This window comes from Periplaneta americana, chromosome 15, assembly GCF_040183065.1.
Source record: "Periplaneta americana isolate PAMFEO1 chromosome 15, P.americana_PAMFEO1_priV1, whole genome shotgun sequence".
Taxonomy (NCBI): domain Eukaryota; kingdom Metazoa; phylum Arthropoda; class Insecta; order Blattodea; family Blattidae; genus Periplaneta; species Periplaneta americana.
Window position 1 is genome coordinate 63940354 of NC_091131.1, and position 144179 is coordinate 64084532.

Genomic DNA, 144179 nt, shown 5'->3' on the forward strand with positions numbered 1-144179 from the left:
ATGCAAATCACAGAAACCTGCAGAAAAGTATATTCTATTATTCATGTGCTAAAAAGGATAAATGTTCATCTTCCCTCTTGCTTAAAAAAGTCCCTTGTGCAGACCCTTGTATTTCCCTATTTTGACTATGCTGACATTTTACTGACTGACCTTTCCAGCGACAACAAAATGAAACTTCAACGTGCTCATAATTTGTGTGTACGTTTTGTAAGCAATGTTCGTAAATATGATCATATTACCCCATCCCTGGAAGCAATAGGTTGGCTTAAACTAGATAAGAAAAGAAATTTACATTCACTTCTCTTTCTCTTCGAAATCTTGAACTCTTCTATTCCTTCGTACCTGTCGTCTCGCTTCACTTACCTTTCTTCCCACCACAATCTGAACACACGCTCTCGCCATGAAACAATACTAACAATACCATCCCATCGCACCTCTTCATACTCATCCTCTTTCACAATAGCCCTGCCAAGACTCTGGAACTCGCTACCTGCTAGCATCAGGGACTGTCGAAATAAAATTCAATTCAAACGCAAACTTACTAGGCACTTGGTCAGTAATTGAGACTCGTTCAGACATGGTTTCTTGTAAATAGTTCTTTTAATCTACCACAAAATATCTCAATATCCGGTAATTTCATCACTATAGAATTTTGTTATTGTAGGTTTAATTTGTAATTTAGTAAATACAAAAATATTCTTTGTTCTTAACTTCTATGATAAAATGTCTAGCTTTCATTAATCAGGTATTCTTGTCGTACTTTAATTTTTATTGTAATTGTAATTGTAAATTTAATATTAATTGTAATCTTATTGTTCATGTTATAGTTGTAATCCCCTGGTAGAGGGGCAGAGAAGGCCTGACGGCCTTATCTCTACCAGGTTAAATAAATAAATCTAATCTAATCTAATCTAATCTAATCTAATCTAATCTAATCTATAAACAATATAAAAAAGAATGAAATGCATATTTGTGTACAGACTGTCCCAGAAACGCCGTCCTTATTATTAGACTAAATAGTCAAACGAAAAAATCACGCTATCAAGAATAAGTAAACAGGCTAGTTTAACTTCTTAAAAGATTATAAACCTTAAATGAATATAATTTTCACCACAAATGCATCCAATATGAGATGTGAGCCATTGGTTGCCTGGAACGCATGGCAACAACAACACTGCACTGGAAAGAAAGGAGAACATGACGTGAATCATTCTGACGCCTATGGCTTGTACCGAATTCGTAACCTTGGAAATGAACTTAGTGCTGGCAACCATGATAACGTCCATCGACAGCACAAACGTCGCATATTCTGCCACAATATATAGACTAGGCCTACACATAAATATATATTAGTTTATTTATTTACTTATTTCTCATTTAATATTTACTTAATTCTCACTTATTTATTTACTTAAGTCTCATATATTTATTTATTTCTCACTTATTTACTTAGTCATTCATCAATTCATTGATTCATTCATTCGTCAATTTATCGATCGATTTATTTATTTATGTATTTATTTCTTTGTATGTGTTTATTAATTCTGTGACCGGGAGGAAAAGGTCTTAAGTCAATTTTTCGTGAAAATGAGATTTTTATTTATTTTGAAAGCGGAAACAATTCTCTACAATCTGGTAAAACGGTTAAAGTCAAATAAGACTCCTGACTGGATTTATAGAGCGTTACCAAATGTCCTAAGTACTTTTTGAATCGAGCACACACAGAATAAAGGACTTAAGAATATTTAATACTATATTCCTTACAACCATCACATGTTTACTTTCCATGCTTCCCTATTAAAAAGGTCCAACTCGTATTTTAGGTCTTTTATTACATACTGATGCCCTTTCCTTTTAAAACTTTAAGCACCAGGGCAAACAATCCTATAATTGTTTAAGACCCATTTTGCATCCTGATAATTTACATTTCTCATTTATTTTGACATGAAAAAGGTCTTATGTTTAAATAGTCCCTTCTACTCAGTTTGGGTTGTAGTCTTAAAAGGGCTTAAGTGCGGATATTTTTTTAAATAATAAAAAAATTGTTAAATGATCAACATTACCTATTTTAGAAAACATATAAACAAGTAATATCCAGGGAAAACCTCTTAATTAAAAAAACTCTGTAATTGACACCAATTTCAATCTTTCTACTGCTGTCCTGAAAAGTATAAAATTTTTACATAAGACCTTTTTGCTCCCGGCCACAGAATTTATTTTTTGTATGTATTTATTCATTGATATGTATGAATTTATTCATTTATTTATTTGTATGTATTTATTCATTTATTTATTTGTATGTATTTATTCCTTGATCTGTAAGTATTTATTCGCTTATTTAGTGGCCTATGTATTTAATTATTTATTTATTTATTTATTTATTTATTTATTTATTTATTTATTTATTTATTTATTTATTTATTTATTTATTTATTTATTTATTTATTTATTTATTTATTTATTTATTTATTTATTTATTTATTTATTTATTTATTTATTTATTTATTTATTTATTGATCTGTAAGTATTTATTCACTTCTTTAGTGGTATATGTATTTAATCATTTACTTATTTATTTATTTACTCTTAAGAATAATATTCACGTCGTTACAGTGTGCCACAGATCTCACATTTTCTCCAAAAGCCTTCGTGTCTCGTAACTCTACATTGCAATATGCGTTGTACGTTCTGATTGCGCTGTGTTGCACAGACTTGGACACGACCGCACGACTGGTCATACTGAATATTCGTGACGTGGTGAATAGATTAGCATCATCGTCATCTTCATAATTATCTAGAATTAGGTCACAAAATCCGTTTAGGCAATATTGAAATTGAATCATCAACATAACCTGGTGTGAGCCAATTCTCGTTGCTTTTTGGTTTGTATGTATTTCAACGTTTATTACGTATAAATACTATTCTTTCAACGTAATCTTAACAGAGGATTTTGTCCACCGCTGTGGAGTGAAGTTTAGCATCCTGACCGTGAAAAGAGAGGGACAGAATTCAAATCCTGATTGGGACAAGTTACCTGGTTGAGGTTTTTTCCGGAGTTTTCCCTCAACTCAATATGAGAAAATGCAAGTAAGTTTCGGCACTGGACTCATTTCGCTGGCATTATCTTTCTCATTTTACTCAGACACAAATAAACATCACAGTTGATAAAGTGTTGTAAAATAAACCAATTAAGAAAACAATAGGATATTATACTAGCGTATAGGCCTACTCCTATTTAATTTCAAATTTCGCAATTTCTTTCTAATTTTTATGTTACGTTGTTTCATCACTTTGTGTAGGGCCTATATCTATTACGTTATTTTAAAGTTTTCTTTCTCGAATTCCTTTTCTCTTTCCTCTATTTAAGGCATTGGATTCCTTACCATTGAAAATCATCGATATATTTACAGTTTCATATAATTTAGTTTGGTATAATTTCTACTTGTAATTTTCAGTGTCCGTTTTATAGTTCCTTTACGCTGTACGACATGGCCGTATTCATAGACATTTTTAGCGCGAGCTTCCAGTGGATGATCAGCGTTTTTCGTATTCATAAACCAGTGTTAGCGATAGGATATGATTTGAATTCTGTACTAGTAACCAGTGGATAGCCGGGGCTAGCTTAGTACGCTCGTAGCGCGTGCTGCGAAATGTCTATGAATAGCACCCCTAGAGTTTATTATGTGATACTCTGGAGAAATATTAATAAACATCTTCCCTTAAATATCCAGATTTCTTAAGTTATTCTTTATTTTACTTTCTCCTTGTACGAAGTATTGTGAAGAATATATCTCACTCCCAGGTTTTCACGTAAATGTATCTTTTCAGCATCCCTGAATTGTATTTCTAGCAGCTTCTCCGACACTATTGAAGGAATTTTTCCACGTTTAATAATTATGAGTAAATTTAACGGGGAATAATGTGCGAGAAATGTAAACACTTTCATTAAATTTAAATGGTATACATTTTAGAAATAATACGAGATAGTATTTTAGTCGAAATTGATTTCAAATATATTTTTATCTTCTTTTGTTACACTAGGAAAAACTATAAACGTAATAGTATAAATAATGTATCCTAAAATGTATTTCTCTTGGCGAAAATGTTGTAAAATTAGATACAGTGGAGCCTTGATTTGTAACATCGTCTTCGACTATCGTCGTTGTTGCTAATCGCAGTTTGTTATTTAATACGATTAGAAATTCTTCTGGCCGTCGTTTTCATCAGAACATGAACCAGTACATTTCCTCTGAATTAATAAAGGTTGGTTCACAATAAAACGGGAACGGAAACGAGAACGAGAACGGAAATAATGTTAAATGTATTTAAATGTGAGCATTCACAATAGTTAATTATGAATGCTCACATTTAAATACATTTATTTTAACAATATTTCCGTTCTCGTTCACGTTGTCGTTTACGTTCCGGTTCACTGTGAACCAGCCTTGACATTAGCAGAATTTCAAGCATTCCGTCATGTTCCCGAGCAAAAAGAAAGGTTATTAACAACGAAGTTTTGACTGTTATTTGAAGATGCAAGATAATCCAGCCACTTCAAAACCCCACCCACCACTTCAAAAACATAAACACAAGGTACTTCACGAACTTTCATTTCTCGAGACTATGAGGAACCCTCTTCATCTACCAATTATTAACTCTCACGTGTTGCGCATACATAACATTATAATACTTGCATCTGTCTTCCGAATTGTCGTAAGTAAAATGGCTACATCAGATAATGTAAATGAAATTGTTTAATGTACAGTTTTTATTTCTTTGGTTACGAGGTTTTTGTTTCTGAACGCGATCTTATGACACATATATCTATTATTTCAATGTCAAATCGATTAGTTAATTAATTAACAATAATAATAATAATAATAATAATAATAATAATAATAATAATAATAATAATAATAATAATATTCCTGTGAGTGACAGCCTTTAACTAGCCAACATCTAACAGTCGATTGCTGGTTTCACGTTTACATGTCTCAGAAGAGATTAACTATCAGTTTAACGAGTACGGAGATAATGCTTGGTTAGCATAATGATCCCCGCTGCCGTTACAGCTGACTCTCGGAACTATACCTCGCTACCTATTGTAATGCTAGGTTTACACGGCGACAGTTTAGAGCAAGAGAAGATCTAAAGTATCAGGACAGCTCTCTAAAGGAGTGTTTACACGGTGACAGAACATAGCTTCTCTAAACCCATTAGCGAGCTCTCATGAGATTTATATAATTCTAAACTCTAATGTTACTCTCCGGACCGTTTACATGGTGCAGACAGTTTAGAGTGAGAGAAAGTGTTGCGAGCATATAGAAAAGAACAGGCTGGTCAGTGCGTTTACAACTACAGCAGAAACACAACGTTTTGCGGCGGCTGTAGTGTGAAATTCTTCTGAATTGAAGAAGGCAGAGGAGAAATAGATCTACGTGGGAAAAACCCTGGATATCTCACCGGAACACGCATGGAGCTTACACATCGGACCTGTAATTGGCAAAAAAGACACAACTATGAGGATTGTCATTAGTATAAAGGAAAGGCTGTTGGTCACATTACGCTTCCTAGCAACAGGTTTGTACCCTGAACACATTATTTTGTTGTTCATAACAGAATAAATTATGAATAATAATAATAATAATAATAATAATAAATAAACAACTGAAAAGGATAGACTACATTGCTCATGTAAAATGTATTAAGTTTCTTTCAATATGTTTGAAAAGATATGGTGTATGAATTGAACAACAGGAAGGCAGTGCCTGAGTTTATAATATGTAATACCTTTTCATATCAAAAATGACAACCATTTATTTTAATATAATTGAGACGTAGAAGTTTTGAACTTAAGTCTATTGACCATAAAATATTGTACGAAGCATTTAATACGCAACGATGAGCCCTTTAAATGTCCCCAAATGTCAATGTCAATAAGTGTTCTGCTACGAATATCTAGAACCGAACAGCGCTCTGAGCGGCGGAATTGCGTCTGTACATTTACACGGCGTGAGTTTAGAGAAGAGAGCTAGAGATTATAGTTGAGTATAGCCCGTGCGGAACCTGGTGAAACTTGGAGGGAGAGAACAGTAATGTGGTGTGGGATCGACTACCGACCGATGTTATGTGAACAGATGCATGCGAGACTGAACAAGCGCTACCCCCTCCAATCCTAACTGCCCGTAGAACTGGTTTCTCCATCAAGGTCAAGCTTCACCAGGTTCCATTCGAGCTATACCACCGTGTAAACGGTTTTGAGAGTAGGTATCTCGTTGACTCTAGTTAGATATTAGAGAAACTAAATAGAGCGGCCTTGAAAACTGCTCTCGCCGTGTAAACACCCTGGACAGAGAACTCTCATATGCTCTCAACTCTCATTATAGGTACTCTAAATTATTCAACTCAGTTGAACTTTTTCATAAACTCTCGCGAGAGAAGCAGTGTAAATGACGGCCAAAAACAATGGGGTGTCGAAGAGACGAAGATTGATTGAAGCATATGAATTGGAAAGTTGTTTGTGGAATGTGTTTAACAATAATTACAAGAATAAGGACCTGAGAAATCAGGCATTGTCAAAACTAGCTGAGACTGTTGAGGCGTCTGAATTTGGCTTTTAGTTTTGTTAATTTATTGTAATTTGGCCTTAATTTTTAGCAAGGTCCATTGTTTTTGTTGTTAATTATTTTGTGGGTTTTATTCTTATTTATTTGCTGGAGGAGGTACAGCGAAAGCTCCATAAACTCCGGTAAGTACGAACTATAATAATAATAATAATAATAATAATAATAATAATAATAATAATAATAATAATAATAATAACCATAATAATAATAATAATGTTATTATCACTACTATTTTATTATTATTATTATTATTATTATTATTAGTATCACTATTTTATTATTATTATCACTATTATTTTATTATTATCATTAGTATTATTATTATTATTATTATTATTATTATTATTATTATTGTGCAGTTATCACCATTCGTTTGATGTGGAATATTTTCTATATTCCTTTAATACTATTGATAATGCATCATATTAATAATAATAACGCTCATCTAGTACATTACAAACAAATCACATAACTGGTACAGTGGGGTCTGTACCGGAATCTGAATAATATTGTTATAATTTAACAAAACGAAATAGGCACAACTATTACACTGTATTAGTAGAACCATTATTAACACAATATAATGAAAAATATGAACAATGTTATGTGAAAAATTATAGTTTTTCTTTCTTTGAACACTCGATCTCTTTTGAGGAGCTTAAACGCAATCAGTCATTTTCACCGCAAATCCTGCACACTTTTTTTTTAACATTGGAGGTAAATTGGACTTTGGCCCTTGTAGCAAGAATATATATTTTTTTTTCCCCTTTAATTTTGGGGGGCACAAAGCAGCACATCATCATCATCATCATCATCATCATCTTCTTCTTCTTCTTCTTCTTCTCAAGAACCACTTCTTCAGCTGCATCCGTTGCCTTTCTTTCATCAGGAAACCTGAAAATTGTCTTTATACAGAGTTCCTACAAAAGACCTTTCCGGTTTCGAACACGTGCTATGAATCTGAGGTGCATGAAAATAGTACCAATGGAAAGAGAAACTACAAATGTTTAGTGTCTTGACTTAAAGATGTTCAATGTGTCCTTCTCCCTTAGTAACACGGCACACATCAAGCCTATAGTCAAGTTCCACATAGGTACGTGGATTTTCCGATCTTCAGATTCTGAGGTTATGTCTGTTAATCTTACCAGAAATTTTAAAAGTGACGTCGTCAGAAAACGCTACGGAACGAATAAATTCATCATCGTTTTCAATTAAAGTCTGCATACTTGTGCAAAAATTTCTTCGTAGCACTTTGTCCTCTGGTTTTAGGGCTTGCAACAACTGTAGTAGTTATGGATGGAGTCGCAACCGCTTGCGAAGAATCGTGCCTTCAAATCTGTGTACCATTTACGGATTTTAGGGCCACTGAGCGGATCTGTACCAAAATTTGTTCGGTAATACCGTTGCACATCAATAACCGACTGGTTCACATAAAAATTAAGCTCTTCTGTCGTCTATAGCAGCCATTTCCCCTCAACAATGAACAAATTTGTTTATATGCACTATTATGAGTTGTGTTATCAAGTAGGGAAACAATGTTAACACAACTAAACTCTTTTAGTTTCTCTTTCCATTGGTACTATTTTCATGCATCTCTGATTCATAGAACGTAAATTACATGTGTGCCGACTTGAGCTATAATTTGCACATTTTTTTATCAAGACTATCAACTCCGCCCTTCGTGCAATTATAGTATTCTATACGAATAAATAAATAATGACTCACCCAACAATATTAGTAACGCAAGTGCTATGCGCGGCCAGGTTATACAACTGCTGACCACTGCTCAGAAGTTAGATGGGTGATGATGTCATGAAAACGCACTGACCAGCCTATGCTTCTCTAATGCTCTCTCTCAACACTTTCTCTCACTCTAAACTATCTGCACCATGTAAACGGTCCGGAGAGTAACTTAGAGTTTAGAATTATATAAATCTCATGAGAGCTCGCTAATGGGTTTAGAGAAGCTATATTCTGTCACCGTGTAAACACTCCGTTAGAGAGCTCTCATGATTCTTCAGAACTTCGCTCTGAACTGTCGCCGTGCAAACGTAGCATGATTATTACTTTAGACCTGTATTTTAAGAGTTATGCGCAAGCTTGTATAATCTCGTACGCAACAGTCGCGAGAGTTAATGAAAAAGTTCAACTTAGCTGACTAATTTAGAGTAGCTATAATGAGAGCTGACAGTATACGCGAGTTCTCTGTTCAGGGTGTTTACACGGCGAGAGCAGTTTTCAAGGCCGCTCTATTTAGACTCTCTATTTAGATATTAGTGTCAACGAGATACCTGCTCTCACAACCGTTTACACGGTGATACTCCGCTATAATCTCTAGCTCTCTTCTCTAAACTGTCGCCGTGTAAACGTAGCATAAGATTAACAGATGTCCCCGTTTCTCGGGGACAGTCCCTGAATTCATACTTTTGTCCCCGACTAAAACCTGTCCCCGTTTTAAATAAACTTCCCAAATTGTTCCTGCATTCAAACTCAATTTCACTTTATTATTGTTAAATCGTTAACATCAGAGATATTAACAGTTAAGCCTATTTATATCATTATTAAGCACGCTAAAGAAGTTTTGTACAGTGTAGCCTTTGTGTAAGTAATGTTAAAAATGTCATCAGTGGCGGAAGAACTTCTGTTACCGAACGCGTGGAAGCAAAAAGGTATAGAAGTGCTGTAGTCTAAATAATAATAATAATAATAATAATAATAATAATAATAATAATAATAATAATAATAATAATAATTTTTATTTGAAAGATAATAATAGTACACTTTCGATTGGCACTCCCTTGTGCAAAAGCTTGTGGCCGGAGTGGAGTATTACATTGAATTAAAAGTAATATTACATGTTTAAGCCGACACTAAAATAATTATTTAATTGTTTAATTTAAATAATAAAACCGTCAACCAGACTGCAAAGAGACAGAAACTCTTGGCCACGTGCTGGGCTTTTGTAGGAAAGAAGAGTTATTGCGTAACAATAGGCATCATAGAGTCCGTGGAGCTATCGCCTGTCTTCTTCGGAACAAGGATTGGGAAGTTCATGAAGAGGTCCACTGCATTTCTGAAGACGACTTCCACAGAAGAGCGGATATAATACCAATAAACAGGCCAACAACAAAAGGCTATTATCATAGATCCAACTATAAGCATGGAGAGAGATCTAAACCAAGCTCCTCAGGTTAATCAGGAAAAGAGGGCCATTTATGAGTCTTGTATTCCCTACCTTAATGCCAAGTATAACATCCCTCTCTTCAATTGGTCAGTGACAGGTTTATTTTTCGGTGCTCGGAGTTCTTTACCAAAATTTACATATAATTTTTTAAAACAATAAATTATCAATATCATCTTTTGAAATTCAAAAAATCATCTCGCAAATTCTTAAAGATTCCCTGCAGATTATACAGTTTCATTAATACCACTCAGAAGGCCTTAATTAAGGATGTGCTAATTTAAAATAAAATCTTTTATTTATAAGTTTAATTTTATAGTCATCTTCTAAGATTTTATTTTATAATTCATAATCAATGGTGCTTAATTATTACATTTTATTTTTATAAGAATATTCATATTTAATTAATTATATTTATTTGCTACTAATTTCCGGATCCTCGTGGTCATCCTTAATTAAGGCCGGACGAGTTATTTCTATTTCTCTCTCTCTCTTTCTCTCTCTCTCAAATAAGCAAAAGTAAAGTGAAATTATATATATATATATATATATATATATATATATATATATTTAGTCTTCATTCTATATTATATAATTTGTACACTTATTTCGAAAGAGTTATTTCAGATACAAATTATATGACAGTTGAACTACAAGAAGGTACTTCTGCGTTCCATACCATAATGCCATCTGGCCTAGTGAAGACGTTCTCGAAGCAAAGTTCACTTGTCTCTGGACAAACGTGGAAGCAATTTGGTCTTCTCAGCTATGAATACGGTGTTGACTTCGCAACGTTCAAGATTATGTGAAAAAACAGTCGAATCCATGTTGATTGTCATCACAAACTGTACCATGATATGACAAGTATTTACAACAAAGCTTCCTTCTAGACAAGGCATAATTATTAAAAAGGATTCACTCATCACAAAAATGTGACTTCAGGTGACAACAGCAACTGAAGGATGAAATTTCGCAACAAATTACGATTATTCTAAGTTATTGTCTGCAAAATATTGTGCATGATGTTGAGTAAAGAATGGTTATTGTTAAAAAAATACAGACAAATTTACGATGTTTATGATTGAGGACCGTTTTTGCAAAACTTGCTAACTGCAAAATTTGCAAAATTAAGATTTTATGGATTCGTTAACATAAGGCAGGCCTCTACATGATGTTCAAAGCGTCTTAGTAAAATTGAGTTATTTCTCTTCATTGTAGTGTGTCAAAGTGTGATCGTTTTTTCAAAACTTGATTTCTGCTATAAGTGAGACATACAGAAAAACTTGCTTACTATAGTGTTTTGTCTCTCCTGTAAAATTCAGTTTTTTTCAGTTAGCAAGTTTTGCAAAAACAGTCCTCAATTGCAAAATAAACTCCAAGATGTGGCTAACACAATTTTGTTTTCGTTTTTTCCGTCCCATATAGTATAACAATTTTTAATAAGCTTTAAACTTTGAACTGGCTTTAGATTAAGCTTGTAACTGACTGCAAGAAAGGTTGGTGATCCCTGACGCTGGTGGTTCAATTTAAATTCTGACACTTCTAACTCGTTTCCATTTCACTTAATGGACAATGCTTGTATATGTTTGAGGCCTTATGCAGTTCAGCAGCATTCTGCAGTCCCCAGCTGCCAAACTAGTCACTTTGACGAGGAATCTATGGAATCATTATAACCAAGTTCAAACATGGAACATGGTGAGTAGATAGAATATAAGAAAAATATTAATTGAAAAGTGCCACGCTAAGCCGATTTATGAAACTTTAAAATAAAAAAAAATAGACAAGAAATCTCACTTATTATGATTTGAGGTTAAATTTCTGGTTATGTTACTTTTAACTTGAAAGCAATTTCAAAAGCGAATATCCAAGCACAGAATGCAAGTAAGAGGTCACCTGGATTGTCAAGAGAGATCCTTATTGTAGGAACGTATAAGACCGCCTGCCAGCCCTAAACACCACATTTTATTTTATACAATAATTAGAAGCCAACAAGAATATTATCCATTTAAAGTGTCGTGATTGGCTACCTGAGATTCACTGCATTAGAACGATCTCTAGTGGAAACCGTTGAAGTAATGTGTCAAAGTTTGAAAAATGGTATACAATAAGGATCTCTCTTGACAATCTTTTCTTGCATTCTATGCTCGGATATTCGCTTTTCAAATGGGGAGAAATGCAGTTCTGCACTTATCTATCCCCTCGTCTAAACCTTGTTACAGTCCTTCTGTACTTTGTTCCAGGGAAAATACTCATCTTTATTCACAGGTAGTGTTTTGTACAGTTTTTGTAAGTGTTTAAGATGGGCAGGGCTTGTAGCACGTGTGGGCGAATCCAGATGTGCGCATAAAGTTGGGAGGCCGGAGGGAAAGGTACCTTTGAAGAGGCCGAGAAGTAGGTGGGAGGTTAATATTAAAATGGATTTGAGAGAGGTGGGATATGATGGTAGGGACTGGATTAATCTTGCTCAGGATAGGCCATAAGTACCTAGGTAAGTAAGTGTTTTTATACATTTGGTCCATTCACACTTACTTACTTACTTACTTACTTACTTACTTACTTACTTACTTACTTACTTACTTACTTACTTACTTACTGGCTTTTAAGGAACCCGGAGGTTCATTGCCGCCCTCACATAAGCTCGCCATTGGTCCTTATCCTGAGCAAGATTAATCCAGTCTCTATCATCATATCCCACCTCCCTCAAATTCATTTTAATATTATCTTCCCATCTACGTCTCGGCCTCCCCACGGCATGCCGCGTCCTCAGGTTGCGGATCGAGGAGACGGCCTCCAGATGTGAAGAGTAGCTGTGATTACTGTATATTGAATAAGCAGTCGCGGACAGCCGATGAGGGGTGGTCCTCCAGCTTGGGGTTGGGCGAAGGGCTAACAACCGATCACCGTAAAAAACAGCTTGTTACAAAACCTTCAAATAAGCTTTGGTTTATTCACACGTAGTTTTACTATGTCGCCATCTATACATGTTGATAGGTTGATTGGAAAAAAATGTCTAAGGAGAATGTTACCAGCATTTTAGTAGTCGTTTGTCATTGGCTACCCTATCAGATGATTGCTCATTTTATCGCAACATTAATAGTCGTGCTGTGAAAGTAATGGTTAATTAACGAATTTGTTGTACAAATAGGTAATGTACCAATTTATGGATTATTGATGTGTATGTAGAATTCACAAATTAAATGATTGATTTAGGTACATATACATTTCAAAATTTGAATATTTAATGATTTTTAAAATTGATGAATTTACTACCCAACAGTTTTCAGTGATTATGGAATCGAGGCCGACATTTCTTGGGATATACACAGACTTAAATGGAGCATAATCAATAAAACAAACGAAGGGAGGAGCACTAATCTGAAAGTGAGTAAAAGCCTGGAGATGGATACGTTGCCATGGTATCACACGAGGCTTTCATCAATAAAATGACAGCATCCGTGAAAATTTCTGGCAATTCTTATTCTTCCAATGACGAATCAGCCATGTGTAACTAAAAAATATACATTTCGTGTAAAATTAATGACCTTTCGAAAAGGTACAATTCATCATTTGGTTAATTTTACCACACATCTAATAAAGTTAAGATAAGGAGATGAGGCTTAGATTTATCTGGCTAGAATGCTTCTTGAAGGAATGTCTTCAAACAGTACAAACTGCTTACAACATATCTTTACACAACTGTACCCATAATTCTCCTAAATTAAAACAATAAACATTGTTTACATCATTCATCAAACAAGGCGATTTCGACATTCGCCATGTTCTGCATGCGAGCAATCTTCGTGACGAGATCTCTGTCCTCATGGCCTTCCATATGTACATCATTACATTACCTTCTCTTTTTTTTATTGGGTTATTTACCGACGCTGTATCAACATCTAGGTTATTTAGCGTCTGAATGATATGAAGGTGACAATTCCGGTGAAATGAGTCCGGGGTCCAGCACCGAAAGTTACCCAGCATTTGCTCGTATTGGGTTGAGGGAAAACCCCGCAAAAACCTCAACCAGGTAACTTGCCCCTACCGGGATTCGAACCCGGGCCACCTGGTTTCGCAGCCAGACGCCTTGACCGTTACTCCACAGGTGTGGATAATATCTTCTCTGATACTTTGTTTAATAATAGCGTATTATAAATTCCAACAGTAAATTAAAACTCCTGTTAGAGCAGCTCTTTCGTCAATATGTTGCAACACGTACTTGAAACATCTCTCTCTTTGCGACGTTCAACTTTTTCTCATTCACTATATCTTTAGACCAAATAAAAACATCGTCTTCAACCTTCTAAATGAAACTGGATTTCTATTTAGCAGAGATAGTGCGGAATTTCGAAGAAGTGTTTAATTACATTATAAAACACAAGTTCATAGCAGACACAAATTATATTGTGATATAAAGAGGACCAGATTGTCAGTATTTTGGTGTACGATGCGACACCCCTGGTTCGTCTTCGGAATATTTTACGTTACATTTGAAACCAATTTTTCGTGTCTTAAGTTTGGTCTTGACAACTAACATACCAAGACTCAGCATGTGTTTCTATTTCCTTCGTCACGATGGCCAGACGAGATGTGCGATAATTCTCAGTAGCGTTCAAAAAAGTTCCTTTTGTTCACAATTTTCTGAATACGGCCAGTATTATCTCTCTTTTCGGAGGAATGCGTACTCCGTATTCTCTCTGAAATGTCCTTTTCATGACAACGACGGAGTTTCATCGTCAGAAATTTTTCAATAGAAACACATGCTGAGGCAATATGTAGGCCTACTGCATTTTGATTACAAACAACAATAAGTGAAACGGGAGACAGTAGCGACATCACATATGTCAGATGAATCTCTCAACCTGATTACAAGTTACTTTGATGCTAGAGTAATTTTTGAAATAGTATGGCCACCAAGATCACCTGACGTATCGCCACCGGATTATTTCTTGTGGGGTTATCTTAAAAACTGAGTTTATAAGAGTCGACAACGAACAACAATTGACGATTTGAAAAACAATATAATCACCGAAATCAGTGGAATTAACGAGAAAATGTTGCAATGAACTGCAAAGAAACATGGAGGGACGGGTACGGATGTGTGTACAGGAAGGAGTAGGTCATTTTCAACATCTACTGTGAATATATATTATTTTAATGTACCGAAGTACATTTGATATTTCCATGCAGATATTCTGCGTCATCATACCATGAAAGAGTAATGGAACGGAGAAAAATTCTCTCCGGCACCGGGATTTGAACCCGGGTTTTCAGCTCTACGTGCTGATGCTTTATCCACTAAGCCACACCGGATACCCATCCCGGTGTCGGACAGAATCGTCTCAGTCTAAGTTCCAACTCTTGGGTTCCCTCTAGTGGCCGCCCTCTGCACTATGTCATAGATGTCTATGAACGTAGGACTGAAGTCCACACATGTGCTGAGGTGCACTCGTTAAGAGTGACTAGTTGGCTGGGATCCGACGGAATAAGTGCCGTCTTAAATCACGAAGTGATTTACGCATATCATATATATTATTTTAATGTACCGAAGTACATATGATATTTCCATCAGCACGTAGAGCTGAAAACCCTGGTTCAAATCCCGGTGCCGGAGAGAATTTTTCTCCATTCCATTACTCTTTCATCGTATGATGACGCAGAATATCTGCATGGTAATATCATATGTACTTCGGTACATTAAAATAATATATATGATATGCGTAAATCACTTCGTGATTTAAGACGGCGCTTATTCCGTCGGATCCCGGCCAACTAGTCACTCTTAACGAGTACACCTCAGCACATGTGTGGACTTCAGTCCTACGTTCATAGACATCTATGACATAGTGCAGAGGGCGGCCACTAGAGGGAACCCAAGAGTTGGAATTTAAAATGAGACGATTCTGTCCGACACCGGGATGGGTATCCGGTGTGGCTTAGTGGATAAAGCATCAGCACGTAGAGTTGAAAACCCGGGTTCAAATCCCGGTGCCGGAAATAATTTTTGTCCGTTCCATTACTCTTTCATCGTATCTACTGTGAAGTTAAACAATTCTCCCAGAGATAATTTACATTTAGAATGAAGTTGTACCTTTTTAACTTCTATCAAACGGAACTAGAAAGATATGAATCCGTCTGTACGTTGATCAAAGCAAATTGGAAACGTAACATTATTTATACAGCCTTACACTGATGCAGCAGTACGAAAATAAGAAGCAGGTAATATCATTGATGCATGTCTAAACTGTAATTGACTTTCAGATTTTCCAAAGACAAACTGGTCATTTACAAACATTAATGTGCCTAAAACTCCAATTGAATGGATTGTAGATATATCTACGCAATCTTCATCCAAGACAGCAGCAGAACACGAGATCGCAGCACTGTACTCGCGTTGCGTGCCAAGCCGTCGCGATTTAATTCAATTAACAATCTCCCATCGAGCGGACCCTGAGTAAACACTCCCTCTGTGGAATGTACGGCCTCCTGCTATAACTGCTCGCTCTACATTATTTTTGTCGATACCCATGTAATTCCGCTTATGTATAAAATCGTAACTATAGCAACGTAATTGCAATCCGAGCAGATTTTCTTTTTTTTTTTTCCTGCGCTTGTAGCAATTTCCAAATGAACTTCCAATCTGATTGCTGTCTAATTCAACAGAAAACGCTTTAAAAAAAGATTAACTCACTTCTGAAACCCGCAAATTGACTTAGTGGGGGAAATATCGAGGTTCAATATTTCAAAAACATATATTCGTCCCGTACATCTCACATTTCTGCGAACAAACAAAACAACGCATTGCAACGCGCTAGTTGATATATACATACTGTACCTTGAACCATCTGAATTCATTTACAATACTGACAACTCTACTGCCAGTAAAATTATATTGGGAAATCATCGATATAGTCATTTTCGCTATGATCACATTCATCATAATTGTCGTGGATATCTGCCTTAAAGGAATTAATTAATTTATACTTGAATTAATTTATTCCTACATTCTTTCACACATGAATTCCTCCCTTCATACATTAATACATGCATTCATTCCTCCAGTTCATCCATTCATATTTTCAATTATTTTATTCATACTTCAGTTCATTCACTCATTCATTCATTCATTCATTAAACCTTCAGTTCAAACATTCATATTTTTAGTTCATTCATTTTTACTTCATTTCATCCATTCATACAAAATTTCATTCATTCAAACTTTAGGTCATACATTCATACTTCACTTCGTTCATTCATTCATATTACAGTTCCTTAATTCATACTTCAGTTCATTCATGCTGAAGTTCATTCGTTCACACTTTCAGTTCATTCATTCATATTTTCAGTTCATTCATTCATATTTCAGTTCATTCATTCATACTTCAGTTCATTCATACTTAAGTTCATTCATTCATATTTTTATTTCATCCATTCGCATTTCATTTCATCCATTTATACTTCATTTCATCCATTCATATTCCAGTTCATTCATTCATATTACAGTTCATTCATTCATATTACAGTTCATTCATTCATACTTCAATTCATTCATACTTAAGTTCATTCATATTTAAGTTCATTCATTCATATTTTCAGTTCATTCATTCATATTTCACTTCATTCATTCATATTTCACTTCATTCATTCATATTTCACTTCATCCATTCATACTTCAGTTCATCCATTCATACTTCATTTCTTCCCTTCATACTTCAGTTCATTCATTCAAACTTCAGTTAATTTCTTCCATTCATACTTTAGTTCATTCATTCAAACTTCAGTTCATCCATTCAAACTTAAGTCCATTCATTCATTCATACTTCAGTTCATCCATACTTAATTTCTTCCCTTCATACTTCAATTCATTCATTCAAACTGCAGTTCATTTCTTCCATTCATACTTTAGTTCATTCATTCAAACTTCAGTTCATCCATTCAAACTTCAGTTCATCCATTCATACTTCAGTTCTCCCATTCATACTTCAGTTCATCTATTCATACTTCAGTTCATCCATTCATACTTCAGTTCATTCATACTTAAGTCCATTCATTCATTCATACTTCAGTTCATCCATTCATACTTCAGTTCATCCATTCATACTTCAGTTCATTCATTCATACTTCAGTTTGTTCATTCATTCATACTTCAGTTTGTTCATTCATTCATACTTCAGTTCATCCATTCAAACTTCAGTTCATCCATTCATACTTCAGTTCACCCATTCATACTACAGTTCATCTATTCAAACTTCAGTTCATCCATTCATACTTCAGTTCATCCATTCATACTTCAGTTCATCCATTCATACTTCAGTTCATCTATTCATACTTAAGTCCATTCATTCATTCATTCATTCATACTTCAGTTTATCCATTCAAACTTCAGTTCATCCATTCATACTTCAGTTCATCCATTCATACTTCAGTTCATCCATTCATACTTCAGTTCATTCATTCATACTTCAGTTCATTCATTCGTACTTCAGTTCATCCATTCAAACTTCAGTTCATCCATTCAAACTTCAGTTCATCCATTCAAACTTCAGTTCATCCATTCATACTTCAGTTCATCCATTCGTACTTCAGTTCATTCATTCAAACTTCAGTTCATCCATTCATACTACAGTTCATCCATTCATACTTCAGTTCACCCATTCAAACTTCAGTTCATCCATTCATACTTCAGTTCATCCATTCATACTTCAGTTCAACCATTCAAACTTCAGTTCATTCCTTCGTACTTCAATTAATTTATTCGTACTTCAATTAATTCTTTTGTACTCCAATTAATTCATTCATTTTTTCTTACTTCAATCAATTAGCACATTCATTTGTACTGAAATTATTTAATTAATTAATTTGCACTTCAATTAATGCATGAATTCATTCGTACTTGATTAATCTATTTATTCATTCGTACTTAAATTAATCAATTAATTCGTACTTTAATTAATTAATTCATTCATTCATTCATAATTTTATTCATTCATACTTCAGTTCATTATGTCCCAATTTTTTTTTTCGATAACTAATCTTCAATTTAATTGAAATGAAAATTGTGCACCAATTAGGAAAAAGATCAAATTTAACCATCCTCTCTTCTTAATGATTTCATCGTCTTTTAAAAGCCATCATTTTCCGTCAGATTTGGACCCACGAACTTAGGATGCAATGGTTACTTGGATAACAAGGTGTCCACAGATGAGTTTTCACTATTATCTTCTGTGATGTTAATTTTACATAGACTAAAGCGTTAAAATCACTTTGACGAGCAGTGAAAGCAGATCCCGAAACAAATTCTGCTTAAATATAAATGTAGACTCCTACGCACACTGCGCATAGATTTCGCGCGTCACGATAGCTATCTTCTGTCTGAAAGTATTAGTTCATAGTAACTCATTACGTTTACATTCCACTTTCTATGTTCATCCTAGCGATCGCTTTTCGTGAGGCATCTGAAATCCAGCCATACAAACTTTCCTCTGATTATGGAGCTTCCAAGCAGTCGGAATCAAGGCAACGACCATTGGAACGTGAAGCGTAACTCTCAATAAACAAATACTGTAGATAAATAGGTAATACATATTTGAAGAGTCCACTGCAAGAATGATGGATGTCACTTTCTTGTCGAAAATGAACCAAGACTGTCAATGTATAGCTTAAGACATATAGAATGTACATACAGAGTTGTATGGCATTAACACTGATAGTCATTGTGCAGTAATGATCGGAAAATCACAGTTAAGCTTTGAGCGCTAAGCATTTCAAACTTTCAATTGCTTCTCCTGCAAAATGTATTCCAAATGACATAAATCATACTTGCAGTGTACTCTTCAATTATAAGCGTAATCGTAACTTAAATTAGTTATTGGAAATGTCTCTACCTGTGTACAGGCACAATTGACACCTTCTTAAGAAGTTTTTAATCTACAAGAACGAGTTCTTTGGTACTTGAAAAAAAATTTAATTTTTCTTCTTTTGGTATCCCATGTTACAATTTCCACTTTTTTGTCTAACATAGACGTACTTATTTACAATTTTATATACAGGGTGGAAGTGAAATAGCCTTGCACAATTTTAGAGTGAATAGCTCATGTTGTATGTAACAAAAAACAATAATATCATATTGGTGGAAAGTTAATAGTTTTTCAGAAAGACTGTTTTTTTCTAAAATGTTTAACAACCTCTTATTCGGTAACTATTTCGAGTAGGATTGTGATTTTTGCTCATATCGATAGAAAAACTAATAAAGAATAATTTATCCCTCTGGCGTATTTCAATATTGTGAACGGTTTTCGTATAAATTTAATTTTAAAAACCTCTAAATTCAAGCAATTGCACGCTGCGAGTTGATTGCAACACAGCGCCAGCTCATCTAGCGAGACACACCGAGTTACCAAGGTCGTTGACCTCTTACATCTGTATCACGAGAAGCGTGTGTTCGCGGAGATGTTGTCGAACTGCTGAGACTTCAAAATTAATTTTCTAATTAACCGTGCATTTAATTACAAAACGTGATATAGGTTTTCTATTCATTTCAGTGTACCCTATCGTTCCTTTCAATCTGCAAGGTTATTTTACTTCCATCCTGCATAATTTAAATGTACCATGTTAAATAATTACATTTTCCTTTGTTCAAATAATGCTGACGCTTAACCTAGAGTGCTATTGTACGTAATTATGACGTATAAGCGAGCTCCTCATTCTTCTAGCTATGCCTCATCTGTCAGTTGCTTACTATCAGTAGCGAGGTTGCAACTTACTGGCTTGGCTAAGTTATTATAAGATATATTTGGAAGTGTACGCCAGATTTACGTATCACTAATAGAGATGAACAACGATCGAGAAATCAAGATTAACAGAGCGCCCGCAAAGCCGAAAACCCGCACGACAATGTTCTATACGTCGCGTCGTTGACGTAAAGACTGCTTGTGAGTGTTTCGAGACGACGAGATTGATCATTCCCGAAGTCCCGAACGTCAAGCAGCCTTGAATCGCCACAGTTGTTTATAGCTGACTAAACTTTTATCTATTTTGACAACTGTTATGTATGTATAAACAATCAAGTAGCCTATTTGAAATATCATCTCTACCTTTTAGTATACAGTGTGTTTAAAAAATATGGGGCATAATTTCAGGTATGTATTTCCCACATGTTAACAAACAAATTAATTCATCACAACATGTGTCCGGAAATGCTTCATTTCCGAGTTATGGTCTTCACAACATTGAAATTCACCGGAACGTTTTTCTTTCCGCAGGTCGTTGTCATTACAGAAGATGTTCAAAATGTCCACCTCCTGCTTGAATACAGACCTCACATCGATGTCTCATTGCCCTGCGAACACGATCCCAAACTCCAGGAGTATTGCGTATGTCCTCAGAACATGCCACAATTCGATTCCGAAGGGATTCCAAATCAGGCACCGGAGACGAATAAACCAATGATTTTAAATGGCCCCACAAATAGAAATCGAGAGGGTTCAGATCAGGTGAGCGTGAAGGCCAAGCAATTGGGCCACCTCTACCTATCCATCGATCAGGAAACCTTCGATCCAAGTGCTGAATGTAACCTTCGTCTCTGAATGAACTGTCAGAGTGCCCTCTTAATGTCTCCTTTGACGGCGACGACCTAAGGAAAGAAAAACGTTCCGGTGAATTTCAATGTTGTGAAGGCCATAACTCGGAAATAAAGCATTTCCGGACACATGTTGTAATGAACTATTTCGATTGTCTACATGTGGGAAATACATACCTGAAATTGTGCCCCGTATTTTTTAAATACCCTGTATAATAATCCGTTCCCCAATCTTTATTTAATTACCAGGCCTTTATTAAAAAGCTAGGAATTTTCTTTTCACATGTTTGAGATCAAGTGTGCAATCTCAAGTAAAAAGATATTAACGTTATGTTTTATGTTTCTTAGAAATTCAAATTTATTTGAGAATTGTTTTTTTTTATATTTATATAACCATAGGTAATAGGTATCATATAATAGAGCCAGAACATTTTGATAACTAAGATACTGTTCTGTTTTGTCTTTTTGTCTCATTTAAACATTTATAATGTTATTTATTTCAATGATGTATGTTATTCAAAGTTACCAAATCTTTCCACGCCGACCAAATGCTATTTCGAGATTGATGAGCGAGACTCGAAGCGCACGAGAATGACGAGACGAGACTCGAAAGAGGAACACAGCGAGCGAGAGCGGCAGTTAGTTTTGTTCATCTCTAACCACTAGTATTAATAGAAAATTTTCTGTCAGTGCACTTTATTTATTTCATTATGCGTTTATTTTATCTAACAAAGTAACACGGGATGAAAACTTACGTGATGATCCTGATATTGTTATGCAAGTTATAGGTGAAAGTTCAGATGATGGTGCTGAAGGCAATGTAGAGTTTGATCATGAAGTTTGTAACAGTAACAGGGATACAGAATACATATCGGGATGAAGTTGCAGCTCAAGTAGATAAAGTTAATGGAAGATAGGCTACAGTAGGAGGGATTGAGAATAATTGTAGGCAAAAAGCGAATGGAGGAAGAAGGAAAAGAAGCAAGGAAACAGAAAACGGGAAATTCACCAAGTGTTCAGCTATCGAAGAAAAGAAAGTGTAGTGAATTCAACCAACACACCTCCAATTCAAGTAAAGAGAATTACTATGCTGAAAATACAAGAAAAAAACTTCAATCGAATTCTTAAATACAAATATCTCAACCTTTTCTTATGGAGAAAGTTTTTCTTCCTGCTAGCATTGCTCTCGCATATCTTTATCATTATAAAAATATATAGTAAATTAATTAGACATAGCACTACAATATCGCTCACCATAATATGTTGTATCAAACATATTTTTAGACGAGTGAGTGCATTTTAGAGCTGTCGCTAGTACCAATCTGTTGATTTTCATGTAAAAAATTATTAAAAACAAATTCTTCTTCTTGATGTAGGCCTAAAGACCTGTTAGTTCCAGGGAGTCGCTCCATCTTCTTTTAGGACGACCGGGACTCCCCTTGCCGACTGGTATGCTGTCTCTTACTATTCGAGTCATACGATCTCCAGGCATCCTTGATACGTGTGCTGCCCATTGTGATCTTCGTGTTTCTACCCTTTCACCTATTTCTTGTATTTGGCATTATTTCCTTATGTCCGCATTTTTTATTTTATCCAGTCTTGTTTTTTCCACAATTTTCCTTAATGTTTTCATTTCTACAGTATTTATCAATTGTTTTGATCTAGTGGTTTCTGCTCTTGTTTCAGCACCATATGTTAAAATTGGCCGTACTACTGTTTTATATGAACCGTTCAGAGCAGAAGTGGTGTAAGTCAAAAATGGGTAATGAGGGTTAAAGTAAACATTCTGTAAAATACAGCGCAAAGTAGTACTTAATATTCCATTTAAACTATTATTAGTCAGTTGGTAGCAAGAAGGACATACTAATTGCTACTTTGCGCTGTATTTTACACAACTTTTACTTTAAACCTCATTATCCAATTTTGACTTACACCACTTTTGCTCTGAACAGCTCATATATACGGGTTTTCGTCTCCAATTGTAGATATTTATTATTCCAGATGGTATCGTTCAGGTATCCTGAGATAAAAACAAATTAATAAAGAAAACTAAAAAAAATAAATAAATGAATAAAATTGTATCCTGAATATTTGCTTGAAGTTAGACTTATATGGTGTAAGTTTATTTTGATATAAATAGAAATTAGAAACAAATAGTTTTAGTTTGCAAGAACAGGTCGTCTGCAACCAAATTTCAAAAGGATGACCTTGAGTTCGATCTAGCTGGTTATACTGTACTAACATATCTAGCAAATGGAACGTTTCCAGACATAGGTCCCTAAATGAAACTTATCAATAATTGTCTCCTCTACCATCGCTAAAATTTTGTAATATAGTCACTGAATCACCCTGTATTTTTTAATTAAATATGACTTAATACGTCGATTCTTTTAAATTACTAAACAGACATGATTTATTACTGGTGTATATATCGATCACTGTTTGGTTACCTAAAAGCATTTGGCATGATTAGAGGGTGGAGATTCGTGGCCTAGTTGCAGAATATTGCGCAACTTAATATTAGCAATTTATGTTTATGTTGTCCGAAAATGAATGTTTTAAATTCCTGAAGCTATTGTTAATTTGAATTCTCTCTCTCTAGAATGTATTGTATTGCAGAAGGTTCGCATTAAAACACATAAATGCTTTTATTTATTTATTTATTTATTTATTTATTTATTTATTTATTTATTTATTTATTTATTTATTTATTTATTCATTTTTTCATTTACTCATTTATTTATTTACTTATTTACTTATTTACTTATTTATTTATTTATTTATTTATTTATTTATTTATTTATTTATTTATTTATTTATTTATTTATTTATTTATTCATTCTGGTGGAGTTAAGGCCATCAGGCCTTCTCTTCCACACCACCAGAAGTACAATACAACTACAAGAAAAATTATACATCTATGCAATTAATATACAGTAGTAACGAGTTACAGAATGAATATGACATAAAAAACAACTAAACATACAAATACAAATTGAAAATAATAAATTATGTATATGATATTCTTGTAAGAACCACGTGATTTCATTTCACTTGCTACAAGTATTTTTCTATGAGTGACAAGAATGGTTCAAGTCTTACTAATGTATACCAATATTAGGTCAAGACAGTGTTTTCTGAATTCTTATTCTATTACATTTTTAGAAAAAATTCGGCCGCTAGATTTGATTCACTATATCTATGGTGAAATTACGAAATTAAGTACGTACATGACCTTCTATTGCATATGATGTTACAGCTAAATATCTCAAGGAGTAAACTTTGTTCAACTGGCTCGCCATAACGAATATGCAAATGTCGCAACGAATTTGTTTTCATTACAGAGCCATTATTTTGGTTTAACGCCTGTAATACTTAGTTCAGACTACTCGCTTTATTGCTATGTCGGAGTAGTTGCCGCGGAGTCACGGGGCAGTACCTTTAATGGAGTCTGTGGTGGCCGCATGCACTGTGGGAAAGTGAAGTACTTGCGGCTACAAATCCAGCAGAGCCAGTTTCCATTCTTAACGAGGCCAACCAACATTCATCTCCCTGCAACACGGGCCTGGGGATATTAACATGTGACCTGAATTTCACACTAAACTTCGATGTCTTGCCATCAGGGCTCTGAGAGTTCTAACTTTAGTAAATCCGACTTTTATTATCTTCAACGATTTTAAGTTCAATTTCTTCCTTAACTTTAATATTAATACTGTTGTTTGTTCTATTATCAAGGTACAACTTTAATTCGTCAATCGTACTCAAATAATGCACGTTTTTCGTTTCTCTACATAAATGTGGAGTACACCATTTATCTACACACAATTCAGTAGTTGAATTTCTTGTTTATTAATTAATAATAATAATAATAATAATAATAATGGTAATTCTAATAATAATAATAATAATAATAATAATGGTAATAATAATACTTATACAGTCATCAGAAATGGAATTTCTAAGAGCAGTCAAGGGCTGTACAAGAGTAGAGTATATAAGAAATGAAAGCATAAGGGAGGAATTAGAAATTAAATCTATAATTCAGAAAGTCGATGATTATAAGAAAAGATGGATCGACCATTTACAGAGAATGGATTATGCAAGGTTTCCGAAGTTGGCATGGAATTATAACCACGAGGAAGACGGGACCCTGGCAGACCAAGAAAGCGATGGAGTATTGAGCCGGAACAGGCCATGAGGCCTATACCATGAAGAAGATGAATAATAATAATAATAATAATAATAATAATAATAATAATAATAATAATAATAATTTTTATTTAAAAGATAATAATAGTACATTTTTGGTTGGCACTCCCGATGAAGCAAAAGCTTGTGGCCGGAAGTGAAGTATTACATTGAATAATTAAAAAGTAATATTACAAGTTTAAGTTTACACTAAAATAATTATTTAATTATTTCATTTAAGTAATCAAATGTAAGTAAGCAAAAGTAAAGTGAAAAATACCAAAATAATAATACAAGAAATACAATTAAATTATATCAAATACACAGAAGAGAAGGTAAACTAAAAAGTACAAGGAGTGTTGGCCCCTTTAAACAAAAATAAATAAAATGAAAAAGTATTAAATAATGCAATTGTAAAATAAATACAAAATATAATGCAATAATATAGTGGAGTAATATTATATACATAAATTATATTTCATTTCTATTTCATTTATTGAATTTTGAAAGATTTATAATATAAGAGTACATTATTTTTTTAATTTAATGTAAGAGAGAAATATTTTTAAAAAATGTGAAATATCAGAAATGAAAATATAAAAATGAAAATATAGGCTATATACAAAATAAAATAAAATTAAATTAAAATTTATTAGAATGCAAATCAGTATTTAAAATCAGTTGAAGTGCTTGCATTTTAAAAAATTTATTATTGGAAGATGGTAATTTTGAATTTCTTTAATTGAAGTTATTATACAACTTCGGACCGAAATTTAAGGCATGCATTAGTCCTACTTCAGAATTGCATTTGGGGTCAAACAAAGGACATGATATAATGTGTCTTCTTGTACTGTATCCATGGTCATAATAGTTATTATTTTTATGGTAGTATTTTAATAGGATATACGGTATGTTTACAGTATTTGTTTAATAGTCAGTACATTAAATTCCTTGTATATGAGGCGTGTATGATAATCCATTTTTTTCCTTAATGCATATTTTTATTATTCTCCACTGTAATAATACTAATGGCATGAGTGAAGACTTCATTGCTCCACCCCATCCTATAATGCCATATTGTAGGATAGAATGAACTAAACCCAAATATATTTGTCTTAATGTTATTTTTCCATAAATGGCTTAGTAAAACAAATTTATAAATTTTTTACGTAGTTTAAAGCACAAAGTTTATATGATAATCTCATCGTAAATTTTGACCTATAATAATACCTAGGTATTTTACTTGGTTTGATTTCTTTATTTTTGAGCATCTACAAATTGTTAACTGAGAGCAATAATTACTGTCCTTGGATAACTAAATTTTGATTTAGATTCATATATATATATATATATATATATATATATATATATATATATATATATATATATATAGTATCTACTGCCGTACTCCAATTACTAGCCAATTTGAATTTTCAATTTACTGTGTCTTGTTCGTGCTTCAAAATATTCTTTGTGCTTTTATTTATTTTTTTCCTTATTGTTGTGGCCAATGATGAATTCAAGGGCCCCTGCATTAAACATATTAGCCTATATAAAATATATTATCACCATAATTGTAAGTTTTGCAGTCTGTTTCAACTACAATCAAAACCGATATGTGAGCTTGTCCTGTTTACTTTAACAATCAATAAACCTCAAAAATTAAAATCGCAGGGTGAAATGACAAAACGGTAGATCGAGAGGGCCAAAGGTTAACACTACTCACTCTCTTCCATTATACTTTTCTTTGTAAAGAAACGTTCGCTGTTCATGCCGTGGCAGAATCATGTTCAAAGAATGCGCAATTTCGCTCCATTTTAGTCAACTCTTGAATAAAGGTTGTAAAAGCAGATTCTTATTCCTATTGACATTGTTTCTTGGAAAAAAAAAAAAGTTGTCCGACAATTTTTTTTCCGCCTATGGCGTACCATATAAAAACTTTTACTTAGAGTCGAGATATAAGCTGAGCCTCGCAGAAAAAGAAATCTCTTTCCATGTTTTTCACAACCCATTCACAAAATATACGCTTTCTTTTCAGATCTCCCGGTTGTATACCTTAACACATTAATTTTCTTCTAGTTTCATTTACTTTACTAATGTCTTTAATTATTTGCATGTGTATACATATAGCGATATACTTTATGAGTATATATTATATAGGCACATAATATATTGCACTGTATTTTTATGTTTATTTATAATTCAAATTCAAAATTCAAATTCAAATTTATTTACAATTTACATTTCAAATGAATACATATGAATAGATACCCGAAATGAGCATATGTTCGTGCTCGGGTACAGTCCAGTAGCCTACATAAATTTTACAGAGATCAAATAATAATGCTGATGATAGAAATAATAGTAATAATAATAATAATAATAATAATAATAATAATAATTATATTAGTGATAAAACAAAAATATTTACAATAATAAAATAAAAACTAAGACGGATAAAATAAAATATAAAACCACTAGCGAGAGTTAACACAACTTAAATAAGCATATAATAACCGGAAAAAAATGACGAACTCGAAAATCAACAAAAAAGTTCGTTGTATCGCAAACGACAGCAACCGCCGTATTGACATTGTGTTATGCATTAATGGTAGTAGGGGGGAGCCGAAAGTCTACGTAACTAATATTCGTTTATATTCTCTCATATTTAAGTAGACGAATTAATACCATATTACATAAACGTATTATATTTAGTTTATATATTTAATTTTAATAATTTTTATTTAAGTTTTTATTCACATTTATTTATAAGTAGTATATATATATATATATATATATATATATATATATATATATATTTACCAGAGCTTCCTCAAAGTAGAGGCTGCCATTAGACAAAGCATACAAAACAAAAAAGGAACAAATAGATGATGAAAGATAACAGAGTAAGAAAAAAGGCAAACAAGTAAACAAACAAACAGACAGACAAACAAACGATGGCAGTTCACGAAATAAGAAAAGTTACAAATAAGTAAAGAAGCAATGAAAGTTAATAAGAAGAAGAAAAATTATAATTATGCGTCAGTTTTTTCAGTACACTGAATTAGGGTCCATATAGGTGGTTCCGTAAGAGTTTGACTGACTCTCTAATTTTGAGGAGGGCCAGTTCATTTAGAAAAGATTTGTGCGCAGTTCTAGGGTCTTACAGAATTGAGATGAGGAGTTAGGTATCGTTCCTCTTGCTCCAAACATCAATCCCGTGACACTGATATCGTAAAGTTGGTATTTATCTTTATAATACGGGATAGTTGGAACATAGATTGCTCGTTTCTCCTTGTGTACGTCTTCAGGCTGTCCTTTATATATTTCAAACCTGATGGTGGGGTCGATGATTATACCCTGAGACAGGGATTCGCTAATGGCGATTATGTCAATGCGTCTGTTACTGCCACTGTCGGCAGTTCCGTGAACTTCTTCACAGACGGTGTATTTTAATTTTCTAAGGACATCGACCAATTCAGTTCTAATTGCATGGTACCTATGTATACGCAATTTTTCACCATAAGGACAGGCTCCCAGGACATGTCCAAGGGTTTCTATCACACTGAGGCATCGCCTGCAGTACTTGTCCTGAGTCGTACCGGGTATGGCTCTTACAGCACTTACGTTGGCAGTCATTTTGATAGCCTCCTTCCATTCACCGATAGTCATTCCATTGGGTTTAGTTATCCATGTGTAATTTCTATACATATGTGAAATTTAAAACAATACAATTAAAATAAATTATAAATATATAGAAGAAGAAATATATATATTTTAGGAATAACAGATTGAGATGTTTACAGAAGAAATAAAGCACACACATAACAAAAGTTAGAATAACTATAAAATAAATTGGATTAAAATACAGAAAGAAGGAAGGACAGGATATATAATTACTTGTTCACTAGTTACACTTAAGTTCATTTTTCATATTTATATTTTATACTTTAATTAATTGTATTTAATTACTGATGTCTTCAATTCAGTGCATTTGTTTCGTTGTTGCGTGTAGCTCTTGGTGTCTGCGCGTCTAATGTGCGCCGGATATGATAAATAAAGCGCAACACATCCCTCAGCGGCAGTGCGACGCTCGTGACCGCTGACGACGGCGACACTTCCACACAGGCAGGTGGGTGGTAAGTGCGGTACCTGCACCGTGTTTAGAGTCACTAATAGTGTGGTCCACCATGCTTTCCGAGATTGGATTTGTGTTATTTTGCTACGTAAATGTTTAACTCACGATTAAAAATTAACACACCTCCATCTTTTCGAAAAGCATGACTTCATATCTCCGAATATAATTTTTTTCAAGATGTGGATATTGTGGTTCGTGCCAAATTTGATTAAATTGTAAAGGAATCTTCTGAAAAGACGTTATTTTGTCTTTTCAGTTATAGTACAAATCTAAACGCTTCAAACTGTTCTTTCTTTTTTCTATATTTTTAATCCAATTTATTTTATAGTTATTCTAACGTTTGTGATGTGTGTGCTTTATTTCTTCTGTAAACACCTCACTCTATTTGGCTGTTATTCCTAAAATATATATTTCTTCTTCTTATATACTTACGTTTCATTTTATTTGTATTGTCTTAAATTTGACATACGTCTACGAATGACAGTATTCTCAGAGTGTCATTTTTGGACCGATATTTCAGACGTTTTCTAAAGTATATTCATTCTGCTCTGATTTATTAGTAACTAATTCATTTTGTTGCAAGACTTGTTTCTATTTTATACGATAGCATATAGTGCTTCACATTCACATTTCAAGAACATCTATACATTTATTCACTCCGTTGCAATAACTTTAATTTACAAAATATTGTTTAACTTAAACGTCTAGATATTTCATAGTTCATTACCACCATTTTTATCAATTTATTGTGTATAGGTATCTACTTCGCAGCCAAGAAGAACTTTCTCAAGGCATATGGGTAGCCGTTTACTTTTATTATGGTGTGTATACTGCAACAGAAACAGTTGCTGAGAGTAGCTTGCGCGATCAAGTGCCTAGTGCAATGTGTGCGAGTCATCAGGTTACGCACATGTTTCGAATGTTGTGCGGTTGCTTAGCAACAGAGCCTCATGCGGGAATTTCTATACACGTATTGATCTATCATTTGTTTGTTTACACGCTAAACTATCAAACGCCATTACGGACTATTGAATGCCTGCTCAAAATATCTTACACCTTACTCCTCCTTCATAATGTTGACTTTCACTGCTGTAATAAATGATCTTTATACACTCTATTGTATGAAACAGTAATATTTAGACGCCACGTTGTGGAACAGTTAGTATTAATGGACGAAGTTTGTACAGAACAAAACTATGGATCTATTTCAGGAAGTGATTCCCCACACATAATCGTAAAAAATGAGCTTCTCGTACGCTGCTTTTATCATAATTTTACATGGTAGATGCAATTCTGTTCACTTATATAATGAATTAGAGAACTATTTTCCAAAATTTACTTAGTAAATATTTTAATTATTTATTTGTCGATATTTACAATCATTGACTGAGGGGTCCACACCTGTGGAGTAACGGTCAGCGCGTCTGGCTGCGAAACCTGGTGGCCCGGGTTCGAATCCCGGTCGGAACAAGTTACCTGGCCGAGGTTTTTCCGGGGTTTTCCCCCAACCCAATATGAGCAAATGCTGGGTAACTTTCGGTGCTGGACCCCGGACTCATTTCACCGGCATTATCACCTTCATATCATTCAGACGCTAAATAACCTAGATGTTGATACAGCGTCGTAAAATAACCCAATAAAATTTAAAAAAAAATTGACTGAGGGAAAGACAAGAAAGTGGTGAACAAAACTACGAATTAAGTAATCAAAGACATTCGGGCTCTGGCTTCCCAGTAGCGGTCGACTTCCTTGGAGGATTTCAGAGCGGGGCATTTTGTAAGATGTTGTCTATCCATGTCTTCCTGTTGATGGCACAAAATGCAGGATGCTGATGGAAGGATGCCAAGACGATTGAGGTGTTTACCCAAGATGTTCAGTGTTAAGGCGAAAGCTTGCAACTGCCAGTCTTCTGGGCTCAGGAGGTATATCCTTCAGTAATTTCCTACGTTGTTGCGAAATGTTTATGTCCAATTCTTGTTGGTGATTATTTTTTGTAGTTGCTTGATATATTGTTGTACTGAGCTAAATGGCAAAGGTTTCCGTGGGTTTATTTTGACATTGGCACCCTTCTTAGCTAATATATCAGCCTGTTCATTCCTATTTAGATTGCAATGTCTTGGGATCCATTGTAACACAACTGTTTTGTCATGTTCCTTTAAAGTTGCAAGTATTTTTTGACAATTATTGATTTGTTCTGTGTAGAGGTGGTCAGTTTTATTTATGGACAAGGTGGCTACTTTGAGTCCGAGAGGATGACGGCATTTGTGAATTTATCCATATGGAATAAAAGTTGATTTAAGACAACATGTATAGCTTCAATTTCTCAATCATAGGCAGATAGATTATAACTAACTGGGAGATAGAAGCAACAAAGATTACTAAAATTACCAGCTCCTACATTTCCTTGAGGGTCTGCTTTTGAGCCATCGGTATTCTGGTGGTGTGGAAGAGAATACCTGATGGCCTTAACTAGACCAGAATAAATAAATAAATAAATAAATAAATAAATAAATAAATAAATAAACAATAAATAAATAAATAACTAAATAACTAAATAACTAAATAAATAAATAAAATAAATAAATAAATACATTCTTATCCAATAGTCTTCGGGAAATCTGAAGTTTACGGTTTCAGTAAATATTTTAGAATGTTTCATATCGCGTATCTAACCATTAAGAAGTCTACACGCATCAAATTATTGAATATCATTTCCAAATTGTACTAGGCTTCGTAGATACAAAACAGTAAAACCTGCAATAAGATTCGTTCCAAACAGTAGCTGCTTTACGTTAGCTGGTATAAAATCCATAATTAAGAAATTTTAGAAAAATTATTAAAAATTGACTCAAAAAAGCTTGAATGAACTTTCATGTTAAGGTTCCTTACAAATATCTCCTTTTTCATTTCAAATATCTACGATGGTCCACCAACGCGTGCGTAATGAATGTTTTTTTTTTTTTACAACCGAGCGCAAATGTCTCCTAACAATGAAACTATACAGATCTGACAGGCCTGTTCATCGCTGGACTTCAAAATAATTGTGGAACTAATTCTGTATCTATGTAATAATAATAATAATAATAATAATAATAATAATAATAATAATAATAATAATAATAATAATAGTAATAATAATAATAACAATAATAATAGTAATAATAATAACAACATAGGGTCTAATAATTCATCTGCAAATGGTGGTGATGATGATGATGATGATGATGATGATGATGATGATGATGATGATGATGATATAGAGTCCAGTAATTAATCCGCATATGATGATTATAATAACAATAATAATAATAACAATAGTAATAATAATAACACTAATAATAATAATAATAATAATAATAATAATAATAATAACAACAACAACATAGGGTCTACAACAAATTTCACAATTTGGGACATCTGGCCGAAATCTACGGCTGACCACTAGGATCCAGAATACAAAGCAGAGGTTAAATGAAAAATACAATATGATTGTGGAGAGAATACGGAACAATGATAAATTTAAAAATAGAGTACAATTTGAGTTCAGAGAAACATGAGATGAAAATACATTGAAGAGTAAGGAGATGAAGTGAAAAAAAAATTACGTAGTATTATACAAGTGATTGTGTAAAATAGATAATGAATCTCTCAATACCATTAGACAAATTTTGTTAATGTCCTCATTAGAAAATTTAAGAGAAAGAATGGTTTTGGTTAAAAGTAAATGGTGATGATGATGATGATGATGATGATGATGATGATGATGATGATGATGACAATATAGAGTCCAGTAATTAATCCGCATATGATGATGATAATAATAATAATAGTAGTAATAATAATAATAATGATAACAATAATAATAATAATAATAATAATAATAATAACATAGGGTCTAATAATTTATCTGCAAATAGTGGTGGTGATGATGATGATGATGATGATGATGATGATGATGATGACGATGACAATATAGAGTCCAATAATTGATCCGCATATGATGATGGTGATACTTACTTACTTACTTACTTACTTACTTACTTACTTACTTACTTACTTACTTACTTACTTACTTACTTACTGCCTTTTAAGGAACCCGGAGGTTCATTGCCGCCCTCACATAAGCCCGCCATTGGTCCCTATCCTGAGGAAAATTAATCCATTCTCTATCATCATATCCCACCTCCCTCAAATCCATTTTAATATTATCTTCCCATCTACGTCTCGGCCTCCCTAAAGGTCTTCTTTCCTCCGGCCTCCCAACTAACACTCTATATGCATTTCTGGATTCGCCCATACGTACTACATGCCCTGCCCATCTCAAAATGACGATGATGATAGTAATAATAATAATATTAATAATAATAATAATAATAATAATAATAATAATAATAATAATAATAATACTTAATTTCTGGCTTCTAAGGAACCCGAAACTTCGCTGTCGCCATTACATAAGCCCTTCATCAGTCCCTATCCTGTGCAAGATTAATTCAGTCTCTATCATCATAACCCACTTCCCTCAAATCCACTTGAATATTATCCTCCCATCTACGTCTCGTCTCCTCCCCAAAGATATTTTTCCCTCCGGCCTCCCAACTAACACTCTATATGCATTTCTGGAGATAATAATAATAATAATAATAATGATAATAATAATAATAATAATAATCATCATCATCATCCATGATGCTACAGCCCTTTAAGAGCTCAGACCGACCAGTCGGCTGCTGGCTCATGCCCACATGCCAAAGCGGAGGTGGATTATCATCCAATCAGAACTGAGGTATTGTGTGGTTAACACGATGATCCCCCCAGCCGTTATAGCTGGCATTCGTAACCGGATTTTGGCACCAATTGTATCTCCGTAAGTGCATCACGATGCTGGTTGGCCAAAGTGGCCGAAATTTCATGAGAAAATTTCTTCCCCGTGAAGGCTCGAAGCAGTGAACATACTGTAACGCAAGTCCTAGGCAGGATGTCTAAAGCTACGGTTTGTTTACGACGATCATCGCGGCGATTATGAACGCTGGCGATGATCGTCAGGAAGTGGTTTCTTTATCAGCGTACGTCGCTGTCAATTCTCATTTGTTTTGCTGCCATAACTCGATTCAATATTTCTACATGGCCTTCTCTAAATATCGATTATTGAACATTAATGCGGCGGAGTGCGTCCTGAATTTGCTTCAGAAGCAATCTCCAGCGATCTGCGTCGCGTCCAACGATCTACGTTGGCGATCATCGCTGTAAAGAAATCGTGCGCATTCATTTTAAATCCTAGCAACTCCAGGCGACAATTGCCAGCGATGTGCGCCCGGCGATGATCGCTGTAAACAAACCGCAGCTTTAGACAACGACACCACGGCGCGGGACAATAACTTATTTTATGGAAACGTTTTTTCGTCTCAATTATCAATTTGTTCTACGTAGAGTATTATAAAAAAGTCTCTAAAGAATCGTCTAAAGATTCGTGGAGCTCAGAGCCAATATGCGGTATATGGGATGCTCAACTGGTGCTAAATTTCCTTGGTAACCAAATAAATTGTAGAGTTGAATTAAGTGTTGACTTAGGCTTCCGCGGCCGGTGTGTATAGGTTGTAGGTTTCCAGGTTTTGCTGCGTCGTCATTGGTTTCTAGAAGCTAACGTAGACCATCTTACTGTGGCCGTCTTCAGAGATGTAGATGATCGGAAAGAACACAAGAGCAGTTATATAACATCTTTACCGACGACGGTCAGAACTCATCTACAGCTCTGAAGACAGCCACAGTAAGATGGTCGAAACGTCAGCTTCTAGAAACCAAAGATGACGAGGCGGAAACCTACAACCCATAAATTAGAGCTGCCTATTTTGAATTAAGGAATTATCTATCTTGGATGTATAGTAATTTCACATGTAACCTTGCGTTGAAATCTCCTAGAAACAATTACCGAAATTTCGTGGGCAATCTCTAAAATGAAGGGTTGAATAGAACTTAATAATAAGGGGCAAATGAATCATAATAGTGCACAAATTAAAAAATAATAATAATAAATAATAATAATAATAATAATAATAATAATAATAGTAATAATAATAATAATAATAATAATAATAGTAATAATAATAATAATAATAATAATAATAATAATAATAATAATAAATTTTAGCTGGCAGAGTTAAGGCCATAAGGTCTTCTCTTCCGCTCAACCAGCAAAAAGTATACATACATATGAATTGGTCATTGCTAAAAGGCCCTTTCTCCGTATTTTTGCAAAAATGAGTTAACTACAGATTCAACATCCTTACACATAAATACACAATCTGTGCTAAAAGGACTTTCCTCAAGCCTTCATACACACGCACAGTTGAGCATTTCATTTTTCGTGTCATGCTAAAATGCCCTTACTCCAGGATAGAGGGCCTTCTAGCTGTGAACTTGTCATTTAGCTGTGTTTCCATCTGATGAAAAACCTTTATACTTACTATACTATCAGCTATCTTCATTGTTTGAAGCGGTCTGTTTATTCTGCTCTGATCTTTATTTGTGTTTTAATACAAATTATTATATTATACGCAATTTCGGCTAATTAAAATGGAGACTGAGAGTTTGAAAAGCAAAAAGAGATGTAGTGATACTTGCAGTTGGAAACGAAATATATTAAAGAAAGTCACAGTTAAAGGCACTGAACATGTGACTTACTCTGGAGAATTGGTGGCTGAAAGACGAACTGGTGAGGATTGTAGGTAAGTTCAGAATATTTACACTGAATCACTGACGTAAATGAATATTGCATAAAAATGTTATTTCCTTAGGCCACAAAAATCTTTATGTGCTATATAAAATATTTATGCATGCACAAAAATAAAGTCCTCATTAACTGGTGGCCCATGTTTTACAAAAGAGGTCTTTCTGTAGAATCTTATGGTAGAAAGGTACCTCGGTGTTCGAAGTTGTCATTCGCCCCTGCGAGTTATTATGAATATATGTACAATGCCACTCTTCCTCATTTTGTTTCAACATCCAAGTTCATTGATGGTTGTATTAGGCATACCTTTACTCTTTGTCTACCTGGAATTGAAAACATAGTCCTTCCCCAACGTCCTACTTATGATGAATTGATTGCAATCAACCCAGACAAAATGCAGGATGTCAAGAAAATTCTATGCTACATTCCCCATGAACAGTTACCTTATTATGAGAAAGTTGTAAATTCTCCACTAGCAGAACATAGAGAAAATACAGAATGAAATCGTCAGGTTAGATTTAAAACAAGGGTCTAAAACTTTGTAATACGTAATTAAAATATATTTTAAGAAGAGAAATATACTTTTAACTTGAAATAATGGTAGTTTATTTAATTTACAATTCTGTATTTTATTACAGTACTCCATTTTTAACCAAATGTGAAATTATTTTAAGTTCACTGCTAAAAGGCCCTTAAATTTGAATTTTTAATTAATAATATTATACAAACTACATATGACAACAAAATAAAAATTGTGCTTCCAGAAAGCAAAAATATACCTTTATGATGGACAGTCACCACATTGCTCTACGAAGATTGGTATTTCTTAAAAACAGTTTTTTTCGATTTATTCAGAACTAACATTTTTGGACAAAGGGCCTTCTAGCAATGACCAATTCATATATGTATGAACTTACAAAGAATTCAACAATTTGATTTAGATAAGAGTTACATGTATACAAGAGTTATTTACGAATTAAACAACAAAATACTATGAACTATTAATTAAACATTGAAATACAAACTATGTAGCAGAATTAAGCAAAAATACGTAGAATGTTAATATATTTCAAATAATGTTAGATAATAGGAAGAGATTATTATGAGACAATTTTGAAAATACAGCACTATCAGGATGCATGTCTAAAGGAAGAAGTAACAATGTAGTCAGTGATAGTTTAAGTCAGTATGATTGGAGTGACATGCTAATAAGGTTATCTTTTAAGCTGTTTTTAAAAGTGTTTATTGTCTTGCAGCCTCTAATACTTTGTAACAGGGAATTCCATTGTCGCGAAGTGGATACTGTAAAAGATGATGAATAACGAGATGTTCTATGAAGAGGTATACTTAACGCGCCACAGATAAGTGATCTGGTATTTACGTCGTGGTTAGAGTATAGATAAGAGAAACGAGACGAAAGGTAATTTGGTGTTGAAGTGTGCAGAATTCGAAAGAGTAAAGACAAAGTGTGTAAAGTTCTACGTTCTTTAAGTCGGAGCCACGAAAGACTTGCGAAGGATGGTAATATCAACTAAGACAGTTGACTATTATGTGTCAGTTGTTAAGTTTTCGACATTGAAACCTTTCTGTAGAATTGTTCATTCATGCTTAACTACAATTTTTTTTTTAATTTTACCTGACATATGTCGAACAGTCTCTCCATTTGTGAGTTCTATTTCATTCTATTCATATCCTGTCACCCTACGTGGGAGCATAGGTTCATTGTGAATCTTCGCCATCGGGACAATTTGATGCCATCGCCTTCCCTTCACTCCAGGTCTTAGCCTGCTGTCCAATTTCGTCATAAACAGTGTCTTCCATGAAGATAAGCCGTCCTCTTCTACGGGATGCCTGAGGATTCCAGCCCAAAACTTGTTTTCTGTCGTGGAGTCAGGGTTTCTTAATGTATGTTCTTTCATCGACATTTTATCTTTCGTATCTGTAATTGTATGCTTTATGCCTTATGCTTTACTTTCACAGTATTCTAAACCTGAAGTTCTGTGTTGCTATGAGAATTTTATTTTGATATCTCCATGTTTTCAGAATGTTGAAAATTGTTTGGAATATATCGTCTTCTGTCTCAGTTTGTCTCTGTGTATAAAAATTTCTCCTGCTCCAGTTTAAGTACAGTGTCACTATAAATGATCTTTCCGATTACAAACTTGCATAACTATCGTTAGGAGACACTTAGAAACATGATATTGTTATCAATGGAAAGAGAAACTCAAATATGTTTTGTTGTGTTGTTGTCGCATATTTATTAATTTCGTTGCTAGGAGACGATATAACAGAAAAATGGCTGCAAATGAAGACAGGAGGGCATTTTGTGTGCTAGATTTTCACATATCCCAGTCTGTTGTCACTGTACAACGCAATTTTAGAAGAAAATTTAGTGTTGATCCCCCAGTGGGCTCAGTATTCGTAAGTGGTACGCTGACTTCAAAATGAGGGGATGCATCTTTAAGCGGAAGTCAACCGGTCGTCCATCAGTAAGTGAGGCAAATATGGAGCGTGTGAGAGTTTCACACGAAGTCCACAGAAATCCACCGTAAAAACCAATAGAAAATTAAACATCCCCCAACAAACTGTGTGGAAGATTTTACGGAAACGTTTGAAGTTCCATCCATACCTCTGCAATTGTTGCAAGCTCTGAAACCAGACGACAAAGCCAAGCAACAGTCTTTCTGTGAGAAGATGCAACTCAGAATGGAAACTGAGATAGATTGGACGTGCTGGCCGTGAAGATTTAGAATGTTTCCATTGGCCTCCACGTTCCTCCGACCTCACTCGTTGTGATTTTTTCTGTGAGGTTTTATAAAATAACAAGGGTATCAGCCATAATTACCACCTACCATTGAGGATATTCGTGTCGCATCACAGAGGCCATTACAGTGGCGGATGGTCCAATGCTACAACGTGTATGGGAGGAAACTGACTACAGACTTGATGTGTGTCGTGTGACACAAGGAGCTCACAATGAGCACATGTGACTTACTTACGGTTGTGAGCCAAATGTTTCTCTTTCTGTTTCATGTTTCATGTTTTCCAGTGAAAATTTTAAAAAATTGTTGGAGTTTCTGTTTCTGTTGATACCAATTTCATGTTTTCTAATTTTTGCTGATTTAAGAATAGCACATGTGATTTAACCGAATGGATAAGAAAACAATATTTGAGTTTCTCTTTCCATTGATACCAATATCATGTTTCTAAGTGTCTCCTAACGATAGTTATTCAAGTTTGTAATCGGAAAGATCATTTATAGTAACATTGTATTTCAATCCTATATAGTTTCTACGAACAAGTATATTCTGCAATGATCCATATGAAGTAGAACTATTTTCATTTAAGGGGGTTGCATTTATACACGAAACTACCGGGAAATAAAGCGTGATGAGGCACAAGTTCTCCGTTATGTGTTATGTATGTTTTTTCTGTGTGTCTTAGCTTCTTTCTATTCTACCATGAAATGTTTTTGTCATTTCTCCATCCATATTTAACGCCAACATGCACAGAAACTCACTGCTGATGTAATTGTAACCATGTGACTGACACCTGCAGAGAACTACGGAGAACTCGCTGGATATTTTTATTATTATTATTAGTACCACCGCATTACTGGACTTTCATTGATCTATACAGATCGATGAACTTGACACTTAACAAATCGTGACATCCAAATCAGAAACTATCTTTCAGAATGCTATAATAATAATAATAATAATAATAATAATAATAATAATAATAATAATAATAATAATAACGGTTTATTTAACTTGGCAGATTTAAGGCCATACCACCTTCTCTAACACTCAACCAGGAGTATTACGTAACTGTGAATCCGTAATCCATTGATTAACTCTATACTACGATATTGATGACAGTTTTTTTAGATTGAAATATAGCAGATCCGACTCTACTATAAAAGTTTAGTATTTATTATTAATGATTTTATTTTTTATTTTATTGGGTTATTTTACGACGCTGTATCAACATCTCAGGTTATTTAGCGTCTGAGTGAAATGAAGGGATAATGCCGGTGAAATGAATTCGGGGTCCAGCACCGACAGTTACCCAGCATTTACTCTTATTGGGTTGAGGGAAAACCCCAGAAAAAACCTCAACCAGGTAACTTGCCCCGACCGGGATTATTAATGGTACAGTCATTGTAATGCAAATGATGTCAAAGGGCACTTCATAGCAATTATTTTAATCATTAGCTATTTTTACTTTGTGTTCATACTGCGAATAATGAGAAATTATTGTGATGTTGCACGAGGTCAATTTCAGTGGTAATGTGTGTTTTCGGCATCATTGATATCAGAAGTTCTTTTGGCCATGCCGTCAGCCTATCTTTTTTTCCCCCATTTCTGAAGAAAGCCCGATGCAGCCTGAGGCATTCGTGTAAGTACGTGGTTCACTGTCTGGTGCCATCTTATCGACTCAGCTACATCATCCAGATCTAACGTAGTCCACGTGAATAAGACGCCCCAGTTATCTTGAGTCTCCTCAGATCGAAGTCATCTGTTCACAAATTACGTACACGTTCTGCTGTATCCTTATTGACATGAAGATCGCATTGTAGTAAATACATGATTCTGTCGGTTCTGTTACAAAATTTACATCGTGCTAACCACATGTTACCGCAGAGTGCTAGTTAGATGATCGTTCACTTCTGTTCAGACTTGTCGAAATTACGCAAGTGACATTGCAGTATAATGCCTAAAATCTCTGAGCGTATTCCGAATCTCACCAGTCCGGTGGCATCAATGACGTCATGTTGCAGCGAAATAAGGAACAAAACTGCCGGAAGGATCGATGGCTGTCATGGCGAGTGTACAAGTTGTTGTTTGTTCTACGCTAGCAAAATTTTGCGAAATTTTCGTACTCCCATCTCGTTCAAAGAAAAGATAGCATAAACAATTTATTTCTTGAACCGGTAGTAATAACTGGTCCATTGACATGTTCGCTCATAAGTCATTAACATATTATTTTTACGTTGTGTTCATTACAAACAATACAGCAGAACTAAAGCAGAACACACCGCCATGACACAACAGTGCACGATGTTATTCGTCTTCTAATTCCCGCCCTATACAAGAACCAATCAGATTCACTGATGGAGACTGCCACCACCTCTGCAAGTTGATGGCACCCGTATGACACCGGTGGAGCATCAATGACGTCATCAGTGGAATTCGAAACACCGTGATGCCATCGGATTGCTCACCGGTGAGATTCGGAATACGCTCTCTGTCAAATAATAAACATTTCAACATGTAACTTTGTTCGGCCTCGGTAGCTTAGTTGGTATAGCGCTGGTCTTCTATGCTCGAGGTTGAGGGTTCGATCCCGGCCCAGATCAATGGAATTTAAGTGTGTTTAAATGCGACAGGCTCATGTCAGTAGATTTACTGGCATGTAAAAGAACTCCTGCGGGACAAAATTCCGGCACACCGGCAAAGCTGATATAACCTATGCAGTTGCGAGTGTCGTTAAATAAACCATAATAATAATAATAATAATAATAATAATAATAATAATAATAATAATAATAATATGTAACTTTGTCGATTTCACGTCAACTATGTGATCATTTTCTGTGCTTCATTGTTGCAAAGATTGAATAATTTTAAAATATAAAATACTTAAGTTCTAATATTTATATCTGAGAGTAACAGAATTAGATATTACTGTTCCTGCATGTCTGATGACTCAAAATGACGGCGTCAATGCCAAGAATATCTATACCCGTCTCTCAGAACATTGAGTATATCTTCGGAGATAGCCCTATTGTCCTGTATTTCCCAGTTTCTCTCTTTCCTGATGACAAGGACAACTGTTGGGAATAAAATGCAGAATAATGGCAACAGAAGAAGACTTGCAAGGAGAAAAAAATGCTGCAGTACCATTTCATCCAATGAAATTGCAGCAGAACTCGCAGGGATTTTAAACCTAATCTGTGGCGAAGGAATCCACCAGATATCATCGACTTTCAAATATCGTAATTGATAAAGAGTGGCAAGCACATACGGAAGTCAGTCTCAAAAGTGTTTGTTACACAACAGCACAGTCAATGTTGTAAGTAAATGACTCAGAAGTGAGGGATGCAATACTGGTCTGTTTTAACGCACACTATCGTGGAATTAAGGAACAACAAGCACATGGGTACATCACAAATCAGACACAAGAACCAGTGTCATACCGCCAATTTGCATCCATTCATTAACACGGTACGAGGTGTACGACCACAACCCTCAGCAGAGATGTAGTCGAGTGGCGGCTATTGCCAACTTCAAAAGTCTGAAGGGGTGAAATTCGACCCCTTACATTTCCTGGCGGATTTTCCCCCAATTCTGTCAAGTGTTTAAAATGCCCTCTCAGCACCCCTGCGAGGGGCTGCCCTCTATTTGCTAAGTGAAGCGAACCGCCCCATAACTGCGTCGCCACCACCACTCATCGTCGTCGGGATGTCCGTCCGCTTCCCGGAACTCAAGTATAAATTATATATTTTAGGTACACATGTATGTGGATACGTAGGCATGTATGTCTGCTGTGTGTTTTTACATCCGTAGGCTATATATGTACCTAATTACGCGATACACTGGTCAAACAGGACGTGGCACTGAAAATCATTAAGAAATAACACTTGTGACATTAAAATATGTACCAACCTGGAAAGTCGGCTACAATAAGCAATACCAACTAACATTGTCAACTCTCAGATCGAATCCGATTAACTAGCTCCTACAATCTGCTGAACTGGTGAGAAAATCTGCGAGAAAAAATATTTTGCATTTAATTCTATTACTCTGTCTACTTATCCCATTCCCATATTATGAAATGGAAACATAAAAGGAGAACAACCACCAGAGCTACCATCGTCAAAAAGGCATTTTTTGGTAACGATCGCTAGATGGAAGTACAGTTGCTCCATGCAATTCCATAAGGGTTATAATGTGACTTCTTTTGCAGTCGCTAGATGGCAGCATAGTGAAATAAATAAAAGTGGTTGCCTTGAAAGTCCATTAAGTTGATCAATTTGTTGTATGTGATCAGGGATATTATATACGACCTACTATAAAAATTGAGAACAGCAACTTTGACATAATTCACACATGAATCAGCAGAGAAGGGATAGTTATGTATCATATAATGATAGCTAGTGAGACCGTTCGCGTCGAAAACTGCACGAGCCATTATACCCCTATGAGAGTCACATACAACTGTTTTTCTACGACCTGTAGTAAGGTTAGACAAAACTTAATTAATTGGTAAATACTTAAAATTATTACTTAGATACATACTTCTTTATATTAACAATATGGAATTCTGAATATTGTTTTAGATAGTGGGAAAAATAACAGTGACGTTTGAGATAATGGAAAACAAAAGAATGCAAGTGATTCTTATTTGTAAGTTGCTATAGATGCGAAAATAAATGAAATCACAGTTTCTTTTTGTAAGTTAACTTAAATATAAAAATTATTGAATGATCTGATTCAAGCAATTTTGATGAAATGGAAATAATGGAAGAAGCCGCAAAAGTAAGCAATACTTTATTACCTGAAAAATCAAAGCTCTTATATGAAAATGCATACGGGCAGTTCATGGATTGCAGAAGAATGAAAAATGTTTCATCATTTTCTGAGAACATTCTGCTAGTTTACTTCCAACAATTGCCAGAAAAAATGAAATCACCAATTATTCGATGTTGCAGTTTGATTAAAGCATTTAACATCTCTAAATCAATGGTATTTATTGAAATAAGAAATCCGTATCCACGATCATTGCATAATATACTCATTTTTGTATGGTCGTTTTCCAATCCTAATCTCTTGTTAAGCCACTGTTCTATAATACAGAACATATGGCACAATTACCTCTATTATACGTGAAGTAACATATAAAAATCCAATTTACTCTGCATAAAAACTGGTACCTACTTCACGATCAATCCACGTCTTTTTTTAGAAATGCTGTGTCTTTTTCAGACGTCAATACAAAGTTCGATAATATAGGCTATTCATTATTACTGCTACTACTATTGTAAACTTTTACTGGATGTTACGTCACATTGAACAGCTTCATGTAACTTTACCCTTAACCTAAACATAGACAACTGTAATCACTAAACATCGGATGTTTAGGAAAATGCCTATTTTATTTGAATGTTCATATTTAAAGGCTTTTAGTAAATTTGCACGAATCATGAGAAATGAAGCATTCTGATGAAGTTTGATCTTGTCTTCTTTTGCCTTTTTTGCCTTTAACGCCTTTTTTGCTTTAATGTGTATTTTTTGCCCTTTTTTTGCTTTTATATGTACTTCTTTGCCTTTTTTTTTCTTTATATGACTACTCACTCAACAATACTGCATTATTTTTGCGTTCGAAACTAAGACAATCGCAGTTCTTATAGTAGCCATAGATATGGGACAGCTTGTTGCAATGCATCATTGTTGTTTTGCTTACTCCGGAATCGACCTTGTCCTTCTGACTCCAGCACTGTGTTGAGAACACGAAGTACGCAGTCAGTCTAGGATTGTCTTTGTGAGGGTACTGTTGTATGGTGAAAAATTCCAAAATTGAAAACATCGAAAGCTTCTTTATATCGTCAGTGGGTCGCAAAATTTCCTGCCTTCACTACTAATGGAATGATTATATTATGTAGCCAGGATGGCACTGTTTAAGTGTGCTCCAGTCACATCAGTATACGTTGAGAGACCTTTTTCAGCATATAAATTGATTATGTTCAATAAACGTGACAGACGTTTGTGTGTTAATCTTGAAAAGTTTCTTGTTGTTTATTGTAACTCAAATTATGGACGTGAAGTTGTGGATGAATAAGTACAAGTGAAACAAGTCCATAGAACAGAGAAACTACTTTTCTAGTGCACTGTGTTAAGTTACTTATGGTCTTAGGGATGTTTACTTTATGAATTATGAGTGATTCAATATAATTTCAATGCCTTTTATTGCCCTACTTTTCTTGTTTTAGAGCCTTTTTAGGCGCCTAAAATACCATTTATTAGTGCCTTAACTTCCTATGTCTAGTAATCACAGAAGCCAGATTGCTTTCGTTTACTTCTAAACAAACATAAGCCATAATCACAAGGAAGGTAAAAAAGAAATATAGCTAAGTAGCAATCTTTCAAAGTAGCCTATTACAGTGTACTAATATTTTACTTAATAATTTTGTTAAATATCTTATAAAAATGAGGTTTTGAAAACAAAATGTTTCAGACAAACTTTGTTTTTGTATGTAAAATCAGAAATTGATGAAAAAGTTCGGGTTAGTATTAAAAAAAAGGTTTACCTTAAAGTAGCCTTAACCACCTGCATTAAATGAAAAATAAATGCCATGTTTCTTCCCTTCAAAAGGAAGAAAAATTTATTCAAAATTTTATTCTTGGGAACACGTTTTCGAGATAAGCCGCTGTTAAGTTAAAAAAATTTTGTATATATATATATATATATATATATATAAGTTAAATAATGCACTATGTAAACATATAATTATGTATTTTATTAATGTGTAAATGTACGTTCATTTATATATTTATAATTATATACAATAAATATGTATATGGTCCACACATGTGGAGTAACGGTCAGCGCGACTGGCCGCGAAACCCGGTGGCCCGGGTCCGAATCCCGGTCGGGGCAAGTCACCTGGTTGAGATTTTTTCCGGGGTTTTCCCTCAACCCAATATGAGCAAATGCTAGGTAACTTTCGGTGCTGGACCTCGGATTCATTTCACCGGCATTATCATATTCATTTCATTCAGACGCTAAATAACCTGAGATGTTGATACAGCGTCGTAAAATAATCCAATAAAATAAAAAAATATATATGTATGAATGCACTGTAAACCAAGCTAATTCAGAAAGGCAAATAATCACGCAGACTACAGCACAGGCACGTTTAATACCCAGATAAAGGAGGATTTTCCTTCGCCATATCCCCTAGAACGGTTGCTCGCTTGATGCTGTTTTCCTGGAATTGGACCCCCCTGCCTAGCTGGTAGCCCCGTGCGCTCGTATATCGCATTACCTGCTTCACGACCAGGCTGGCGCGGCGTATAATGGTCGCTTGATGCCCGTGTTTGTCGTCAATATTGGCACAACTGATTAACGCCACAAAACTGCACTGCATCACCGGCTGTAACCTTAGAGTAGCTAGTATAAGCTCATGTTTTCTGCTTTTGGCATGGAGGAATCTGGTGTTGCGGCGAGTTGGCGAAATGGTGGCGTTACGATCGCAACAAGATTCACAAGTGAACATTTGATAAAATTGTCAGAGTGCGTAAAGAAGTTCAGCAGAGCAATGCAAATTCAGACATAGTGATGGCGAGGAGATTAAACTTTTCACTTCTTCTGTCTAAAACGTTTGCACGATATTAGAAATTAGTTGAAGTATTTCAATTAGAATTTGCGAACATACTTGACGTTCAAAAATATGGCCGGCTGAGACTTGTATTGAGACAAGAATACTGAACACTTCCTGCAAATTGATGTGAAGATATTATATTTTTTTCAATTTGTTATTTTACGACGCTTTATCAACTTCTCAATTATATCATTGTGCAACGAAATATATGAAAAAGGCGAATGGCCTGAAGATTTTGCAGAGACAGTGTTGCTTCCAATACCGAAGAAAAATAATGCCAAGAAATGTAACGAGTTCAAGACTATCAGCCTGATATCGCACTCGGCGAAAATTCTCTTGCTGATACTGAATCGACGTTTATATTCTAAGATGGAAGAACTGTTAGAAGAAGAACAGTTTGGTTTCAGGAAGGGAAAAGGTAAGAGAGATGCAGTTGAACTGCTACGAACAATCTGCGGAAAGATACCTAGAGAAGAATAAAGAAGTGTAGCCTATGTGGTATTTGTGAACCTAGGAAAGGCTTTTGGCAGAGTGGATTGGAATAAACTGATGGGGATTCTAAAGAAAATTGGTGTGGATTAGAAAGAGAGGAGGCTGTTCAGTAATCTTTATAATGAAACAACGAGTCAAAGTAAGGATAGGAGAAAAAATGTAAGAAGGAAGTGAAATTAGGAGAGGAGTACTTCAAGAATATCTTTTATCACCTACACTGTTCAACATCTACTTGAAGGAATTAGTAAAGAACTGCTTTCGGAACATGGGGGGAGTGATAGTGGGAGGAATAAGAATAAAGTGAATTTGATTTGCTGATGACATGGCTTTATTAGAAGAAGCGGATATGATACTAAAGGATATGCTGCTGGAGTTAAATGATAGCTGTGAGCAGTATTGGATGAAAATAAATGCAAATAAGACTAAGACCATGGTCATAGAAAGAAAACTAAAGAAGGAAAAAAAAACGTTCCTGTGAATATCACTGTTTTGAAGGCCAAAACTCGGAAACTAAGCATTTCCGGACACATGTTGTAATGAACTTTTTGTATTGTCTACATATGGGGAATATATACTTGAAATTATGCCCTCTATTTTAAACACCCTGTATATCGCTCTTATAAATAAACCATACATAAGTATTTATCGAAGTAAGAAAGCAACTTCTTTCAAATTTCCAAATTAATAATGTCTTTATCGAGAACAAAATGTCGTTCAATAAATTAGTTGCATTCATCAGCTATTATTCCACCATCAAATTAATAGTCTATTGGCCTGTTATACTCTTGGGCATCTTTTCTGTAGGTTTTGATGTAGAATTAACGAAACTGTGTAACGAAGAAATATCGCTGTCACCTAGTCGGAGTAAATCCTTGGTTTTTCTGAACCGACGCATGCGACGTGCGAGGTGCGAGGCCCGTCTCGCACAAATCCGGACTACATGAGAGATAGTGAGTGGTTTCTCTGGCTGCGAGGTGCGCAGACCTCGCTTCTCGCATTTACAAGGTTCGTTCCAACAGCAGTCAGGAACCGTCCGTAACCATCGTGAGCATGCGCAGTACAGAAAAAGTGTTCCAACACAATCCGAACCAGTCCTGAACCGGAAACATGTACTGCAGTCGGGCGTTCCAACAAGCTTTTGACACAGATTCGGAACGGTCAGAAATAGTCCGCGGATTGAGGCATGTACGGAAGAGTACGCGAGACGCGCATGCGCATAAGCTCACCAACGTCTCCTGGATACTGAAGAAAGACATGATCGACTGTTCACATTAATGAGGTTAAAGATGAAAAGTGACAGTTCAGACGAATAATAAAACTAGAGATTTAATTTAAATTTTCGCCAAAAAGAAAGGGAATGGAAATTATTTGGGTATTGCAATAGTTCATTACAATTTCAAAATGCAGCTTTGATTAAAAGTATAATAAATAACGTACATACATTAATAATTAAAAAAAGAACTATTATTAGATGAGAGTCCCCCAGTACACGACATTGAATTGGCGGAATTCTTGCCTTCCATATTTTTTGTCATCTTTTTATAGAAAATGATCGAAATTCTATTTTCTACAATTAGAATTAGCTGCAAAACGATAATAATAAGCATCCCGTTCTTAGCAAAGATGATCACAGTTATAGCATCTCTGGATTTAGTACATAACGATCCGCGAAAGCGTTCCAACAGCGTCCAGTCCAGTTTCAATCCCACAGCAGATGCTCAACTAGCGCATGCGCATAAGATGGTACAGGAACCGTACATGAACTGATCCATGAAGCGCTTGTTGGAACGAACCTATAGAAACCACTCACTATCTCTTGTGTAGTCCGGATTTGTGCGAGACGGGACTCGCACCTCGCACGTAGCATGCGTCGGTTCAGAAAAACCAAGGCTTTAGTGGATACTGCAAAAGCCGTATACGCTTATAGAAAGGAAGGCTGTGGGTACACGGCTGCTTCATTGGTTTATCCCAGCTTAATAAAGGCTTTTATAACTATAAGCGACTTGTAATTTTAACAGTAAGCAGACATACACGTGCTTATGGGCAATGAAAAGGTAAAACATCTATTCTATAAAACACCCTATGGAGTAATTATTTTCCCTCAGCAGAACGCACATTCATTTATACTAACTACACTATCAGTTGTCAGTTTATTCTACATAATAGGCCTACAAAGACCAAGTATAACATTGTTGGGTTTCATTTGTACTAGAATGCAAATATGTTGTTTATGTCAAATAAAGGTAAATTAATATTTACTGAAGTATATTACACTCATGTTCATCATTTCTGGACAAATTGACCGTAGATAATGAATAATAGATATCCAGCAAATAGAACCTGCACGAAACCACTTTTTCGTATCAGGAATGCTTAAATCGTGTGTTTCCGCGGTAATTTCAAAATCAATTTTATATCTCTGTACTTCCCCTTCATACTTCTCAATTGGAATGCGAAAACAAAAATTTTGTAGAAATTTAGTTATTGATAAAGAGCGTTAGACTGTACGATATTTTCATAGATCTAGTAAAGCTAGTTAATTTCCTTAGTTTTTTTTTTTCAACTGATATCAGAATAAATTGTAGACTAAATCATGCTAATGGATTAAGGAAGGCATATTACTCTGTTCAGAGAGAAGTCTTATATGACAGTCTTATTGAATTTGGTATTCACAAGAAACTAGTTCGATTAATTAAAATGTGTCTCAATGAAATTTACAGCAGAGTTCATATAGGCCAACTTCTGTCTGATGTTTTTCCAATTCACTGCGGGCTAAATCAAGGAGATGCACTATCATCTTTACTTTTTAACTTTGCTCTAGAATATGCCATTAGGAAAGTTCAGGATAACAGAGAGGGTTTAGACTTGAACGGGTTACATCAGCTTCTTGTCTATGCGGATGACGTGAATATATTAGGAGAAAATCCATAGACTATTAGGAAAAACACGGAAATTTTACTTGAAGCAAGTAAATCGATAGGTTTGGAAGTAAACCGCGAAAAGATGAAATATATGATTATGTCTCGTGACCAGAATATTCTTTAAAATGGAAATATAAAAATTGGAGATTTATATTCAAATATCCTGGAGCAACAGTAACAAATATAAATGACACTCGGGAGGAAATTAAATGCAGAATAAATATGGGAAATGCCTGTTATTATTCGGTTGAGGAGCTTTTGTCATCTAGTCTGCTGTCAAAAAATCTGAAAGTTAGAACTTATAAAACAGTTATATTACCGGTTGTTCTTTATGGTTGTGAAACTTGGACTCTCACTTTGAGAGAGAAACAGAGATTAAGGGTGTATGAGAATAAGGTTCTTAGGAAATATTTGGGGCTAAGAGGGATGAAGTTACAGGATAATGGAGAAAGTTACACAACGCAGAACTACATGCATTGTACTCTTCACCTGAACATAATTAGGAACATTAAATCCAGACGTTTGAGATGGGCAGAGCATGTAGCACGTATGGGCGAATCCAGAAATGCATATAGAGTTTTAGTTGGGAGACCGGAGGGAAAAAGATCTTTGGAGAGGCCGAGACGTAGATGTAAGGATAATATTAAAATGGATTTGAGGGGGTGGGATATGTTGATAGAGACTGGATTAATCTTGCACAGGATAGGGACCGCTGGCGGGCCTGTATGAGGGCGACAATGAACCTGGGGTTCCTTAAAAGCGATTTGTAAGTAAGTAATGGAATAAAGACAAAAAATAAAGAACATAATAAAACTTCTGCTAATGTGAAGCATATATTTAATCATTTGAGTGACAGGTTCTACGAAACCATCAATCAATCAAACCTCCACAGTAACCACTATCTTTTGTCTTGTCTTGTCGAGGCACTGATGGCTTTATGACGTTCAATTTTATATACCTACAGGTGTGACATTCGACGTCACCTGAATTCGCCTGCTATGTAAATTTAACTTAACGACGATGACAATGTGGCATCAGCTATGGAAACTTATTGATTGAGTGGCTCAGAGAAACAGTGAGCTATCTCAAAGTATTTCTGGTTGCTAAGAAACAATTTTCTCCCTTAATGCAGTCCATTTCCTTGCACTATGAGTTAACATGCAACAGTTGTAACAACTTCTACATCGGACAAACTAGAAGATCATTTCAAACACAGCCATAACCAAAAAACACAATACCGCCACATACGCAGAACACATCACATAAACACGGCTACAGCAACATAGAAACAGACATGGGAAGTCCTACATATTCACTCGAAAAACTAGAAATTAAATACACTAGAACAGTAAAAAATATACAGACACACAAAAACACCCTCAACACATCCTCAATACAAAACTAAATTTCAGAATATACACCCTATTCGACTGCACAATACTAAACAAACGCACCCGCCAGCAAAACAACTCGGGCCGTATCTCAAAGCTACATTTTCAGCTGAAGTGAACTAGATTGTTGATTAAATAGCCGGATGTGACGTCAGAAGTTGTGTTCCAAAGCTACATAGTGCATAGCAATCAAGTCCGTAGTAGTTAGTAAACGAAAATGCTTGCTTGATTGCTGACTTGTTCACTAAACAAACATGGATGCCTCATCAGCAATTGGGATTATGAAATCTGAAAATGCTTTGGAAGTGAAATAATGTAAGTATAATGTAGAATAACACGTTAACTTTGAACACTGACATTCTTAGTACCTTCTGTACAATGGTTTAAACATTATTGTAATATATTAAGCCCTTATCTTTTCCACATAACTCGTAATGAAACTCATTAGGACACTGCCTTCTTAGTTCAGTTCTGCACCGTGATGTCATGGTTTTTAGAAAAATAGTCTATGAAGAAGGCCATGTTTCAAGCATACATGTCCAAAGCTCCCTAGTGTGTAGTTTACAAGTCACCTAGTTGCTAGTCACTAGTGTGTAGTATGGACTTGAGCTTTGAGACATGGCCTTAATAAAGCGGAAGATGCAAGGACCTCACTGGTTCTGAAGATGACTGACACAAAGTCGAAACTAGTGAACTAGGTAATTTGCCACTTACTTTTCACTTTAACACTATAAAGTTATTATTATAAATGAATTTAAGTAATACAAAGGTGTTAAAAGTGTGTAATCAAGATGTATAACCTAATACATTGAACATTATGGAGTAAAAATTAAAAAAAAAATATCATCACAACTTCAAGAATTATATTTATGGGCCTTCCGTCTTCAAACCTTCAAAATAATAATAGCAAACAACTGACAATAACATATTTTTGGTGTACCATATAGTATCACTCAGAACTGCCTTATGCTGTCACGCGTTTCCATTCCATACAAAAGAATTGAATTCGAACTGAACGATTTTATGTTGAGATAAGAAATACAGCACTTAGCATCTATATTGATGTATTTCTGAGGACACACAGACAGGCGAACACTTTGCGTGACTCTTACACGTCATCAGGGGTGGCAACACGGTGCTCGCGTGACACGGGCGAATTAGAACCTACGGGGGTTATACTGTGACACAAGACCCAAGGGAATTAGTCATGACCAGGGGTTGATATGCCTGCCTTTCCCACCACAATGAGTGTGGCAGGAGGTTGAAGACTCTAGCCATTGTCTTTTCCTCTTCATGAAATATATTACATCCGGTATGTATTTTTCTGTATATGCTTTGATCCTGGTTGAGTAGAAGAGAAGGCCAGATGGCCTTAACTCTGCCAGGGGAAATAAAACTATTATTATTATTATTATTATTATTATTATTATTATTAGTAGTAGTAGTAGTAGTAGTAGTAGTAGTAGTAGTAGTAGTAGTAGTAGTAGTAGTAGTATTATTACACCCGAGTGGTATATTGAATGTTCAATTTGGCTTTTATTAATTTCCTTCTAATAATCTCTTTATGTTATTTTTTTTTAATTGTTACGTGAAATTTTTGACTCCAAAATACGTGATTTATTATTTAACTACATTTATTTTCATATTATCATATTATCTATATAATTTGAACTGGTAATGAATATTACAGGAAAATGACTGTACGAATTTTAATGAATGACCCCTCATTTTGAAGCTTGGAACTCAAAGATATTCGGAAATATAGTAGTTTTCAGTGAAATGTCCATTTTCCTATATAATTTTCCTATTTTCCAAAATCCATCTGTAGTCAGTTTTGAGAAATAATGGCTTTTCAGAATAAAACAAAACACACATACACACACTACAATAAATAATATCACACGAAGACCTGCAGGATTGCTGACATATTTAGAGCTCGGATTCTCTGACATTATGTCAGTATGTCGATCTTCATTTTTGTAATTTTTTATTCTATATTGGTTATTAAAAACTTCAAGATTTATTAAAAAGAATTCACAGGTCTCATTCGTGTGTAATTTTCTGAGTACAACTGTGTATTGGATATTAAAAACTACAAAACTTAGGAATGTTTAATGCCATTATTACAATAAAAAATGAAATATTATTATAGTTAACGCCATGATGTATTTGTCACTAATTATACACATTAATGCTACATTGATATATGATGGTAGAGACTGGATTAATCTTGCTCAGGATAGGGAGCAATGGCGGGCTTATGTGAGGGCGGCAATGAACCTCCGGGTTCCTTAAAAGCCAGTAAGTAAGTAAGTAATTCTATATTGATATTATGAAAATGAAACCTTTTGGGATTATATAAGCAAACTTAGAGAATATCTTAAACTAGATCTTCATTTCTATAATTTACTGAGTAACGGCTAATTATACTATATACATGGTACTGAAAGCTGCAAAACTTACGTAAGCATTATTGTTATTAAAACTGAAATATTTGTTACAGTTATTAATCAATTGTAGTGAGTCTTTTTCATATATTTAATGGCGGTGTGGTGTAGATATTTATATGTGTGATTCTCTAATATTTCTAGGTAGGTAGTAGTGCAGTACTGCGAAAGAGTCTTTAGTAATTGAGTCATGCTTCCTATTTTAGCTGCATCCTTAAACTACATAAAAATTAATTTCATATTATTTTTATTTAATCGATCAGATTTGTTATCTCTACCAAACATATCATTTTGTTGTAGGGAGAACAGCAGATTATTTCACTTCTTGCTACCGTGATGAGTTGGTTTATTTCGCGCAATCAGCAACGAATGAAACACTGAAACTGCTAATGTTTACAATGAACAATTTTATTTAGGGCGCATATATGATTCTAAAACTCTGATATAGCATTTGCTTCATTTTCCGCATCTCTGCATTACATTCCTAACAACAGCCTATAACGAATATGGGATAATACATAAATAACTTACGTCTCTGATTTCCCGCCATTATCAATTCATTACGAGCTTAATTATACGTCATTGATTCAATATATGCTAACATACATTCGTTATTCACACAAGTTAATCCAGCAATATTTGATAGACCAATATTGTCTGAAAGAAGCGCAAAAATGATAATTCCTAAGGAAGACCAAAAGGTATTACTTACTTATAAAATAAGAGGCCTACAAAATTCTGTCGTCTCCCGATAACTTCAGTAAGATCTCTTAGCAGCAAAAATTATTCTCCTCTTTATATTTCAAGGTAGTTCACGAAACATGCAGCAGCTACACCAAAACGCTATGCCTATTGTTGGAAAGCATGGCAACCTGATATTTTCTTAATTCTCTCCTGAAATCCGCAGTGATTTGAAATAGCTACTGCTTTATTCTCACGTGAAAAACACACTGATCGTCCTGACATTGTTACTTGCGTTTTCGGATTGAAATTCAAGAACTTAAGATGGATAGGTTCAAGAAAAAAGTATTTGGCATGAAAGCACCCTTCAGAGGAACTATGTTTCATTATTATGGAAGAAAATAACATTCAATATGTCTGGTATTTTTCATTGAAAATAAATCTGAAAAAAACATTTATTCGAACTTCTAATGAACTTAGTTTGCAGCATTTGCTGCACAAGCCACTAGTTATTTTTAATTCCTTAAATGGCTCTATTTCTCTCTCTGTCTATTTTGGTGCAATCTGCTTCTTCTTCTACAGATCTTTTCCCGTCATTGACACGAATGGTCAAATTCACACTACTTCAGTTATTCGAGACATGTTCGGTATACTTTTCAGTTTATCTTTATACAAAATTCTGTCTGAAGATAAGATTATTTATTTCCATTAAGAGGGGAGGTACACCATTGACTTGCAAAAATACAGTGAAATTCATTTTTATAGCTCATCTACTATAAATTCTCTGTAGCAACACGGTTTTTTAATCGCTTCACATAGTGGAGTGCTGTACTTGGTGTTACAGTCCAGGAGATGTGTCTTTAGTTCAAATCTCTTTACTTCAATAATGGGGCCGTCAAACAGAAGGTGTTTTATACTGTGAAGATCTTCGCGGAAGGAGCAAGTAGAGCCGATGTCTGTTGGTATGCTGAATCTGTCGAAGTAAGTTCCAAATTTCCCACGTCCAGAAAGAAACTGCGTTTTAATGATAGGTAAATCTAATCTTTGCCAGTGAATGCTACGAGGTCTGTTTACAGGCTGGTATGTAGCTTAGAAATGACACTACTTCGCAATTTAACTGCAATACCTCCTCCATACAGGGTGTTTCAAAAATAGGGGGCATAATTTCAGTTATGTATTTCCCACATGTAGACAATCAAAATAGTTCATTACAACATGTGTCCGGAAATGCTTTATTTCCGAGTTATGGCCTTCACAACATTGAAATTCACCGGAACGTTTTTCTTTCCGCCGTCAAAGGAGACATTAAGAAGGCACTCTGACAGTTCATTCCGAGGCGAAGTTATATTCAGTGTCGTGTAGGCGTTAGACTGTGCGACATGTATTCAAATCAAGAGCTGGCAGAGATACACTTCATGTACGGTAAGGCGGACGGCAATGCTGCGCTGGCTCGTCGTTTGTACCAGGAGAGGTACCCACAGCGACAATGTCCAGATCGGAAGACATTTGTACGTCTCCATTACCGTCTATGCGAGTATGAAAAATTTAACTCGATGGATAGGTAGAGGTGGCTCAATTGCTTGGCCTCCACGCTCACCTGATCTGAACCCTCTCGATTTCTACTTGTGGGGCCATTTAAAATCATTGGTTTATTCGTCTCTGGTGCCTGATTTGGAATCCCTTCAGAATCGAATTGTGGCATTTTCTGAGGACATACGCAATACTCCTGGAGTTTGGGATCGTGTTCGCAGGTCAATGAGACATCGATGTGAGGTCTGTATTCAAGCAGGAGGTGGACATTTTGAACATCTTCTGTAATGACAACGACCTGCGGAAAGAAAAACGTTCCGGTGAATTTCAATGTTGTGAAGGCCATAACTCGGAAATGAAGCATTTCCGGACACATGTTGTAATGAACTATTTTGATTGTCTACATGTGGGAAATACATACCTGAAATTATGCCCCGTATTTTTTAAACATCCTGTATAATCTATGGCTTAAATATTTTACGCTAACATGCACAATTTCTTAATAGTTATTTACGATACAAGCGTTAAAAATAACATTTAAATTTGTAAATAAATATGTTTGCGAAACTGGGTCGTAGGCCGAGTGAAGCAAGCCTTACGAACAAAATAATTTTTTTAACATTTTAGACAGCCGTTCTTTCCTGCAAGTATAGACACAATTTTCAAGACTTCTCTACCACGCTCACTGTAGTAGTGAAATTTCAACACACTACTACCAAGAGGTGTTATTTTAGCTCAGTGGTAGAACACTGGACTGCTGATTGAGAGGTCTCTGTCCCCCCCTAATTGTTTTATAATTAAATTTGATTCTTACTTTTTTTTTCATATAGTTCAATAGAATAGCTGTTGAAGAAATTTACTAAATTAATGTACTTTTTTTTAAACCAAAAAATATTCATTATTAAACTAAGTTTGCAATAATTTTGTTGTTTCAACCGTTTTATTGGTCGGTTGTGGTTGATACCGTGTCACATCTAGTGAAATACAATCGGTACAAACGGTTGAAAGTCAGTGTCAGTTGTACAAATGTAACTTTTCGTTTTTCAATGAAATTTACAATGTTACACCACTAAATATACAAGTACAATAATAGGAAAAAATCACACTACAAACAAAATAAAACCACACGAAAGTATACAAATAGGTTACAGTCACACAGATTTTAAATAATTGATTAAGTATCGTAATTATATCCCAGTTAATTAACGAACGAAAACAAGAAACTTACAATTTTAATTTAGAGTAAGTAGGTTACAGTCACACAGATTTTAAATGATTAAGTATCGTAATTATATCCTAGTTAATTAACGAATGTAAACAAGAAACTTGCAATTTTTAATTTGGAGTAAAAACACAAATTAACACTTCTAGCAATAGGCCTACCTTAAAGCCATGGAATAAGACAAAATTTTCCAATTCAGTTTTGAATTGTGACAATGCCTGGCAAACCCTGACATCATTAGGTAATGAATTCCAGAGGCAACGTGTTTCTATAGTGTAGGAAGATGAGTATAAAGAAATTATGTGATGAGAGACAAAAAGAAGTGCTTGTTGTCTATTTCGAACAGTTGCACAGTGTGCAATTTTCCCAATCTAGCTGGACAAAATTAATTTCTCACTTTCCTTTGGTCAGATTTCGATGAAACTTTATATTCAAGTTTATATCAACCATAGAAAGATGTGTTTCAATTTAGTTTGAAATCGGGTGATTAAATCAACCCTTTCACATAAGGGTGGGAACGATATATTTGTTTTTAATGAACATATTACACTGAAAATAAGTTCTTGGTATGAAATACGTGTCCAATGTAGAATGTAATGTTTAATGGGAAAATGGTATTTATAAATTTCCTTAAATAAGAGTGAAAATATTATTTTCTTTTCCACAGGACACATTGTAGGCCTAATTAAAATTAATATGTGTATTAAATATTGAAATATTTGAAGTGTTGTAACAGGACAGAATATGTTTTGAACCACTTCATTTAAAGAACTAATTGATTTTAATTTATTTATGTATTTTGACCCAATGCCAGGAACATTAATATTTGAATTAAATATTTAACTGAACGTTAATTTACATATTATGACATTATCCTCAGTTTCATAATTTCTTGTAGTGAATTATCTAAGTTTTACTTCACTCGAAGTAATATGGCAAAATAAATAATACACTTTGTAACACAAATGTGCGAGATGATTTGAATTTACAACAATTTCTTTAAACAAAAGATTTGTTTTAAATCGGTCATATTATTTTATGCCGTAATGAAGATTGTATATACAACTGAGACAATAGATCTGCTGTTATTTGTCTAGAATAAAAATTATAACACTAATAAAAATATAGGCTAATTTACAGGCGTGCTTTATTCACTATCCGTTTCACTGGAAATATCGCCAGATGCTTCTGACGTTGCCGAGCTGCTTACTGGTGGACTGGACAGAAGCAGATTAATCACTTGTGGTGATAAGCTCCCATTTTTCTTCACGGGCAGTTTTCTTAATGAAGAAATGAGGGGATCAGATGACACCAGCAACATTGATAAGTGATCTTGATTTGTAGATATTCTTGACTTCTTTCTGGTATGTCCTTCCCTAAACTTTCTCAAATCTTTGTTCCTTGCTTCTTGTGCCTCTTCAGAAAGTTGTCCAATGGGTATTATGCAAGATTTTATTATTTCTGTGCTGTGAACTAAACTTTTGTGAACTGTTACCGGCATGAAATACCAGGTATATAATTCCATATAGAGTGTTTTTGTTTCTGCTGTGTATAATCTGAATGCTTCTAAATTTATATCGTAACCACTTGCTATTGTTTCCAAAATCACACAGAATCGTCGTATAAGTTCTTCATTAATTCCAGTAATATCACTACTTTGTTTTGAATTTCTGAAGAATCTTCTTGCAGTATCACCATCATTACTGGTGCCACTACCTGGTTGAGGTTTGTCAACTATGAGACCCATATCAGTTCTGAATTTTTCTGTTATTACTTTTTCCTTTCGTTACATACGGATTTGTTTGCTGCGCCTCTAATTTGCCACTGTTTTATCGGAAGGCTATAGGCAATGTGCAATAGGTAGTCAAAATAACGAATCTACACATGTAACGTTGAAAGTCCAAAAGGATACATGGCAGGATCTACATTTTTACTCGTACGTGCCCTTGAAGAATCCTCTTGGTCCATTTCTTTCGGGAGTTCTCCGCAGATATAACACCTTTGTGATGCTTTGTTTACCGCTAATGCGTTACATACTTTACGGCCCACTATTGTCATAACTAGTTTCTGTTTCACTTGTATTTGTTTATTACCAATGAACACATTAGTAGGTGACATCTTGTCAATCTGTGCCTGAATATTTGCAGTCACTTCTTTTATAAGTTTATCAGACTCTTTTCTGTACATAAACTTAATTGGCCTGCAGTATCTCGTAGATGACGTTCGAAGATTCTGCCACAGGATCTTCTGATCATTATCATTTGAAGGGGAACAAGTGACATCATAAACATATTTTCGTCTTCGTAATCATAGTCTACTGACTTCTTGAAAGCCTGTTTATATGTACTATGCCTGGAACTGCCATCGCAACCCCATTTACTAATTAAGGTCAGTGACTCAATATTAAGGGTTGAAATGGCGTCTATTTGTGAGGCAACAAGCCTTTGTATCGTATGATCCAGAAGGTCCTGTAATTTTACTTCAGCACTTGTTTCATCTATTGTAATAGCATCCAGAGATGGTTGAGATTTTTTTTTTTTTTTTTTTTTGCGTTCTGAAGGACGTAATATGGAGCATATATATTGCAATTTCTTTCTTTAGCCTGTGAGCGAATAAGTTTATATTGGTGGACGGTTAGGCGAGCATCCAGAAAAAATGCCAAAGCTTCCTCATTAGAATATGGCATAGATTGAGGTCCAATCGATCTCAGCCTTTTGATTTTAGTGGCTCGTTGAGGGGATGCTTCAGCTAGCTCTTTAACAATATCTGCAGCGTCCCTCTTCCCTGAGGCTCGCAAACTAGACTGTGCGGCATAAGATAATTCCTCAGGACTGCGACTTTTTAATAGTTCATCTACTTTCCTTTTTTTGTTTCTGTCACTGATTTCGCTAAATAATTTTCTTGGACGACCTCTGCCTCCAATTGACGTTTCTTCTGAAGTATTCTGTACCGGTACTAAACTATATATTTCTTATGGAAATTTAATGTCATATTCTAGCCACTGTGAATACACCTGAAGAAATCTCTCAGAATGTCTATTGCACTTTGTCCACCGTTTGTTGAGGTTGGATAAAAATGTGTCCAATGTATTTTTAATCTGAACTTCAATGTCATGTGAATAATTTTGTAGGCCTAAAACACTCACACAGTGATTAAAATTTCCTCATTTCGTGATTCTTTACTGCTTAGCCAAACATGGAACAGTTGCCGCCGCGTTACCGTGTGCGCCGCCACTGAAAACAATTAATTGCTGCTAAATGCGCAAGAACGCGCAAACTTTAAAACAAGGATTCAACACTCTAAATGTTGTTTTATTAAATGCTAAAAGAATTGTCGTAACCGGACGTGACCGGAGATACTAAAACTCCAATTATATTTGGAGAACTTGAAAAAATATATTTTTTCAATTGTAATATTTAAACCCTATTGTAAGAAGAATAATAATTTACAAACTAAAAATTGAAGTGTCATTAGTAAGAACATACCTGTCTGAACAGATTCCATGACTCAGAATACAAATAATAACTATCAGCTGGCACTTTTTCGCCCACACAGTGAGCTACTTTGCCTGCGACTGAACCGGAACGAGAAATGCAAGGAAGAACTCAGTGTTCCCACCCTTCTAAAAATAGCTTGCTCCTGATAAAACAGTAAAAGCTATCCGTCACAACATTCTCCAAACATTAAAGAACGTGAATTCATATTCATCTATGCCAAACCAAACGAGTCGAAATTTGATTTTTGTCCACCTAGATTGGGAAAATTGCACACTGTGAGTTGTAATAAATTGAAAGCGCGATGCCAAATAATTCGGAGTAAAACTATGCACCATTCTAAATAGAGGAGACAGTGTGGTTAAAACCATTCGCTCATATTTGATGCCGAAAACTTCGAACAATTTACGTTGTTAAAGTTAAGTATAATTTAATGAACAAGTAGTGATAAGGAATTGTATTATTCTTCATACCAAGCAACGTAAAGGAGTTCAGGGTAAATACAAATCGAATGACATGTTTGGTGACCCCTGATCGCCCGGCACAAGACGCCTTCTTCATCGTGAGCGGGGAAATATAAGTATAAGTCTTCGACTTCCTAAACAGGTAAAGAGAACTACGTAAACATGATTAATGGAACAAAATGAAGAAGTGCTGGTACATAAGACAGGAAAGGTAGAAATGAACTCTTGCAAGAGGTTAAAGAATGTAGAATGAGGTCATTTTTCATGGACTTATGAGAAAAGAAAAGACCACTTTCTTGTTAAAAATCGATAAAATCAGTGCCATATCAACAACACATTCTTTTTTTATTGTGCATATTACACAGAGTAACGGATGAAATTACAAAATTGTGTAAACTGGTATCAAATTACTAGGGCATTCGATAAGTAATGGCAACAATGCTGTAAATCAGTGCTCCTAGCGGTGACAATTGAAATCTTCTATTACGTGATAAAACAGCGATTTTTTTTCATAAATTTGCAATATTGAAAGTCTCGAAGTAGCCATATTTTGTAAATACAGTGGTTGTTTCTGATTTGCAGTAAACAATACAGCTCTAAAGGTATGAATAAAAGGTGCTTTATAAAAATCCAAGTTGCAAGAGAAAAATATGCAACTCAGTACTTCAGGACATTACAAGAAGTAGGGGGGAGAAGTCCTATCACACTGAACTATCGCAAGTTGGGTGGAAACGAGGCATTCGCTTACAATCAAGAGTTAACATCCGAAGAGCTTTAAAATATTCATCAGTGAGAGAGATATTCAGAAATGCTGCTGCAGATGGAGTCCTACGTCTTCCAAGAATTTGGCAACGTATCGTTGACATGGCAGGGGATTATATTTTAGTATGTAATGTCAAAAGTAACCTAAATAAATTTAGTTTGAAACAGTGACTATGTTCCTATTACTTTTCAATAGACCTAGTAATTAAGGAAAAATTCCGTTTTATTTCATCTTTCTCTTGCAAACACACAAGCATCCTTAATTTTAACTCTTAAGTAGTCGCGTAGATTGTTGTCAACACCCCAGTCACATATACGAAGCTGTTAACTACATATTGAGTAAGCCTGTACTTCTGAAACTTTCAGTACCTTTCTTAGAGTTGATAAGGCAACAATAACCTTAAATATGTTTGAAATCGGAATTCGCATACTCGAGATAACGGTTTAAGTGGTGTAAATAGTGACAGTGACTAATAAAAACAACGGATGTTAAGTAGTGACTGTATGCACAGAAAAATCAAGAAAGTAGTCTGGAAAGGAAGATAAAAAGTAAATTATAATCAGGAGTGAATAGATGTATGTGATTGGTTGTTAGCCTTTCTCTCAACCCTCAAGCTGGAGGACCACCCCTTATCGGCTGTCCACGACTGCTTATTCAATATATTCGCAGCTATCCTCCATATCTGGAGGCCGTCTCCTCTATCCTTGGACTCTCACTTTGAGAGAGGAACAGAGATTAAGGGTGTTTGAGAATAAGGTTTTAGGAAAATATTTGGGGCTAAGAAGGATGAAATTACAGGAGAATGGAGACAATTACACAATACAGAACTGCGCGCATTGTTTTCTTCACCTGACATAATTAGGAACATTAAATCCAGACGTTTGAGATGGACAGGGCATGTAGCACGTATGGACGAATCCAGAAATGCATATAGATTGTTAGTTAGGAGACCGGAGGAAAAAATACATTTTTGGAGGCCGAAACGTAGATGGGAGGATAATATTAAAATGGATTTGAGGGAGGTAGGATATGATGATAGAGATTGGATTAATCTTGCACAGGATAGGGACCGATGGCGGGCTTATGTGAGGGCGGCAATGAACCGGCGGGTTCCTTAAAAGCCATTTGTAAGTAAAAAAAAGTAAGTTAATAGATGTTCTAATATTACATTTGAAACAATATTCAAATATCATCATTACTATACATTAATTGTAACATTTTGACAGATATTGAAATATTTCATATAGCCTATTTGTATAAATAAAAAAGAAGGATATTTTAATTGTTCACAAAAATATCCCAAAGGAACCCACTATATTTGAGGTGTCAGCAACACCCTGCGCGACTCTTAATGTCACAAAGTTAGCGCGACTACTTAAGGGTTAACACAGATATGCCAAAATTATAATTTCAATAAAAGAAATAAAAATCTGAAAGTTCTATATCTGACGTATGTTTGTCTGATTTGTCTCTCTACACGTTTCCCGCGAATCGTAATCTTATGGGAGCGTGTATCATACGTCACCAGTATTTTTAACTACCATATCGCCTGTCTTCGGAGGAAATGAAATGACCATACAGAAAAACGCCATTGCATGATGGTTTACATGGATATTACAATGGAAAGTCAGAAAGTTTGTTTCCTAAAGTCATAAAATTTTTATACATAAAGTGTTGAAGGAAATAAACAGTAGTAACCTCCTATAATGTTAAAATTTATATACATAAATCGTAACAAGTTTTAATAATTTTCGTCACGCATTCAAATTGAGTGAAGGGGAAATATAAGCAGCCTTAGCACTGCAGTATATCCACACTAAATAATGGAATTGCAGGCGAGAAAATAAAATTCGTTTAAAAGTTGTCACCATTAGAAAGAAAATTTAAAATCACACACACAGGGAGTACCTCGTTGATTCAACCATCAGAAGCGAAGCTTTTGAGTGAAGTTGTCGCCGTTGTAATGCCATTCACACTTGTTCTGGTATCTTTTGGTATCTGGTATGATTCATAAAGTGGATCGTCTATAGCGCTTTCGTATTTGAAACAAAAAGCCATTAATTTTAATGACTATTATTATTATTATTATTATTATTATTATTATTATTATTATTATTATTATTATTATTATTATCATTATCTATTACACAGTATGGAAGCGATATAATTCCCCGCATTGAAAGGAAAGATAGATTACATGAAAATAAACAAACATCTATTATACCTTTTGAGATTAAGTGTATGGTTAATTAAATAATTGCATCGAAAGTTTAAACAAGCTGGCAACATTGCAATGTCACGTAGTCCGTGAACTCATCCAACGTGAGATGTAAACAAAAGGCTTCGTATTGCAAAATCAAGGGATTACTTCGGCCCGGGCTTTTCTCGACCAAATTTAAAATCTCCACTTCCCTGTCAACAATTTTGTCAGTCGTTATCTACCCCGTTTTCGAAATGTTGGAATTACGCTGCCCGTGTCACGGATCAGCTGGCAGACAGCTATGATTACCGTACTGAAAATCCCATGAAAACGGGGATTCAAAACGATCTTAGTCTCAAGGTCGATACACTTAAAAAGTGGGATCGGATAGACTGAATCATATTCAATTTTGCATGAAAACGCGTGTCGTATGCAAAACGATCTCAATACGCTAAGCGCGTGATCGATCGTCATTTGTTTGATGTGTCAGCTGTTATACAAACAAGCGAGCTCAATTACGTATGTTGAAAAGGCGTGTTGTAATACATATTTTGTGTTTTCCTGAAAGCCATTATTACCATTCTTCATTATTAGCCAGAATATTAAGTTTGCATGCGCTTAATTAAGAAAACTCATTACTGTTTATACATAGCTAGGGCCTACAAAGTGACCAACATGCTAACATGTCGATGACAACTTAACTACTTTCGAAACTTCAGCTTCCGTATTCGTTAACCTCTGTATTCATATCGTTTTCAAAACGTATTGAAAATTGCATGAAAGCAGGGATCGGAGACATCGTATTCAATACGGAAACTGTATTCAAATCCATCTGAATACTCCATGTGAACGTAGTAATTTTAACTAGCACTTCCATCAACACTAATTTTACTATTTACAATATTTTAACTAGCACTTCCACAAACACTGACATTACTATTTACAATATCTTAATTGGCATGTATGTACAAGTAACTGTCTTTCCAGAAACTGAACATAAGTGTTGTATCTGAGAGGTACGGTACGAGTTTTTAAATTGTTTTTACCATAAAAAAATATGAACTAGTTAAACAATCCATTTGTATTGGCTAATAAAATTTAATATCCGATAGACGCCGTACGTTACGCCGGGTGCAACTATGTATCTGCAGTGCTTGGGAAAAGTGACATAAGTCAGTTTCCACAAACTTTTTTGATAATTTATTGACAATTTACGGAACATCTGCTCGCTTGGAAAAAATACATAAGTATTTCTCTCATTACAATAATTCATACAGAAAAAAATCAAATCGACATAAACCAGTGTAAGTTGTCAATAAATTATCAAAAAAGGTTTGTGGAAACTGATTTGTCACTTTTCCCAAGCACTACAGATATTTAGGCTATCAGTAGTAGTAGTAGTAGTAGTAGTAGTAGTAGTAGTAGTAGTAGTAGTAGTAGTAGCAGCAGCAGCAGTACTAGTAGTAGTAGTACTAGTAGTAGCAGTAGCAGTAATAGTAGCAGTATATTTCGTGTGCATAATTTCGTGATAAATTGACTGACTATATATTATAGAGTTCATATACTGACTATGAACAAAATTCTAACAACGACTTACCAGAAAACCCTGTACAAATACAGACAGAAAGACGCCAGACCCAAATGACTTTTGTGGTAATATCAGTGAAAATCTTTAACTCGATTTTGCAGCATCAAATACTTTCCCCTTACACTTCCTACAATAAATAAAAAATAAGAGAGAGAGAAAACACAGGAATAGCCTGCAAGCCTAATAATCCGCGCATGAATAATCGGAAATGTAGGTCTACTGTAACATTATGGCAATAAAGTGAACGTAACAGGAGACTGAAATGCTGAAAATTATAGCTGCACTTCTGTCCATGTTACTCAATGGTACACAGGCAATTTATCCTAGCAGAGTCTCATACCTTAATATAAAAAAGCTGGGACAAGCGACATTTAAAAATTGGCTCTCAAGTTTATTAATTTACATAACGCGCATCTATTTGATTATAATACTACATTCCACTAAATGAAGTAACCGCAGTAGTTGATGCAGAGTCATTAAAGAAACAAATGAACCTCACAGCCGCGAGAGTGTTAATGACGTGTGTAATCGGTCTGGTAATGTCGTGCGTGTTGCCTAATGACCTCCTCTTTTGTTTCTTTTGCCCCATCGACTGTTTTGGGGATTCACCGCAGCGTGACCGCGGCGCTCTGGTCGCATTCCAACTCGGAGTGTTCGCTTTGAGCCTGAGTTCCGTACGGACATTGACTGTATCTAATGCAAGACAAATTTTAACCAATCTTCAGTTGAATCATTTATAGTAAAAACACCACAACCGATATTTTTTACAAAAAGCGTTTTTTTTTTTGTGGATTTTGATTACCAGCATGAATGCGCATCTTTTGATATAAAAAACTTATATCTAGCATGACTGTAACATGTAAAAAGTTGGACAGTAAATATGCATTTATTGTAAAAAAACTCCACAACTAACATCACATATGGTGTTTTTCAAATAAACTACTGTCCGTTACTCAGGAGAAGACGAGGGGCAAGAATGTGACCTTCTTGACTATCGCTGTTGATTATTATAAACATCGCTCAGATAAGCATCCCAGTAGCCAGGTTATTACTCGTGCAGGAAACATGAGTAACAATGCGTATGGAAATTAAAGCTAAGTTGAACAGAAGGACACCTCATGTTTCCGCTTACTACATTACAAATAATGACGTGTTGTCGTACGTTATCTGTTCACATCCCTTTCCCCTCAGTCCGCTCTCGTCTTCTCCTGAGTCACCGGCAGTAGTCTGCCACACTAGCTGACAGCATCATTGTCGCACCTAACAGCTGATTTCAGTCACAGCCGGATCAGTATTTTGTTCAGCCTATTGCTGATTAACTGTTGCCCTTACTATTATTATCTGTTTTGAATATTTTGTTACAATATGATTAGTTCAAATGATGAAAATGTTGCTAATGAGGATTATTGAAAACTCATCTAAGTTCAAGGTAAAACGAGTCACAGCTAATGATGTGGTTAACTTCAAAACTTGGTGGCGAAAATGTTATAAGCTATCTAGTATGTCTGATTCGTCTTATGGCCGTGGTGTACCAAAGGATAAAAGGTACATTTTAAAATTTCGAAGGTCATCAGTTTTTTCACTGCAGTGAACAAAAAGATAAAGTTCTTTGTAAAGAGTTCATTGACAGCATTATACCAGCAGAAGTATTCACCATTCGAATTCCTGAGAAAAGTGTTTGTGCTGAAAATGTACCGTTTGAAATGCCAACAGACCTAGCTTATTACAGCCCGACGCTACCAATCAATGTTAAAAAAATGGAGGACCTTAAGAAGATTTTGCAGTACATACCGGATGAAGTGAAAGGATTCTACACAGAACTGTACACATAGCCTACCACCAACAAAGATATTAATGACAGTGGAAGCGAAGACAAGAAAAATAATAAGTCCTGATAAGAAAAATGTTTATTGCAACAGAGAAAACTTTAATTTTTTATGATTTTATACTTTAGTTTTTACATAGATTATAAAGTTTGTTCATACTTACTTTCATTCACTCTGATACTTTGAAAAAGGCAATGCTTTGCTTAGTTTCAGTTTGTTTGTTGGAAAAACCCCCATAACATCCCAATTAATTTAATTTTTGTGAGGACTTTATATATATCATAAAACACAATTAATGGTGAATAAACCTCATATTTAGCAGCTAATATCACTTGTTAAATACATTTTGACAATAAAAATAAAAGTAATGAAAATAAACAGTTTTATTGATTTCCCAAAAGCTTTGTTTTTCTCATTTGTGGGGTTTTAGAAATAAACGATTCAATTGGAAAGTAGAGATTGCCCCAACTCTTGAATATATCTCTTCGAAATTCTTTGAGATTATATTTTAAAAGTTGTTTTGAAATAGTATTTCTTACTCTCTTAAAAATTGTTTTAAAATAATATTTTCTCAGCCACTGGAGCAGCTCATTCGGCTGAGACGCTTGCCTGCCGATCCGGAGTTGCGCTCGGGCGTGAGTTCGATTCCCGCTTGGGCTGATACCTGGTTGGATTTTTTTCCGAGTTTTTCCCCGACCATAAGGCGGATTTCAGATAATCTATGGCGAATTCTAGGTCTCACCTCACCAAACACCATCTCACTATCACTAATCCTATCGACGCAAAATAACTCAGTAGTTCACTTCGTCACAATGTCCATGATATGAAAGGTTTACACCAAAATTAAATAACTGGTTATGAATGCACAAACATCGCGTCATTGGTATATTTTTATGGAGCCTACAGTGATGGATACACGTAGGAATACAATGACATGTTGCTGAACCTTGTTATTCCACAAATTCTCTCAGGCTTCACATATTTTACATTTCAGTAAGATGACGCAGCACATACTTCCATCGAGATGTTACTAGGTTTCTGAGTGCAAATTTTCCAAAAAATAGATTGGAAGCAGGAGCCCAACTACTTGGTCACCTAGAACTCAAGATATGAAACCATTGAATTTTTTCACTGATCTTTATTAAAGATGTTGTGTACAAGAGGAGAGTTCGAGATTTGGACGATTTGAAATGGCGTATCGTTGAAACAGTTGAGCCTCAAATGCTAGTAAACGCTTGAGCATTATTTTGACATCTTTCAAACTATAGTGCCCGCATTGAAGTGTACCAACGTACCTATAATTTTTTTAATTGCTCTATACATTATAAAAAAAGAAAATAAATTTAATAAATAATATAGGTATTGAGATATGGGAAATGCGTGTTATTATTCGGTTGAGAAGCTCTTATCATCCAGTCTGATGTCAAAAAATCTGAAAGTTAGAATTTACAAAACAGTTATATTACCGGTTCTTCTGTATGGTTGTGAAACTTGGACTCTCACTCTCAGAGAGGAACATAGGTTAAGGGTGTTTGAGAATAAGGTGCTTTGGAAAATATCTGGGGCTAAGCGGGATGAAGTTACAGGAGAATGGAGAAAGTTACACAACGCAGAACTGCACGCATTGTATTCTTCACCTGACATAATTAGGAACATTAAATCCAGACGTTTGAGATGGGCAGGGCATGTAGCACGTATGGGCGAACCCAGAAATGCATATAGAGTGTTAGTTGGGAGACCGGAGGGAAAAAGACCTTTAGGGATGCCGAGACGTAGATGGGAGGAAAATATTAAAATGGATTTGAGGGAGGTGGGATATGATGATAGAGACTGGATTAATCTTGCACAGGATAGGGACCGATGGCGGGCTTATGTGAGGGCGGCAATGAACCTTCGGGTTCCTTAAAAGCCATTTGTAAGTAAGTAAGTAAGTATTGAGATACATGCGAGTATTTCTGGATAGTTTTAGCCCGAACTTTCGGTACATGCACGACTTTTTTATTAACGTAATTAATAAATTAGTAATTCGGTACAAATATTTTACGCACGAGAATAAGATTATCCAAGGTTATTCAAAATCAGTCTACAGAGATTGAACTAACACGCAGCGGTAGAAAAAGAAATATCGCATAATTACTTAAATTGTACATACTCACGCACACACAAACACACACACGCCAGCACACACAGTCGCACAAACGCAAGCACACGCACACTGCTTGATGTTATTTGTGATCATTTCATATAAAAATATCTTGCTGTCATCGAATTTTCGCGTCCGAATTTTGTGAAAAAAAAAAGTGGGAAAAATAAGGCGAAAAAATACGGTATAACACTGCTTTGCACTATGAACCGTCATAGAAACCGCGTGACTGAACCTCTCTTTAGAGGCTTATAGACGCTTTTCCAAATTTTTTTTACATTTCATTCTACGAGCGAAAAGAAGTCCAACACAGTACTAAACAAATGGCAGTATTTCACACATCATTAAGTGTATATGCAACGAGATGTTACTGGTTATACATACAGCTATTATCATTATGAATATCATTATTATTGTTTACAGTACCTGTTGTTCTTATCTTCCAGTCGGTCCGCGATGTGATTGGCTGCATGGAGTTCGTCACATGACATGGGCTGCGGATCCAGCGGCAGCTATAAGCAAAATGTAAGGAACCGAATGAATACTTGCATAAGATACAATGAGTATGTTCAGAAGTAGGCTTGCAGCTATAATATTCCACTGTGTTGTGAAATTAGACATACCCAAGGTTTCAGAACTGTATAAAATTCCATCTTCAGGCAATATAACAAGACCTGAAGGATCAGCCACTTTTTGGGCCCGTTACTTCCTGCCGCTTCAGACCACCGATAGATAGTATAGAAACTTCTACAACTCAACGTATATTTTCTAGAAACTATGGAAATTTATAAGCGAATTTTAAACCAATGGTGACAAAAATCAGAACTACATGAGGCTACACAGCCTAATAGATGTTACAGGTATCCATTACGTAAACAATATTATTATTATTATTATTATTATTATTATTATTATTATTATTATTATTATTATTATTATTATTATTATTATTTTCATATTACTCCCTGGTTTACTCAGTTTAAATGAAATGTGTAACCACAATATGTATACCACATATGCTTTTGGTTTAAGATATATAATATGATTTATGATATATTTTCGTCTAGTACTTTTGTTACATGTATACGGCACCACCATTACCATTTATTACAATGACACTTACTTGTAGTAGGCCTACGCGACTAATAATTATTTCATCATCACTACCTGTACAGAGTGAACCGTAAGAAATGTCATTAATTTCAGGGGGTTATTCTTCGAGATATTTCAAACAAAAAATGTAATACTATTTTGCTCCTTTTCCTTTCCTCTTCGAGATAAAAATTGTTTCCTATGAAACATTTCATTGCGTGCTTTGGGAAAGTCATTGATTTAATTCCCAATATGCTCAGTCAATTTAAGATATCAGTGTATTATGATAATAAATGATTGAAAGAATTTTAGTTTTGTCCTTCAAATAAGCAGAAATTTGATCCGAACAAATGTAACTTTTCGTTCTGAAAAGGAATTTTACAATGTGACATTTGTTCGTATCAAATTTATGCTTATTTAAAGGACAAAATTAAAATTCTTTCAGTCATTTATTATAATAATACACTGCTCTCTTAAATGCACTCAGCATGTTGGAAATTAAATCAATAGCTTTCCCAAAACATGATATAAAATGTTTCATATAAAAAAATTGTTATCTCGAAAAGGAATAAAAAACGAGCAAAATGTATTAACCGTCTTTGTTTGAAATACCTCAAAGAATAACCTCCTGAAATTAATAACATTACTTACGGCTCACTCTATAGCCTATAATATCCTCTTTTGCTTGATACCTCCTACTATTCTACAGTATACTTGTCCTACCTTTTTTGCTCATTAGGAATTAATCGTAATATTAGTCCTATAATACTGATTACTTCTTTCCGTCCTTATTTAATTATTATTTCTATTCCATTTTTCTATCGATACAACACTCTTTATTTTTCTAATATCAATAATATATTACCGGTACACCGGTACTTTAAATTACTGTAAAATTTCTCTATTATTTCTCAGTCTTTTCCCAGTTTCCCTTTATCATCTTATTTTTGCCTAATATTATACTTATCATTATTTATTATTTCTTATGTACCTTCAGTTTCATTGTCCCTATTAACATTACGGGTTACATTCTCCATTATATTCTACTTTAGCTATCTCAACTGTTTACCCAGTACAATTTTTTAACTAATATTTACAACTTTGCACTTCTAAATTGTACAATTTTCCCATTCTCTTCTCGATCTTCCTCCCAGTGCCACTTAATCATTCTTTTTATACCTATTTTTATACTTATCACGAATCGTTGTTTCCACAGGTTCATTTTAAGTTGCAATATTGTCATTAGAGACTGTAGATTTTAGTATACTAAAATTATAAAATTCGCGTTTTAAAAATAAAAATGCTATACCGTCCGTACGAACATCTAATTATTATTATTATTATTATTATTATTATTATTATTATTGTTGTTGTTGTTGTTGTTGTTGTTGTTGTTGTTGTTGTTGTTGTTGTTGTTGTTGTTGTTGTTGTTGTTGTTGTTGTTGTTATTATTATTATTATTATTATTATTATTATTATTATTTAGCTAGTAACCAAAATGAGTACACATTCAAAAATATAGTACAACAAAAATATTTCTAGCCATTACCGTAAGAGTCGGGCTCGTGTACGGTGTGGTCTTAGCCAATAATACAACATAAAATTTAAAAAGACAGTTTACTAAATACAGTAATTAACTTAATTCACACCGACAACTAACACATAAGAGATAAAAGGAAGAGAAAAAAGAAGATAAAAACACATTTAATACATATTGACAGAAACCAATTACATTCAATAAAAACATTAATATAGTCAACAGAAATAAAAAGGTAAAAAATACACACATTTGTTAATATTATATATCATGAATAATGTTATAAATTCTTTTTTAAAAGGTTCAATTATAAAATATTTCATATTTGGAAAATTATTTGTAATTTTATTATAAAGTCTTTAACAGAAACTAGCACCATGTTTAAGTCCTGCACTTGTAAGACATTTGGGCTCAATCAATGGGAGAGTATACTGCTGTCTTCGAGTATGATGTTTATGTCGATTAGATTATGTTTTGCTTGATTTCTGTGTGGTAAGTTAGTAAACTATATTTATAAATTTCTTCAATAGTCAAAATTTAAAATCTGTATAAATTAAATTTGATAGGTAATCCGTATTTTTGGTTAGACAAATTTTTATTAATCTTCTGTGTAATAAAATTAATGGATTAAGTACAGATGAGGCTACTCCACCCCAATTTATTATACCATATTGCAGGGATGAGACGACATTAGCTCCCAATCATGGTAGAAGAGCTCGACCTTGATCACGAGCGTATAGCGCATCCACTACGTAGCGTCGTAACGTAGACAACAGGGATGTACAGTACATGCACATGCAGCGAATATAGGCAGCAATTATTACAATAACTTGCGTTACTAAATTTCTGGCTATGTAATAGGGCTAATTACTAAGTTATTTAATATACATGTACATATATAAACAAATCGCAAAAGGAAGGGTTTTTAGGAACAAAAAGAGAAATAGGAAAAGGTAATTGTATGTAAACCATTTTATTGTTAAAAGCAATTATTTATTATGTAAATACTTCACTTCATTGGTTAGGAGAAACTAATAGGGTCTACCTGCTCGACGTGTGTGATCTCTAAGAACTTTTGAGTATTTGTTGAAAAAATAATAATGGCAATATCGATTGAAATAGAGTATATTGATTGTGTGGTTGTGAAAATGTAGTCCTTACTTTCCAGTCGTGATTATGTAATGAGTTTTCTTGGAGTGATTTGTAAGATGCACGTAACACGAAAAGACAAATTGATTAAATTAAGATATTGAGAGCCATCGTAATTTTTGGGGTCAATCATTTAAGGGGATAGGTATGACTTTTAAAACTTCCACAATTTCGGCCAAAATTTGTGAAATTTAAACTATATAAACAGATCTATAATAATATCATATGTACAAAAGTTGGTGCAATTAGGTCTAATAGTTTTGAAATTATATTTTTAAGTATATTTTATATTGACGTTACTAAAAAAGCTTCTTGCATCAAAGTTTTCAAAATGTTTAATTCATATTTGCTCAAAATCCTGGAAATAGTTATTGGAATAAAAGTGAATTAGCTTTTTGAGCTTAGTAATAGTATAAATTAAAGTGCAATCAAAGATAAAATATTATTTCTAAATTAAAGAAACATGTAGTCTGATAAAAGTAAATATCCAGAAACAAGAAACAAAATATCAACAATACATTTAAAATAAATAAATAAAAGGAATCTAGATACAATCTACTAACCCAAATGTAAATTAATTTACCTTCGATGTCAATTCCGAAATTAATTTATTTCTCTCTTCTCCTGAATAATTCCTATATATATATATATATATATATTTTTTTTTTTTTTTCATTTTGGGTCTCATAATGCCGTTTTATGTTGCTTTTTTTTTGCAAATGATATTTTTTTTACACAACAAACACTGGACGTCATCACCATGTTCGAAGCATAAATATTGTATCTTCCACTCTTCCTTGAAAGCTTTAAGCGCTTCCGTTCCGTCATGATGCGCTGTGTTCTAAGATCTGTACATCCTTTAGCAATGTTTACAGGTAAAAGAGCTCCGCGCGCGCGCAGCGGGCATAAAAGAGCTCTCGCTCGCAATTATTAATCACCATCGCAAGACTGCCATATTGTATTAATGATTGTACTAAAGCTAAAAATGCTATTCTCAATGCTTTCTTAGTGATAAGATTTGGATGTATTATGAATTTATAAATTGTCTTTTTTGATGCATAGGTAGATCTCATTTTGGTGGAGTCGGAAAGACGAATTTTTTTTTTTAAGTTCTTGTAATATAAAAAACCGGTAAAGTTGGAGAAAGAAGGAAACCAAGAACAAGGAGAGTATTCCAGATGCAATTCAAAATGGCGTGAAATGTTCTAGACAAGAAATTTCATTAAAGTCGGTCGGATATGTTTCGCTAACTGGAACGTGTTCAGGGCCGACATGGGGCGCGTGCACCAAGTTTGGTGGCCATAAAGAAGCGGCGACGCAGATATTAGCCCCAGGGGCCCAGTACCACTAACTGCTCGCGTCTTAACGCTCTGCTAAATCAATAAGGCGCCGCGATAACTTGATAAAGCGAATTAACATGAGAGAGTCGCATCCGTTGCTAGGATACCAGACGCAAGTAAATCGCTGTTAACTTGGTTTTATATGCATATTATTAATTACAATAAAATTAAACTTAGATTCACTCTTGTTATATAGCGTTAGAACAGCCTACATTAAAGCTATAGGCCTGTGTTTGCTAGGTTAGGTATAATTCGTATAATAAAATCCCATTTTGATTAATATGCATTACTCGTGTTACTTGAAAGGCTGAGTAGAAGAAGACAGCAGTCCAGAATATTAGTACATTTTTTCACCAAATTTTTATTATTTTTTTTTCAATTTTTAATTCATTTCTTTGTTAAAAAATACAAATGGTGGTGCAATATACTGCATAAAGGGAGTCTCTTAGTGAAAAATAATATCGCGTCTACCGAGAAGCCTAAAGGGTTTAAATTTGTATACAAAGTGTAGGGCCAAAGTGAAATAATTCAGTAGATTTTTATAGTGAACAGCTCATGTCGTAGGTGCATGTTTATTTACTTACAAATGGCTTTTAAGGAACCCGCAGGTTCATTGCTGCCCTCACATAAGCCCGCCATCGGTCCCTATCCTGTGCAAGGTTAATTCACTCTCTATCATATCTCACCTCCCTCAAATCCATTTTAATATTATCCTCCCGTCTGCGTCTCGGCCTTCTCAAAGGTCTTTTGCCCTGGGGTCACCCAACTAACATTCTATTATATGCATTTCTGGATTCACCCATACGTGCTACATGCCCTGCCCATCTCAAACGTCTGGATTTAATGTTCCTAGTTATGTCAGGTGAAGAATACAATGCGTGCAGTTCTGCGTTGTGTAACTTTCTCCATTCTCCTGTAACTTCATCCCTCTTAGCCCCAAATATTTTCCTAAGAACCTTATTCTCAAACACTCTTAATCTCTGTTCCTCTCTTAAAGTGAGAGTCCAAGTCTCACAACCATACAGAACAACCGGTAATATAACTGTTTTATAAATTCTAACTTTCAAATTTTTTGACAGCAGACTGGATGACAAAAGCTTCTCAGCCGAATAATAACACGCTTTCCCATATTTATTCTGCGTTTAATTTCCTTCCGAGTGTAATTTATATATGTTACTGTTTCTCCAAATATTTGGATTTTTCCACCTCTTCGAAGGATAAATCTCCAATTTTTATATTTCCATTTCGTACAATATTCTGGTCACGAGACATAATCATATAATTTGTCTTTTCGGGATTTACTTCCAAACCTATTTCTTTACTTGCTTCAAGTAAAATTTCCGTGTTTTTCCTAATCGTTTGTGGATTTTCTCCTAACATATTTACGTCGTAGATACATAAAACAGCTTAATACCATATTGGTGAAAGTTCATAGTTTTCTCAGAAAAAAACACAGAGTGTAATAACTACAGAGTGTAATAACTCAGTAGAATTTTTATAGTGAACAGCTCTGTCGTAGGTACATAAAAAGTTTAATACCATATTGGTGTAAGTTCATAGTTTTGTTAGAAAAAAAAATTGAACACTCTCTTATTCGGTAACTATTGGGAGTGAGATCCTGATTTTCGTCCACATCGATAGATAATCTAATAGATAATTATTTATCCCTCTTACATATTTCAATAGCGTGCACGGTTTTCGTGTAAATTTAATTAAACAAAAATCACTAAAAGTCACTGAATGATGCAACACTGTAGCCAGAGGGGGTGTTGAGGGGTAGTTCACCTTGGCAGACAGACCTGAGTTGATCTCTTGCATCAGTATTATGAGGAGAACGAGGAATGTATTAGCGGCGATGTTGCCAGACTGCTGAAACTCTTTCAACTTAATTTCCAATTAGCCGCACATTTAATCAAAGAACGTATGAAAGGGTTTCTTTCCATTTAAGTGTGCGCTCTCGTTTCTTTCAATCTGCAGGATTATTTCACTTCCACCCTATTTAGACATACCTCCTCCGGCTCCAAACAAGAGATTATAATCGTGCCACTTCTTAACTGGTATTTTATAGAGATAACTGAGGTAAGTGGGATATGACTTATTCATAAGTTAGATCTGTTTTCTATAGTAACTTCCAGAGCTTGATCAGTGTCATATTCAAAACGGATGGTTGGAGAGAATTTTAATCTATTACGTTAAGTATGTTATTATAAATTGAAGAGTTCAGAGCCATAGTGTTCCAAGCGCCATATATTAAAAACAGAGAAAACAAAGGTTAGAATTAAGTGAATACCATAATTCAATGAAAACTATAGCAAGTAATATGAAGTATGCACATTAAAACTAAATGATATATCAATCTATTAAACTATGTTATTCAGAGCCATATTGGGCCAAGCGCCATATATTAAAAACTGAGAAAACAAGGTAAAAATTAAGTGAATACCATAATTCAATTAAACATATAGAAAGTAATATGAAGTATGCACACATTGAAACTAAATGATATGTCAATCTATTAAACTATGTTATTTAGAGCCATAGGGGACCAAGCGCCATATATTAAAAACGGAGAAAACAAAGGTTAAAATTAAGTGAATACCACAATTTAATGGAAACATATAGCAAGTAAGATAAATTATGCACATTAAAACTAAATGATATCTCAATCTTCATTAAACTATGGTATTCACTTTACTTTAACTCTTGCTTTCTCCGTTTTTAATAAATGGCGCTTGGCCCACTATGAATCTGAACGCTTCAATCACAGGGTAAATGAATGTGATGTAGCAATAATTATGTTGAATTAGAATTTTAAGAGAAGTAAGACTGGGATCCCATGTCGTAGGATTAGGGCATGTACGATCACTGCTCTTGATAAAAGGGTTCCAGATAAAACTTTCCGACTATTTCCCGCTAAAATAAAATTGTTATATAGCATAATGAATCCAAATAAGAACCCAGCTACACATTGACATGTTTCATCCTGCATGTATAACAGCCATTTTACTGTTTAAAATGTGAATAATTGGCGGTAATATAAAAACCGGAAGTGAGGCTCCCGACGCTATTGAAGTGTAAAGCATAAACTGAGTTTCTAAATAATGACAGAAGTGAATAGAACACATTGTAAAGCATTTGGCTACTATGAGACAATCATCCTCAGACGAGAAGAACAATGATTATTAAATTTCTGACTTTCTGTATCGGGAGAGGACTGGTGAGTGAGTGAGTGAGTGAGTGAGTGAGTGAGTGAGTGAGTGAGTGAGTGAGTGAGTGAGTGAGTGAGTGAGTGAGTGAGTGAGTGAGTGAGTGAGTGAGTGAGTGAGTGAGTGAGTGAGTGAGTGAGTGAGTGAGTGAGTGAGTGAGTGAGTTAATTAAAAGAGGAAATAAGAGGAGAAATTTTTAAAAAGTAGGTGCGCGAACATGATCCTTACATGAGAAATTGGGACTGAGAGGAAATGTTTATGTTGAATTCAAATCTATTCGTCACTTGTCTCACTTCGATTTTTGCCTTGCAATTCAAAGAACATTAAAGAATTTTTTGAACAGGGAGCCGAAAATGGACGTAATCTAATAACTACCATATGAGGAAAAGATATTGAAAGCACAATAAAACAGCAGCAAGGCAGAATCGTCGTAAACGTTACAAAGAGACGAGCACACTTTGTAACTGCAAGAATGATGGATGTCACTTTCTTGTCAAAAATGAACCAAGACTGTCAATGCATAGCTTAAGACATATAGAATGTACATAGAGAGTTATATGGCATTAACACTGATAGTCACTGTCCAGTAATGATCGGAAAATCACAGTTAAGCTTTGAGCGCTAAGCATTTCAAACTTTCAATTGCTTCTCCTGCAAAATGTACTCCAAATGACATCCATCATTCTTGCAGTGGACGCTTCATATATAAGGCCAACTGATAAGAAAACACCTATCTGTATGAAAATTGTAAGACTAAAAATCTTCACTTTGCCACTATGGTGAAATAATTCTGAAAAGTTACGAAAATCCACTTTATTTTTTTCTTTTATTTTATCAACAGTAATCTCACTAGAGATTATGACTTATTTAGAGAAAATCAAAACTCGAGTGAGATTTAATTGACTATTACACGATTAGAAGAAAGTAGCTATATAAATTTTAGAAGAAATAAAGTACTCTAATACAATAAATATATATTAATTGACTTACTAAAATTCTATTTCACTAATGTTACCTTCACCAAAACGTTTTAACGGAGCCGCCATTTTCAGTGGATTATCTATGCGGTAAACAAATGACGATCGCAAAACATGTTTTATAGTACCGTAAATAATTTGCAGTTTGAAATGTTGGTAAATAAAGAAGAAAATGCTAGGGAAGTGATAAAAACCAACAAGTGCTAGGGAAGTGATAAAAATAAACAAATGCTAGGGAAGTGATAAAATTGTGCTATAATCAGCCATAATTGGTTGAAAGATATCCTTTAGTACCGTTTTATTGACGTAGTAAAAGCGTAATAGTCAGTTAAAAAACTCATTCTGCACTTAAGTTGTGTAACAATACACAAGTCCACGAGGACACTGATCATTATCGTCTTTATTCGGTGCAGGTTCAACTCCATTTTATTAATTTTTTTGATATTGTGGGCAAATTTTCCCGATTTTCTGACAGGAGGGCTCGGCCAGCCCGGAAGTTTTGGAAGCCTACCTGGGTCTCGAGCAGGCCATCTGGCGAGAGGAGCAGCAAGCTCCAGCACCGGCCCCGGCTCTGAGCTTCGCGACCGCTAGGCTAGAGGCGCTGACGACGGAGTTGCAAACCGCGGAAGAGCGCGTGGCTGTGTGGAGTCGGTCTGCAGGCGGCGGCGGCGCTGGCAGCGATGAGAGCATGCGACAGGTGGGAGGAGGAATCCGTGGCGGTTCTTTGGGGAAAAAATTTATAATTTTGTGCGCAAGCAGTAACGACTCTTAATACACATCAGGTTCAAATAATGGAGTATGCATTTGGAGAGAAATTATATTTAATTTAATCTGTTAATTGTACATAAATTACAGAAAGTAATAATGTGAAAGTTGAATGTACTTTTGTGGTTTTCAGATCAAAGCGGAGGCGAAGAAAACGAATGGACTAACAAACTAAACTTAGCCATTTGTGATTGTCTCAACAATAACAATTGAAGCGTTGGGCCGAATAACGGTATAATCTTACAAAGGTGTCACAATTTTTTTTTTTTTTTTCCAATATCTGTATCAGGGGCGCCTCTACACGAGTTACAACTATGAATTTCTATGTCACTAGTCACTTGTAGCGTATCCAGTTGTTTACATCGTATTGGGAGATATTGCACGGGAGTTTGTTCTCTTTACGAAGACTGGGTACTTTAACTCTGTGTATCAGGTTTCGTTTGATCTGTTACGTAAAATGGACGACTGCAAGACAGTGACGATTTCTACAGTAGACATTGACCGGCTAAATAAATCTGAAAAAAAAAAGGATTCAGACAAATTAATATTAATAATGTGAAAAGATATGTCACGAAAATCCCTGAGAGATAGTGGTCGTCTGTTATTTTTGCAGTATTTTCTTTATTCATTTGTTATTGTTACAACTTTCATTAATTTAATGGTGTCCCTACATCTCAATACTGCTGTTATTTTCTAATAATAGTGTTATTATTTGATCAATATTTTATGTTTATTCATAATATGACATTGAGTGTAACTTTAATAACTTGCATGGTGTTAATTCATATTAATATATAGTATTTAAAAATAAATATCATAATAATTTTTTCATAATTTAACCTTTTTATTGATTTTGTATATTTCAAAATATTCTGATTGTATAAAACTGCTTATTGTCTGTATTCCCCATTAGCATTTCTGTGGAGTTCTATGATGTGTAATATGACTTTCAATAACATACAATTGTATACTTCGCTTATTCTACAAAACATATTGATGGAAGAACGGTCTATGTTGTCCGTCCGATAGTAAATTTATGAGCGAAATTACGATGTAATATTTTTGTTCCTTCTGCACAGTTAACAGATTGTAACATAGATCGTTATTCTACCCAAAACTTCAATCATTTTCCTTCAATCAGACATGAAAGTGCATTCATTTGTAAATGGTCTCAACAAGTAGTACTTCTTTTTTACACTCATTTTTTTAAATAGTGATGAAACAACTTTCATTTTCGAAACTCCAGTCTTCTATGTCCTACTCTCATGATTATGTGTTTCATCACTCAGTGATTACTAGTCTGCCATGTTCATGAATTTAAGCAAAACCAAGAAGATAGATTTCAGGAGTGTTTCCAATCTTTGGTATGGCTTCTCACGGAGGAAAAATAAATCTGGAATGCCAATATTTCAAATTTATCCTAAGTAAATGCAGTGGCGTATACTGGTTAAAGGGTTTGGGCTACCACTGACCCTATTATTACACAAAATATATTTTAAAATCCTATAATAAAATTCCTTACATATTTATGTGAATTCCAGACGTCTTGATTGGGACGAAAATATGTTGATGACTTCGTCCTTGAAATTACAGTTGGGCCACTTGCAAAGTTTCTGTAGAAATGACTTTTCAATGGATATTATGCCAAGCCAGATAAACGTTCTTGTGTATGAGTTGATCTACAGTAGGATTTTATTCTCTTCAACGCAGAAAATGTTCTTTCTACCGATGCTGACGAAGCTGGTATTGTCAGAATTAATGTTGCTAATTTAAGGACTTCAGGAATAACTTGGTTCAGCTGGTTTTCATATATGGCAGATAATATTTCATGGATAGGTTTGTTCGTAAAATCAAAGACTTCTGCTGAATATATTACACTTAATTCATTTTTCAAACGTACTTGATCAAAGTGGCTGTTATAGGACTGAAATAATTTGTTTAGTGCCTCATTCGGGAAGTTTACTCTATAAGCAGAAAATTTTTGAGAATCTAGGAGATGTGTGAACTGAAGCTTTCCATAGTCAGAAAATCTGTCAGTAATTTCCATGTGCATACGATCTAGTAGGCTGTAGTACAGCTGCCTGTATTTCAATTCATCATCTCCTTTTCTTCGCTTTAATGGTGGTTCCATTGTATTGGCTGAAGAATTTTCATTTTCCATATTACTCCATATGGACGGAAACCCACTACGTCTGAACTCGGATATAGTATTTTTTTTAACTTTGATACCTCTTGCAAGTAGTATGCTATGTCTAGACTTTTTGTCTGAAGAATATTGTAGAGCACATCTGTATGTGCGAACACTCTAGCATAGACTTCAAGAAGAAATATATTCTGAAACTGTGTGAAAAAATTCAAATATCCTTGAGCCTGCACATTTACAGCATCATCCCAGTTTTCTTCAGAGTCATTATAAATGATATTTTTAAAAAGAAAGCAGTCCGTTTTTCTCTGTATTCCTTTACTGTATTTACAAGCCGATATGTAAAATTCAATCTAGTTGGTGCTACTTTTGGGAGTTTCTTGTTCATAATTTCCTTGAGTTTTCTGATCTTTTAGGAGATGATGAGAAAAATGCAGCTAAACCCGACAGTGTTTTGAAAAAAATGCGGCATTCTGGAATGGATGAAGTAGTTTGTTGCAAAACTAAATTGAGAACATGGCTGTAACAATGGACAAATAGTGCTTGAGGATACTTTCCTTGAACTTTTGTTTTTAAGCCATTATTATTTCCCGCCATAACTGAAGCACCATCGTATGTCTGTGCAATTAACTTATTGCCGACATTGTATTCTGCTATAACACCTTCCACATGCTGAAACAAAGCAGCAGCAGTTTTGTCCGAACTGACATTTGTGAATCCTATAAACCGTTCTTGAACATTGGCAGTACTGTCGACGTATCTTAAAACAGTGGACAATTGACTCTGATTAGAGCAGTAACTTGTTTCATCAACAACAATGGCCACAAAAGGTTTTATGTTCTTTATCATAACCCCACTTATAGCAAATATTAAGTCATTCTGAATTGCGAGAGAAGTACCACGAAATACTGTTGAACTCTCAAGATGATTGGCCAGTAAATGGTCAAATTCACTTAAGGAACTTAAATATTCAATATAATTTCCTATATTGTCTGATTCCACACTCTCGTTATGACCCCGAAAAGCCAATTCTTGTTTTCCTAGAAAGCAGACTGCGTTAATAAGATGCAGTAAAATCTCCCGATTTTTTTTTTCACAAGAGCATTGTGTTGGTTGATGTGTAGAGCTTTTTGCTTATCTAGCTGTAAATCAATTCTTGTCTTCCAAAAGTTTGCAAAGTTCATGCTACTAAAATATGAGCTTTTGATTTGTCGTATTCTAGGACTGTCGTTCGAAGGGAGTTCATATTAGAAAACCCCTCTTTTGACCACACATTAGTTTCGCGGTTAAATAACAAACATGGCCAGCAAAATAGTTTAGACAGTTTAGAAGTATCACACAACCAATTCCACTTACCATATGATGTTGAAGTGAAATGGCGTGTGTACTCTCGCTGTTTTTCTTTTACGTCCATGGACAAATTTAACTCAGGAGTTGGTCTTTCCATTTTCACAATTTCAACTTTCTCGTTGTTATGTACGACGGTTAAAAGGCACTTTTAATAAACCTTCTATTACACAGTCATTTTCAACACAAACCTCTCCACAAACTTGTTCTGCCATATTTTTCACAATATCACTTAATTGGGAAATTAAAAACTTAATAATTCACAATTAATATAACTCTTAGACACTCGAACAAATCACAGATTTAAAATAATGCACTGCAAGAACACAATCACATTCATGAGCTAGCGTACTAAGCCTATTGCTGCTTCGCGCCTGCGAAGAAACCGATCACGAGAGCGGCAACTCGCCCGGCCTACATTGCACGATGGAAACAGAAGGGAGAGGGGGGGACGGGTAGTTGTGCTACAGGACAGCGTGCGCGGTACGGTCACAGGCTACCTCACGTAGCAAGCGGTTTCTCCAGCGATGCCGCCTTGACAACTTGTTTCTTTTCGAGAGCAGAGAGCGCATATAAATCTAACAATTACTTTAATTTTAATTACTATGGTAAAACTAATAATACAAAATTATTACATTATGTTATATTATAAACTTTTTCTTTTGTAATTTCCTTGGGCTACCGCCGGTAGCCCCTGTAGTCCGCAAAATACGCCCCTGAGTAAATGAACTCTATACCTGAAAAGGTTGCAGTTAAATTTTACTCACAAATTCTGGCAGCCCACGACAATATTATACTCTGCCAGTCAATATATTCTTCTATCATCGGGAGCAATGCATTCATCATAAATAGTTACTCCCATGTCACTTATATGCATTTTGATGATACTGTTCGCATTCATTCCGGCTTTGTTCCGATATAAATACCTCTTGCAAAGAACAGTTACATTCTTTAATTTTGTAAAATGACCACGAATTGAAGACCTGAAGAACCTAGACAAGCTGGACTTGCAGCAACAAGAAGCTTCTACATTACGACTGATGATATTACCGTTGGAAAGCAACATCATTAATTCATTCATTCAGTGTTCTGCCCAAGGGCAGGTCTTTCACTGCAAACACAGCTTGCCATTATGCAATGCCAAATTACCGTCTATCCGCCTGAAGATTAGACAGCCGGTAGAGTTATACTTTTGTTTGTTTACAATTGTATGCCATCTTTAGAAATCGTGGTGATACTGCTCATTTTACTCGCCTCGACTAATGTGTCCTAAACTTGCTTCTTTCTTGATCAGTTATTATCGAAGGCTTGTATGATCTCACGCCACTTTATTTCTATTTGTGGGGACACATAAGGACTCTTATGTATCATAACCCCGAAAAAGTCCGAAATAATTAGAAATACTCATTGCCGCTACTGTGGGTGATGTCCGAGATCAAGCACATAAAGTATTCTTCAATGTCAAAGGTAAATGGTCCGACGATGTAGGAAAGTTTGACTTATTGTGAGATAATGTCCAGTAAATTTGAATAAAATCTCATTTTTCACATATACAGCCTTAAAATTCCTCTGCAATGTCCCCTCTTTCATTTCCCAGCCATATACCACTACACTATCGGTTGCGTATCCTGCAGGTTAAGGCTGGTTCACAACAAATGTGAGAATACATAATTAAATACATTTATTTTAATATTATTTCCGTTCTCGTTGTCGTTTCCGTTTCCGGTTTATTGTGAACCAGCCTTTATGAAATGACGACTTTAATATCACGTACTGACAAAATGACTCATCCGGGACACTTTGTTCATATACTTAAAATAATCATTTGAACCCAACCTATCATCTCAAAAAATATTTATTTCTGAAACATTCTGTATTAATAATGGTTCTCCTCTATTAATTTCTACCGCCAAAATGACTCATTGTGGACAACATGTTCCTATTCTTAAAATGATCGTCTATACCCACCCTATAATCCGTAAAAATATTTACTTATTTCTGAAACAACCTGTATTAACAATGGTTCTTCCCTATCAATTTATATCTGTTGAACTTTTCTCCTTTCTTTTGTTGTCGCTGTCTACACCATTCCTCATTCACTTATCTGTGTCGATAAATGAAATTACTTCTAACAACTAAAATTCCTTCTCCCCCTGCCTTTGAACTCACATTTGAAACATCTTTCTTTCCCGGCCAGGTGGTGTTGGAGCTGGGTCTACACCGGAACGAGGCGCGCGCAGCCGAACACGAGGAGTTCGTGGCCAATATCAACCGCCAGGCATTGGCTCGTAACGAAGTGGCTCTGCTGGAACGGAGACGCGAGGAAGCGGAGGAGGAGGTCAAGGTTCTGACGTCCAAAGTGGCGTACCTGCAGGGTCTGTACCAGGAGGAAGACGCGCTGCTCAGCGGGCTGTTCGGCGAGGCGTACGGCAGCGACGAGGAGCGGCACGTCGAGGTGGAGCTAGACAGGCTGCGGAGCTACCGCGACACGCTGGCTGGCGGCGAGATGGAGTGGCGCGAAGCGGTGGCTCTCGTACAGAGCGCAACCGAGCTGCTGGACCGCGCCCTCGTCTGCTGGAAGCAGATTGACTCCCAGTGAGTGCATTCTTAAGAAACTCAGTAGAAAAATATTTTTGGTTAACTTTTCTATAGGCCTAACATATGAATACAACATATTTCTAAATAATAATCATAATAAATAGTGTTCTTCATAATTTAGACCAGAATTATGGCATGAATACGTCTTTAAAAATCAGACTGATACATGGAGAATCAGGATTGAAACTGCGCTATAACGTTTGCAGGATGATCCATTCCAGCACTAAACTATAACTTCGTGACTAATAACACGATTGAAACAAATGTGATATCGTTCGATTGGGATCCACGACTATGATGCGATCATGGTCTTGAGTTGGCGCTGCGCATGTGCGAGGCACAGGGGTGATATCGCGGTGACTGGTAGCCATTTTGAGCGTGGGTGAAAATTTCCGGGCAATATATCTCGCGACTCAGATATGTTACAATGCTGATTTTTGTGCCAAACGAAAGATTTCATCTAGATTTGACGATCTAAGTCAGACTTATTCACATAAAACCCAGGCCGTGTCCCCGACACAGCAACACCCCGGTTTTATTATGAATATTATTTTTTTATAATTTCTGGCGGCCAGTCAGCTCAGTTGGTAGAGCAACTAACTATGGACTGGAAGGTCCCAGGTTTGATTCTTGGTGGTGACGGGATTTTCTCAATGTCAAACTTCCAAAATGGCTCCGAGGTTCACTTAGCCTCCTATCAAATTCAGCATCGGGTATTTCCCGGGGGTAAAAAGGCGGTCGGAACGTGGTATCGACCACACCATTTCGTTCTAGTGCCGAGCTAAAGAAAATACGGTGCTCTACCTCTATGCCCTCATATGTCTTTATAGCATGTATAGGGGATACATTTATATTTTTTGTAATTTCGCTGATTTTTCTATTTACGTAAATAGCTTACCAGATACATACAGTGAAGCCAAAATAATGCGTTACAAATGCAATATTTCATAAAAGAGTCAATTAAATTAGATGCTGATTTTTTTTCAAAGTCTGCAGCAGAATATTCTTAAATGTATTACAGCTAACAGTGTGTGCAAGCTTATGTAATCTATTAAACATAGATACTGCCATGGACATAATTTCCCCCCCCCCCAGTCTAGCATTATATTCAGTCAGGTGAAAATTGTAACTTGTATTATAATTATGATGATCAGATCTGTAATAATAATTTGCTGATTTATTCTTTACCTTCAGCAAAAAAGTGAAGATGTGAAGATTAATAACAGTAAGAATAGCCTCATTTATGGATAGTGGCTTACAATGCGCGTCATAAGCAGAACCGGTTAATATACGTAAGGCTTTTTTATTGTAATCGGAGAACATAGCTACACTAGAACTATTTCCCCATACAGTAATACCATAGGTTATTATACTATTAAAGAAGGCAAAATAAGCACTTGTTCATATTATGTTTTAGGCACCAGTATTTTCAATTTACCTTATAAATAAATAACTTTTTAGAGTTTAGTACGTACAAACATAATCAATATGGGGGGGGCAAGATAATTTGAGATCCAGTACAATTCCTAAAAGTTTAACAGATGACTGTGAGTTGAAAATGGACGCAAGAGAAAACACTGGAATTAATGAACATGTAGGGAGGATCCTTGTTTTTCGGATCCCCAGCATCCTGAATACAAGAAAATATCTACAGTGTAAAAAAAACTCATAAACTATTATTTGAGGCTGATATGGAAAAATATTATCCCTCAAGACAACAACCAATCCTAAATCCAGCCCACACATCTTCGCCAAACACACCTCTTTGCCATCCTCAATAACAACAGTAGCAGCAGGAGCTACCAATATTAACACGTCATATACCAGTACCATCACTATCATTGTCTTACAGTACTTCTACTTATTGACACAGCAATAGCAGGACCAACTCTATTTCAATATCATAAAATTAAACAATTCAGAACATAGGATAACTCAAATGAATGCTGCTTGAGGCGTACACCGATATGATTTAGATATGAGGCAAAATAACATAATAGCACTTTCGAAACAGTTCCGAGAAAAGAAAATAGCATGTTGGAACACCCTGTTCCGAAATAACAGTCAAGACTAGCGATTATCTCGCCAGCCGAGAGGACAAGTAAGTATAAACATTCTGAGCGAACGGGCAAGCATCCAGTATGTTCAGAATAGTTCGCTCAGCGTAAACGCGGCTTTAGACAATAGATTATGCTGACATAGCCTATGCCTCTGAAACATGGTCGCTAACGGAATTTTCAACTTGATCTTCAAACTACATTATGTCTACACTAGGGGAAAATTGACACAGCACGTTAACAGAATATATGAAACGCAAATAGCAAAATATTCATGAATTACAGGCCAAGAGGACGAAATGTGGATAGACGAATATGGGGGAATTATTTGACGGGAGTAATATAATGTATTGCGAGGAGCGGAAAGGGCCTTGTGCTTTTGTTATTGTTGTTAATGTTAATGATGATGATGATGATGATGATGATGATGGTGGTGGTGGTGGTGGTGGTGGTGATGATGATGATGATGATGATGATGATGTGTTGTATAGAGAGGTGCTCCTATAAAATATGAGCCCTGTATACCAAAAGAATAATGATTGGGTTGAATTTCCTTGTTGAGGTTTTTCAGGGTTTTCCCTCAACCGTGAGGCAAATGCCAGGAAATTCGGGCCACAACATTCCTGAATATCACTGGCCTCATTCACCACCGAAATCATATTCATAACAAATCAGTAATACATATACAGTCGCCATCTAGTTCACAATAATAGAACCAGTCTCAACAATGGTACACAGACCTTCGGTTTTCAACCAAAGATTAACTCGCGATATGACCAAAGATGTTAAAAGCGAGTATAAATAACAGCGAGAAAAAAAAATGATTGCTGCTCCTGTCAATGAAACAATCAAATTAAACAAAAATTGACCAGCTTAACGTAAGTGAAAATGTCTGTATTCGTATTATTTGAAGTACAGAATCCTTCGTATCTCACACTTCCATCACACGCAAGCTCGAAGACATTTTCTGTTATAGGCTACACCCCGCACAGTTACCGCGAAATCGGCCGACTTTCGTAAGTACATAGTAACTTTAGTTTATAGAGCTGTTTAGCAGGGAACATTTTATAAACAACTTAAAATTGAATACAAGTTACATCTTGACTAATCTCTTCTTACGAAATTTTCGAAAAGGCTTGTCGGGTATTTTTTTTTTTTAATTTTTTACCTAACTTAAAACTGGTTACAATACGTAACTATGTAACAGTATCAAACAAAAACACATAAATTTGCACTACACTACACACAATGAGTAACACAATTCCTTCAGTAATCCCAAATAGAAAAAAATAATATGCATTACATTACGCACGAATGGGTAATCCCTTCAATGTTCTCATTATAAAAAAAACACGAAATCTTGCACATATTACACATGAATGAGTAATCTCTTCAGTATCCTACAAAAATGAGAAAATAGCACGCTAGCTTGCACTACATTATGCACAAACGAATAATCTCTTCAGTGTTCTCAAACAATTAGAAGAAACATGTTAGCTTGCACTACATTATTCACAAATGTGTTCTAAAAAAATTAGAAAGAAAACTGATACGCTACATTATGCACAAATGATTGAATTCTTTAGTGGTCTCAAAAATTAGAAAAAACAAAACGCCTTGCACTACATTATGCACAAGTAAGTAATAACTTACTTTCAGTGTTCTAAAAAATAGAAAGAACACGATAGCTTGCACTACATTATGTACGGATGAATAATGATTCAGTGGCTCAAAACATACCTAGGTGAACTGCACTTATGCAACGCCCGCCAAGAGACCTTGAACTTCAGCGCGTACGACATACGCAGTGTTGGAGGCAACGTTTCTCACTGTAGGTTTACCTTTGTCTAATATAATAGCAAACAAATTAGGAAAAGTGTACAAGGGTACACAATATTAAGTAAAATAATTTAACAGTACAGTAACAGTACGCGTTATAAACAGATTAACAAAGTCTACACTTAAATGAAATATTGGAATTAAAATTAGAGCATGGTACATCTTTTTATATTTCTAAACAACATACCAGATAAGAAACAGAAAGCAAAGATAAAGCGCCACTGACAGAAATTCCCATATCCTGATCAAAGGCACTGTTGGGACGTACACATATCCCCAAGAGCTCCACTTGTAAGATAGTTCGAAACCAGAATGACCATCTTCACTCAACGTCAACCGGACAGGCGACCTGAGAGGGGAGAATGAAGGCTTGGAGGAGTGAGGTAGCTATGATGTGAGAGCCCTCAATATCACAAGGGAAAAGATCAAGAGTGTCGAGCCACACTAACAGGACAGCTCTCGTCGGTACCTTTGATGTTGTTGCCGATATAGCCAGCTCAGAATTGGGTTTAGTTCTCAATGAAGCCAACTATATCGCTAGGATCGATGTAGCTATCATCTGCTTTTAGCTATCAGTTCTTTAACATGTTAAGCTTGAAGATAAAAGTTTATCTATTATTTGTGATAGTCCTTTGTCATAACTATATTTTTGTATTATTAAGTGGTCCTAATGAAAATTAACTTTTCCTGTACAAAATCTGTGTATAAAAATCCTGTGTTGATAAGAAAAACAAAACACATCATTAGTCAAATGATGGCACTTTTATTCTATTCATATCCATTATATTTCGTCTTGCATCATAATGTTGAAAAATACATATGTACATGGAAATAAAACAAGAAAATTATTGTAAATAATTATTGAGATGAAAATAAAAGATGATCCTTCACGGAAATATTGGTATACCGAAATATTAAATAAGCAAGAATTTATAGTATTGATTGAAAGAGTGTTCAATACGCATCTAATAGTAATTGTAGGCCAATTATGAAATATATTTAAAATTTTCAATCAAATGACTTCTCATTCTTATTGCAAATTAACATTTGCTACAACATGTTACTAAAAGGAAGGTATAAACGTTTTCGCCTGTATGGCATCATCAGATACGTAATTTTTTAACGATATCTAACATAAGTACAATGTAGAATGTGTTCATTTGTAATGAAATATTGATTTATAAATTACATAACAATAAAAGGTGAAGATATGAGTCAATAATTTATTACAAATGAATACATTCTAAATTGTACTTATGTTAGATACATGCGAAAACGTTTATACTTTTCTTTTAGTAACATGCAGCAACCAACCGTTGATCCGCAATAAGAATGATAAGTCATATGATTGAACATTTTAAATAAACATATTTCATAACTTTGTAATTGACTTATCTGAAAACCAAAAATGAATTGTAAAATACTAAATAACCAAGTTTACAGTACTAAGTGGATCCAATAATTATCTATCTGCATTCTTGTTACACATAACTTGAGAGTCTTACGTTTACGTAGTTGCCTAAAGTATCCAAGCAACCCACAACAGTGTAGCTATGCTTGGGGTATAAGTTGGCGACATCCAAAGCTGTTCAGTGAACATAAAAAACCAAACAAAACTAGGCGGTTGGAAAGGAGTGCTCCAATAGAGGAATTTCGTAGCAAGCACGTCGTTAGGAAAGAATGAAATGTATTTTACATATTATATAGAAGGAAATACTTGTCATTTGAAACAATTAAAATGTTTACAGTCTCTGACTGTAGTGTATATCGACTCGTAAAGTACGCACTCATAATTTGTTTTATTATAAATTTGTGCTGACATTTATATATTATTTTTCATTTGTTAATAATTCAAACTTAACTTAGATGTGAAGCATATAGAAGCGTTTTACTTAACATAAAAATTAGGGGTAAACAAATTCCGAGCTTCAGATAGCCATGGCGAGTAAAAAAATTATGTTGTTCTTGAATTCTTCATGGAGTTCAAAAATGTTTAAGACTTCGATTTATTTTATGTCACTACGACTAAATACATCTTGTTCATAAAAACGGATGCAGGAAGAAATTCGAATGTGCTTTTTAAATTAAAATCGTTACATTTGTTGCGTATCTCAAGATATTGTCCTACATAGCTTCAGTCTCTGAGGGCCCGTGTTTGCACTGCATAGATATTTAATATTGTTTAATATGTTCCAGTAAATGTATCTCTATCTTAGCTCAAATGGTTTTCTCATTGTATGTGTGGAAAAAATGTGGTGGCTCTTGAAAATAAAAGGATTAAATACAACTTGCTTTACTGTATGAGTGACTTGCGTGTTATCAGCAGCTCCCTATAGGGAATATACTCTATAGCGGTGAAAAATGGTTACGTTGAGAAACCCCGTAAGTCTGTGACTAAAGGAGTTTCAAAACCAAAGCAACTATATAATTTGCTCTCACAAGCATTCTATACACCAGACTTGCGGTGTTTCAACATAAAATGATGCGTCTAGGTTACGACTTTAATTTTTTTCATATAAAACGAAAATGACGTACAGAGTTATAAAAATAACTGATTCAAATATGTTAATATAAAAACGTACTCTAATTGAAGACTGGACATAAAAAGTCTGTAAGAGGAAACCCCTAGAAAACAATGTTTCCTTGTGCAACTATCAATGTAATATTATACATTTTGCACATCTATCGTAGAAACAAAGTTCTAAATAAAATTACAATGAAACTTACCCTCTTTTCTTACTGGATTGAGCCAGGGACATAAACTCTATTTTAGAAAAACTAATTTTGAAAAATATTGGCACTTATAGCCTTTTTTATATTTAGTCTTCAAATCAAGATCTATATGTTTAGGAACCTTAAGAGCAGGGTATCCTGTAGTTATAAAATAATATTATGTATTATGGATACAGGTGAAATAAAATACAGGGACATCATTTTATTTTTACTTCAATTTTTATTGTACCTGAGTTTTTGAATGTACTTCACTCCCACCCCTTCTACTAATGAAGTTACAACTGTCCTCCAGACAGAATCAAGGCCGCATATAGTAAACAGCACTGAGTTAATGAGTATAGTACGTTCCAGAAATATGTTCACGTTTTCCAGTGACGAAAGAGCTTTCAATATTGAATCATATTTTCGCACAGGTACTGTCCGTTTACCTACGTCGCATCCCGATTTCCCCCACCTGCTCCTGTACGCCCCTCTCTAAAAGCTGGGCTGTCTTAGCTCTTTTCTGAAAACATTAATTTCTGTTAGGAATTGGACTTCTACGTAATATTATACAACTGTTTAAAATAACTTAAATAAAAGGGCCTCGTTCAGTAATTAACTGTCACGTGATTTCTACCCTTTCTACGATTCTGCGGCATAACCACTTGGACGGACAGTAGATACCATGTCTGAGTAATTTTATCTGTGTGGGTCGGGCAGAAGTGAAGATTGAATTTACAGTACGTAAGGCACTCTTTTATAGAGTAGGTACAGAATTATTTCAACATGAGTTACTAGTACGAAGGACAAAACTGGTAATTGGAATTAGATGCAATAGTCTATAGTGCAATAATATGCACAAAAGAACTGAAGCCCGTATCGAAATGAACGGCCACCACTTTCAAAAATGTGTTTAAATATCCATATTATGATTATTTTTCAATTTAACTTCATTCTCTGAATTGTACGCTAATGTGCTGTAGACAGTATAATATACACTGCATAATGAATACGTTCGCATGGATAACTCAGTTCGTGAGTAAAAACTCTTATTGTTAATAGAGTACTGCATTTTGATTAAACAAAAACCTAATGAAAATTATCGAACTCAAAATCGCGATATTTCCTAGTTTACGTAAATGTATGAAGTACTTTTCTTCCCTCCTATACCTAGTAAAGAGATTTGTTTGTGTTTTACGCCAGTATCATCGAACTCCAGCTGTGGAAGGGGGTAGCGAACAGTGTTTCCGGTTCTCTAAAGGTATAGCCAAGTTAATATTAAAAATGTTAGTAAAAATAAAATGATGTCCCTGTACAACCCATCTTTAGCGGATTTTACCCCACGCGCATATTTTGTCTTTGTTCGATGCGACACTACATTGAAACTCCCGTGCGATATGCAGGCACTCGCGCTGACATCCCGCTCGCTCTCTGTGCAGGACGCCAGAGACGCGCTTCCACCTGAGCACGGAGACGCGGAACTGCCTCCAGGAGGCAGCGCTGAGCGTGCAAATGGCGCAGGCCATGCTGCCCGGCGTGCAGTTCCCCTACTGCACGGCGCGCGAGATCCACGCCGTGCTGCAGGCGGTCGTCTACATGTTCACCGACATCCAGATCGCGGACCGCTACCACCACGCCGGCCAGTGCTACCGCAATTTCCAGGAGCGCGCTAAGGCACTGGCGCAGTGGATGCAGGAGGTGTGGGAAAGTTACAGCCATATAGACGACCTACATGGTTCAACTTCAGAGTGTGCATGCAGCTTCGCCTTAAAAGAAAATTTAAACTGTTTTTAAATGCCTAAATGTTTTATCTTCGATATTCTAAAGCTCTGTAATTTTTTTAAGTTAATATGTAATACAGTACTAATAACACTGCACTTTAAAACAATATTTAAAATTTATAAACCCTTTACCAATTTTGTACAAATGTAGCACCTCCAACATTTACACAAATTTCAGAGTTGTTAATTTTTCGGGCGTGGGTTCGATTCCCGCTTGGAATGATATCTGGTTAGATTTTTTCCGAGGTTTTCCTAACCGTAATACGAATGTCAGATAATCCATGGCAGTTCCTCGGTGTCACGTCTGCAAATACCATTTCGCTATCACCAATTCCATCGACACTAAATAACCTATTTGATACAGCGTCGTTAAATAATAATCTAAAATTGTACTAATTATTATTGAACAGACTGATATATTGTAGTACAGAAAACTCCATGCACACTCAGACTATCGTAAGAGTTCATAGCAGTCTCCTATATGTATTGAATTTTGATGTGGGCGTGAATGGTCGGTAAGTTGTCTCATCCAGGAGCAGTGTGTTTTACGTGCCTTAAGTGTACGATACCATCCTCGCAGCTTCACTCCTATACTGAAGAAGTAAAACTCAAGCCAACATGAATAAGCCTGAGAATTTGGGGCATAACAGCAAGCATGGCAGTCAGTAGGTCACCGAGGATGACATTTTCTGCTTTATTTCGCTTCTATGCAATGGCCATGAAGTTTGGACACGCAGCAAAACAAATCAAATTTTTTCTCCCATCACTTTCTTCATCTTCTCACCTGTTCCTTTCCCCCATTTTATCAACTTTCTCCTTCCTTTCTCCATTTCTTTCCTCTTCATTTTCTTTTCCTTTCCCATTCTTGTCTTCACTATCTTCTCTTTTGTTTTCCTTCTTTTTTCTCTCATCTGTTTCCCTTCTTTTCCTCCTCATCTTCTTCACTTCCCTTTCCTTTTTTCTTCCTCATTTCCTTCTTTTCATTTTTCCTTCCTAATTTTCTTCACTTCCTTTTCCTTCTTTTATCTAATTTTCTTCTCTTTCTTTTCCTTCTTTCTTCCTCATCTTTTTCACTTCCTTTTCCTTTCTTCCTCATTTTCTTCTTTTCCTTTTCTTTTATCTTTCTCATCTTCTTACTTCCTTCCCCTTTTTCCCTCATTTTCTTCTCTTTCCCTTTCTTCTTCACTTTCTTTTCCTTTTTCCTTATTTTCTTCTCTTCATTTTCCTTTTTTCTTACTCATCTTCTTCTCTTCTTTTTTCTTTTTCCTTCCTCTCTTAACTTTCATTTCCATTTTTCTTCCCCATCTTAACTTCCTTTTCCATTTTTTCCTCATCTTCTTCACTTCACTTTTCTTTTCCTTCCTTACCTTAATTTCTTTTCCCTTTCTTCTTCCTCATTTTTTTACTTCCTTTTTTTTGTTTTCCTCGTCTTATTCAGTTCCTTTTCCTTTTTCTTCTTCATCTTTTTCACTTCCTTTTCCTTTTTCTTCATCTTCTTCACTTCCTTTTCCTTTTTTTCTTCCTCATCTTAATTTCCTTTTCCATTTTTTCCTCATCTTCTTCACTTTACTTTTCTTTTTTCTTCCTTACCTTAATCTCTTTTCCCTTTTTTCTTCCTCATCTTTTGACTTCATTTTTCTTTCGTTTTCCTCATTTTCTTCACTTCCTTTTCCTTTTTCTTCCACATCTTTTCACTTCTTTTCCTTTTTCGTCCTCATCTTAACTTTCTTTTCCTTTTTCTTCCTCATCTTCAATTCCTTTTCCTTTTTTTCTTCCTTATCTTTACTTCCTTTTACTTTTTTCTTATCTTCCCTCTCCCTCCTATTCCTCCTCATCTTTCTCTTTTCCCTTCTTTTCTTCATCTTACTATCTTTTACCTTTCCTTTTTTTCCCAGCTTCCCTTTTCACTTTCATTCCACCTCCACATCTTCTATACTTTCTTTTCCTTTATTTTTCCTCATATTCTGAATTTCTTTTCCCCCTTTTTTCCTCCTCTAATCCCCTTCTCTTTCATTTTTTCCCTCGTCTTTCCTTTCTATCATTTTTTCATCTTCCTCTCTTATTTTTCCTCCCTTTTCCCGTTCTTTTCCCAGTCATCTTCTTCACTTTCTTTTCCTTCTTTCATCTTCTTCTCCTCCTTTTTCCTTTGTTCCTCCTCTTTTACTTTCCTCTCTTTTATTTTCCCTCCTTTTCCCCCCTCATCTTTTTCACTTCGTTTAAATTTTTTTCCTCATTTTCTTCTCTTCCCTTTCTCTCCTTATCTTTCTCTTTTCACCTTTATTTCTTTCTCATCTTCTCCTTCCTTTCCCCTTCATCTCCTCATCTTTATTTACGTTTTCCTTTTCTCCTCGCCATCTACTTCTCCTTTTCCCCTTTTATTTCCTTCCTTCTTCCTTTTCCATTTTTTCTTGCTCACTTTTTTCTACTCTTCTCTTCTCCTCATCATGCCCGTCTCTTCCTTTTTACCATTGTCTCATCTTCTTTCCCCCTTCTACCGCTCCTTTATATATTTTATTTTCTCTCATTTTCCTCATTCACTCCTTTTTCTTCTTTTCTTCATCTTTTTTCTCTTTCCGCTTCTCGCTTCTTTAATTGCGTCTCTTTCTCCCTATCTTTTCTTCCTGCTACTCGTCTCCTTCTCTTCTCTTCCTTTTATCTATCTGTACAGATTTTATGTTCAACTTGTAGACATTACATGAAATGTACTAATTATAAAATACTTTATTCAGAAGTATAGGGTTATTCGAAAGTATCTAATGATATGTAAGTCCTTTAAATTTTTTTAGAATTAAGTTTATAGAAAAATTATAGTACAGTTTTCTCCATAAAAGTCTGAGGCTTATTAAAGTGTAACTATGGATAAAAATAAAGGAATATTTTGATTTTATATTCTGTATTAATAAAATTATCTAAAGCCTTACATCTAAAATGAAGCATAAATTTCAGGTAACTAAAAACCTATAGTTCACTTTAATAAATAAGAGACGTCCTTAGTAATACTAAATATTACAACAGAAGAACTAAATATTTTTACTCCAGAAGCTGCATGTAGGCCTGTCCACTCAAATTTACAAGTTAAAAAAATATTAAAATAACTGTTGTCGCAAAGGCTTGTGGTTGCTGTTCCAGACAATCGAAAAGTCGCTTCGCAAGGATGTCGACGATGTTGACGCCAGGGTGGGCGAGACCACGGAGCGCCTGCGCAGACTACGCGTCTCCCTCATCCGTCACAAAGTATGTGAGTGTTGTTCACTCCTAGCACACAGGTCATGAGGCGACATTACGACGAGATTCAGTTGTATTATTGGACACGTCCTGTTCATACGGCTATGTCCAGAAAGTTTAGAGACAGAGTTATCGCACACAAATGAGGAAAAGCAGTCAAATTCTGTAAAGTAAAGTAAAGTACGTAGTATTATGCCTCCGCTGCTGCAGAAATGTTTGCATATTCTGAAACACAACGCTACTTGTTGCACGGGTTGTACATTATAATAATTGAAACATTTGCATCAATCTTATTCTTACTCCTCAGAAATTACGCTCAATGGGATCTTCCGTCCTCACGTGACTATAACTCTGCATGTACTTTTTGGTCTGCCTAATGTACATTTTGCATCCTATGGATCTGTAGTTTAGAAATATTTTCTGTAGGTATTCTTCGTGCATTGTTAATATATGTTAATTAATACCAGTTAATTTTTCTGAAGTTTGATTAGTGTAGTATGTAGCTGGTCGGCGTTGTATCCAATGGAGGGAGAAAGGAACTGGTCACCTTATCCCATTTCTCCTGGTTTTGTTGCCTCATAAGTGATGCCTTGTTGACATCACTAAAGCCTTGGTTCTTCTGAACCGACTCTTGCGACGTGCGAGGCCCGCCTCGCACAAATTCGGACTACATGAGAGATAGTGAGTGGTTTCTATGGCTGCGAGGTACGCAGACCTCGCATCTCACAGTTATAGAAATCACTCACTATCTCTCATGTAGTCCGGATTTGTGCGAGGCGGGCCTCGCAGCTCGCACGTCGCATGCGTCGGTTTAGAAAAACCAAGGCTTTAAGAGGTTCAGACCTGTCTTCGGACAGTTGACTAAACAACAACAATCAGTTTATTTCTTAGTTCGCAATTTTTGTGTCTAAACTGTTAGTTATTTGCGGGTATCCATGCTGTTCTTTTGTTCCAAAAGGGTAAATCCAACTCCCTATCTCAAGAACCTCATTTTTAAGAATTCTATTTACCTTTTACTTTTAGCGTCTTGTTTTTATTGATGTTATTTCGTTTTGATTTATTCAATTTTGTATTAAAAAGTTTTGAACATATAATATGAAACATTAAAATCTACATAAAACTAGACACTTCTTAAATTATATCACTGCTTATAACTATCTTGCAGCGTTTGTGATTTTGTTCCCTAAATGCCATAGATCTGGTTTTACAGGTTAAATTGTCTGCAATAAATACTTCTTTTACGTTCATGGCTGATTTTTAAAGCCCATCTTCTGTTTTTTTTTTTTACATTACCTGATCGTCTGCAAATGAGATAGTTTCTATTCGATCTTTATTTAATAAAATTCCCCCTTTAAAACCTTTTCTCTCTGTTTATTAGCTTCCTCAATGTACATGCTAAATAGAACTGACGACAAGAGATAGCCCTGTTTAACACCTTGGTTCGTTTCTACTATCTTGATTCCTAGCCTCAGGCCATTGGCCATTGTCAATTACAATTTCTGTGCTTTTATAAAAACGTTGAATGACTGTGATTAAATACATAGAGTACTCTTTATATTGTATTATTCACAACACCTTGTTGCGGAGAACCTTATCGAAAGCTTTTTCGTAACCCAAGATTAAATCAATGAATGAGAAAACTGTTGAGTAGTAAGTTCAAATTTCAATCAGGAAAAGTTCCAGGGATACTTTACATCTTAACTCAACAAATGTGCGAGGTGAATAATGTCACGTGTTCATGTGTTTTTTGTCTTGTTTTGACTATCGTACAGTTTCGTTAAAGGCCGCCTTGCCAATGTGCAACTACTTTAACTACATTCTGAATGTAACTTAACTGCTTGTGCAAATATCTTGGACTTGTACGATGTTCTCAGCAGAGTGCGTGGTGGATGAATGTCGTACCGCGCACCATCTCGTTTGTTTCTCGTCCTTTATTGAAACGCTTACGTTATTCAAGCACACATTCACATAATAACGCTTCATCAACGGACATTTACTGTATCAAGATGGAAGCTGGTACCCCCGGAAGCTCCCTTGCCAGCTCCGGGGTATGTAATATCATGGGTATTCCAGTTCGATTACTGTCACTGACAGGATTGATACTTGTAGTAAAAACTGAAGAGGATGAAGGTTCCACGGACTTTTCCCGTTTCTTTCAAATTTACTAATGACAGTCCAACAAAATTTCATTCATCCTAACTCTCTCATAACTTCACATATTACAATAAATCCAGTCAGTCATTTAGTGTTCTGCCCAAGGGCAGGTCTTTCACTGCAAACCCAACTTTCGCCAATCTTTCCTATTTTCTGTCTTCCTCTTCGTTTCCTCATATGATCCACATATCTTAATGTCGTCTATCATCTGATATCTTCTTCTACCCCGAACTCTTCTCCCGTTCATCATTCCTTCCATCCTTCAGTAGGCAGTTTCTTCTCAGTCAGTGATCCAACCAATTCCTTTTTCTCTTCCTGATCAGTTTCAGTATCATTCTTTCTTCACCCACTCTTTCCAACACAACTTCATATCTTATTCTGTCTGTCCACTTCACACGTTCCATTATTCTCCATATCCACATTTCAAATGCTTCTATTCGCTTCTCTTCATTTCGTCGTAATGTCCACATTTCTACCCCATACAATGCCACTCCATACAAAGCACTTCCCTAGTCTCTTCCTTAGCTCTTTTTCGACAGGTCCGCAGAAGATGCTCCTTTTTCTATTAAAAGCTTCCTTGGCCATTGCTATCCTCCTTTTGACTTCCCGCCTGCAGCTCAAATTACTACTTACAGTAGGCTACACCCCAGTATTTGAAGCTGTTCACTTGGTCTACTGCCTCATTTAGAATTCGCAAGTTTATTTTTTGTATTTTTTCTTCCTATGACAATGCTCTTCATCTTGTTTGTATTTATCTTCATCCCCTACTGCTCACAGCTGTCATTTAGCTCCAGTAGCATATCCTTTAGTATCATTTCCTCTTCTGCTAACAACTCCATATCATCAGCGATGTTATGAACTTTATTCTTCTTCCTCCTACTATCACTCCTCCCATGTTCTGAACACAGTTCTTTACTAAATCCTACATATAGATGTTGAACAGTGTAGGTGATAAAGGACATCCTTGACGTACTCTTTTCCCAATTTCACTTCCTTCTGACATTTCTTCTCCTATCCTGATTTTGGCTCGTTTTTTTCATATAAAGATTACTGAACAGTATTCTCTCTTTCCAATCCACACCAATTTTCTTTAGAATCCCCACCAGTTTATTCCAATCCACTCTGTCAAAAGTCTTTTCTAAGTCCACAAATACTACATACACTTCTTTATTCTTCTCTAGGTATCTTTCGCCGATTGTCCGTAGCAGTCCAATTGCATCTCTCGTACCTTTCCCCTTCCTGAAGCCAAACTGCTCTTCTTCCAACTGTTCTTCCATCTTATAATATAAACGTCGATTCAGTATTCACAAGAGAATTTAAAATAAATATGGCACAAAAATGGCTACCATTTTCATACTCTCAAAACTTTCCGGACATAGACTGTATTTATATTTATTGGTATACAATATTGGTCTCATACGAAGAGTATAATTTGTGCCGTAGGATATGTAGATGTTACCATATGAATGACGTCAATGTATACATTTCTCGGCACAAATATAAGTAATGCGAAGTAAGTGGATGGACAAAAATTAATTCATTATAAATAATTAAACATAATACCAGGTACTGGTTAAGAGTATGTCCGAAAACATGCAAATTCATTCACGTACAAATGTAGTAAAAGTATCAATAGCAGTCAGACTCTCAATATTTCGATAAGTATGGACCTTGATGGCCACATTCACATGAAGGTAACCGACATTTATAACTGTAACTGTTGTTCCTCTCATTTAACAAGACGGCGAACTACCGTTGTACCTCTGGTGGTAGGCGCATTTGTTGCGCTCGGACGTGGGTTCGATTCCCGCTTGGACCGATTATTTAGTTGAGTTTTTTCACAGGCTTTTCTGAAATGTAAGGTGAATACCAAGTAATCGCATGGCGAATCCTACGCCTCATTTCGCCAAATACGATCTCACTCTCACCAATTCCATCGACGTCAAATAACCTATTAGTTGATACAGCGTCGTTAAATAACCGGGTAAAATACAAGACGGCTATAATATATTTTTTGTATATCGAAATCCGAGCAAATTTCATTAAGAAAACCGAAATATTATGAAATGAGGAAGTGACACTTGCTTGTGTTTCAGATGGGTGACTACTCCATGGAGGGCCTCATGGCGACACCACCTTACGGTAAGAACTCCAATCATATCTCAAAATGTAGTTCAGTTGTAGCCAACATGACTTCTTGTCGCTCTCGTAGGCCACAATTTGCGAAAGAAGATGGTTTAATTTGTTTTAGGAAATGGCCTGCACCCTTGCTGATCGTATAATGTTGGTAGTAGTGGTTATATTAGGCAATAACAATAATTATATAGTTATGGTGATGATGATGCTGGCACTAATGTTAAGGATATTAATAATGAGGGTGATAAACATAATGAAAGGATGATAAGAATAAAACGTGTGGTCAAAGGAATAACGTTAATAAGGACGACAACGATAACAATAAGGATGATGGTGATGATAAAGGTGAAAAGGATGATGGAGTTAATTATAAGTATGGGGTTGATTATAAGAATATAGCGATGATAAGAACGTAATTAATGATAAAATAAATTGTAATGATAAGAATGATGGTGATGATAAGGATAGAATTAATAAAAATATACGGCGATGATAAGTTAGTATGATGGAAATTATAAGATTGGAGTGAATGATACGAATAATGACGATAAGTATGATGACGATGATAAGGATGGAGCTAATAATAAGATTAATGACGATAATGAGAATGGTGGCGATGATAAGGATGGAGTTAATGATTAGAATAATGGCGATGATAAGGATGGATTTAATGATTAGCATAATGAGTCCACACTTGTGGAGTAACGGTCAGCGCGTCTGGCCGCGAAACCAGGTTGCCCGGGTTCGAATCCCGGTCGGAGCAAATGCTGGGTAACTTTCGGTGCTGGACGCCGGACTCATTTCACCGGCATTATCACCTTCATTTCATTCAGATGCTAAATAACCTAGATGTTGATACAGCGTCGTAAAATAACCCAATAAAATAAAAAATAGAATAATGATGATGATAAGTATGATGGCGATGATAAGGATGGATTTAATGATTAGAATAATGGCAACGATAAGTATGATGGCTATGATAAGAATGGAGTTAATTATTAGAATAATGGCGATGATAAAGATGGATTTAATGATTAGAATAATGATGATGATAAGTATGATGGCGGTGAAAAGGATGGATTTGATGATTGGAATAATAGCGAAGGTAAGGGTGGATTTAATTATTAGAATAATAATGGCAATGTTAAGGATGAATTTAATGATTAGAATAATGACGATGATAAGGATGGAATTAATAATTAGAATAATGGTAATGATAAGGATGGAGTTAATGATTAGAATAATGGCAATGATAAGGATGGATTTAATGATTAGAATAATGACGATGATAAGTATGATGGCTATGATAAGGATGGAGTTAATTATTAGAATAATGGCGATGATAAGGATGGATTTAATGATTAGAATAATGATGATGATAAGTATGATGGCAATGAAAAGGATGGATTTGATGATTGGAATAATAGCGAAGATAAGGGTGGATTTAATTATTAGAATAATAATGGCAATGTTAAGGATGAATTTAATGATTAGAATAATGACGATGATAAGGATGGAATTAATAATTAGAATAATGGTAATGATAAGGATGAATTTAATGATTAGAATAATGACAATGATAAGTATGATGGCAATGATAAGGATGGAGTTAATTATTAGAATATTGGCGATGATAAGGATGGATTTAATGATTAGAATAATATCGAAGATAAGGGTGGATTTATTGATTAAAATAATAATGGCAATGTTAAGGATTCAAATTCAAATTCAAATTCAAATTTATTCACAATTTACATTTGAAATTATACATATGAATATATACCCGAAATGAGCATATGCTCGTGCTCGGGTGCAGTCCAGTAGTCTACATAAATGTTAAAAAGATCAATAATAAAGTTGATGTTAAAAATAATAGTAACAATAATAATAATAATAATAATAATAATAATAATAATAATAATAATAATAATAATAATAATAATGAAACAAAAATATTTACAATAATAAAATAAATACTAAGACGGATAAAACAAAATATAAAACCACTAGCGAGAGTAAACACAACTTAAATAAGCATATAATAACCAAAAAAAAAAATGACTAACTCGAAAATCAACAGAAAAGTTCGATGTATCGCAGACGACAGAACCGCCATATTGACATTGTGCTATGCATTATTGGTAGTAGGGGGGGATGAATTTAATGATTAGAATAATGACGATGATAAGGATGGAGTTAATGATTAGAATAATGGAAATGATAGGGATGAATTTAATGATTAGAATAATGATGATGATAAAGTAGGAATTAATGATTAGAATAATGGCGATGTTAAGGATGGATTTAATGATTAGAGTAATGACGATGATCAGTATGATGGCGATGATAAGGATGGAGTTAATGATTAGAATAATGGTGATGTTAAGGATGGATTTAATGATTAGAGTAATGACGATGATCAGTATGATGGCGATGATAAGGATGGAGTTAATGATTAGAATAATGGCGATGTTAAGTATGATGGTAATGATAAGGATAGAGTTAATGATGAGATTAATGGCGATAAGTATGATGGCGGTGACAAGGATGGAGTTGATAAAAAATATATCGCGTTGATAAGTTAGTATGATGGCGATTATAAGGTTGGAATTAATGATACGAATAATGGCGGTGGTAAGTATGATGACGATGATAGGGATGAACTTAATGATACGAACAATGGCGGTGATAAGTATGATGATGATAGGGATGGAGTTAATGATAAGGATAATTACGATGATAAGGATGATGGTAATGATAAAGTTAATGAAATTAATGATAAGAATAATGACAGTGAGATAGAGGAGATGGTGTTGAGCATATGATAGTAACGATAGGGATGACGAAGATAATGATAAGAATAACAGCAGGGATGATATGGGTAATGAAGATTATGATTACGAAAGTGATGATGATGATGATGATGATGATGATGATGATTGATGATGATGATGATGATGATGATGATGATGATGATGATGATGATGTATTGAAACGCCTGTAAGTAGATTTGTCTGCTACGCCCAGGTGACGGAGAAATCTTTCTTCTATCACGCACAATAATTTTTTAAGGTAGCGCCCTATGTACACAAAAATGTAAAGAATACTGAAAATTTCTAAGTGTGCTATTTCGTTGCATTAAGGAAATATTTAACATAAAATATTGAATAGAAATATATTGGTTTCACTTCTTCGTCCTTTATGAAGAAAGATAAATACATTTCACATACTTTGTACTGTCTCCACAGGAGCCCCGGGTTCGCGACGAATCGCCACTTCGGAGCGGCGATTTAACGGCGCTCAGGCCCTTAGACCTGCCTTCGACGCCCGACAGTACAAGATGGCATCGCGTCGTGAAGACATGTGGCAAGGTCCGGTCAATTTCAACGCACGAGGAGAGTGGGGACCCACCGGCCCTTGGGGAGCAGGATTATTGGGTGCAGGGGCACAGGTGCCCGGAAACAATGGTGCAGCAGTGCAAATACCTGGACAATGGAGTCAATGAGACACCTGCCTGCGCATCTGACCAACTTCACAATGGAAACCTTAACACAAGAATCAGTACAATGCAAGCGAACCTTCGTGATACAGTATCATTCTGAGGTTTGGCCGAAGTCTTAATTGCTTGGGAGTGTGTTCTGTCTGGCTACTCGAATTATCTTTTCTTTTTTTAGTTGATTATTTAACGACGCTGTATCAACTACGACGTTATTTAGCGTCGATGAGATTGGTGATAGCGAGATGGTATTTGGCAAGCTGAGTCCGAGGATTCGCCATAGATTACCTGGCATTCACCTTACGGTTGGGAAAAACCTCGGAAAAAACCCAACCAGGTAATCAGCCCAAGCGGGGATCGAACCTCCGCCCGAGCGCAACTTCAGATCGGCAGGCAAGCGCCTTAACCGACTGAGCCACTATCTTACAGTCTAGACGGACATATAATAGAAGTCGAATAGCATACATAGTTTCAGCACGACCTAGGATTTCTATTTAAAAGTCATGCTGAAAATTCAGATAAGTTCAAATTGTAATATGAAATAGTTTTGTACAATTTTCAGTCTATCACTTATCTAAGTGTGAAAGCAGAAATAAATTCTGTTACATCAATTAAAATATTATATTAAATATCACGAATATTTTCGACTTTTTATATAAGTCATCTTCAGGTGATATAGTTAGCTGACAAATACAATTGAACATAAGTGAAAGAGGTACAGTGATAAAACATATAAGTAATTTAAACCATGAGTAGTAAGGAAATGAAGCTGACGTCAAGGGTCGGAGGGTATGGAGGGTCGGAGGGGGCGTGGCCAAAGGAGGGGTGGGGAAAGGGGGCTTGGCCAAATGAGGGGTGAGGGGAAACGGGGTGTGACCAAAAGAGGGATAGGGGAAAGGGGGCGTGGTCAAAGGAGGGACAAGGGGAGCTGGTTTGTGATTGGTGAATGGGGATTTGCAAGCGAGCGGTGTGGAAAAGCGATTGACGAATGAGCATGGAGATAATGTTGAAATGGAGTGGAGCTGTGAGAGGGAGGAGTTTTGGTTCCATGTGAAAGTGAAAGGTGTGTTACATAAGATCCAAGGCAAACCTCTCGACATGTGTTGAGGTCCGTTGTTTGTAATTCACCTTGAACCAAATGTGAAAGTGGAAGCGCGACGTGTTGACACATGACAAGGTGAACAACACCTCGACACGTGTCGTGTATTCGGCGTACACCGGCTGACCTTCCGCAGCCCAGCCGGTTGAAGAGAAAGTTCAGTTGCAAAAGAGTTTTTTGCTCCATGTCACTGGTATAAAAGCGGAAGAATTCGGGTTGTATATAGTTGTATCATGGATCCATTAGCTACATTATCACGCATTAGTGTTGGGGAGTACACAAGAATAAGCAATATTGGGACGTTAACTCCCAACAAAGAGTATATTTTGAAAAAGCTAAGAAAATTAAACACTATAAACGGTCCGGTGATAGTGGCAGATTTAGAAGACTTATCTGTTTTCCTCCCCAAACGGTTTACGAACCTATCTGAAGCGGTTCTCAATGAAATAACATCTGATTCAAAGATATTGTTGGTGTACCGAGGGTTGGTGCCGATTGGCGGAGGGAGTAAAACGATCCATAAAGTGGACTTCAAAAGAAGTGAATAGCGGAGAGGTGAGTAGAAATGAATACGATTATACAAATATGTTAGTATCACCAAGTGTGTTAGAAATATGTACTATTTTAAGTTAGGTAATAAGTTGTAAATGTTGAGTTGATATGATGATATATGGATGATGTGTTGAGATAATGCTACATGTCTCGGAACTACGAACGAATCTAATTACTTACAACATAATGGTTAACCCTGACATGGAACAGACACGTGTGGAAATTTAAGTTAGGTGAAAGTCAGGCAATGCGTGAACTCCTGCATCTGCGTGCGTGTGAGAGAGGTGAGAAAAAAGCGAAAGTATTTGGACACGCGTACTAATGTAGTTAGGTAATATGTTGCTTAAGGGGGTTAGAAAGGACAGGAGCCCCTTCGCTGTTAGAGGTACAAGATGAATTATTTTAGGAGAAAAAAAAAAAAACAATACCTGTCTGGGTGAGAGTTGGGGATTAACCTTGAATGAGCCCCGAAACACGTGGAGGAAACTCGTATAAATAGGATGCTGTACATTTCATAGGAATACAGTGCAAGAATGGATTTTAAAGTTCATTGCAGGTTATATCACAACGAAATATGTAACGGTACGATTCACACAATACGATGTATAAATCCAGGAGCGCTGGAACTAGGACTGCAAATTTATGACTGTGCACCAACTTGCTATGTCTATCGATTACACCAGTTGGAGGCGAATGTAAGTACACTACATATTTTAATCATCGAAGTCTCATATTTATTGCTTCATTAACGTACTTGTATACATGTATCTGCTTACCATACACAGAACCAATATAAGTTCATTGAATAGTTTAATTAATACTTATTTTCGTTTCATTATCTCGTGTATGTTTATTTATATGTTTTTGTGTTGTGATTATCATGATAGCATCATTAATAATGTGATGTATAAATCTAATGCATGATTTTTATCAAAGTGTACATCATTAATTACATTAATCAATGCATAAAATTTATGTTTTTTGTAATCATTTAACTAGATTGTGGGCTTATTTTCATTTAATTGTTGTATTTACATAAGAATTACTCTGACAAACGATGTAAATTCATTCATGTTTTTCTAACTAGATTGTAGACCTCATTTCCGTGTTTGCGTGTTAATCAGCGTTTGCTCATGCTCTAACAAATGTTACTTTACTGTTATTATTTCATTGTTCATGATAGCGTTATTAATAATGTGATGCATAAATCTAACGCATGATTCCTATCAAAGTACACTTATTTTATTTACATAAACAGTGATGCAGAACCTAGAGAGTTTGAGACTTCCATTGAGGAGATCACGGGTTCAAATTCCATCACCAACCATAAAGACGGCTACCAGTTAACATGCGCTCATTTAATAACTGGGGGGCGTAGCTCAATTGGTAGAGCGTTCGCTTAGAAAGTGTAAGGTTCCGGGATCGATACCTGACACCTCCAAAAGATTTTATTTTATCGATAGAAATACTCCGACGTAGCTCAATTGGTAGAGCATTCGCTCAGAAAGTGTAAGGTTCCGGGATCGATAACCGACACCTCCAAAAGTTTTTATTTTATCGATAGAAATACTCCGATAAATGATATAAATCCATGTATCAAATTTTAACTAGATAGTATTTTCATTTAATTGTTGTGTTAATCACGCTTCAACAAATATTACTTTATGTATTAATTATTTTCACAGATGGCAGCCGGAGCAGAGGCACCTCCAAACAATACACCAGTAGAGATGCCTCGCCATAATCATGTAAGTTCATTGGATATGTTAATCATACTTAAATATGTTAAAGCGGTTGCTCATGCTCTAACAATAAGGTTCCGGGATCGATAACCGACACCTCCAAAAGTTTTTATTTTATCGATAGAAATACTCCGATAAATGATATAAATCCATGTATCAAATTTTAACTAGATAGTATTTTCATTTAATTGTTGTGTTAATCACGCTTCAACAAATATTACTTTATGTATTAATTATTTTCACAGATGGCAGCCGGAGCAGAGGCACCGCCAAACAATACACCAGTAGAGATGCCTCGCCATAATCATGTAAGTTCAATGGATATGTTAATCACACTTAAATATTTTTGAGCGGTTGCTCATGCTCTAACAAATGTTACTTTATTGTGGGCTTATTTTCATTTAATTGTTGTAATTACATGACGTTCCTGTGCTCATAATTTACCCATACTACTCGTTTCCCAATGTTTCTTAAACTAATATTTATGTACCTAATTTCATTTTAATTAATTTTATTTACATAAACAATGATGCAGAATCGACAGAGTTTGAGACTCGCATTGAGTAGGTCATGGGTTCAAATTCCGTGGTCGACCATAGAGACAACTGTCAGATTGGAAATTTACATGTCATCACCGCCTCAATTACCAATACGATAAACCACTCCTATCTGATTTTTGTTAATCAAAATTTTACCTGGTTTCATTAATTACGTTCACAGATGTCAACTAATTTATTTTATGTAATGACTTGCTGTTTTCACAGATGCTCCGGCCTGAGACGCCGCACATGGAGATGGACAGAAGGATCGGGGAAGAGGGAAGCGAACAGGCATGCTCCTGTGGTGAATGTAACGCAATTACGATTGAATAAAAAAAAAAACATTGAATATAATGAGTTATTATTTAGAAAGTGAAATCACATTCCTTATCACTGAGCAAGAAACCTGTCCTTATTTCCATCTTGGGGGACTTAGGATCGGGGTAAAAGAAAAGAGTAATAAAAGCAAATAATAGTTATATATTGATTACAATGCAACAAATACAGTTCCAGAAAACAGTACCAAATGAATTGTTTCTTTTCCACAAACACACTCACAATCAGTCATATGTGATATCTCTTAAAAGCACTATAATTAACATAACCACTAAGCATTGTAATTAACATAACCACTATTCCACAATAGTCCATGATGATATGCTGTCAACCAATTCGACGAGTTTGATGGTATGACGTGAGGAGGTGGTTTGAACAGCTGCACATTCCCGGCGAGATGGTGAGTTCCTTTACAGAAACATTATTCGTCCCGGCTTCGTGGAAACCTTGTACATCAATTATCATAATGGACATCCTGAAACAAAATAAGAACAGTGTAGAATGAGAGCTAATGTAAATTGTATAATATTACGGAGAAAAGTAACACATACTTACATTTTTTTGTTACACCACTGTTTGCACCAGGTTTGTGAGGGGTGTATAGTTTACGAGGCAATCGTGTAGAATAAGACAATATGCAGCAGTATTTGCTGCTATATTAGCATTTGCCAATATGTCAACACGTATATTTACTGCTCCTAGTTTTACTTCATCGTGTTGTTTAGAGCAATCAATGACGAAAAGTGGCGCTTTTTCGATGAAATCTTTTCTCGATAGCAGTGGATTGTTTGGTTTGTTGTAATATGAATTTTGAAATTTGCTGTATAATTCATATAATAGAGCCACTTTACCATTCTCAATATCCAGATTTAGATTATTGTATGGGTAGAATTCATCATTCAAATATACTCTCACGTCAGTAATATTACAATGATCAAAGACACTGTTATCCTTGTCAATCCCGTTTCTGTTTGTTTGAAATCCAATTATAACATATCTTGGTTTCCGAAGTTTGGTAGTAGTTGTAATATTCCACATAATCTGTTTAGTTGCAGGTAGTGATGGATATTCAAACAACTGCCATGAGCGAAATGGAATGCTAAGCGGTCTATCACTTCTCAGTATCTCTAAAAGTCGAAGTCTTTCAGAATCAGAGACTGTAATTAGAGGCATGTTCCAATGAATTCTTGTTAACGTCACCTTGCAATTCTCACCCATTCGAGCATTAATAGAGTCTTTTGCTCGTACAAGTATGAGTTCCAATTGTGCATTTATTATGATATCTTTAAAATCTTCAGCAAATCCGAGAAGAGTTTTCAGAGGGACGCAAACGTTGAATTTAGTATTGGTAACAATATCAACATCCTTAGTGGGATGGATCCAACCGCTGTTTCCAAGCATGTTAGATTCAAATGTATTCAGAGAAATCAAATTCTTCATCGTTGACGTAATGCCTGCGTTTTTAACGCTGTCAATAAGCTGCCCATTAAGTTCCAATCGTATACTTTCGAACAAAAATGCCATAGCATTGTTAACCAATTTCGCACTAGTTGGCGTACCCTCAGGTTTTGTAATGCTACCTTCAATAACAATACAACTCTCACAAGGAAGCATGTATAAATTTTCACTTTTAATACGAATATTGATTGAGTCATTTTCATTGATGGCTGAAGGATTCTGTGGGAGAAAGGAATGCGTTTCTTTTTTCACTATTCTCTCCTCAAATATTGGCGATTTAGTAACATTTAAGGGATCCATCGTCGCTTTACTTTATATCCGTATTTTGTGAGTAAGTGTACTGAGCGAGATGTCAATCTCTTGGTTTCAGAAGTTGAACTAACGTGTTCAGTTGATGTGTTAGTCCTGATATAGAAGTTTTGAGGGAATTGTAATCCCATCTTTTTCGAAGATGTAATTCTAGAGTAATAGTTTCACCCCTAAAATCAATCAATCTTCCGTCTTGATCCAGTATTCTAATAGTAATATTATCAATATATTTAGTATTTATTTTGAAATATCGAACGTCGAATGGCTTGTCAGACAAGTGAAAACCTGGGTCAACATTTACAATTAAAGAATGAATTGCATGTGTTGATTGACTGTTTAAAAATGAGCTCCCAGTTAAATTACATTCTATTCTTATAAGAGTGACAGGAAATATGTTAGCTGGGTAATCGGATATGTGTTTATGGACAGCTTCAAGTTTTTTCGGTTTAAATCCCAGTATTTTACCTATTGAATCGGGAGCGGTGAAATCAATTTCATGTTGACAATAAATTTGTGTGTGTAATGTGTTATTATTTGCTACTAATTCAAAGGCGATCGGTCGTGTGTGATTGTCTTTGATCATCATTGCATGAGATATATATTTATTGATATCATCGATTTCATACGTTCCCGTGGGTAATGTAATTGTTTTACTTTCCTTCGTTGACTTTGTAATATATGTAAATTTGTTATTCCCATCGTTAACATTGGGTATGGTGTTATATGTTGAAAAATTCACGAGGCCAATTTCATACTCTGAATCTTCATCCAATGTGATTGGTGGATGATAGTTACAAGATATCTCTGATGTGTTACCTGTCACTGTGAAAGACATTGTGACAGCATACAAATTGTTACGTTTGCATTTATAGCAAAAATTGAAGAGCTAACTGTCCACATAATTCCGTATTAAACTCTTGATAACGGTTAGTATTATATTTTATTGTTACACCCCGTAAGTAATGGGTACAAACAGACATACCCCATTTCTTTATTTTATTTCCGTATTCAGACTACGAAGAGTAATACAAACGTGTTTCTTATAAGTGAATATAACATTGAAACATACGATTAGCTGTGTGTCTTTTAATGTTGCTATACTCTATCAGTCATCTCACGTTACAATAAGCTCAGTGATAGTATGTGAAATCTACATTACAATAATTATCGTTATGTTTAATATGGTATTTTAGTTAAATATAAAAAGAAGTCGATCAAATTCTCCCTGTTGGCTTAAAATATAAGTATTTAAATGGAAATTATTGATTTATAAATAGAATATGATACACAACCGAGAGAGTCTGAGATTCGCTTCTGGGAGATCATGGGTTCAAAGTATCTGACTGAACTTTTTCATAGTTTCCTTAGATGCATATTACTATTGAGCTCACTGGCGCGGAGTTATTTTTACAAAGGAGCAATTATATCTATATGAGTCGGGTAGAAGTGAAGATTGAATTTACAGTACGTAAGGTACTCTTTTATAGAGTAGAATTATTTCAACCTCAGTTACTAGTACGAAGGACGAAACTGGTAATTAGAATTAGATGCAATAGTCTATAGTGCGATAATATGCACATGATTTATAAATAGATTATGATACACAACCGAGAGAGTTTGAGATTCGCTTCTGGGAGATCATGGGTTCAAAGTATCTGGCTGAACTTTTTCATGGTTTCCTTAGATGCATATTACTATTGAGCTCACTGGAGCGGAGTTATTTTTACAAAGGAGCAATTTTATCCATATGAGTCGGGTAGAAGTGAAGATTGAGTTTACAGTTCGTAAGGTACTCTTTTATAGAGTAGAATTATTTCAACCTGAGTTACTAGTACGAAGGACGAAACTGGTAATTGGAATTAGATGCAATAGTCTATAGTGCGATAATATGCACAAAAGAACTGAAGACTGTATCGAAATGAAAGGTCACAATTTTAAAAAATTTCTTTAAATACCGGTATACATATTATAATTATTTTTCAGTTTAACTTCATGACTGTCTATCGGGATGTTTGTTACCTTTTCACGCAATAATGGCCGAACCGATTTCTATGAACATTAAGTACACATATAACAGATTAATGAATATGGGACTGCTAATTAGATGCAATGAACTTACATTAGCCTACTGTAGAATCGTGTTTAAGCTTACATTCCAACTACTCGACTGAGAAAGAGACATGTGTGAGAGTACCACATGCCCCATGACCTTCCTTTAGATGTCTAATATGACATTGAGAGCAAGGTTCATGTATCGATACAACATTCACCGCGCTAACCATGATTGAGAAAATGGGTAGAGAAAGTAAAATAACGAACTGTTGCATTAGAGACAATTTCGAAAGCTGTAGTTAAATATAAAAAAGAAGTGGATCCGATTCTCCCTGTTGGCTTAAAATATAATCTTTAAATGGAAATTATTGAATTATAAATACGCTGTGATACACAACCGAGAGAGTTTGAGATTCGCATCCGAGAGATCATGGGTTCAAAGTTTGTGACCAACCAACCTGACTGAACTTTTTCATGGTTTCCTTAGACGCTATTTTATTCACATAAACAATGATGCAGAACCGAGAGAGTTTGAGACTCGCATTCAGGAGGTCACGGGTTCAAATTCTGTGACCGATCAATCTGACTAGTCATAAAGACAACTGCCAGATTGTGAAATTAACATGTCATGAATCATCACCGCCTTAATTACCAATACGATAAACATTAATCTTCATAGGTGAATCTAGGACTAAAGCAAAGAGATGCCTTTACTTTTTAACTTTGCTTTAGAATTAGCCATTAGGAAAGTTAAGGATAACAGAGAGGGTTTGGAATTGAATGGGTTACATCAGCTGCTTGTCTATGCAGATGATGTGAATACGAGTATGTTAGGCGAAAGATCACAAACGATTAGGGAAAACACGGACATTTTACTTGAAGCATCCGAAGAAACTAGTTTGATTAATTAAAATGTGTCTCAGTGAAACGTAAGGAGGCAGAAGCTTTCCTCTTCCTAAAAGAGATCCTAAAACCAATGACGTCAACAATAAAGGAAATCATAAAATAGCGATTTCTTTTATTAAATCCGTTTCCTAAAAGTGATCCTAATACCAGTGACATCAGCAACATGAAATGGCGATTTCCCTCATTAAAACCGTTTCCTAAAGGAGATCCTAAGACCAGTGACGTCAACAATAAAGAAAATCATGAAATAGCCGAAACATGTCACTTTTCAGATTTACAGCAGTTGTTTAAATCTTTGAAAATTCCTTCTGTAAATTTTTTAGTGACATAAACCCTTTTTGCCACCGATCAGAGAAATAGATTTTGGAAGGATGTGGGTCGATGACCCTTTTCTGAAACTGGAAAATCATGAAATAGCCTACACATGTCACTTTTCGGATTTATAGCAATGTCAGTCAGAGTGACATAAGCCCTTTTCTCCCCCCCCCCCCACCAGAGAATTAGACCTTGAAGGATGTGGGTGGATGACTCTTTTCTGAAACTGATACTATCCAAGTATTTGTCTAGAGGGACTTGGGATTTTTCGGCAACTAAAACCGCTCCTCACACCTTCTGGAAAGTCAATTTTTAATAAGTCAGTAATGTATATTAAAAGTAAAATAGGGTCAATTGAATTTAGTATTCTGAAGAAACTAGTTCGATTAATTAACATGTGTCTCAGTGAAACGTACAGCAGGTTGAAGATTTCCTCTTCCTAAACGAAATCCTAAAACCAGTTATTTCAACAATAAAGAAAATAATTAAATGACGATTTCTTTCATTAAATCAGTTTCCTAAAACCAGTGATGCCAAAAACATGAAATAGCGATTTCATTCATTAAATCCGTTTCCTAAAGAGCTTAATCATTTCTGGTAAACAGTCTGGAGCTGATGCACTATCTTCCAGACGAATGTATTCATTGTAATGCTTTGGGGAATAACACCATTTTACACAGGCTCATCAAATCCTTGTACAGCTGAGTAGGAAATTGCAAGAAGTGCTGATAAGTATGACTAGATTGCAGGTTGTGTCTAATGGACCTTTTCATATTCAACACTATGGAATCCTCACCTGCAAAAGTGAGATAGGTTGACTTTCATGACAACAGTTCGGGGTGTTTGTTACCTTTTCACGCTATAATGGCTGAACCGATTTCTATGAACATTGGAATATAAATTCGGTTAGTTTTAACTTACATTTTAGGCTATATGACATTCAAAATATTTTTGGGGGAGGGGGAATTATAAGGAGGTATCAAGTAAATAAATCGAAATATCTCGCTTTTTATTGATTTTCATGAAAAATGTTACACAACAAAAGTGTCTCTGACCGATAAGTCTTATTGCAAGCAAAATTGTGATAGGACTTATATTTAACAATACGTTTAACAAACACCATTTCAGACTAATAGGCTATAATGACTTGTCTATTTAAGGCGGTTTTGCACAACAAACGGAGAATATTATTCATTTAACACCACTGTTATATGGATACAAATTAAACTGAACCTAGTCATTGTAGATTGGGGATGGGGATGTACTTGGTAAAAGAAAATAGTAACAAAATAACATGCAGTGAGTATTCAAATACATTTTCAATTAATGAATTCCAATTGTGATGATGTTTTCACCAAAATTGAAGAACTTTTACATTTTGGAAGGTACATTCAACATTGTCTCTGCAGTGATAGAATCACATGTTTCTTTTTTTTTAATGCCTTTCTTTAACGTAAATAAATTAGGACAGTCCATTTATTCCTAATTATACACATAACTGGTGATAAATTGTTCCAATAATTATTTCCTTTCCACACCCTTTATATAAACACACTGAATCAGCATCACTGTAATTAACATAACCAATACGATTAATTTCATGGTGCCAAGTGACGGGGTGGTTTCAGCAGAAAACAGCATCCTTGTTGCAAATTCCCGTGGAGACAGTGAGTTCTTTTATCCAAGCTTCTTGGAAACCTTGTACATCACTTATCATAATGGACGTCCTGAAACAAAATACAAGCGGTGTAGAATGATACCCATTGTAAATTGTATAATGTCACAGAAAAAAAAGTAAACACATACATTTTTAAACATATGATGTGAGTAAAAGCACTTTATACATAATCCAATAAGACACTTTGAACATTGTGTTCGAACAATGCTTTTACACCCTTTTTGGGTACATTTGCGAAAATGGCATTCTTGTGACATATACGCAACAACTTGTCGAAGCTGTGATATATATGGAACAACTTGTCGAAAATTTGACATACATGCAACGACATGTTGAAAATGTGACATGTATGCAACGACATGTCGAAAATGTGACTTATATGCAACGAATTGTTGAAAATGTGACATGTATGCAACGACATGTCGAAAATGTGACTTATACGCAACGACATGTCGAAAATGTAACTTATATGCAACGACAAGTCGAAAGTGTGACTTATATGCAACGTATTCTCGTATTTCTCGTCGAAAATCGTATTCTCGTTATTCTGGTTGCATATAAGTCACACTTTCGACTTGTCGTTGCATATAAGTTACATTTTCGACATGTCGTTGCGTATAAGTCACATTTTCGACATGTCGTTGCATACATGTCACATTTTCAACAAGTCGTTGCATATAAGTCACATTTTCGACATGTCGTTGCATACATGTCACATTTTCAACATGTCGTTGCATGTATGTCAAATTTTCGACAAGTTGTTCCATATATATCACAGCTTCGACAAGTTGTTGCGTATATGTCACAAGAATGCCATTTTCGCAAATGTACCCAAAAAGGGTGTAAAAGCATTGTTCGAACACAATGTTCAAAGTGTCTTATTGGATTATGTATAAAGTGCTTTTACTCACATCATATGTTTAAAAATGTATGTGTTTACTTTTTTTTCTGTGACATTATACAATTTACAATGGGTATCATTCTACACCGCTTGTATTTTGTTTCAGGACGTCCATTATGATAAGTGATGTACAAGGTTTCCAAGAAGCTTGGATAAAAGAACTCACTGTCTCCACGGGAATTTGCAACAAGGATGCTGTTTTCTGCTGAAACCACCCCGTCACTTGGCACCATGAAATTAATCGTATTGGTTATGTTAATTACAGTGATGCTGATTCAGTGTGTTTATATAAAGGGTGTGGAAAGGAAATAATTATTGGAACAATTTATCACCAGTTATGTGTATAATTAGGAATAAATGGACTGTCCTAATTTATTTACGTTAAAGAAAGGCATTAAAAAAAAAGAAACATGTGATTCTATCACTGCAGAGACAATGTTGAATGTACCTTCCAAAATGTAAAAGTTCTTCAATTTTGGTGAAAACATCATCACAATTGGAATTCATTAATTGAAAATGTATTTGAATACTCACTGCATGTTATTTTGTTACTATTTTCTTTTACCAAGTACATCCCCATCCCCAATCTACAATGACTAGGTTCAGTTTAATTTGTATCCATATAACAGTGGTGTTAAATGAATAATATTCTCCGTTTGTTGTGCAAAACCGCCTTAAATAGACAAGTCATTATAGCCTATTAGTCTGAAATGGTGTTTGTTAAACGTATTGTTAAATATAAGTCCTATCACAATTTTGCTTGCAATAAGACTTATCGGTCAGAGACACTTTTGTTGTGTAACATTTTTCATGAAAATCAATAAAAAGCGAGATATTTCGATTTATTTACTTGATACCTCCTTATAATTCCCCCTCCCCCAAAAATATTTTGAATGTCATATAGCCTAAAATGTAAGTTAAAACTAACCGAATTTATATTCCAATGTTCATAGAAATCGGTTCAGCCATTATAGCGTGAAAAGGTAACAAACACCCCGAACTGTTGTCATGAAAGTCAACCTATCTCACTTTTGCAGGTGAGGATTCCATAGTGTTGAATATGAAAAGGTCCATTAGACACAACCTGCAATCTAGTCATACTTATCAGCACTTCTTGCAATTTCCTACTCAGCTGTACAAGGATTTGATGAGCCTGTGTAAAATGGTGTTATTCCCCAAAGCATTACAATGAATACATTCGTCTGGAAGATAGTGCATCAGCTCCAGACTGTTTACCAGAAATGATTAAGCTCTTTAGGAAACGGATTTAATGAAGGAAATCGCTATTTCATGTTTTTGGCATCACTGGTTTTAGGAAACTGATTTAATGAAAGAAATCGTCATTTAATTATTTTCTTTATTGTTGAAATAACTGGTTTTAGGATTTCGTTTAGGAAGAGGAAATCTTCAACCTGCTGTACGTTTCACTGAGACACATGTTAATTAATCGAACTAGTTTCTTCAGAATACTAAATTCAATTGACCCTATTTTACTTTTAATATACATTACTGACTTATTAAAAATTGACTTTCCAGAAGGTGTGAGGAGCGGTTTTAGTTGCCGAAAAATCCCAAGTCCCTCTAGACAAATACTTGGATAGTATCAGTTTCAGAAAAGAGTCATCCACCCACATCCTTCAAGGTCTAATTCTCTGGTGGGGGGGGGGGAGAAAAGGGCTTATGTCACTCTGACTGACATTGCTATAAATCCGAAAAGTGACATGTGTAGGCTATTTCATGATTTTCCAGTTTCAGAAAAGGGTCATCGACCCACATCCTTCCAAAATCTATTTCTCTGATCGGTGGCAAAAAGGGTTTATGTCACTAAAAAATTTACAGAAGGAATTTTCAAAGATTTAAACAACTGCTGTAAATCTGAAAAGTGACATGTTTCGGCTATTTCATGATTTTCTTTATTGTTGACGTCACTGGTCTTAGGATCTCCTTTAGGAAACGGTTTTAATGAGGGAAATCGCCATTTCATGTTGCTGATGTCACTGGTATTAGGATCACTTTTAGGAAACGGATTTAATAAAAGAAATCGCTATTTTATGATTTCCTTTATTGTTGACGTCATTGGTTTTAGGATCTCTTTTAGGAAGAGGAAAGCTTCTGCCTCCTTACGTTTCACTGAGACACATTTTAATTAATCAAACTAGTTTCTTCGGATGCTTCAAGTAAAATGTCCGTGTTTTCCCTAATCGTTTGTGATCTTTCGCCTAACATACTCGTATTCACATCATCTGCATAGACAAGCAGCTGATGTAACCCATTCAATTCCAAACCCTCTCTGTTATCCTTAACTTTCCTAATGGCTAATTCTAAAGCAAAGTTAAAAAGTAAAGGCATCTCTTTGCTTTAGTCCTAGATTCACCTATGAAGATTAATGTTTATCGTATTGGTAATTAAGGCGGTGATGATTCATGACATGTTAATTTCACAATCTGGCAGTTGTCTTTATGACTAGTCAGATTGATCGGTCACAGAATTTGAACCCGTGACCTCCTGAATGCGAGTCTCAAACTCTCTCGGTTCTGCATCATTGTTTATGTGAATAAAATAGCGTCTAAGGAAACCATGAAAAAGTTCAGTCAGGTTGGTTGGTCACAAACTTTGAACCCATGATCTCTCGGATGCGAATCTCAAACTCTCTCGGTTGTGTATCACAGCGTATTTATAATTCAATAATTTCCATTTAAAGATTATATTTTAAGCCAACAGGGAGAATCGGATCCACTTCTTTTTTATATTTAACTACAGCTTTCGAAATTGTCTCTAATGCAACAGTTCGTTATTTTACTTTCTCTACCCATTTTCTCAATCATGGTTAGCGCGGTGAATGTTGTATCGATACATGAACCTTGCTCTCAATGTCATATTAGACATCTAAAGGAAGGTCATGGGGCATGTGGTACTCTCACACATGTCTCTTTCTCAGTCGAGTAGTTGGAATGTAAGCTTAAACACGATTCTACAGTAGGCTAATGTAAGTTCATTGCATCTAATTAGCAGTCCCATATTCATTAATCTGTTATATGTGTACTTAATGTTCATAGAAATCGGTTCGGCCATTATTGCGTGAAAAGGTAACAAACATCCCGATAGACAGTCATGAAGTTAAACTGAAAAATAATTATAATATGTATACCGGTATTTAAAGAAATTTTTTAAAATTGTGACCTTTCATTTCGATACAGTCTTCAGTTCTTTTGTGCATATTATCGCACTATAGACTATTGCATCTAATTCCAATTACCAGTTTCGTCCTTCGTACTAGTAACTCAGGTTGAAATAATTCTACTCTATAAAAGAGTACCTTACGAACTGTAAACTCAATCTTCACTTCTACCCGACTCATATGGATAAAATTGCTCCTTTGTAAAAATAACTCCGCTCCAGTGAGCTCAATAGTAATATGCATCTAAGGAAACCATGAAAAAGTTCAGCCAGATACTTTGAACCCATGATCTCCCAGAAGCGAATCTCAAACTCTCTCGGTTGTGTATCATAATCTATTTATAAATCATGTGCATATTATCGCACTATAGACTATTGCATCTAATTCTAATTACCAGTTTCGTCCTTCGTACTAGTAACTGAGGTTGAAATAATTCTACTCTATAAAAGAGTACCTTACGTACTGTAAATTCAATCTTCACTTCTACCCGACTCATATAGATATAATTGCTCCTTTGTAAAAATAACTCCGCGCCAGTGAGCTCAATAGTAATATGCATCTAAGGAAACTATGAAAAAGTTCAGTCAGATACTTTGAACCCATGATCTCCCAGAAGCGAATCTCAGACTCTCTCGGTTGTGTATCATATTCTATTTATAAATCAATAATTTCCATTTAAATACTTATATTTTAAGCCAACAGGGAGAATTTGATCGACTTCTTTTTATATTTAACTAAAATACCATATTAAACATAACGATAATTATTGTAATGTAGATTTCACATACTATCACTGAGCTTATTGTAACGTGAGATGACTGATAGAGTATAGCAACATTAAAAGACACACAGCTAATCGTATGTTTCAATGTTATATTCACTTATAAGAAACACGTTTGTATTACTCTTCGTAGTCTGAATACGGAAATAAAATAAAGAAATGGGGTATGTCTGTTTGTACCCATCCAGCGTATTACGAAAAAGATTCCATTTATTTAAGGCGGTCTTGCACAACAAACAGGGAATATTATTTATTGTGACATTAAAATACACAAAACTAATCGTATGTTTCAATGTTAGATGCACCTATAAAAACACCTTTATTATTATCATTATTATTATTATTATTATTATTATTATTATTATTATTATTATTATTATTATTATTAATTCTGGAGATTGACTAGTAATTATAGGTAATTATTCAAGTGAGCATTTACTTAGATTTTATGAACCTCCATGTAAAAGAAGTTGTGTGCATGAGCGTCTTTAAATAATAAGAATAGTATATTTTATCTACTTTTATTTACTCGTAATAAACTTACAGTGCTTGTGCATAAACTTGTTTTTAGTTTCGATGCGAATTGGTTCGGCCATTATTGTGTGAAAAGGTAACATAGACAGACAGACAGACAGACAGACAGACAGACATACATACATACAAACAAACAAACAAAAATGTCAAAAATACGATTTGTGGTCTGAGGATGGTTAATTATACATGTTCTGTATATCCCTTTGTACTTTTAACAACTGATGTGAGAATTACCAGTCTACTCCGCGAATGTGCTCTAAATCTAACAAATCATGAGAGTGAATTAAAAGATATTTGAGAATGCATCACTGATGAAATGCAAGACATTTTAAAGAGACATTTAAGCGAGTACTTTGCTTTAAAATTTAACATATTTGTTGAGCAAAATTTGAATTCCCATAATAAACTAATACTTATCATTAGTAGAATTATTTCAATACCTTCTCTGAACATATAAATAAAAAGAAATATTAAAAGGTTCTTACAATATGGTGCATGGAGCATTTTGCACTTTGATAAGAATCATGCGTTAGATTTATGCGTTACGACGTGTAATTATAAATGTAAACACCATTTATTTTTGGAAAATTATTATTATTATTATTATTATTGTTATTATTATTATTATTATTATTATTATTATTATTATTATTATTATTATTATTAAATTTTCTGCGGAAGGAGTAAGGTGAAAGATTTTACTGCCTTAATGAAACCTTTCCTCTGACTATGGTTATGCGTCAATCTATCTTGAAAAGTCCAAGTCTTTTTATGTGTATCCCTTTGTACTTTTAACAACTGCTGTGAGAAATTACAGTCTGCTCCGCGAATGTCTGGAATCAGGTAAAAGATTTTACTTCCAGCCATAGATAGAATATAAATCATGCTAACTTTATGTATTTATGCCTCTTTAAATACAGTAACCAGGTGACTGTTAAAGTGAGTTTTCTCCATTGTTATTATGTTGTACATTTTATTCACTTCTAATAATCATAGGTCATTTTTGAAGTGAGAATTGAGTTTTTTTCCACATATTTGAGTAATTTTATTCATTTCTACTCACCATTCCGCTATTTCATCTTTTTGAATTCGATTTGATGCATTATTTTACTTCCACCAAGGTGATGCACTTTCTCTTTCAGGTACTGGTTCCGTGCTTCAGACAGCCATGTACAGTCAATGTCATACAGTTGAGGACTCACTTTCACTTCCACGTGCGGGATTCACCTCTCACACAGATGGCTAAACCGACTGCGTAATACATACTCATAGATATTTCACAACAGAAAATTATTTTCAACTGGCCAGGGAACAGGCAGTGGTCGAAAAAAATAATACAAGTGTCAAATAAGACCTACAGGAACATGCATATTCGAAACATCGCCTTCCTTTTGACACGTGTGACCTAGTTCTTTCAAGGTAAATTACTATCACGCAGGGGCAACCACAACTCCTCCCCTCTCCTCACTATCAATCAAATGTTGTAATACCAATGATAAATCGCAATTTAACACTCCCATTCCCCTCCCCCCAAATTATCTCTCTCCCATTATCCAATTGCACACGCGGATCACCCCACCCAACCACCGTTTACGACCACTCACATACATGAGGTCTCCATTCTCATTCGCTAATCACAATCCCCTTCCAACCCCATTAACCAATCGCATTTGAGACCCTCCCCCATGCACCAATCAAAATTGAGTTCCGGTTCAAGGTGAATTACAAACAACGGACCTCAACACATGTCGAGAGGTTTGCCTTGGATCTTATGTAACACACCTTTCACTTTCACATGGAACCAAAACTCCTCCTTCTCACAGCTCCACTCCATTTCAACATTCTCTCCATGCTCATTCGTCAATCGCTTTCCCACACCACTCGCTTGCAAATACCCATTCAGCAATCACAAAACAGCTCCCCTTATCCCTCCTTTGACCACGCCCCCTTTCCCCTATCCCTCTTTTGGTCACACCCCGTTTCCCCTATCCCTCATTTGGTCACGCCCCCTCCGACCCTCACTACCCTCCAACCCTTGACGTCAGCTTCATTTCCTTACTACTACCATGCATGCTTATATGTTTTATCACTGTACCTTTTTCACCTATGTTCAATTGTATTTGTCAGCTAACTATGTCACCTGAAGATAACTTATATGAAAAGTTGAAAATATTCGTGATACTTAATATAATATTTTAATTGATGTAACAGAATTTATTTCTGCTTTCACACTTAGATAAGTGATAGACTGAAAATTGTGCAAAACTATTTTATATTATGTATACAATAGGTGGAAATCGAACTTATGATTATGACATTCGAAGCAGCGTTAAAGATGCAGTTCCTCAACCGTGGCGTACAGTGAGGTCTGCAACCATGAATAGCAAATACATATTTGACGCTGATAAATATAACACGACAATAACCTTCAAAACTATAGAAAACGTTAAAATGTAAGGTAACAAATACAGTGAATGCAGAGAAAGCTTTGATTTCTAACGTCTCTAGTAAAGTACGTGGAAAGTACAAAGTCCGAGCGCGACGTAACAAATAACAGAATTCCCCCTTCCTTCATCCCAATGGCAGACTATCAGCTGGAGGGCGGGCGGGTGGACAGGCCAACAGAGAAGCGCGGTCCGAAAGTTAGGAAATATATCTATGTGACAACGTCGAATCCATTTCATGTGTGGCGCCAGAAAGGTGGGTGACGTATTCAGTTCCCATAGGTTTAGGAATGAGGTGAGTGGAAGGGAGTTAAAAAATATACGTTAAAGAAATGTCGAAAGTTCCCATTGGCTGAGGATTTGTGGTTTTCTGCTAACGTACCTACAGTAATCTTAACGTACGTTAACAGAAAACCACAATTCCAAGTCACACAGAGTTTGTGTGCACTCGATGTGGGTCTCTGACGTCTCGTCAGCCCACTCGAGTTGTGTGGATATAAGTGGAAAAATTGAGACGGTGTAGGGTGGAGTTCCTGGGTGGCCCAGTCGGTAGAGCGCTGGTACGTTCAACCAGAGGTCCCGGGATCGATACCCGGCCTGGGAACAATTTTTCTCTTGAATTTATTCAAGTCTGCTTCACAGGGAGCTTTATCTGAAAACTAGACTTGCATAAAAATTGTGTATTGCTATAGTGACATGTTCTCGAGTTTCCATCTTATTCAGACACACCCTATATACTGCGTTTCACCAATTGGGATATTTGTATTGTTACAGTTGTCTCTCGTTCTTTCAGAATTTCCCACTTGTTGGATTACACTTCGTATATTACGTTCTAGTAACTAAACGTTTTGTATTGCCGTAATCAACTCTTGTTCTTCTCGAGTTTCCATCTTATTGTTATACATCTTGTATAATATTTAATTCTACCAATTGAACAGTTTGTATTGCTTCAATTCTCTTTTGTTCTTCCTGACTATGATACGTTCTTCACTCCTCTGACGGCTTTACAGAAAGATATCGGGTATCGAATGCCGATTATCGGAGATCCGATTCTAGTACCAAGTATCGGAAAACTACGGGAACGTCTCCTCTGTAATAGAAAGTTAATCAATCAGAAGGGATCAGACACCTCATACAAAAGCTGAAACTAACCAAAACAAAAGCTCAGAGCAGCTTTGTTATCTGTTTACTTCACTTGTATTAATTTTTTTATTTGTAGTTACAAGCATCGACACTATGTGGCTCTTTTATCCAGTATCTTTTACAGTTAATGAAGAAATTATGGAGCTCTGCAAATCATTCAACTACCGTTAGACTCTTATGGAATACACCACGTCGCCTAAGTTTTATACACGTAGTGTATGATGTCCAATTTTGAACCACTGTCTAAATAAAATGAAATTTAATGAAGTGGCAAGAACAGGTGTAGGGTCCCTTAGTTGAAATCTTTTTCAAGCTAGTGACGTTGTATAGCGGATTTTAGGCTCATTCATTGGCTACTAATTTCGAAAATTACTCGAACGTAAAATTTAATCCAGAGCATTCTCCACCTCCTAGTCAAGATGGCAGGCTCACAACACCTCAAAAAAGGAAAGAAAATATAATCCCTTCTGAGAGTAATTAATTAAGGAATATAAAAATAGCCGATGCTACAGTTCTGATCATTGATCCAAATAATAATAATAATAATAATAATAATAATAATAATAATAATAATAATAATAATAATAATAATAATAATAATAATAACAATAATAATAATAATAATAATAATAATAATAATAATAAAATGCTAACTAGATAATATAGAAGAATGACTCGTTTGTCGTCTTTGTAAGTGATGCATATAACAAATAAAATTTACACCAGAAATCTTGTTCTATATCGCCAAATATTCAGTCCAAAAGTGTATCACCATATCGACATCTCTATTCTGGAGCTGTCTCATTCTTGTCTTACGTTTGCATTGTGAAGTGTGCAGATGGTATGGACAGACTGATTTGGATATTTAGATTTAGATTCTGTTTTATACACACTGTACAAACGATACTCGAAACGAAGAACATTTTCAATGCTGGCGTATTATATTCTCTTCGTATACATATAAAAGTGGAAAGAAATGGCCTTTTCAGAAGTGTTTCATTCTTGTATTATGTTTACATTGCGAAGGATGCAAATGTTATGAACAAATCGATTCTGGCATTCAGTTTTGAATAATGTTTTTATACAGACAGTTAAATGAAACGAAAATTGATAACGCTGGCATATGTATTCTCTTAATCCACTGGAACGAAAGGACGAAGAAGAAAAAGAAGAAAAGAATATACGAGTTCGTGTTTTTCTTCTTGTTTAATGGATTTTACACTAAGCAGTTGTGCTTCGAATTTTATTTAGTCCTCCAAGATGTGATAATAATATTATTTGTAGTCTCCTTTAATTAGCAATAATTAGTTACCATAGCAATAATAGGCCTACAATTTAATTACGGTGAATTGACAATTTATTTTTCCACTCATCTCAACACGAGAAGCGTCGCCACGATGAATTCTTCAAGAAATACCCAGGCAGATTGTGTGTAAGATTTATTTATGTAAAAAATGTTGAATTACTACACCACGTTATACAGTAGCTACAATGCCGGTCTTGTTCTATAGCTCGAAAAGAGGTGTTCATTTTTCTATGGAGATTAAGATGGATTACATGGCACGTATTTTAATAAATTTCAGTAAATCATGTAGTACATAAGTACATTTTATCTTTCTACGTTCGCATATGTGCTGCTACCTTGTGCACTGTCTTGTATCGTCCGCTCTACATCCGAGATCGTGGAAAGATAATATGTGTGCACTATATATCCAATTTTCCTTCCTGTCCATGGGAGAAAACATTCACTAGAGATTTCTTTCGATTTGTAAGTGAAATAACATTGGAAATGAAGTGATATAGAGAGTAAGGCGTCTAGAGAGAGAGAGCGCAATGTTAGTGCAGATTTCGAACTACATTATGAACCAAGTCACTTTGCAAAGCTAGATTAAATTCCATACAAATGATAGAGAAGGAATGAGTACTGAGAAATAGGTGGAGTTGTTATAAATGTAGTAGAGCACGTAATCATCAGTAACACGGGCTCTGAAAGTGATATGAAAGCTGAAATTCTGAAAGCTCATCGGAATAATTCGAAAAAGTAAAGTGAATTATTGAATTAGTAGTCTTTGTAAGAAGCACCGTTAGGCAATTCTCATACTAAGTGGCAATACAACTGAGCTAGGGTTGCACAAATGAACAAAAATTTACACATTACTTTGTGTCACAATTTAAAAGACATTTCCTTTGGAAAGGAAGTAGCCAACAATAGGATAAGTTCGGAGCACTTAAAGAAGACTTATTTAGGTCTATAAGTAATAAATCATTTTAATGAGAAAAAGATTATTTCATGAACATTATCTCAATTGTATTCGTTCTCAAGTAGCAAAACTATGTTTAATTTATCATATAGCATTTAATCAACTTACCAGACCGGATTTATTAAAATATTCTAAATGTTGAAAAATACTCATAATCAGAATTGAGGTTCTTAGAAAACGGACAAAATTAACGCAATAAATTCTGAATTTTGTAATCAAGATGTATGATAATTTTTATTCAATTGTCTTTTAAACACATTAAGAAGATAAATACAAAATGTAAAAACGCATTCATATTACAGTTTTCATTTTCAACAAATATTTTGCATTATTTCCCAATCACGTTTAGAGTTTTAAAGATATTTTAATACTTCAGCGATTAATGAATCACTTTAAGTAAAGAATGTTTGGGAACGCCGTTATCGAAATGTAGACGCGTGCTTCACCCTAATGTCTGAGTTCATCAGGACGTACGCCGTATGTAGCGTTTTGCTGGGAGGAACGTCCAGCATACATAATTTGTTTACAGCCTTTTACCCCCCCCCCCCACTGATACGGAGAAGAGGTGTCAGTACTACTGGATTTACAGTGATATTACAACTTTTTCTACAAACATAGTCGATTTCTCACGAAATTAAAATAAAAATAACACGAAAAAAGGAAGGAGAATTCTCTTTTTTTTTTAACTTATGAATTTACTCAGTAATTGAACACCTTTTACTCTGTACACACACAGGCGCAAGCACACAAACACGCACAATCATCCGGACTTAGTGTCCTACTATGGACATTTTGCGTGCATCCTCAAAGAAATCCGCACTAAATTAGTAATTAACGCAGTGGAAGTATATTCATCTCTAGATTCTATATAAAATAAAGGAACATTATCAGAAATGCTGCCGAAGATACTCCAAATTACGTTTAAAATTTTCGGAAATTAGATAAATATAATAGCCAGAAATAACTTTTCCAAAGACACGATGCTGAAAACGTGCATAAAACGAAAATCTCAAAAGCTAATCCTCCACATTTATAATACTTTCTCTATATAGAAGTACAGGAACAGTCTATCTTCAATTGTATGTTAGAACTATTTGAAGGAAATTGTCGTAACATGCAAGTAAAAAAAAATGAAAAATGTCATACAAAAACTTCTCCAAAGATATCACTTCGCGCTATAAACATCGAGCGACATATTTCCTATTTTGGTGAGTTTGTAATCCGGTTTCTTTTCCTATAAAAGGCAATCAAAATAATACCGTGACGAACGTGTCCCGTACGCCTCATCCTCTCTTAAGTTTTCATAAGAAACATGAACCTCTACGGCAGACCAGTTCTCAGAGCTGCATACTGCGATACTTCGCTCCGACTTGCAGTGAAAGTGACCTGTTACGAAGTGAGTAAACAAGCTATCATCTGAACAACACCATAAAGTGAAGTGCTGAACATCTTGTTCATCGCTATAAAAGCACTGATGTCATATCTCACTCTCCCTAGCTTTGTACAACGTTGAAGAGGGACCAAAACCCAAAAGCAATAAATAAATGGTTTAGTAATTATACTGTGTTCTGGTATTTATGAGTGTTTGGAAAAAGTGAGTTTAGAAGTGGTGACAGAATACTAAGAATAATCCCAAACTTTTAAATTGTGTAAAAGAATTGAAGACTGGATATAAAAAGGCTGTAAATGCCAATATTGAAAAAAATTTCAAAAAAAGAATCTGTGTCCCTGGCTCAATACACTGAAAAAATGATAAATCCCATTGTAATTTTATTTAGAGCCTAGCTTCTCCCATTGATGTTCTCTAAGACTATGTATGGTGTCACATTATAATTTGCACAATAACGCCGTTTTCTACGTTTTATTTTTTTCGGCGCTTACAGCCGTTTTTATATCCAGTCTTCAATTATCGTATTAGAAGCCATAGAGACTCACAGAGTAACGGGAGGTTAAGTGTCCCGCTTTTATATAAAATCGGCATTAGTAGCAGTAGAGGTGACAACATACGAGTTTTTCTTCTTTAGCCAAGGAAATACCCATATAACCTCCTTAGTCCTAGAGTCTCTTATGGGATACATTAAACAGTACTTTTTTTAAATCCCGCCATCTCAAGAAGAATGTTTTAAATTTTCTAGAAGGTAGTTGAGGATGTTTAGAAGAGACGGCAGTACCACCTAAACATGAATTCAACCAAATTAATTTACATACCAGCCTCACATGCTCCAAGATCGCTGTTTCTGGAAAGAAGAAGATGCAACGTATGCATGTAGGAAAGTCACTGGATTATTGATAATATTTAAAAAATAAATATTATATTGAATGTGTTAAATAAATCATTGTTATGTTTGGTGGCATTATCAGATTCGTACCTTAAAACATTTGTACATATTACTTTAAAATTAAGGTATACATTGTGTCTCCTATGGGAGAAGTCAAGCTTCTAGACTGTAAAGTAAAAATTGTTATTTTGTATCGCATATTATGAAATAAAACTGAATATTCAATCAGAGTTAATGTAATTAAGTTACAATACATTGAGTCCAAAGGTCTCCTATAGGATACATCAATTTTGAATTACTTTCATTACTCGAATATTTTTTTTCTTAATTTTTTCATCAATATACAGGGTATTTCCGAGGTGGTGTTACAAACTTTCAGGGATGATGGCGAAGGACACATGTATCAATTTGAGATAAGGAACCCTGGTCCGGAAATGACCAAATCGAAAGTTACAAGCAAAAATAGTTCTGTGGAAATGAAATAATTTTATTCCTCTGTACACCTTATTTATGTGTATTTATCTGTACACTTTACACATACTGTATTCATTTGACGTTGTTTACGTTATCTACTTACAGTATTCCATTCAATGCGCTGTCTGAGGGTTGGGAGCAGGAAACTATACTAAAGCAATGCAGATAGCGTAATGTGTAACGGACATGGTCGGTCCTGATATGCACGTCTGTAGACAGCAATGTATGTGTACAAGTTGCAGTGTCCAGTCGATCAGTCCTAGTGAAATGGAGGAGTACACTAGAGCGGAATAAGCAGACCTGATTTTCGAATACGGATGAGCCAATGGGAACAGTAGACAAGCTCAGAGATTGTATCGGGGCAAGTACCCACGTAGGAGACATCCGGCCCATATCATTTTTCCACGACTGTTCCAAAAGTTAAGGGAAGAAGGGCACGTGGTGCCAAATTACAATTCCATTTCCACACAATTATTTTTGCTTATAACTTTCGACTCAGTCATTTCCGGACCATGTGCCCTTCGCAATCATCCCTGAAAGTTTGTAACACCACCTCGGAAACACCCTGTATAGTCCATTTGCAACACTATTAAAATTTCATAGATTTCTGAACCCCCAAAATTTTCTCCAGGACTGAGGAGAATAATGTGAAAACTAAACCACATTAAATAAAAAGGATCTGTAATTAAAGCACAAAACGAAATTGAATACATATTTACATGAAATTGTTTCCTTGTTGTCATGTCCTCTGCCCCTCTGCCTATTCTCCAAAGGTTTCGCACATATTACTTAACACCCTGTAAATTATTAGGCTTGCATATCCTAGCAACAAGTAACAGTTGTACAGGAAGACTGCTAGAGGGTTCTACATGGTAAACGTAGTAACATTGCACGACACACACGATATCCTTCCGGCGGAAATTCTCATGAGCTAAATACATAGTACGAATATATGTACGTATTTATACATCATGTAATGATACTGGAGAACCAAACATAGCAAAAGTGAGATCGAATTGTGACGTGTTCATGATTATAAGCAAACTATTAGTGGATACATGTAACAGTGTTATTTTGTAATTTGCAAATAATTCATTTTATGAAACTTTAATATAATTTTAATCTCGCCATGAAGGAATTTCTGGTCGAAAAAGCGGTCGCCAGAGGTTTCTCTCGGGGCTCTCATGTTTCCCCTCACCATTAACAGCAACATTCTACCAACACTCAATCACCCTCACTCTGCGAGGTCCCGAGCCAGTCTTCCAGAACAAATAAAAAAATCTGAAAGTTGTACACTTTTGTGATCGGAAGAGACTGTTGTATAGAACTAATTGAATATTAAGGGAGAAATCGAAATCTAAATGTACAACCATGTAGCGCCTTGCTGAAGCGGCAACCAGCGAAAGAAACCTGTCAGTGAAGTGGCCGAAATAGAAAGGCGTATTGCTATTTGAAGCTTTACATTCCGATTGTCTTCGTATTATATTAAGTGTAATTCTCGTATAGTATAAAAAGTACAATGGAAGCTCTTAAGTTCGACAGACATCAAGTTCGACATTCTTTAGTTCGACTGCTTACGTAGGAGAATTAGACACGCCCCTATACGGGCACTAAGAAATGGGTTTATCATTTGAATGGAAATCGGTCCTGTGTCTTGTAGTGATACTTTTGTTAAAGGAAAACATAATATTTAATTGATTAGGACATCCATGTTGATCGCTGATTTTAAATTAATGAACACTTCTTTTTCTATTTGAGAATTGTGCCGCTTATCGAAACCCACTGTGGTACTAGAAGCGCAGCGGGGCGGGCAGGAAATGCAAGTACAGTACTGTATTCGTTGATGGATAACCAATAAGAATGTGTATTCGTTTCACCTGCCACACCCACTACCCTTATTGGTCAGAACTTTCAATTCTGTTCTGTCGAACTTAGGACAGTCCATTGTACAGGCTATTACAAATTATCACTATAGTTCGGATAAGTAGCTGTCTCAGGATAAACATCCTTGGTCCGTGCATTTTGTTCACAAACATTAACTAGTTGTCCGTGTCTCTCAGACAGTGCACTGTTGTTTTAGCTAGAGGGATGGGGAGAGATTTTCCCAGCAGGTAGAGTTTTAGCTAGTGGAAGGGGATAGTGTTCCGAAGCAAGTCAAGGCCCTATCTATACAGCTAGCTATACAGCCTATCTTGATACAGCTACTTTAACCCCAGCCAGTTCCCATTACCACATATAAAGTGTGACAGACACAACTATCACGACTAGACTTCTTATAATTTGATGCTCATTTCTATAAAAGTCTGTGCTTCTTGGTATTAGGAAACAAATCCTAGCAGGAATATATTTTTTGACTATAAAAGTCTTTAAAACCATTATAAAATTGAAAATATATAATGTTGTGCCAGTTTTGATTTTATTGCACAAAATCCTAAATAAGTGTACGTCTAATATGTTACTGATCACCGATGTATATAATGGAAGGGGGGAAGAAACTGGCCATCGTATCCCATTATCTCCTGGTTTAGTTAACGTATGAGTGATGCCGTATGTACGTATGTACAGTATGTATCTTTTTATTTTATTTTATTGGGTTATTTTACGACGCTGTATCAATATCTAGGTTATTTAGCGTCTGAATGATATGAAGGTGATAATGCCGGTGAAATGAGTCCGGGGTCCAACACCTAAAGTTACCCAGCATTTGCTCGTATTGGGTTGAGGGAAAACCCCTGAAAAAACCTCACCCAGGTAACTTGCCCCGACCGGGATTCGAACCCGGGCCACCTGGTTTCGCAGCCAGACGCGCTGACCGTTACTCCACTACTGTATGTATGTATGTATGTATGTATGTATGTATGTATGTATGTATGTATGTATGTATGTATGTATGAATGTATGTATTTATGCGTGTATGCATGCCTGCATGAATGTAGAATGTAGAAAAATTTATTTCTAAACGCAAGTAATACTTTATAAATATTCACTTTGGGGAAGAAAAGAAAGGATAAATTGAGAAATGACTGAATATTTTTACATTATCAGGCCAAAGACCGTCGGTGTGGTGTCCAAAGCCTTGGTTTTCCTGAACCGACGCATGCGAGTTGCGAGACCCGCCTCGCACAAATCCGAATTATACGCAAGATAGTGAGTGGTTTCTATAACTGCGAGATATGAGGTCTGCGCATCTCGCAGCCATAGAAACCACTCACAATCTCTCGTGTGGTCCGGATTTGTGTGAGGCGGGCCTCGCACATCCCATACGTCGGTTCAGAAAAAACAAGGCTTTAGAGTAGCGAGCGGAATTCGTCCGAAGCTGCACTCGAGAGTAGGTTCGCATCTTAGGTAGACAGATTATCTGATGAGTTTTCTTAGGAGTTTATTGCCAACTGTAAGCAAAACAGCAGAAAATTCCTTTGAGAATCCTCCGCCTAATCTCAGCAAAATACCATGTCACTGCTATCAATTGAATTCATGCAAGATAACAACATAGTAGATAGAACGTAATTAAGTTATCAATTCAAAATATACATTGTAATAAATAAAAGTAAAAATGACTTGTGACGCAGTACGACATAGGCCTATGGGTTATAGAGGTAGGCCTAATACCCGCATGCTTTCTCTACCTCGGCAAGAGGAGGAAAAGTGGAAGGCACCACTCTCCGGCAGCTTTTTACCCTCTAGTTTTACAAGTACTCAATTTGACAAGAGGCTGAGTGCACTCCAGAGTCATCCTGAAAATTATGATGAGAAAAATCACGACTCCGAAAGTCCTAAATTGTGGTAATGACAATGGTGATAATAATGATCATGATGGGCATTACCGAAAGCAGGATGTGTACAAAATTTGTTGTAATCTTGGAATACAATGCCAAATATAATAATAATAATAATAATAATAATAATAATAATAATAATAATAATAATAATAATAATAATACATCATTCCAGAACAAAGACACATAGGCCTATTGCTTTTTATGGAAAACACTGTAGCACCTCTATAAAGAATAATTTACCGATATATGTATATACTGAAGCAATATGTATAATTTAAAATAAATTTTATAAAGTTTACGAATAACGTCCTTTATAAGTACAGTAGTAGTAAAATGGACAGACAGAATAAGAAACGAAGTTACCTCAGAAGTATGTATAAGAGTCATCAAAAACAGTTTTATGGAGTCATGGAATAGCATTTGAATGGTTGAAAATAGAAGACAGATCTGCAATTTCCGAACAATGACTCGAAGGAATCCAAATTTAGGAAGAGCTTCTTGTTCATTTTCTTGCTTGCTTACTTGCATAGTCGTGTTACTCAATACTCAGGTGTCGTCGCCAACTCCACAAATCTTTATGGTTACCCGCTCTCTGAAATATTTGCAGCAGTGATCCCATGGAGTCTCTTTAATCTTTTCTGTTAAGCGACTATTGGCAAACTCTCGATTTCTTCAAACTTCAATACTATTGCAGTATTCGAGGGCTAAAATGTTCTCCTATATTTCCTTCATTTCTCATATTCGCGGCGAAAACAGTCACTCAAAGACAGTGGTCGTCAGCACTCGCTGAAATGGGCAAAGGGTAAGCGGAGCCGTCCAGTGTGCCCCGTCGTACAGCAGGAGGAGGTAGAGAGCATACCAGCTAGCAGCTACGAATGCATCATAGTGCACTGTGTTCTCCGCGAGTAAGAGACGCTAGCCCCAGGGTGCTCTGTGCTGGTGACCGCTGCTCTAAGGCGAGAGTGTGCTCGAAATAAAGTTTTCTGATCCTCCAGGTTTTGGAGCTTGTGTCAAAATGAGTTCACTCGAAAACCTTACATATGGAAATATCTTCATTCATTAATACTGTTCTGCCCGAGGACAGGCCTTTCACAGCAAACCCAGTATTCTCCAGTCTTTACTATTTTCTGCCTTCCTCTTAATCTCCGCATATGATCCATATATCTTAAATGTCGTCTATCATCTGACATCTTCTTCTGCCCGGAACTATTCTCCCGTTTACCATTCCTTTCGGTGCATCCTTCAGAAGGCAGTTTCTTCTCAGCCAGTGACCCAACCAATTCCTTTTTCTCTTTCTGCTCAGTTTCAGCATCATTCTTTCTTCACCCACTCTTTCCAACACAAATTAATTTCTTATTCTGTCTGTCCATTTCAATCAAAATTCGAAGCCCGCGAAAGAAGAATTCTCCGCCAAATCTTCCACCTGCATAGACGCACCAGAAACAACACAGTTTATACTACGACAAAAACGAAGCCACTCTTCACACATCTAAACAACATAAACAGGAAATACACACATTCGGCAGTAAATCGCGTATATACACAACACATCTTCGCAAATCCACCGAACACAAACAACAGAACAACACTGGAGAAACTCCTCTACAACTACCACCAGCCCCAACCACCAAACTAAAACACACAAGCAAAACCACAAACTCGTGTTGGAAATTTGAATACTGTCTGAGAGGACACACGACAGCAACAGAGAGGCAGATCAATAAAATAACATACACCATGAAAGTCTCCATAACAATTCAGACTCTTCTGCCACTGGAAGGGGAAACTTTAAAATCTCAACAAAAAATATGTATGTACGTAAATATGTATGTATGTATGTATGTATGTATGTATGTATGCATGCATGCATGCACAGTGTTCTGCCCAAGAGCAGGTGTTTAACTGCAAACCCAGCATTTTTCATTCTTCCCAAATTCTTTCTTTCTTCTTAATCTCCCCATAATAATACATTAACGTTGTCTATCAGGTGATATCTTTTACCCCGAACTCTTCTCCCGTTCACCATTCCTGATATGTCCCTTACAAATATAGCAAATTCACAAATTAGGTCTACACAAAATAAAAGGAATCAGTCACTGCACTCACACACCTACTGGCACTTATGCCAGAAATAGTTTCATATGTGTAAATATATTTATATGGTTATTTATGTACAATGGCTGGAGAGGGCGTCCTGCTCGTATAAGACCCTAAATCGGCCTCTGGCTCAAAGCTAGAAATGTCAATAAACAACAACAACTACTGCTAGTTATAAAGGACGATGAGGGAAAAGGAGAAGTAGATGTGGTAAAATCACAGCGGAGAAATAGAGAAATTCAGCTCAGACACAGTTTTAGTCAACTCAGATTCTATTAGTATTCTGCGGGATTCAAACACGTCGTCCTATGTGGACAGCTGACGCTTAATCCTTTGGGTAACTGATGCGTCGAACGACTTTTTGATGGCGTTAAAATCACAAGACGAGACAAATGCACCGGAGCAGTTTCGTGCTAACAACAAGAGAAATTAATTTTGCTGCTAAATATCCGAAGTATTATAAACATAGGAGCGCAGCTGCATTGTGTGCGGGAGGTGGAGTATGAAAACGCAGCGCCCGAGCGAATCCAAGGCCTACTTAGCGGAGCGGAGTTTCACTTAGTTCCAGTTCCAAGCTTTTATGTTCTTTCACGGTGAGTCGGCTGCTCGGAAAGAAATAGTTTTGAGTATTTGTACCGTTTTGCGATGATTGCTATATACTTGACACAATACAACTGTCTCTCCAGTCGTTTTCAAATAAGGATTGAAAATATAGAATGCGGCAGTGGGATATGCCGGTTTTTATAGTCCTGTTATCGGACACTCGGGACGAATTGAAAGAAAACACATATACTGGAAGTAATCTAGTACAATTCAATTTATTAATGTCTGATTACTTTTTAAAAACTACATTTAGTAAGTAGACTTCACGGCAGCGAATACATTCTAGCAATCTGCTATGAAGTGTAATTAAGTGAATTAGATATTTCATGTTTTTCAGTGTTGTGGATGAGAGTAGTACCAGGGATACTATAACTGTAGAAGTACTATAGAAATAAATTTATGGAAAGACGTAATAAAAGAGAAAATTTAGGAGTGAAGTGAAGAGAGAAAGTTAAATACGTAAACAGATGACAGAATAGTAGGGAAATAGTAAGTGATGTGTTGTAAAATAGAGAAAAGGGAAATGTAAACAAATAATTTCGGAGAAAATAGCTGGAAAATAATTATTAAGAGCATGTAGATTTGAGAATAGAGAATGAAATAAATAAATAATGTAAATTATTAAGGAAGGGAATATGCAATTTTAATAGGAAAGCGAGAAATGGAAAAGAGACAATCTAGGTATAAAAAAGAGAATAGAATAGGATAGATACGGATGAATAGACAGAAATTCATTCAAAACAGAAGAATAGGAAGTGATCAGAAAATACTTGGCAAATGAATATATTAATAGAAAAGGATAGTATGTATTAAAGGGATGGTGGATCGAAAAGCAGAAACGTGATGGTCCACCATAACTATGAATTGTAAAGTTGGCTGACAAATATCACATCATATCACATCACATCACATCACATCATATCATATATCATATCATATCATATCACATCACATCATATCATACTGTATATCATATCATATCATATCATATATCATATCATATGTCATATCATATATCATATCATATTATATCATATCATATCATTTCATATATCACATCATATCACATCATATCATATATCATATCATATATCATATCATACTATATCATATCATATCATATATCATATCATATCATATATCACATCATATCATATATCATATCATATATCATATCATATCATATATCATATCATATGCCATATCATATATCATATCATATATCATATCATATTATATATCATATCATATATCATATCATATTATATCATATCATATATCATAACATTATATCATATCATTTCATATATCATATCATATATCATACTGTATCTTATATCATATAATATATGATATTATCATATCATATCATATATCATATTGTCCACACCTGTGGAATAACGGTCAGCGCGTCTGGCCGCGAAACCAAGTGGTCCGGGTTCGAATCCCGGAAGGGGAAAGTTACCTGGTTGAGGTTTTTCCCGGGGTTTTCCCTCAATCCAATACGAGCAAATGCTGGGTAACTTTCGGTGCTGGACCCCGGACTTATTTCACCGGCATTATCACTTTCATTTCATTCAGATGCTAAATAACCTAGATGTTGATACAGCGTCGTAAAATAACAAAACAAAATAAATATATCATATTATATCATATATCATATCATATCACATATCGTATCATATTATTATTTTTGTTATTCATAGTATTCATAATAATGTCGTTGTTGGTAACAGTAGTATTAAAAATAAAATGCATTTCAATTTACTAACACTCTTTATTTTCAAGCTATCTTAATATTGGCTTCGTTACTGATTTTGTTTACTTTTGACAACACGATCACAGTCCTGTTAACTTCTCTCTCCGAAGACTTGATAACATGCATAAATAAATACTTCAGAACTACCTACATCAATTTCAAATCGCCGTTATGTCAGAAGTTTCTTTCTGAAATATGGGTGCTGCAATATAATCTTACAGTGACTGATGAGGCCTTGAAAATTCATGGCAAATAGCGAGTCTTTAGCATGTAGCATGTCACTGAATCAGCGAGTTTGTGAAGCCCTGAGGCTAGCTCGACAGGACTTTCACTTCACTTCATACGTCTCAGAACCAAGTGACAGTGTCCTAATGGTGACAGCATGAGCTCATCACCGCATCTTCTTCACCTACCGAAGCCTAATGAAATGGAGAAGTACCTAAGTAAATATTAGCCTTCTGAACACTACAAGAACCATGCAAGATGACAACCTATGAATTCTTAAATAACAGAAGAAATATTATTTTAACAGAAATAAATAATCTACTGTTTAATAGTCAATGCAATATTTTCAAGGCCGCGCCTGTAGCTTAAGGGGTTAGGTACAGTTTACAGCAGTAACATTTTGCAAATATTCAACATGTTTTTCCTGCATTACTATATCTTGTACGATAATGAAAATTAGCATGTGTAAATCACTGTCCTGCTATATGAAAAAAACATTTTTACAATTAAAAAAAATTATTTACATTTTTTTCTTAATTCAGTTCTCTGTGCAGTGATGAAGCATTTCCCACATAACTAAAAAACTATCCAATATTCTGTAATTAAGTTTTTTTGTGTATTTATGCATGTCATATCTACAATATGATGCAAGATCACTTCTCTACCTTTCATAGATTGTCTGATAAAAAATGAATTCATTTTAAAAATTGGTCAAATATCAGTATTTTCTTCTGACACAAAATAAAAAAAAATATATTATTTATTAAGGAATGTAGTTGAAAGAGCACGATATTGTAAATATGAGTTTCAGCAATAAAATAAAAGAGAGAGAATATGAAGAAGTTAACATATTTATGAGTTATGAGGGAAACGCTTCATCACTGCACAGTGAACTGTCAACATTTTGAATTTTGAAAAAAATATATATAAATATTTTTTAATCGTAAAAATATTTCTTTTTTTCCATATAGCAGAAGGACATTATTTTACACATACCAATTTTCATTATTGTACGAGATACAATAATGGAGGGAAAAAAATGTTGAATACTTCCAACAATTTTACTGCTGTAAGCTGTACCTAACCCCTTAAGAGCTAGAGCGCTGGGCTTTCATCCAGGCGCCCTGGGTTCGATCCACGGCCAGGTCGTGATGGAATTGTGCTGGAAAAAGCAAACGTTGCAGAGGGTATTTCTCGGAGTACTCCCGTTTCCCTCTATCATTCAACCAACACTTTCCTTCTCCCCTCATTCCATCTATCATCTGCAATTGTTAAAAATAGATTGTGATGAAGTATTGCGGATTGTATAGATTTCCGATGCTGATATAGAAAATGCTTGCTCCTTCGGGTTCTGGGGCTTATCAGATACTCGTCTGAGAATGTGTATCTCAATCTGTCAGGGCTGAGGCAGGATGGACCATCTGTCAGCATCGGATTCGCAAATGCCACCCAGACTACCTGTCGGACTTGCACAAGCATCCCTTAATAGGGAGCACGATGGGTCAAGTAAGCCTAAATACAAGGATCCGTTCCGGATCCAGCCCTCGAAAAGTCAAACTAAGATGTTCAAGGCAAAGTTAAAATCGTAAAAATTATTGTATTAAGAACTAAAGATACTCGTATACTGTGATAATAGCAATGTCCTATATGTATTCAGATGTATGCAGAGTGTAAGGGACATTAAGTACCTTAACGCTACAGGATGATAGAGGACACTATTTATAAAACGATCGTCTAATATCTTTATTTCTTGTTTTCTAAAGCTCTTGCTGAAAACTGATATGTTTAGAAACATTAATATTTTAAGTTCAGACGTACACTTTTATTTTCTTATGACAAAAATCGTTTACAGCCTTCGTCGTAATTTCTCTCTGGTATAACACGTGGACTAGAATAAACCCATTCCCTAGCGAAGGTACATTCCAGTGACAAATAAATTAAGTAGCTAATTTTAGAGGTATTCTATTTTAAGTACCTAATTTTAGAGATTGCACGAACATCTACAAAACAATATGGATCATAAATAACAATAATATTTTGGTTGTTTAAAAATTAAATATGAAATAACACTGCGTACTTTAACGTTTTCTATTCAAATAAATAAATAAAATTATTTATTTTTTATTCATTTTTTATTTATTTATTTATTTATTTATTTATTTATTTATTTATTTATTTATTTATTTATTTATTTATTTATTTATTTATTTATTTATTTATTTATTTATTTATTTATTTATTTATTTATTTATTTATTTATTTATTTATTTATTTATTTATGTATTTATTTATTTATTTATTTATTTATTTATTTATTTATTTATTCATTTATTCATTCATTCATAGACCGTACCGGAATCGAGATCTGCATCCCGGCTTCCCGAAAATATTTTTGGAGTGGATTAAATGCCTCGGTTTTCAGCGAACAAGAAAGAAAGGGAAACATTTGCAATTCCATTCTTTTCACACAATTTTAGTCTCTTCAATTTATGGGTACGGCATCTCAAAAGGGTTAAAAATAAAAAACTTGACTACAACATTAGATATAAGTTCATGATTTAAGTAAGATTATATTGAATGAAACAGATGTTTCACTTGTATATCAGGGACAAAGAGTTGTACTAAATTCGAGTATGGTTATTTTTATCGGCAATTTTTTCTTTGCTTCCATTTGCCCCCCTGCTTCGAGAGTTTGATATTAAGCTTATTTTGAGTTCGTTTTACGTCATAATATTGATTTCCACAAAATTCCTTGGTAATTTTAAAACTCTTGTCCACAATAATGCAGAGAAGAAAATTACGTTTCTTGTTGGCAAGCCTTGTTTAGTACGCGGATATGCATGGAAAATGTTGAAAAATATTGATAAAACGTAAAATTATGAGATAAATATCGTCTCTAAATTATATGCTATATAAACTTGCATATCAATGGAGAATTTCGATTGATCATTTTTTACTTTTCTGTATGGAAAAATGACAAACTCTTTTTAATTTCGCACATTTTAAAGAGGAAAGTAATGTGTCCCGGTTTTTCACCTAGTTTTTGCAGTATACCTCGTACAATGAGAAAATATGGTGAAAAATAATATTGAAGAATGGGTGTGTGAATATGACTATTTTGTATTTTAGTTTTGTAAGTGCTTCGAATGAAGTAAATAACTGTGGAGAAATAAGCACGTATACATTAAATACGATAAGAATGTGCTCGAAACTTCAACACTGAAAGCGATACAGACAGAGAAAATAAAAACGTGTTACAAGCTATTTGTTCGATACAAAGCTTACTGAAGGCTGGTATTCCCAACATGCCATCTGTTGGAGTGTGACGTCTTTGTGGAGATTTCCATGGAAGAAAAACAGCTGTCAGTGCTGCTACCGGTACTGTTCACATTTACATGCTTGGTTACCTGTCTATGTCCCTAAATGAACAGATTTACCGATACTATTCACATAAAAAACTTATATAATTAAGGCCTAGACGTTTTCTTTGGCTTCCTCGTTCCATTATTATAAATCAGTATCAATAATTCACTTATTTTTCTTTCATAAAGTTTTGACAATCGCATCCACTTGTACACACGAAACATGAAAAGGAAAAATTTTTATTTATATTCATGATATGATAAGGTTCTAGCAATACATTATTATTACAAGCAGTTGTAACTTACGCCTTGGTTTTTCTGAACCGACGCATGCGACATGCGAGGTGCGAGGCCCGCCTCGCACAAATCCGGACTACACGAGAGATAGTGAGTGGTTTCTATAGCTGCGAGATGCGAGGTCTGCGCTCCTCGCAGCCATAGAAACCACTCACTATCTTTCGTGTAGTCCGGATTTGTGCGAGGCGGGCCTCGCACCTCGCACGTCGCATGCGTGGGTTCAGAAAAACCAAGGCTTTAACATGCAAGGAAATCTGACCTAGCAAGAATTTAGTTCACTATAGGGTGTCTACTTCAGAGAACCTATTACTATTTCAGACTAAAATGTATTTTTTAGGCAAAATTTTTCATTTCTTTTGTCAACTGTGAATTTTTACTATTTTCATGAGCAATTCTTATGAAAAAAAATATTAGCATTATTATTATTATTATTATTATTATTATTATTATTATTATTATTATTATTATTATCATTATTATTATTATTATATTTTCGTATTTTATTTCATTTATTTGATTGCATATTACGTTAAAATGTTGTGTAACATTTTAATATCTTTACTTTTATATTTTTTAAGCAATGATATTTGTTAAATTAATGTGGTACTACGTTTATGTTTAAATTTATTTTCATATTTTTCATGTGATTAGCGGTTGTTTTGGTCCCACATTTTCGGTAAACAGGCATATAGGTAACGGATATATGGGTACCTGACATTTGAGCCACGTTTTTTCGGTCATTGATATCTTTGGGTCACTGCATATTTGTAATGACTTTTTGAGTAATTATGGCATATTGGTACCTACTTAGGTCATTATACCTCCAAAATATAATGAAATGGAAGGAATAATTATTTTTATTGTAGCAATTGCACAGGAATTCACTGTCTGAGTAGATACTATTCCGTTTCTTCCTCTTCACTACCACTATTACCCGCACGCTCACTGGGGTTGATCTTCAGTTTGTAGGCCAGTGCCCTTACATAAACATCCAACTGTTCTCTGCTCTTATAGTCCTGGTATCTTCCCACAATGGAAACGATTTGCTCCTGGTTCTTGATGTACAGTATGTTTTGTTCAGGAGAAGCCTTACGTTTCTTTGCAAATAGTTTTTTCTGTTGCTAGGAAATTATTTTACTTCTAGTACTCAGAAATTTTATTGCATTTTCCAAATTGTTTTTCCCGTTGCTAAGAAATGTAATTTAAATTAAATTTATTTCAAAAGCAACGACCAAGCAACATGACTGAAAGAAAGCAATGGCAAAGATGATAAAGTGACCGAAGTGCTGTACCAAAAAATTCGTGGTACGGAAATGGGCTATTACCGAAAATGCTGTACCAAAAATTTCGTGGGACCGAAATGTCTTATTTACCTAAATGGCCTAGTACCAAAAATGAAAAGAGTGACCCAAAAAGATGGACCGAAACAGCCTAAAACGGTTGATGTAGTGCTTATAAATTACATAGATTCTATTCAAACTAATTAGGAATTTGTTTTAAAACTATATAAATACAAAACTAACTTCCAGTTGGTTACT

General features: G+C 35.2%; 1 protein-coding gene across 1 annotated transcript; it reads left to right on the top strand.

Moving 5' to 3' along the window:
- Positions 1-29665: 29665 nt before the first annotated feature.
- Positions 29666-106082, top strand: synr (sayonara). The gene is made up of 8 exons (XM_069848713.1): positions 29666-29702; positions 70431-70509; positions 79761-79982; positions 85738-86135; positions 94186-94444; positions 97657-97761; positions 102003-102048; positions 105291-106082. Exons 2-8 carry the CDS (start codon positions 70474-70476, stop codon positions 105545-105547), a joined length of 1323 nt encoding a protein of 440 aa, XP_069704814.1. The 5' UTR covers positions 29666-29702; positions 70431-70473; the 3' UTR covers positions 105548-106082.
- Positions 106083-144179: the final 38097 nt, after the last annotated feature.

What these genes read in the sequence shown, in the direction of transcription:
- synr (XM_069848713.1), top strand. Translation starts at nt 70,474, where the DNA reads ATGGGCTGCGGATCCAGCGGCAGCTATAAGCAAAAT. An exon ending in TGGAAGCAGATTGACTCCCA is followed by an intron (nt 86,136 to 94,185) that starts GTGAGTGCATTC and finishes CTCTCTGTGCAG; the next exon opens with GACGCCAGAGACGCGCTTCC. An exon ending in TGGCGCAGTGGATGCAGGAG is followed by an intron (nt 94,445 to 97,656) that starts GTGTGGGAAAGT and finishes TTGCTGTTCCAG; the next exon opens with ACAATCGAAAAGTCGCTTCG.